Here is a 124922-nt window from a genome sequence, read left to right on the forward strand (position 1 = left end):
TTTAAAAAAGACAGAGACTTCTCTGGCCATCCAGTGATTAAAACTTCTCTTTCTAATGCAGGGGGTGCAAGTTCGATCCCTACTCAGGAAGCTAGGATCCCATATGCCTTGCAGCCAAAAGACCAAAACAATGTTGTAACAAACTCAATAAAGACTTTAAAAATGGTCCACGTTAAAAAAAAAAAAAAACTTTAAAAATTAAAGAAGAAAGAAATCACAGGGTCAATTACTAGTACGGAGACTGAATCAGTAATCAAAATTCTTCCAACGGACAAAAATCTAGGACTAGACAGCTTCACCAGTGAATGCTACCAAACATGTAAAGAAGAATCAATACCAATCTTTCTCAAAAAAAATCTTATCCAAAAAATAGAAGAGGCAGGAACACTTCCAAACTCATTTTACAAGGCCTGCATTACCTCGATACCAAAACCAGACAAGGATGCCGCAAGACAAGAAAATTACAGACCAAAATCCGTGATTAATATAGATGCAAAAGTCCTCAATAAAATGTTAGCAAGTCAAGTTCAATAGGGTATTAAAAGGATCATACACCACAATATGCTCAAGTGGGATTTATGGCACAACAATTCATAGGAATATAGATCACCTTTCTCTTTTGCACAATATCACATCACGCAATTGCATTGCTGATTGGATCTAGTGAGCAAGAAGTAGCAACTACTCTAGATTTATTGGTAAGACCTTAACATGTTCGAGGTTGGGAAATAAATCTACCTAAACTGAGAACATCTCCCTCAGTGACATGTCTAGGGGTCCAGTGGTGTGGGACCATGTGGAGATATCCTATCTATGGTGAAGGGTAAATTATTGCATCCTGCTGCTCCTACAACCAAGAAAGGCACAACATCTCGTGGGCCTCTCACTTCACAGCAAAAGAAGTGCTACAACAGGCTTTGGTATTTTGGAGCAAAGCCCTGCCATCCTCTGCAAATTCCTCTTCTTTCAAGAAGCAAATTCCTCTTCTTTGCCTATTACTAGGCCTTAATAGGGTGGCTCAGAGGTTAAAGCATCTGCCTGCAATGGAGGAGACCTGGGTTCAATCCCTGGGTTGGGAAAATCTCCTGGAGAAGGAAATGGCAACCCACTCCAGTATTCTTGCTGGAAAATCCCATGGACAGAGGAGCCTGGTGGGCTACAGTCCATGGGGTCACAAAGAGTCGGACACGACTGAGCAACTTCACAGGCCTTAATAGAGATGGAACGCTTAGCCGTGGGTCACCAAGTTACTGAGTGAGCTGAGCTGCACATTGTGAATTGGATGTTATCTGACCACCAAGCCAGAAAGCTGATGAGCACCGCAGCACTCCATCATCAAATAGCAGTGATGTATAGTGATTGGGCCTGAGTAGGCTGAAGAACATAAGTAAGTTATGAGACTATGTGACCCAAATGCCCATAATCCCTCCTCCTGCTATCTTGCCCTCTTTCTCCCGTGTGCACCCATGACCCCTTGGCACATGATGAGTGCCGTGATCAGCTGACAGAGAAAGGGACAACTCAGACCTGGTCTACAGATGGGTCTGCAGTCCCCACTCAGGAGCAGATGGCTGCAACACCACAGCCCTTCCTCTGAAAGCAGCAGGAAGGGAAACCCTCCTGGTGGACAGAACTTTGAGCAGGGCATCTGGTTTTTCACTTTGCTTGGAAGGAGCAATGGCCAGGTGTGCATTATACTCAGATTCTTAGGCTGTGTCCCATGATTTTCTAGATGGTCAGGAACATGGAAAGACATGACTGGAAAATTGGTGCCAAGGAAATGTAGGGAAGAGGAACATGGATAAACCTCTCTGAATTTTCAAAAAAAAAAAATATGAAGAAGTTTGTGTCCCATGTAAATGCTCTCCAAAATGTATATCTCAGCAGTGGAGGGCTTTAATAATCAAGCAGAGAGAATGACTTGTTCTATGGTACAAGTTGGGCTTCCTGGGTGGCACAGTGGTAAAGAATCTGCCTGCCAATGAAGGAGATATACGAGTTCGATCCCTGGGTTGGGAAGATCCCCTGGAGGAGGGCATGGCAACCCACTCCAGTATTCTTGCCTGGAGAATCCCATGGACAGAGGAATCTGAGGGGCTACAGTCCCTGGGGTCACAAAGAATTGGACATAACTGAAGTGACTTAGCATGCTCACACAGTACCAGTCAGCCTCTTTCCCCAGTCGGTCCCATCATCACTCAGTGGGCTCATGAACAAAGCGGCCGTGGTGACAAGGATAAGGTCATGCATAGACTCAGCAGCGTGGCTGACCTGGCCACAGCCACCACGGAGTGACCAGTCTGCCAGCAGTAGAGACTAACACTGAGTCCTCAGTATAGCACCATTCCCAGGATGGTCAGCCTGAGGGTACACTAATACATTGAACTGTTTCTATTACAGAAGAGGCAGTGCTTTGTTCTTACTGAAATTGAAAACTAACATCTGTTGACTTACGGAATGTCTCATCCACAGTCATGGTATTCCATGCAGGATTGCTTCTAATCTAGGAACTCCTTTCACAGCAAAAGAAGTGCTGAAACAGGCACATGCTCCTAGTCAAAAATCTGCAGAAGGTTGTACATGCTCTGAATCCAAATCCAGGAAATGGTACTATTTCTCCCGTCCACTATTCAGAGATCCAAGAACCAAGGGATGGAAATGCGGGTGGCATTACTCACTCACTGGTGTCACTCACTATTATTATCCCAAGTAATCCATTAGTAAATTCTGTTTTCTGCTCCCATTATCTTATGACCTGCAGGCCTAGAAGTCTTTGTTCTGGAGGGTAAATGTTTCCACCAGGGAACATAACAATGATTCTATTGAACAGGAAGCTAAGACTAACACCTGGCTGAACAGGAAGTTAAGACTAACACCTGGCCACTTTGGGCTCTTCATGCCGCTGAATCAACAGACAAGGAAAGAAGTAATTGTCTGACTGGTGTGATTGATCCTGTTTACCAAGGAGAAACTGAACTACTACTCCACAATGAAGGAAAGAAGAGCGTGTCTGGAATACAAGAGATTCTTTAGGGCTTCTCTTGGTGCTACCATGCCCTGTGATTAAGGTCAACAACCTAATCCAGGCAGGGCTACTAACGGCCCAGACAATTTAGGAACGAAGGTGCGGGTCACTCCATTGGGTAAATAACCACAACTAGCTGAGGTGTTTGCTCAAGGCAGAGGGAATACAGATTTGGTAACTGAAGAAGAGAACTAAAATACCAGCTACCACCACATGACCAGCTGTATAGTAGAGATGAGAGCTATAATTGTCATGAATATTTTCTCTTTGCTTTGTCATGAATTTCTGCATGTATATTAAGCAAATATAATTTTTTTCTTTTCTCCCTTATTTCCCTATCATGCAACATACTTTACATCATGTATGTAAGTATTGTTTATTTTGCATCATAGTACTTAACAGGATATCGAAGAGAAAAGTAAGAATCTCTCAAGTTCTCTACCTCCTCTTCTGGGGAAAGGATGAGTATGTTTTCAGTTGTATATAAGATAGTTAGGTGGAATTATGACCTTATTATTATCTTCATTTGGAGATTAAGGACAGTGTAGAGATATGCATGGGTTCACAACTTAATAAGGGATGGACTTGTGATGGTCAATTTTCTGTGTCAACTTGACTGGGCCACAAGATGCAAAACATCTAGTTAAACACTTTTTTCTGGGTGTGTCTATGAGGGCTTCTCCAGAAGAGATTCCCACTTGAAAGTGGATAGAATGAAGTAGATTGGCCTCAATATAGATGAGGATCACCCAGCCCATTGAGGGCCCAAACAGAAAGAGAAATGTTGAATTTTCTCTCTCTACTTGAATGCTTGAGTTGAGACATTGGTCTCCTCCTGATGTTGGAATGAGAATTATACCACTGGCACTCCTGGGTCTCAGGCCTTCAGAGTCAAACTGAAATTTACACCAGGGGCTTTGGGATCTATAGCATGCAATAGTAGATCATTGGAATTCTTAGCTTTCATAAGCATATGAGCCAATTCCTAATAATAAAACTTATATGTACATGTATATATTTATACATGTTTATTTAGAGAACCCTAACAAATAAAGTCTACTTATATGTACAGTGTTTATACATACTACTTCAATAATCAAAGGGAAATTGGAGTAGCTATGTTAATACCAGATAAAGTAGACTTCAAAACAAAGAATATATCAGATACAAAGAGATGTTTGCTGGCAACAAACGGGTCAGTTTATCAAGAGGACAGAATAATCCTAAAAGTTTATGCACCTAATAATGGGGCTTCAAAATACATGAAGCAAAACTGATGGAACTGAAAGAAGAAATAGATAAATCCACACAATAGTTGGAGCTCTCAACACTCTCAATAACTGATAGAACAAGCAGGCTGAAGATCAATAAGGATACAGGAGACTTGAACAACACTACCAACTTGACCTTATTGACATTGTGGAACACGCAACAGAAGGCAACTTCCTTTCAAGTGCAATTGGAGCATTCACCAAACTAGATCATATTTTGAACCATAAGACAAATCTCCATAAATTTAAAAGGATTAAAATCATTCAAAGTATGTTCTATAACCACAGTTGAATTGAACTAGAAATCAATAACAGAAAGATATTTTGAAATCTCCAAAATATTTAGAAAATTAATGTTAATTAAAAAGTCAATGTCTGTTCAAGTTTCATATCCTTAGGATAAAATCATGATAGACATATTTCTAGGTAGATATACCCACGTGTGTGTATGTACTCAGTCGCTCAATTGTGTTCCATTCTTTGTGATCCTGTTGCAGGAAGGGGGACCCCTTCCAGGGCCCAAAACTGGCCTCTTGTTTAACACTCGGAAGTGAATTGTTCAAGGAGACACATGTGCTGACAAAGCAAGAGATTTTATGGGGCAAAGGGCACGCAGGCAGAGAGCAGTTGGGTAAGGGAACCCAGGAGAACTTCTTTGCCACATGGCTCATGGTCTCAGGTTTTATGGTGATGGGATTAGTTTCTGGGTTGTCTTTAGCCAATCATTCTGACTCAGAGTCCTTCCTGGTGGTGCATGCCTTGTTCAGCCAAGATGGATGCCAGCAAGAATGATTCTGGGAGGTGGTCAGACATGTGGTGTCTCCTTTTGACCTTTCCTGAACTCTTCCAGTTGGTAGTGGCTTATTAGTTCTGTGTTCCTTACCGGGACCTCCTGTCTTAAAACAACTCATGTAAATGGTTACTATGGTGCCTGGCCAGGGTCGGGGGTTTCAGTCAGTGTGCTTCCCCTAACAACTCCCCACTGAGAGACTTCATACTCAAGATGCTTCTTGGGAATTGAGGTGGAGGTATCTTTCTTCTGTAACTTCTTCCTACTATGCATGGGCATAGGCCTGCCTAGCAGAGCAGATGTCTCTCTCTACCTGATCTAAGTCAAGGTATTCTTTGCCTGAAACCAGCATTCACCCTTGTAAATAATAGCACTTTAGTTTGAAACTGTTGGCTCCTCTCAGAGACGAAATAGACAGGGGCCAAACAGGAGACCTAACAGGATGGTCATTCCTGGTCCCCAGAAACAGAAGGCAACATCTGGGGAGAGGGCTGCAGGGTGTGTGACTTCTTTCTGATTGGTTGGTGGTGAGGCAACAGAGTGGTGCTCTAAGACTCTTGTGTTCAGCCTGAAGTTACCATCCTCCACCTCGGTGGGGGCCCCTGTTCTGCAGAAGAACTCAAAGACATTGCTATGCATATTTCTTGAGTAGGAACCAGGACCCTGTCTCAAGGCTGTACCACCATTTGATTGTTCCTCCTCTGTTTCTGTATCCCCTCCCTTCCCTGAATAGCAGCCATTTGAATCTGGTCTTTGGGACTCAGGGAAGGTCAAGGAGGCTGAATGAATGTTCTTATCTTTAATTTTTTTTTTTTTTTTGGCATTCTACACACAATATTTTTTATTACTGTTAATCTAAAACATTCAGAAATATCAAATTTTCATTAATCAAAACTGGCCTCTTAAATATTTCAGGTATGCATACATGTATTCAAAATGAAATCAAATGGAACTGTGTATTGGTTTGATGTCACAGCTGCATTTTTGGTGGGGGACAGGAGGTCCTGGTAAGGAACACGGAGGAACTAATAAGCCACCACCAACTGGAAGAGTTTGGGAAAGGTCAAAAGGAACCACCACATGTCCGGCCACCTCCCAGAATCCTTCTTCCTGGCATCCATCTTGGCTGAACAAGGCATGCACCACCAGGAAGGACTCTGAGTCAGAATGATTGGCTAAAGACAACCCAGAAACTAATCCCATCGCCATAAAACCCGAGACTGTGAGCCATGTGGCACAGCAGTTCTCCTGGGTTCCCTTACCCAACTGCTCTCTGCCTGGGTGCCCTTTTCCCATAAGATCTCTTGCTTTGACAGCACATGTGTCTCCTCAGACAATTCACTTCTGAGTGTTGGATAAGAGCCCAGTTTTGGGCCCTGGAAGGGGTCCCCCCTTCCTGTAACAACCCCATGGACTGTAGCCAACCAGGCTCCTCTGTCTATGGAGTTTTTCCAGGAAAGAATACTGGAGTGGGTTCCTAGTCCCTATTTCAGGAGATCTTCCCAACCTAGGAATAGAACCTGTCTCGTGCATCTCCTGCACTGGAAGGCATATTCTTTACCACTGTACCACCTGGGAAGCCAGGTATAACCATAGACACATTCAAACACACACAGCAGATTCATGGAGCGTTAGAAAAACATTTATTTCAATCCATTTTAAAAGATCAGTTTGAGGAAGTCATCATATTTACCCAGCTGAATCTTTTTAAAAGAGCTATGGAAATTACTGTGTTTTCATTCCAGTAACCAAATCTTATCTTGAATGTTGATTTATTTTTTTAATAAGATGAAGTATAACAAAAATTTTAGAACCAGTTGTTGTTGTTTAGGCGCCAAGTCATGTCAGACTCTTTGCAACCCCATGGACTGTAGCCCACCAGGCTCCTCTGTTCATAGAATTTCCCAGGCAAGACTACAGGAGAGGGTTGCCATTTCCTTCTCCAGGGGATCTTCCCAACACAGGGATTGAACCCATGTCTTCTGCAGCAGGTGGATTCTCTACCACTGAGCCACTGGGGAAGCCCCTGAATCAACAAGAAATGCTATTGTCATGCTATTGCTATCTATTGCAATAACTATTGCCTACCTACAATATATCAAAATAGTGGTTAAGAGTGTGATCTACCGAACAAAAGGGCTTGAATTTGAATTGTTTCCTCTAACAGTTACCTGTGTAAGTTGGGTAAGTCACTTAGTTTCTCTATGCCTCCATTTCCTCATTTGTAAAATGAGACTAATAATAGTACTTATTCACAGTGTCATTAAGCTGATTAAATGAGCTAATATATATGAAGTGCTCCCAGCAGGTTTGGGTTTTAATATTAATGTTGCTCCTTTCCTGCATTGAGGTTTTTATATTCCACAGCCCAAGACTGAGTTCCAATGTTGCTTTTCAGAAGAGATGGTATATGCCAGCCTGAGTTCCCTGGGACCTGTACTAGACATTCAAAACATTGGTTTTATAATGTGAGAGAAAAATGTCTCCAAGAATATGCAGAGAGGCTGTGTCAGTTTCCATAAATCTGCTCTGCTCTATTTACATTATTTGCCAAGATTGCCAAAGGGCAAGCTTGTGAGATAAGATTCCTCACCAACCCACTGGAAGAAGCAACAGGTTTGACATAAATCACAGCAGTTTATGGTCTCTTCTATGGACTAAATGTATCTCATCAAAATCCAAAAGCTTTAATCCCCAAGGTGATGGTATTTGGAGATGGAAACTTTGGGAAGTAATCAGGTTTAAATGAGGTCAGAAGTCATAAGGGCAGACCCCCATGAGGGCATTGGTGCCTTTATAAGAATAGGAGACCAGAGCTCCCATGTGAGGACACAACGTCCACCACGTGAGGACACAATAAGAAAGCAGTTGTCTGCAAACCAGGAGGAGGGCCCTCACCGGAGGCCCAATCTGCTGGGAACTTGATCTTGGACTGTCCAGCCTCCAGGACTGTTTAAACCTTCCAGTCTATGGTAGTATGTTATAGCAGCCAGAACTAAGACATCTTGCTCTTTTACCCACTAAAATGGGAAAAAAAAGACTGTTCATCATAGATCAGAATTCCCAGTCTGCATCCCAGGGAACTGTCAGCTGCAGCCACTTCCACTCTCAGAAGCAAGATCAACAGTCTCCTAATAAGCCAGCATCCCAAGATCAACTTTTCCAGAACTTGGGCTTTTTGTCAATAACTTTTTAAATATTCATTTATTTATTTGACTGTGTCAGGTGTTTCTTGCAGCATGCAGGATCTTCATTTTGTCATGCGGGATCTTTCCTTGCCACACACTGGCTCAGGCATGGTGCAAGGGGCACATGGCATCTTTAGTTCCCTGACCAGAGATCAAACCCATGTTCCCTGCATTGCAAGGTGAACTCTTAACCACTGGACCAGCAGAGAGGTCCTATCAATATCATTTAGATCTCAGGTATTTCTGCTTCTCCTTAAGTCCTCTGCCTCATTCTGTACCGCCGTTCTCAAATGCAAACATCCTCACCCTCAGTCAGTCCTCCAACAGGGGACATGAGTCAAAATTTCCTAACAATATTCCAAAAAAAAGAAGGGAGAGAATTAGGAGGCCCACACTTTTCACAGCACAAAAAGACAAAGTGTATCTACTTAAATCCAAGTATTCAGAATACCTGCCCTATGGGTGTTGTAAGAGAACACTCTCACATAGCACATGAACCTGCCCCTGCCTGGCAAGACCCACTCAAACATGGGTTCACAGGACAGTCAAGGCACCAGCACTATATAGAAATGGACGAGTACCACTCTGGGAAGCATAAGAGCCATTTCCAGCCTAGGTCTGCCAACCAGCTATGTGACAGTGGAAAGTAACTGTAAAATGGCCGTTATTGAGCATATACAGCCAGGGTCCTGAGCTGCAGGGGGCACAGAACCATATCGTCAAGTCCCTACTCTTACCGGTCCAGAGGAGACTTGGAGACAAGATCTTTCCAAATGTGACTTCCCCTCACATGTAATGAATCTGTGCACCATGTCCTTGGTAAACAGCCAATCATTGCATTTGTAAGAGACTTGAGATACTTTGGAAAGCTTCTCATCTTCCTACTGAAGTATTTAATCCTATGGGGCCACAGTGATCCCATTAGTGAGCATGTCCAGGTTTACATCACACCTGACTTCAAGATTCACGCCCCACTCCCTCGCCCCATGGTGCTCAGCGTCTGTACAGAGAAGAGTTTCTGGAGTTCAGTGGGAGCCCTTTATGAACTACCATCATGGTTCACACTTGGGTTGCATATGGTCTAGTAATACACCAATCCTGGGACCTTCATGTTAATCACTTTCTCCTGAGACTGTCTGGTAAAACTTTCCCTTGATGAGAAAATTCCACTCCACTATTATAGAAAAGTCCTTTGACCTGTCTGTATTCCCAGCCCACTTGGTCAGCAGATTCTTGCACGACACACAGTTATTCAGCAGCACATCTGATTTATTCTGTCAGTGCTTCTCTGTCGTGAGCATCATTGATCTGTTGTATACCTGAGGCCCTTCCCCTGGGATTCAGTACCAGCCCCCTCTTGTAGGGATGCACAAAAATAATAGTGATAACAGAGTAGTACTTAATGTTTGTCCTTTCTCAGGAAATTGTCCTCAGCCTATAAATCAAAAAGCACTTTATTGTTCTTTCTTCTGCCCACCCTTTCACCTTCAGCCCATCCTCTCTGAAACAACAGTCTTCTCATCTAGTCTTGTTAACCCTTGGCTAAAAAAGCAAAAATTTTTTTTACATGATTGATGTTTTGAGAATCAATCTGGAGCTTTGCATAAATCTGGAGCTTTTACAGGAATAAATAAAAAGACAAATTGCAAGTGCTTCGGTTGTCACAGCAGGGACTCCTATCATGCCATCAGGTTTCTTGTCCCCAAATGTGTGAACTGCCTGAAAGACCAAGGTAATTGAAAAGCATGCATATACCTCGGGTTTCTCAGATATTAGGAGGAAATTGCCTCCTACTGCGGTTGCTTTCTGGCTCAGTGTTCTGAAAGAGAACAGGTCATTCCATTTCTAGCTAAAGTATTGAATCCACTTTAACTAGTCCGTCAAGGAAGAAAAGTCCTGGTACACTGGTAGGTAGCAGGGTTAATGTGGCGGCTCAGTTCTGCTACTCCTGTACTAAGGATGCTCCAATCTTTTTTTTTCTTTTCTCTCGCTCTCTCCCCCCACCCTTCCCTCTCTCTCTCCCTCTCTCTTATTTTCATTTCTCTTCTCTCCTCTTGTGTCTCCTCCTTCTAACCTATCTCAGACAAAGAAAGAGTCATAGATACACTTGAATGCCCCAAGTATAGAGGATATTCATTTATCTTCAAGTTTATGATGACCACCTTCACTAACTATTATGCCCATCTTACAAATAATCCAAATGCCTGTGGTAGGTCAGTATGTGTGCAGGTATGAGAGCATAAGAAATATTGGTAGTACAGAAAAAAATATAGAGCAAATGATAAACTGTGGGGTCGATCCAAAAATATTGATAAATATACATACCTTAACCAAAACAAAAGTAATTAACAGTCTGTGGTGCAGCTGTTTCAGGGAACACTGAAAAAAACAGCTGCTCAGTACCTGCAGCTCTGAACAGCTACTCACCAACAGGATGGTCTTGCAGGTCCCATGTGAAGCTGAGATTAGCCATGACCTGCCCTGTTGAGAGGGGGTGCCCTCAATCAAATGAGCCAGTCACCTGGCTTGTTGTTAGGAAACTCAGAGTTCCAGGGGACATTTGTCAGACATCCCCCTTGCCATTCTGCATCCCCACCATACCCCACCTGAATACTAAGAACTTTCTCTCTGTTTCACGGGGATTACAACCATCCTGGACTGTTGCTGCTGGGAGGGAAGTTCCAAACAGAGCAGTTAGGATAGGGCTCATTAAATCTCAGGGCATTGATAAACAGCACTTCTGTTGGCCAATTGTTAGGAAATGTGTGGAGTGTCACAAGAAGACACAGTCCAGTGCAATTAGGAGAACTTCCAAAGCAGCTTCTCTGCCCAGGTGACTCACAGGGTCCACTGAAATTGTGAGTGATGGGCAGCAGGATGTGAGTGGGCTCCCATGGAGCTCCCTGCAGCGAGTTAACGCCTGAGCCAATTCCCTCCTCTCCTCTATCCCCCAGTAGGTCCAGACAACTTTCACTTCAGCCTTTTCTGCCTTCTCCTCCAAGGCTAGATCCCAGCCAGGTGCCCCTCACCTGGTCTGAGGCAGAGGGAGGGGCAGACGAGGGCATTCTCCCTCTGCCTCTGTTCTCACTGTGTCAGTTTTCATGACCTAAACAGTCCTTCCAGCTTTCCTAAAACCTTCTCCTTAGATGTTCAGGAACTCATTTTGGAAATCTCAAAAGATTTTTAATGTTGTATGTTACTTTCTTCCTGCAGCCCTGATGCCATGATGCTAATTCTCTCATAGAGAATTGTGAATGTCTCTGTCCAACTAGAGAAAAAGCCAAGGATAAGGATGTTCAGAAAAAAAAAAAAAAGGATGAAATTTAGTATTTCAAGACAGCATCTCTGTCCAATCTCATTCACTGGTCCCTGTTTAGCCACCAATTATTCACTCATCCAGGATAGAACCTGGAGGATATTATGCTAAATGAAATAAGCCAGACACAAAAAGATAAATACAGCATGACCTCACTTATACAAGGTATCTAAAACAGTCAGACTCATGGGAGCAGAGAGTAGAATGGTGGTTGCCTAGGGCTAGGGACAGGGAAAACGGGGAGGTGATGGTCAAAGGATATCAAGGTTCAGTTATACAAGATAAAGGAGTTCTAGAGATCTCCTATACAACACAGTGTGTATAGCTAACAATGCTGTAATATATATTTAAAATTTTCTAAGAGGAAAGATCTTATGATGTTCTTTCTGTTCTTATCATGATAATAATTACAATGGGAGTGGGAGGGAACTTTGGGAGGTGATAGATATGTTTATGGTCTTCATAGTGGTGATGTTTTCACACATGTATGCATGCGTGCATGCTAGGTCGCTTCAGTCATGTCTGACTCTTTGGACTGTAGCCCACCAGGCTCCTCTGTCCATGGGATTCTCCAGGCAAGAATACTGGAGTGGGTTGCCATGCCCTCCTCCCAGGGATCTTCCCGACCCAGGGATCGAACCCACATCTCTTATGTCTCCTGCATTGGCAGGTGGCAAGCGCCACCTGGGAAGTTTCTCACAGATGTATACTTATCCCCAAACTCATGTACAGCTCTTTACATGTCAATCATACCTCAACAAAGCAATTAAAAATGCTTTAAATGTAAAAAAGAGCACATTAGCCATCCTTCATGGCAAGATTCTTTAAAATTAAACATAACAGATTTTTTTAATGTCAAAGAATGGTATCTTTAATGAGTTTTTAAATCACTGTCATTTAAACTAAAGCTTTATTAAAATGTATCAGAAAATACAGATATCATTTGTGTATAAATGCATGCTTAAATCCCACTGAATCCCACTCATTTAACCTCATACAGCTGCTATTTTGTTTTGATGAAAGATGAATAGGGGATAAATAGAGAGCTAATGCTTCAAACGGATCTACCTGTAGAGTCCCCGGAAAAATCTAGGTGTGTATCCATATTAAAGAACACTCTTCACCCAAATATGCAATCACTCAAAAGCTCAAACATAAATGATGCTTCCTACCAAAAAAAAAAAAAGAGAGAGAGAGAGAGAAGAAGAGGAAGGCAAATTACAGGTCTTGAATTTGGCACATACTAAAGAAAAGCTCCAGAGAGAAGCCTGAATTGTATTTGCTCTCAGACAAGAAGGTAGCCATCACAGAACGGATTCCACTTTGATGATGGGTGATTTAACCTTCTGATAAGATTAGGGATCTCCAGGTGTCCTGCCTGGGTCAACAGGGTGAAGCCTGGGATTACCATTTGGGATGGAATAATTGTATCTGTCTTCCTCCATTCCAGATCCCCTTCGTATTCGGTTTTACTGAGTGAAGACAGCCTCTCTAATCTTTCTGTTTTCCTAATCAATTTGTAGAATGTATTCTGGCTTATGAGTGGAGTCAATCATACTTAAAAGAATCATAGAGCATTGAAATTTCTCTAGTCTAACCCTCTAATTTTCAGATTTAAAAAAAAAAAAGGCAAGGTCCAGAGAAGTACAAAACATTTGCAAAGGTTCATCAATACCCTTCAGACTGACATTTTTTAGAAAGAGAAGAGAAAAAAGATCTGAATTCGGGTCTGGGAGGACAAAGGGCTGTGGGATTATGCAGGGGTACAAGTTGGGGGAAGGGGACACGGAGGGGAAGGAGAAAGAATGGGCCTGCGTGCTTGGAAGCCTACAGGGCTGGCTGTGCAGAGCTTTAGCTCAGCCACAGCGCCTGAGGGACGGCGAGCCGGCCCTCAGGCGTCGGCACCTACGCGGCCTCGGCGGCGCAGGGCCGGATGCCGGTGACGGAGAGGCTCAGTCCTCTGCATCTCAGGACGCCGGCCTCGCACTCCGTCATCGTCTGCTCCCTGCCGTTCACCTCGACGCAGACGCTAAATCCTGCTTCCTCGCACTCCGAGGCGGCTCTGCAGACACATTCGCTGCCCTCGGCTGGAAAAAGAAGCGAGAGAGGCTTAACGGCACCTGGTGGAGGTGGGGGAGGCCAGGCGCATCCCATCCAAAGTTATGCAAGTGGTGACTGGAGAGCTACCGGTGTTCCTGTCACCCACTAACTGCCCCGCGCCGACTGTGGGCTAAATAATACAGACGGTAAATAATCTGCCTGTTATGCAGGAGACCCGGGTTCAATCCCTGGGCCAGGAAGATCCCCTGGAGCAGGGAATGGCAACCTGCGCCAGTAAAGGGAGGCGTTTTGCTCCAGAGTAAGCAGGTTCTGAGGCTGGTGCCCGGCTTCCTGCCGACTGGATGCCCATGGGGCCGTTCACTCCTTCAGGTGCTGCCCAGGGGGGCCCCAAACATGATGTGACCCCTCAACGCCCAGACCGAAGGCGGAGACCTCAGCAAAGAGCCGGGCAGCAAGCCATAGAGGGAGACAAAGAAAAGGAGAATTAACTTGCTTTGAGAGAGAGGACGTGAAACCCAAAAGGCCTCATACCGCGTAAAGACCAAACAGAAACGAGTGGGAAGGAAAGCCGTGTAGGCGCTGAAGGGGTGATGCTGGAACAGGCATCCCCCGAAGGAGGGTAACCAGGTCAGCCAGCAGACTGTGATGACTGCCAAACCGAATGTGTCGCAGACATGGCCATAGAGTTGTGTGTGTCGCCTTTTCCGCTGCAAATGGGACAGGGGTGAGGGGAAAGATGCCCAGGGGGTACCAGCCAGGAGCAGGAGGCCCTGAGGAGCTGGTAGAGACCTTACAGATCCAGAAAGCACCATCAGGCTCCCAGATTTATAGATGGGAAAACTGAGGACCATGGCCTGGCTTGGGCAACTCAGCTCCTCCCCCTTAGAGGTGGGGCCCCTGGTGGTAGTGCTGTTAAGTGCTACCAGGACACCAGGACAGGAGACCAGCAAGTAGTATCTCCTTTTCCATCACATCCTTCAGAAAGTGTCAGCCTGGCACTGGTGCTTCCAACATGCCCCTTTGTTGTTGCTAAGTTAATAGGTCGTGTCTTGACTCTGCAACCCCATGGACCATAGCCCACCAGGCTCCTCTGTCCATGGGATTCTCCAGGCAAGAATACTGGAGTGGGTTGCCATGCCCTCTTCCAGGGGATCTCCCCAACCCAGGGATCAAACCCTTGTCTCCTGCTTGGCAGGCAGATTCTTTACCACTGAGCCACCTGAGAAGACATTTTTATGGTTACTTAATATTTATGGTAAGGGATATTTCCTATTAAAGATGTGCTATAAAGTTTCCTCTTTTAAAAATTGTTATTTTTATGTGAGGCTGTTTCTTTTTTAATGAATAGATAATATAGATACTACAAGGACAGAGCAAAAATCATGAAGGTGAAATGTGATATTTGGGAGGACATTCAGGCCATCAGGGCTTCCCTGGTGGCTCAGACAGTAACAAATCCGCCTGCAATGCAGTCAACCTGGGTTTGATCCCTGGGTCAGGAAGATCCCCTGGAGAAGGAAATGGCAACCCACTCCAGCATTCTTGCCTGGAGAATTCCATGGACAGAGGAACCTGGCAGGCTACCATCCACGGAGTCTCAAAGAGTCAGACACGACTGAGTGACCCAACAAGTTCAGACCACCAGCGAGGGTTCTGCGTCCACCACTTCCCCTCCCCAGGGAAGGCAGCAGGGGAGGATAGCGGGGATAGCAGGAGACTGGGGTTTGGTCCCTGGGTCGGGAAGATCCCCTGGAGAAGGGAATGGCTACCTGCTCCAGTTTGGAGGATCAGGCAAGGGAGGCATTTCGCTCCAGAGTAAGCAGGTTCTGAGCCTCATGGCAGGCTTCACACTCAGACCAGTCTGAGTCTTTGACATACTTAGGGATGTGCTGTCATCCATTGCTAAAATAGCAAACTACATTTTTGAAAACTTCACTCCTACTACTGAAGTATTTTTATAATCACAAATATGAAATGTCCCTTACCATCACATTTTTCCCATAGTGGACACACACCGCAAGCTTTTTCAGCCGAGGCAGGCAGAATGCAGCTCTCCCTACCAGCCACAGTGTAATTTCTACCCTGGCACTGGAGAACGTGCATCTTGCAAACGGTCAGAGGCAGTATCCTTTTGCTTCTCTCATCTCGAGCACATACATCCAAGGAGGACCTGAAACAAAATTTTTAAGTTACTTCCTTTACAAAATTTTCTTTCCTCAAAGCTGAAAATGCAAAGTGAAAAGTGAGGCTCCGGGCTCAGTGTCTCAGATATTGTCTCCCACAGCCAAATGAGGGGACAGAAATTCAAATCCCCCACATTTCTAAGGCCCAATCCCCTCCAGTCTTCAAAATGAATATATTTTGCTTTTTATTTGGTCACAAGTTTTATAATCTTAGGTATCTGGTGTCGAGCTAGTTTCATTTAGAACAGATCAGATACAGCAAATTAAAAGAGAAGGCAATGGTCTGTTAGCAACAGGTAGATTGATGACAAAGGAAGAGACAGAAAATTAGCAAAGATCACTGGAGAAGGGCATGGCAACCCACTCCAGTATTCTTGCCTGGAGAATCCCATAGACAGAGGAACTGGAGGGCTGCAGTCCATAGGGTTGCAAAGAGTCAGACATGGCTGAAGCGACAGCACACACACACGCACTCAGAGGGACCGAAGTCAAATGCGACCATGTGATTGGGGGCAGGAGGAGAAGGGGACGACAGAGGATGAGATGGCCGGATGGCATCACTGACTCGATGGACATGGGTTTGGGTAGACTCCAGGAGTTGGTGATGGACAGGGAGGCCTGGTGTGCTGTGGCTCATGGGGTCGCAAAGGGTCGGACACAACTGACTGACTGAACTGAACTGAACTGACACCTATGGCTGATTCATGTTGAGGTTTGACAGAAGACAACTAAATTCTGTAAAGCAATTATCCTTCAGTTAGAAAATAAATAAATTTTGAAAAAGTGGGACTACTAACTGCAGAAGAAAGCAGCTCTTCCCAGCCCAGCAGTCCTGAGAGTTCACATCCACTTGATGGCATTATCCACAGCCAATGACTAAATTCTCAAGGGAAGATGAACTCTATTTTTCAATGCTATTTTTAGAGTCTCTATGTTTACAAAATAGTTTAGAAATATTTCCGTGAAATGTGTTACTTTTTTCCCTTATGCATTGGTGCTAAAAATGTGCCAGTATTTGAAATGTCACTAACAAAAACAACCACTTATCTGAATACTGATGGGTAAGGATGCCATTACTGTAGTGAAACCTTAGACAACAAAAGGCATTTTTGAATAACAGACAGAATCTATATTTACTTACATATATTTAGCTCTAATGTTTTCTTCTCTAACCAAGAGCTAAATTTGTTTGGACAAAGAAATACAGAAATACATAACAGAAACAAATCCTTGTATCTTTTTTTTAATCTGTTTGTTTAAACTTTAAATAGAAGTACTTAGAACAGCTTAAATGGCAAAGCCTTACAAGCCACCTCCCTTGTTATCAGTGCACATTCAGTCACTCAGTTGTGTCTGACTCTGCAACCCCATGGACTGTGGCTCCATGGAGGAGCCCAGAGGACAGGCTCATCTGTCCATGGAATTTTCCAGGCAAGAATACTTGAGCAGATTCCCATTTCCTACTGCAGGGGATCTTCCCCACCCAGGGATCAAACCCATGTCTCTTGAGTCTCCTGCATTGGCAGGTGGATTCTTTACCACTTGGGCCATCTGGGAAGCCCATATCAGACATTAAAACTCTTCCCAAGTGTATGAACAACAGGCTGCAGATAAGCTCAATGAAGCAAAGAAATTGAAAGGAAGATGAAGGTGAATCAAGGTAAACAATGATTAACAGAGAATAACAGCACAGTCAGAAGATTCTGGGCTGAACTTTTTTGTGTGTTTGTTTCCTTTTTCTCCTTTTTCTCCTTTTTCTTTCTTTCTTTCTTTCTTTTCTTTTTACAATTTCCATTTATGTTATTCAGCTATATATTCTCCTTCACACAAAAAGTTACTTCTTATAGGATACCCCTTAGTCATCACTACCCAATGTAGGTATTCAAGGAGTTGGATATGTGTTTTGATGACCATACTAACTGAAAGCCAAGTAACTGGCCAATAAATTTGTGTTTTGATTGTTAACCTTAGAGGTGGTCAGTAAGCCCTAGGAACTGGATGTTTCCTATTTGCCTCTCCAGATTCACCCTCCTCTCTTCTTCACCCTGCCTGGGAAGCTGAAGCGTATGGACCACAACAATAGGCTTCCTTGTCCTCTAGCTTCAGGCGTGTTTGATCATTGTGGGGTTCTGGCAGAGGAGGAGGGAGGAAAGAGAGTACAGTTGGGGTATTTATTCCCCTGGCTCACTTCTAGGCGCCTCTGAAGCCCCTAAAATGAGAGACTCAACTCCTCCTCAACTAACCCTCTGTCAACAGATTTTCATAAAAGCTCCTCTCTCACAACTTCTGACTTAGGCATGGAAAAAAATGTAAACCAGTTCAGTTCAGCTTCTACCAGTTCAGGAATACTGCCCTGTTATGTGCAGTTTTCTTTGCTCGACCCACATTTCTGTAAATAGTCCCACCAATAAATTTCCTCTGGTCCTAATTTAATCATGCCATCTGTATCCAACATGTAGTAATTACTTCAGCTATATTTCTCCAAAAGAGTGATTTCAAGTGGGATGCTGTTCTTGGAATGCATATCCAGAAACATATTTCAAGAATTAGAAAAGCAGCTGCTTTTTTCTCTGTTGGTATTGCTTTAAGAGTTTATGTCTCTGGGGCTTCCCTGGTAGCTCAGTGTAAAGAATCAGCCTGCCAATGCAAGAGAGACAGGTTCAATCTCCAATCCAGGAAGATCCCACATGCTGTGCATAACTAAGCCCATGCACCACAACTACTGAGCTTGTGCTCTAGAGCCTGTGAGCCAAAACTACTGAGCCTGTGTGCCCTAAAGGTCATGCTCTGCAACAAGAGAAGCCACGGCAAAGAGAAACATGTACACCGCAACTAGAGAGTAGCCTCCGCTTGCAGCAATGAAGACCCAGCACAGCCAAAAATAAATAAATTAAATGATTTTTTTAAAAAGTTTATGTCTCAAGGGAATTTCAGCCCTAATCTCCTCAAGCTCTAAATCCTCGTGTTTTGTCATTTTGTCCCATTTTATACAGAAAACAAGCAGCCTCAAGCAATCCTTCAGCCTTTCTCACCAGCCAGACTAGAACACTGCCTGACACCACCAATGGTCAGCCCCGGTGATCCAGGCAAAAACAGGCAGCAAATGGACTGGCCTGAAATGCAAAGGGCCTTGGTGCTTGGTCAGTAACACCTTTGACCCAACAGAGATTAGCATCTAAGAAATCATTCCATCTATTTTGAAGAAAATAAAACAGAGAAGAAAACAGAGCTTACCCACATTCATAGGGCATTTTACAAACACATCTCGAATTCTGCAGTTTCTCCCAGGGCTGACATTTAGGCACTTTCGGTGTCAAAGGTGCTTCTAAAAGAGAAGAATAATGGAGATGTGACCATTAGGAGAAGAGCTTGTTTGTAGCAAACAAGGAATGTTTCAATTGTTGAACCAGGCAATAAATTCTTATAATCAATAAATTAATAAAGCTTTAAAGCATTTTATAAGAGGTACAGCTTCACAGACCCAACAAATAACGGCTTTGGTCATAATAGCCACCATTTCTTGAGCATTGACTCTTGATCCTGCCCTTTTTATATGATATTTAATTCTTAATAAATAGCCATTTAAGAGATGAGGAAACTAAGAGTCAGAAAAGTCCAGAAATTCATGCTAGTTAACAAATTGGCCAAGCCAGGATTTAAGTCCATGTTTGTCTGAATTGAAGTCCCATGGTGTAGGCTCCCTTTCGTCAAAAAGGTGGAGTTTAAAATATCATATTAAGAGAGTAGCACTGAAACGTAAACATTACACGTGCAAAAGAGATAGCTAGTGGGAATTTGACGATTGATGCAGGGAGCTCAGCCGGGTGCTCTGCAACAACCCAGAGGTATGGGATGGTGTGGGGAGTGGGAGGGAGGTTCAGGGGGAGGGGACACATACATGCTTACGGCTGATACACATTTTTGTATGGCAGAAACCAACACATTGTAGAGCAATTATCCTCCAATTAAAAATTTTAAAAAAGAAGTTGGGGTTTAAAAACCATGGGTTATTTGGGTACGTTTTGCCTGCTGTGCCTATCACGAGACAGAAAGCATACCCCTGACCTATACAAGAAGAACTCTCAGTATCTCAAGGATGACTATAATAATCTCTTACATGTAAATGTCCAAGTGGTCTCCCCTCAACAGTGAGTAAATGTGTGGAGGTGTTTACATTGGTAAAATCCTTTCCTTCATGTTTTCTACAAACTGATAGAAAGCCAATTATCATTCCAGTTTCGTCAGGGAAACACCTTGGTCCGACTTGCAAGAGCTTCATTTGCCGTGGCCGCAGCTAGGCCTGACTACAAGGTGAGCAGTGTTCATTCTGCCATTTCCACTTGCCTTGCCATTTCCGCTTCCGGCAGCTTCATTACAATGGAATTCTGCAGCATATACTTTTTCATCATGAAACTAGTTACCTGTTAGATACACCTATAAAGGTCATTTGTCTGAAGGTCATGTTTTTATGGATGCACAAACTGTAGAATGCTTCCTTACTTTTGGAAAACTTAAGAGCTTTAGACATGACAGGAAAATCTCATGAACAAGGAAGGCATAAACTTGTAAAAACGGTACCAAGGTGCAGTGTGTCTGTCGTGTCCAGCATTGCCTGTAGCCAGTATTTATTCTTTAAGCATTTTTCTTTAAGATGGTATTATCTTAAATGCAATGTAGTATCCTGAATTAGATCCTAGACCATGAAAACGACATCCGTGGAAAAACGTGATGAATGAAGAGTCTGTTGTTTAGTTGACAGTGTTGTACTAATTAATATTAATGCCTTGGTTTTGACCAACTAGATTATGTCAAGATATGTGAGGTGTTAATAGTATGGGAAGATGGGTAACTTTTCTGCAACTTTTCTGAAATCATAAATGATTCCAAAATAAAATACTTTAATGGTATTATTTAGATCAATGCTTCTCAACCAGGGACAGTTTTGCTCCCCAGGGGACACTGGGCAATGTCAAAGGACATTTTCAATTGTCACCCCATGAGACAGCAGAGACCAGGGATTCTGCCAAACATGTTACAGTACATAGGACAGTCTCTCACAGCAAAGAATTATCAGGTTCCAAAATTCCAATAGTGTGGGGGTTGAGAAAGTCTGATCTAAATGTACCCAAGGTAAAGTTCAATGATTAAGCTGTGTAAATGAATTCTGCATTATTATTAGCAGTTTTTTGCTAATCATTCTTAAGGATGGAATGTTAGATTTTACATATTTTCTAAAAGTTCTCGTAATTGCTTTGTGAAAAAATCGCTTGTGGAATTACCTAGACAAGAGACTTGCATGTGAAAAGAACATGGCTTTGTCATCTTCATAACTTAATTAACCAAGTAAACCCACTCTTAGGGCCCACCTACAGAATGTACCTTCACTATTTTAAAATCAAATATCCTCACATCAAGTCTAAATACTGCTGGGGGTGGAGATAAATGAGAGACAAATGTTTAATGGGTAGAGTTTCAGTTTGGGAAGATGGAATGTTGGATGACAGTGATGGTTGAACAATAATGGGAATGTATTTAATGCTACTGAATTGCACATTTTTTAATGGTTCAAATGATAAATGTTCTGTGTATTTTACTACAATTAAAAAAACAAAAGACTACCTAAACAGCAGGTATTTTAAAACTCTGGAGGCTAACAAACCTGGCCTTTTTTTTGTTTGTTATAGGCTTATTTTAAGGGTAGTTATTATTGTTATCCACATCTTTCAAACAATACAGAGGTTTGGAAAACATCCTTAATTAGAGCCTTAATAGAATTTGCTGAGGGGGAGAAAATTCATACCAAATTGTGCTACAAAGTGACTGTCACTATATGTTTTATATTTTTAGGATACCAAGAAAACAAAGAATTTCTAAAAGCTGATTTCTGGCTTCCTCCTGACTTTTTAAAAATGTACTTTTATGAAATACAGAGTTGAGATCACAATTTATATAAAATTCTGCCTATTTCATTTTTGGGTTTATAAAATATAAAGTGACAAACTTCAAAGTGAAAGTTGCTCAGTCATGTCCGACTCTTTGCAACCCCATGGACTGTAGCCCACCAGGCTCTTCTGTCCATGGGATTCTCCAAGCAAGAAGACTGGAGTGAGTTGTCATTCCCTTCTCCAGGGGATTTTCCTGATCCAGGGACTGAACAGAGACTCCTGCATTGCCAGGCGGATTCTTTATCATCTGAGTCACCAGGGAATATTATTATTACTTATGGAATTAACTATTTCATCTTTGCCATAGAAGACACTTCAACATCGAATTAAAAATCATAAAAATAAACTCAAAATGGATTAAAGATCTAAATGTAAGACCAGAAACTATAAAACTCCTAGAGGAGAATATAAGCAAAATACTCTCTGACATAAATCACAGCAGGATCCTCTATGATCCACCTCCCAGAATACTGGAAATAAAAGCAAAAATAAACAAATGAGATCTAATTAAAATTAAAAGCTTCTGCACAACAAAGGAAAATATAAGCAAGGTGAAAAGACAGCCTTCTGAATGGGAGAAAATAATAGCAAATGAAGCAACTGACAAACAACTAATCTCAAAAATATACAAGCAACTTATGCAGCTCAATTCAAGAAAAATAAACGACCCAATCAAAAAATGGGCCAAAGAACTAAATAGACATTTCTCCAAAGAAGACATACGCATGGCTAACAAACACATGAAAAGATGCTCAACATCACTCATGATCAGAGAAATGCAAATCAAAACCACGATGAGGTACCACTTCACACCAGTCAGAATGTCTGCGATCCAAAAATCTGCAAGCAATAAATGCTGGAGAGGGTGTGGAGAAAAGGGAACCCTCCTACACTGTTGGTGGGAATGCAAACTAGTACAGCCACTATGGAGAACAGTGTGGAGATTCCTTAAAAAATTGTGAATAGAACTGCCATATGACCCAGTAATCCCACTGCTGGGCATACACACCAAGGAAACCAGAATTGAAAGAGACACGTGTACCCCAATGTTCATCGCAGCACTGTTTATAATAGCCAGGACATGGAAACAACCTAGATGTCCATCAGCAGATGAATGGATAAGAAAGCTGTGGTACATATACACAATGGAGTATTACTCAGCCATTAAAAAGAATATATTTGAATCAGTTCTGATGAGATGGATGAAACTGGAGCCGATTATACAGAGTGAAGTAAGCCAGAAAGAAAAACACCAATACAGTATACTAACACATATATATGGAATTTAGAAAGATGGCAATGACGACCCTGTATGCAAGACAGCAAAAAAGACACAGATGGGTATAACGGACTTTTGGACTCAGAGGGAGAGGGAGAGGGTGTGATGATTTTGGAGAATGGCATTGTAACATGTATACTATCATGTAAGAATCGAATCGCCAGTCTATGTCCGACGCAGGATACAGCATGCTTGGGGCTGGTGCACGGTGATGACCCAGAGAGATGTTACGGGGAGGGAGGTGGGAGGGGGGTTCATGTTTGGGAACGCATGTACACCCGTGGTGGATTCATGTCAATGTATGGCAAAACCAATACAGTACTGTAAAGTAAAATAAAGTAAAAATTAAAATTAAAAAAAATAAATAAAAATCATATACTCATGTATGGCAAAAACCAATATAGCATTGTAAAGCAATTATCCTCCAGTTAAAAAAATTTTTAAATCATATACTCAAGAAATAAGAATATCATATAGAATAGAATGCAAGTATGACTTCTTCCTTGTTTTTAACTGTTGCAAGCATAATATTTTCCATTTATTAAAGTGAAAGTCACTCAGTCACGTCCGACTCTTTGCAACCCCATGGACTATACAGTCCATGGAATTCTCCAGGCCAGAATACTGGAATGGGTAGCCGTTTCCTTCTCCAGGGGATTTTCCCAACCCCGAGATCAAATCCAGGTCACCCACATTGCAAGCAGATTCTTTACCAGCTGAGCTACCAGGGAAGTCCATTTATTAAAAAATGTAAACAAAAAAAAAAGAGTTTATTTTGAAAACAAATCTTAAATATCTCTGAACAGAAATAGTTTGGACCATTTTATACAAGTGGACTTATTCACAAAACAGAAATGGAATCACAGATGTAGAAAACAAACTTATGGTTACCAGAAGGGAAGAGGGGAAGAGTTAAATTGGCAGGTTGGGATGGACATATACACATTACGATATATAAAATAGGTACTAATAAGGACTTACTGTATAGTACAGAAACTGTACTCAATACTCTATAAAGGCCTACATGGGCAAAGAATCTAAAAAAGAGTGGATACATGTATGTGTATAACTGATTCACTTTGTTGTGCACCTAAAACTAACACAACATTGTAAATCAACATTCTCCAATAAAAATTAAAAACATTTTAAAAGGCAATTTAAATTTGCCATGTGTTCAAAATACTGGATATTTGGATTTCTACTATTAAGAATAATTTCACAAACCACAATACTTTTCCTTTCATAACTTCTGCTTTGTAGGCTTAAATGTAAATGCTTTTAAATATTCAATTTCAATAACACTAATAAACTAATAAATACTAATAAACCCCAAAATGAAATAGGCAGAATTTTATATAAATTGTGATCTCAACTCTGTATTTCATAAAAGTACATTTTTATTTTTTTTTATTTTTTATTTTTTTACTTTATTTTAATTTACAATACTGTATTGGTTTTGCCATACATTGACATGAATCCACCACGGGAAAAGTACATTTTTAAAAAGGAGGAAGCCAGAAATCAGCTTTTAGAAATTCTTTGTTTTCTTGGTATTCTAAAAATATAAAGCTAATCTTGGATATGAAGGATTTAAGTTAAAATTTGAGAATCACCTATTCTTGCCTTCCCTTGAATTCTGTGAGTCTATGTGTTATGTGCAAAAAAGTCTAGTTACCCAGTCTAGACCTCCTTCTCATAGTGGGGTCTGGATGGAGGGAGTGATTCCATTACAGCAGTTCAGAACGGCCACAGGGACTCTCACTCCCTGAGTCCGTGTGTCCTTGGACAGACCCAGGAGCCACTCACCTTTCTGCACACACTGGACATTCTTTACCTCAGGGCTCCACTTAAGGCTGGAACTACAGAGAAATGTCGAGGGACCTTCTAAGGATCTGCTGCCTGAACAGGAAATGGTCACCTTCTCGCCAATGGTGTAGAAAGGTTTGTGGGGATGACTCTGTATGCCATCCATCAGTGCAGGCAGAACGCAGGCAATTTCTAAAGAGAAAAGAGAGCAGAATACAAGGTTCCTTGCTTTCCTAGACCATCTTTTTTTAAATGACAGCCCTGAATGGTGCTGATACACTTGCTCTGCTTTTTCAAATTAGAGGACAAGGTAGAAAAGCTGAGTTCACTCTTAGGAGGCCCTGAAAGACATGTCCCACCGCGCCTGTCATGTAGTGATGCAAACGACTGAAAACCAGAACAGTTCCCACCCTCTCACCTCTGCCCTCAAAGTCATATGACAACTTGAAATGAATAAGCATTATCAGGTCCCCGAGTCTAGCCTGCTATCAAAACCAGACTTTTCACAGCTGCCACTTCTCTCTCTCATCTGGTGAAGTCTCACCAAAATTTTCCCAAGAGCTGTATTCATTTGCATATCATTGCATATATCCAATTAGATATTTTGCTATCTGAAATTTTTAAAGAACCACCTTTAACCTTGCAACCATAAAAGTGTTAAATCTTTCTTGGTTTCCCAGTCTATCTTTCTTTATTTCATTACAGTCATTAGTTCATATCTCTACTTAAAAAAAAAAAAAATGAAAAACATGCATAATGGTAGAAAGCAAGTCAGAATTCATGACTTAAAAAAAAATCTTTCTAGTGGGATTTTGAACAATATCCCTCAAAGTCCTGCTCTATTTCTGCACCATTTTTATCAGAAAATCCATTCATTCATTCAAAATCAGCATTTATTGAGGGCCTACATTTGGCCAAGTATGTTGAATGCTGCTACGGACACAAAATATTGGTCACGTACTCCGCCTTCAAATAACTAATAATCTAGCATCAGAACTGTTTATTTCTGGCCATGATATATTTGCCAGTTTCACATTAATGCTCCCACTAGGACATATAGGAAGGCTGTAAAAGTTATAAGAAAAACTATTTCTGAGAGCATCAGAGAACAATCAGAGCAGTGGAAATCCCAAGGTATAAGACTCTAGAAAAAGGAAAGTCTAAAGCAGTGATTACAACATTTGATAATGCTTTTGTCCTTGAGGCTATTTGTAAATTTGAAAAAAAAAATTTCTTTTAACATGCTGAAGGGCTGCTAAACTAAGGAGAAAGCTGCAGCTCAGAAGCTGAATAGCTACAGAGAGTTTTTAGCAGTCTCACAGGGCTAGGAGATCAAAAATTAAAGTCCAGTCCTGTTACAAAAGAGGAGCCTCAGTAGAAATCCAATACTTTCCCTTATGATCTCTTAATGGTTATAACCTAGGACAAAGGTAAACTGGACATAAATCAGCCTTGTTCTTGCCAGAAACAAACCTAATTTTTTTCTAGAAAAGAATAACATCATGCAAAGTCTCAAATTATTTATTTTTTTATAAATAAAGTCTGGCATTCAATCAAAACTAATCTAATATTCAAAAATACAATAGAAACAGATCTACAGCAGATCCAGATGATGGGGCTAACAGACACGAACCATGAAATCACTATGATTAGTATGTTGGAAAAAATTAAATTAGAAGAGGGAGAGTTTCAACAGAGAATTAGAAAGCATAGAAAAGTGGACAAATGGTTTATCTGGAATTGGAAAATGAAATTAAGAATTCAGTAGAGTTCTTGAAAGCAGATTATAACAAGAATACCAAGAATTAATAAACTAGAATATAGATCAACAGAACATACTTAGAATGAAACAGAAAGAGAAAAATTGATGTAAAGCAAAGAAATACAGGGCATTCCCTCATGGACCAGTGGTTGAGACTCAGTGCTTTCATTGCCGTGGGCCTGGATTTGATCCCTGGTCAGGGAACTAAGGGGCTTCAGCTTCCCTGGTGTTTCAGATGGTAAAGAATCTGCCTGCAATGCGGGAGATCCAGGTTTGATCCATGGGTCAGGAAGAACCCCTGGAGAAGGGAATGGCAACCCACTCCAATATTCTTGCCTGGAAAATCCCATGGACAGAGGAGCCTGGCGGGCTACAGTCCATGGGGTCGCAAAGAGTCAGACACACCTGAGTGACTAACATTTTCACTTTCAAGTAACTAAGATCCCAAAATAAGCAAAAAAAGAAATAAATGTAGCACACACACACACATATATATACACGTATGTATATGTGTATACATTGTAAAAAATGTCTCATCTATGTCTCATGAGCAGAGATGGGCAAGAATTAAACAGCAATATTTAAGGAAAAAGGTGAATAATTTTCTAAAATTGACAAAAAACATTAAAGGATAGGTTAAAAACTGCTTTGAAGATCAACCAGGACAAAGAAAATCACACTTAGGCACATCAGAGTAGAGTTGCTTCTAAAAAAAAAAAAATTCTTAGAAACATCTAGACCAAAATAGTATATGATTTCCAAAGGAGAAATAATAAACCTAAAAGTTGACTTCTCACTAGAAAATAGTGAAGTCAGAAGGCAATGTAAAAAAACTTTAAAGGGTTTAAAGACAATAATTCCTTACCCAGTAAAAATATCCTTCAAAAGTAAAGTTAAAACAAGAATGTTTCAGATGAACAACGAGTGGGACAATTCCTCACCAGTAGATACACAATAAAGAAAAAGAAGTTCTTAAAGCAAAGTAATCTTTTCAAAGAATCGACTTTTAGCTTTATTACTCCTAGCTAGGGGATATTTATTAATACATTCTATTCAGTAGTATTGAATATCCTGTTTCTTCTGAAAGACTCAAGGGTGGAGAGACAAAGAGACAGAGACGAAGAAAACAGGAGAATTTCCAAGTCATTAAGACAAAGACTAACAAACCGCCAGAAAAAAATGCCCAAAAGATTAGACAGCCGTTTCATCATAAAAAAAGGATCCAAATGGCAATAAACACATGAAAACAGGCTTAACAACATTAGTCATCAGAAGAAATACAAATTTTAAAACACAAATTAAAAAACAAGATACTGCTACACATTCACCACTATAGCTAAAAAAACATTTTTTAAGATAGATTTTATCAAGTGTAGGTGAGGATACAGAGCAATCTTGACTTCTTGGATTCTGTCCAATATGTAAATTGGTACAACCACTTAGAAAACTGGTGTGGTGGCTTAGTCCCTAAGTAATGTCCAACTCTTGCAACCCCATGGACTGTAGTCCGCCCTGTATCCACGGGATTTCCCAGGCAAGAATACTGGAGTGGGTTGCCGTTTCCCTCTCCAGGGGATCTTTCCGACCCAGGGATTGAATTCACAATGCCTGCATTGCAAGCAGTCTCCTGCCCTGCAAGTGGATTCTTCACCAAAACTGGTAGCATACCAAATCTAAACGTGCATGCACCTGACAGCTCAGATATTTCACTAATAGGTATGTACCCAAGAGAGTAAAATGTATGTGCGTGCACTCAGACTTTCCTCACACAGCACAGAAGAATCAATATAGGAAAAATACATCACAGTCGTGCTGTCTATCCATCTGTGCAGAATCTTATGTTGTAGTACAGCTGAGATGGAAACCCGAGAACAGTGTTAGGGGGATACGACATCCAGAAGCACTTACTCAGATGCTACATCTAAACAGACTAGGATCCAAAGCATCTGAGGAAGTAGACTGTAGTACATCCCTGCTAACTGAACTCTGAAGAATGTCTTGACTAGAACTGAGAACTGGCTAGAACTGAGCTCCCTGACCTATTCTGATTTACCCCAGAAACTTTAAAATTGCAATTAGGATTTCCCTGGTGGTCCAGTAGTTAAAATTCCAGTAGTCACATGCTGCCAATGCAAGGGATACTGGATTAGATCCCACATGCCATGTGGAACAAACAAAAAAAGAGTTTTTTAAAAAAAGGGAATAAAAATGTAGTAAAATGTGCCTCATCTAATAGGACCACTAGCAACTACAGAAAGCTGAGGATTTTTTCAAGGTACTCCTGAAACCTGATTGGGATCATATGAGCCTTTCAGGAAAAAAAAAAAAGAGAGAGAGAGAGAGATCAAGACAGGAGCATATGATGAGTAGCTATTATTTCTGATTTATTCCCTTCCACTCCTCTTAAGTGAAATACCGCAACCAAGGCCACTCACTCTGACAATGCATTTTCCCAACAAGCCATTGCAAATCTTCTCCACATCTGGCAACAGGGTCTCCAACCAGAGAGTATCCTTCATTGCAAGTATACATTATGTTTTTCCCAACAGGAAATGTGGCACCTTCATCCTAAATAGAAATAAAAGAGGGAGAGAGAAAGAATACATCTCTTTTGCATTAATATATTGTTTCTTTAGATATATTCAGCCTATAAACCATGACTTCTGTAACCATTAGGCAACCTACATTCAAATAGCTCACTTTGAAAACTGTCCATAAAATCATTTTTTCCTGTACAGTCCTAATTAACAACACTGATACCATCATCATTAAGCCATGCCCATGGGGCCACTCAAGATGGGCGGGTAATGGTGGAAAGGTCTGACAGAATGTGGTCCACTGGAGAAGGGAATGGCAAACCACTTCAGTATTCTTGCCTTGAGAACCCCATGAACAGTATGAAAAGGCAAAATGATAGGATACTGAAAGAGGAACTCCCCAGGTCGGTAGGTGCCCAATATGCTACTGGAGATAAGTAGAGAAATAACTCCACAAAGAATGAAAGGATGGAGCCAAAGCAAAAACAATAACCAGTTGTGGATGTGACTGGTGATACAAGCAAGGTCCGATGCTGTAAAGAGCAATATTGCATAGGAACCTAGAATGTGAGGTCCATGAATCAAGGCAAATTGGAAGTGGTCAAACAGGAGATGGCAAGAGTGAACGTCAACATTCTAGGAATCAGCAAACTAAAATGGACTGGAATGGGTGAATTTAACTCAGATGACCATTATATCTACTACTGCAGGCAGGAATCCCTTAGAAGAAATGGAGTAGCCATCACGGTCAACAAAAGAGTCTGAAATGCAGTACTTGGATGCAATCTCAAAAACGACAGAATGATGTTTGTTTCCAAAACAAACCATTCAATATCACAGTAATCCAAGTCTATGTCCCAAGCAGTAACACTGAAGAAGCTGAAGTTGAACGGTTCTATGAAGACCTACAAGACCTTTTAGAACTAACACCCAAAAAAGATGTCCTTTTCATTATAGGAGACTGGAATGCAAAAGTAGGAAGTCAAGAAACACCTGGAGTAACAGGCACATTTGGCCTTGGAATACAGGATGAAGCAAGGCAAAGACTAATAAGAGTTTTGCCAAGAAAATGCACTGGTCATAGCAAACACCCTCTTCCAACAACACAAGAGAAGATTCTACACATGGACATCACCAGATGATCAACACCAATATCAGATTGATTATATTCTTTGCAGCCAAAGATGGAGAAGCTCTATACAGTCAACAAAAACAAGACCAGGAGCTGACTGTGGCTCAGATCATGAACTCTTTATTGCCAAATTCACACTAAAATTGAAGAAAGTGGGGAAAACCACTGGACCATTCAGGTATGACCTAAATCAAATCCCTTATGATTATATAGTGAAAGTGAGAAATAGATTTAAGGGACTAGATCTGATAGAGTGCCTGATGAACTATGGACTGAGGTTCGTGACATTGTACTGGAGGCAGGGATCAAGACCATCCCCATGGAAAAGAAATGCAAAAAAGCAAAATGGCTGTCTGGGGAGGCCTTACAAATAGCTGTGAAAGGAAGAGAAGTGAAAAGCAAAGGAGAAAAGGAAAGATATAAGCATCTGAATGCAGGGTTCCAAAGAATAGCAAGAAGAGATAAGAAAGCCTTCCTCAATGATCAATACAAAGAAATAGAGGAAAACAACAGAATGGGAAAGACTAGAGATCTCTTCAAGAAAACTCGAGATACCATCATCTCTAATTTCATGCAAACATTTCATGCAAAGATGGGCTCGATTAAGGACAGAAATGGTATGGACCTAACAGAAACAGAAGATATTAAGAAGAGGTGGCAAGAATACACAGAAGAACTGTACAAAAAAGATCTTCAAGACCAAGATAATCACGATGATATGATCACTCACCTAGAGCCAGACATCCTGGAATATGAAGTCAAGTGGGCCTTAGGAAGCATCACTACGAGCAAAGCTAGTGGAGGTGATGGAATTTCAGTTGAGCTATTTCAAATCCTGAAAGATGATGCTGTGAAAGTGCTGCACTCAATATGACAGCAAATTTGGAAAACTCAGCAGTGGCCACAGAACTGGAAAAGGTCAGTTTTCATTCCAATCCCAAAGAAAGGCAATGCCAAAGAATGCTCAAACTACTGCACATTTGCACTCACTTCACACGCTAGTAAAGTAATGCTCAAAATTCTCCAAGCCAGGCTTCAGCAATACGTGAACCGTGAACTTCCTGATGTTCAAGCTGGTTTTAAAAAAGGCAGAGGAAGCAGAGATCAAATTGTCAACATCCACTGGATCATCGAAAAAGCAAGAGAGTTCCAGAAAAACATCTATTTCTGCTTTATTGACTGTGCCAAAGCCTTTGACTGTGTGGATCACAAGAAACTGTGGAAAATTCTGAAAGAGACGGAAATACCAAACCACCTGACCTACCTCTTGAGAAACCTATATGCAGGTCAGGAAGCAACAGTTAGAACTGGACATGGAACAACAGACTGGTTCCAAATAGGAAAAGGAGTACATCAAGGCTGTATATTGTCACCCTGCTTATTTAACTTATATGCAGAGGACATCATGAGAAACGCTGGGCTGGAAGAAACACAAGCTGGAATCAAGATTGCCAGGAGAAATATCAATAACCTCAGATACACAGATGACACCACCCTTATGGCAGAAAGTGAAGAAGAACTAAAAAGCTTCATGATGAAAGTGAAAGTGGAGAGTGAAAAAGTTGGCTTAAAGCTCAACATTCAGAAAACAAAGATCATGGCATCTGGTCCCATCACTTCATGGGAAATAGATGGGGAAACAGTGGAAATAGTGTTAGACTTTATTTTGGGGGGCTCCAAAATCACTGCAGATGGTGACTGCAGCCATGAAATTAAGAGACACTTATTCCTTGGAAGAAAAGTTATGACCAACCTAGATAGCATGTTGAAAAGCAGAGACATTACTTTGCCAACAAAGGTCTGTCTAGTCAAGGCTATGGTTTTTCCTGTGGTCATGTATGGATGTGAGAGTTGGACTGTGAAGAAGGCTGAGTGCCGAAGAATTGAACCTTTTGAACTGTGGTGTTGGAGAAGAGTCTTGAGAGTCCCTTGGACTGCAAGGAGATCCAACCAGTCCATTCTAAAGGAGATCAGCCCTGGGATTTCTTTAGAAGGAATGATGCTAAAGCTGAAACTGCAGTAGTACTTTGGCCACCTCATGTGAAGAGTTGACTCATTGGAAAAGACTCTGATGCTGGGAGGGATTGGGGGCAGGAGGAGAAGTGGACGACAGAGGATGAGATGGCTGGATGGCATCACTGACTCAATGGACATGAGTCTGAGTGAACTCCGGGAGTTGGTGATGGACAGGGAGGCCTGGCGTGCTGCGATTCATGGGGTCGCAAAGAGTCGGACACAACTGAGCGACTGTACTGACTGAACTGACTGATACCATCATTAATTGACATAAAGATATTAATGCCACTGTACTGTAATATATTGACGGCTCCCCAAATGAAGCACTGTACTAAACATTTTATCAAAATTATTTTAGTGGATACTTCCCAAGTAACTCCTCTTTTACTTCCAGGAAAGTCTGTTATCAGATTTTAGAAATGTCTTTGTCAGTCAGCTCTTCCTAGTGAGGTGTTATGGGCTGTCCACAGGCAATCACACCCAACAAAAGCCATTAGGAATGGGGAGAAACGTTTACATCTTATCAACATGTTCATGGAAGTCTGAGTTTCCCACTGATGACTTTTAAGAGAAGCATAATGTTGCTCTTCGCCCACCACCCTCCCCTGCCCCATCATGTAGGGGAAGTGTTGCTGGAGCTGAGTCAGATTTGAGGACATGTCATTAGCCTATAATGCCAAGAGGTGAGATTTCATGGTGAAGCAAGGAAGAATCTTAACTCTGAGCCTTGAGAGAGTCGTCATGCTTATTTGGTTTCTCTATTGGTGCCTTTCTTTATCCTTTTAGTTCTTTGCTACTCAAGGAGATGGTGAAGAAAATCGGCCTGGGAGAGGACTTGCAGCTGGAACAGCTGTGCTGTTGGCATTAGAACAAAATTCTATGGAGCCTGCTTCTCAAAGTCCTACTCATCCTGATCCATTCTGCCTCCATTATGGGAGTTGGTAGGAAACACAGCACCCAGATTGGCGTTGAGATTTGCAGAAGATAGGGAAAGATATTTAATCTGCTTTGATTCTAGTCCCTAAGCCTTTTTCCTGCAGAAGGGACCTCTATATGAGAAAGTCTAACTCAACAGTGTCTAAACCTAGCCATCTCTGTCAGAATCACTAGCAGCAATTTTAAAACAAAGGAAAAAGATTCTCAGGCTCTACCCTAAACTTACAAAATGAGGGGGGGGCTTGGAAAAAGAAGAAAGGTCAAGTAATAATCCATTGTTCAGTTCCCTGGGTGCCTGTGAGGTAGCCAGTCCGCAGGAGTGTTTAGAACCTCCAGTCCTTTACAGGTCACCACATGCACTGCAGCTAAAGACAGCACACACACCTCTGAATAGTACCTACATCCGGGGACATTTCAGCCGACACTCAGCGAGTATATGTTCAAGGGCCTGGCATTTGAGAGACAGAAACTGTCATGGAGCAAGCACTGCTGGTGGCATTGAGAACATCCTGATGAACAGTAACTCCTATGTGAGCACAAAGAGACACTTACTGGGGTTTGGAGCCAAAGTTTCATCATATCAAGGAGTGAGAAGAGCACGAATTAATACGGTCCCAAAGGCAAGAAAGTTCTCCCAAATGACAGTGGCAGATGACTCGTGTTGCTTCCTGAGCAAGAAAATTGCTCAAAGTACAATGACCCATATCTCACCAGACACTCGCTAAATGTCTCACTGGCTCCTGGAATAAACAGAATGCTTCACCCCAGCCCTGGTAGTTATGAAAAACTTTAAACGACTCCTTTCAATGGAAAAAATATGGACAGTTCTCTATATTGAAAACCTTGCTTATAGATTCCGACTTTCATGTTCAGAATGGAAATGTTTAGCAGCCCTCTGGCATGATTACATTTCTAATTCATTGGGCGGTGATATCGATTTCCCTTACCATAGGAGATACACTGCCTTCTGCAGAATTCTGATCACCTTGGGCCAAAGAAGAAAAGTCACAAACTAAAGCCCTTGCTGATTAAAAACTAAAATGCACACATAAAACGTTTTTTAGCACTGCTTCATCACAGGAGGAGGAAATAGATTATGAACATCAGTAGAGAGCTAGAACTTAGAGCAAAGAGGATATGTAAAGAAAAAAAATCTCTTTCATAACCAACTTGAACAAATCCGTCTTTCAAGGCAGGAGGTGATGAGCAGAATTTTGTTGGAACCAAAGACAAGGGAAAACAATGTGGTTCGAGCAATCTGAAAGGAAAAGGAAATAAAACATAATTAATGTGATGGATTTTCTACTGTTAATATTTTACACTACAGTGAATGTTTCATTTGCATCTGAAGGGACTCCACCATGTGATGTGATGTTTTTGTCATTCTCAGAACCAAACATCTGATCACATCCATGACACAAACACAAACTTGAGCTTCCAAAAGATAACAACCAGGTCAGTAGTGCAGAAAATAAGCATAAAGAAAAAAGAAAGAAAGAAAGAAAAGTGATTGGACAACACACATCCTTATATGACTTCTAGAGGACATCCATGTAACACTACCTTTTCTCCTACTGTCTGTCTCTTAAATACTTTAAACACAGAATTAATTCTCTATTGAAAATAAGGTAATTCAAGTTCGTGATTGTGGAAAAGAGATAACACAAAATAACCACTTTTGGCTGAGTGCTCACTATGTGCTAAGCACCATGCCAGATGCTCTACAAATGTGCCTCAGCTCAATTCACATGCAGAGTAACCCCCTGAGATATGTGGGAAAAGCCTCAGAAAGTCTGAGTAACTTGTCCAAGGTTATAGAGGAAAACATACCAGGACTAGATTCTCATCTAGTCAGTTGTTGTTCAAACACTCAGTCATGTCAGACTCTCTGCAACCCCATGGACTGCAGCACGCCAGGCCTCCCTGTCCTTCACCCTCTCCAGAGGTTTGCTCAAACTCATGCCCATTGATGCCATGCACCCACCTCAGCCTCTGTAAGCTCCTTGAACTTACGCTCTTTCTACCTCTCACAAGGCAATCTCTAGTGGAGCTCAAAATAATTTAATTCAAACAGGTCCCTGTGGGGGCTCCCAGGCAGGGAGGCCTATTTTTGTCCCCTGATTCTTATAGGCAAGACTCCAGCCTCCATGACCTTCCCTAAAGGCAAATTTAAATAGTTGCTAATCAGGGGAGAAGCAACCGAGAAAAGAGCTGAGGCAAGACTAAGGGGACCCATCATCACCTGAGAGGAGATGAAGAGAGTGCAAGCCAAGTACACACCCTGATCTTGTCAGAGACCCCACCCTTGGACGTTTGTTACAAACCCCCCTCAGCAGATCCTCTGGGCTTGGGACACATAGTTTCTTGAGGCAGGAGCCTGCTATGTCCTCCTTTGCCTGGCACAGTAATAAAGCTATCCTTTTCTGCTGCTTCTGCTGCTGAGTCGAAAACACTGTCTGCAAGATTTAATTCGGCACTGGCACAGAGAGGCCGAGTTTTCAGCATCATAATCATGGTAACAGTGACATCCATCATCAGGCAATGATTATCAGTGGTGCCTCTGAGGTCACTCTTTCACCAATATTAACTCCACTCCAGGAACATGAAATCTGAAGGGAAGCCTTACAAATAGCCTCTGAATGTCACCTCCTTCTGAGCTAAGTTCCTTATATTCTTGTCACAACTGACGAAACTCAGAAATGTGAAGCAGTAAGCATAGTTTTCCTTTTTGTACTAAGGAGGAAGAGGATATTTTCTCTCTGAGCACCAAGAGTGAGAATTCTCTCAAAGCTTCCTTAGGAGGCTCCTGTCCATCCAGCTTTATGTCTGTGGATGAGGAAATACACCCGCTAGGGCCAAGGCTCCCTCAGAGACCCTCATCTTCCCAGAAATCTGTGCCCTGAATACAGCTTTCTCCTCCTTCCAGATTTCATATGTTTGCCAGCTGATTTCCCAGGTGGCACTAGTGGTAAAGAACCTGCCTGCCAATGCAGGAGATGTAAGAGGTGCAGGTTCAATCCCTGGGTCGGGAAGATCCCCTGGAGGAGGACATGGCCACACATGCCAGTGTTCTTGCCTGGAGAATCCCCATGGACAGAGGGCTATAATCCATAAGGTTGCAAAGAGTCAGACACAACTGAGTGACTTGAGCACATCTAGACCAAAGAATAGAGGAATGGCATCTAGGTATCAAGGCACTCTCAGTGATACTTACTTCCCACATGCCTCTCCCATTCAGCTGACCCCAGTGTTAAAAACCAAGCACTCCCTGATAAAATCATCATGTAGGGTTTAAATGTTTCAATAGCAGCCATCATGTATTCCATGCTTCTGCAGAGGGCATTGAGTTTTATGTAATTGCCAGGAGGTCTGGACTCCATTACCGCAAATGCTCCAGCTCGTCGTCTTCACATTGCCTGGTTTCTGAGGTTTCTCCAATGCAGGATTGCCCACCCGCCCTGGGAGAGGGGTTATTGCATTCTCGGCTTCTTGTTTTCTTCCCTTGAACACAGGGACCCCAAGAGGACCAGCAGTTCCACCCTCCATCCACCCCTCCTGCAAATAAACAAAGATTTTTTGGAGAGCACTTGGAGAGAAAGATTCCTGAGCTTAATACTAAGCCTTCTGCTAAGTGGTTATTGAGGAAGGGGACAATCCGGGGTGTACTCCCTTCACTCTGTTCACTGAGGTCTTCCACCATGGCCAGACTGTCCCTGCACACTGACTAGGATTGTCCATATTAAGACTGCATTAACACATTTCTTGCAACAATATCTTAAACTTGTGTATTATTTTACATTTTCAAAGCACTTCCACATGCATGTTTTCATTCATTTACTTCTCACAAGAATGAATGGAGGTGGCCAAGAGGTCTGTGAACATTTTCATTTGATAGGCATGGAATCCAAAACCAAACGGTTAAACGCTCTGTCCAGTGCTGTACTGTCAGCCGGGTGCCACATCCCAACAGTAACTCGGTCTTACAGCTGAATCCAGGCTCTTTTTTTTATCACCTCACAGTCTCTCAATAAAGGCACATAAGGTCCTATTGTTAAAACAGTGATTGGGCCTCAGAAGAACATAATCTATTGGGTATCCAGGTTGCCCACCCTAGGGTTGGAGCTGTATAACATGAGGAAATATGCAAGTAGGAGAAATGTGTCTACCTCCTGTCAGCATCCTACTTAACCTGCAGGTACCTCCTCACTCACCCTGGCCACCTTCCACCTCAGGGCTGGTTCCTGTCTCACAGTTTTTAGTATTTTCCCCATCATGTTCCTTGGGGGAGGTAAGAGAGAATATGAAGCACATACTAAGAACTTTGCTTTCCAAGTTAGAAACTAATCTCAGGAACCACTCCCTCAAAGCATTATTTTCTGCTAATAGAAGAGGGTGTTTACTGCTTCTTAGCTATTTCTGTTGGAGAAGGCAATGGCACCCCACTCCAGCACTCTTTTGCCTGGAGAATCCCATGGACGGAGGAGCCTGGCAGGCTTCAGTCCTTGGGGTCGCTAAGAGTCGGACATGACTGAGCAACTTCACTTTCACTTTTCACTTCCGTGCATTGGAGAATGAAATGGCAACCCACTCCAGTGTTCTTGCCTGGAGAGTCCCAGGGACGGGGGAGCGTGGTGGGCTGCCATCTATGGGGTCACACAGAGTTGGACATGACTGAAGTGATTTAGCAGCAGCAGCAGCAGCTATTTCTACTGTGTGAGCTACATCCCTCTTCCCGTCTCTCCCCTAACCCTCACTCCTCAGTATTGTGGACACCGAAACTAAAATAATTTGTATAATAATTTTCCCCAGTCTTCCTTACTCTTTCCTCCACAATTAGAAATTGAGTTGTGTGCATGCGTGTGCTTAGTCACTCAGTCATATCTGACTCTTTGCAACCCCATGGACTGTAGCCCGCCAGTCTCCTCAGTCTATGGGGATTCTCCAGGCAAGAATACTGGAATGGGTTGCCATGCCCTCATCCAGGGGTTGCCATGCCCTCATCCTTCCCAACCCAGGGATCGAGCCCAGTCTTCCGCATTCCAGGCAGATTCTTTACCATCTGAGCCATCAGTATTAATAGTAGGTAATAAGAGCTTGATGTTTTATGATTGCTACTCCATTCCTCACCAGCAGGGGGAGCTTCCAGTTTAGCAAATAGCTGTAAAGCAACCCTTCAAAGGAATTAATCACAGAGGTGGTATTTTAATTTATCAGGCCTGGTCACTTGGGAAGATATTAGGAGACAAAGATGCTTTCTTGATGTTTGTCTATAAGCAACCATGGTTTAGTCATCTGTTCATTCATTTATCAAACATTTATTTATTAAGTGACTTCATGAATCAAGCCCTATGTCAGGCTCCAGGAATAAAGGAAGCAAACAGTTCTGACCTTAAGAAATGAGTTTCGAGATGAAAGAGCCACATAAATAAATATAAAAACAAATATACACAAATCGTCTCATACTTTGTCTACTCATAAAGTCAACTTCATGTGCTAAACACTTAAAGCACCAAATGCTCTGTTGAGTACACAGCTGTTGTTCAACAAATATTTGTGAATGAATGATTAATTGGTGGGACATAATGGAAAATAAAAACAGTGGTGTTTCCAAAGGCTTGCCACCAGAAAGGTTAGTCAGTGCAGACGAAAGCTCTGTAGACCTAAGTTAAGACAAAACTTTACTGAGATGACCATGGAAGGATGCAAGTTTCGGGCAATAAGTCTGTTCTAATGGAGAGTGGAGGATTGAAGGCAGGTCTGTTAGTTCAGAACCTTCCCTGGTGGCTCAGACGGTAAAGAATCTGCCTGCAATGCAGAAGACGAGGGTTCGTTCCCTGGGTCAGGAAGACCCCCTGGAGAAGGGAATTGGCAAGCCACTCCAGTATTCTTGCCTGGAGAATCCCATGGACAGAGGAGCCCAGCAGGCTACAGTCCACGGGATCACAAAGAATCGGACACAACTGAACCAACTAACACTTTCTGTTAGTTCAGATGGGGAAATCAGTGAGACAGCAAAGGGCCCTGACCCTTAGCTACAATCTGGGGGTGGCATAGAGAGGGAGAGTCAGATTCAAAGCCTGATAGGACTTCCCCCTATATCCATACATGAAGAAGCACAATCTCAGAGGCCAGAGGGAAAGTGGCCTCCATAAATGCAGCACACTGACCTGCTTGATCCCCTAGGAGGACTCCTTGCTCACACGCCACACCAAACGTGTTTGGTTTGCAGTAGCACTGGCACTGGCTTCCCTGAACAGTGGCCATGCCACCATTTTGACAAGGCCGGCAATGGCAGGGGTCAAATTCATCCAGATACTCCTCGATGGCCCGTTTCAGGTATAGCTTTTTCACAGAGGCACAGGGAACTTCCTTGACCAGTTCATACAAAGGTGTAAGCTACACAGATAAAGACATCACATGGTCAGTAATCAGAGTTTTAATAAGAAGATTTTCCTTTCAGCATTTTGGCTCAACCCCATTAAAATAAAATCAAAAGCCACTCATCTTCATTTCAACTATTTCTTTTTCAAATAAAAAAAGAAAGCAGCCCACTTCTTTATAACAAACCTAGGGAAAACTAGAACCAGATAAGGAAGGAATATTTTTTGCATCTTGTGTGAATGCATAAATTTTTTTTAAAACCAATAGGACCTTCATTTTCTAGTTATTAAAAGATTATTTTGAAGACCACACATTTCCACCCTTGCAGGATTCAGGTTCTCTTCAAGGTGATGCACCACATTTGTTGCAGACTATGCATTTCTTAACAAGTTAACATGTATAAATCTGAAGCTGTTTTTATTGGTGCCTGTCTTTTTTTTTTATGAGTGTCACAGATCAAGTTTTTGTGTGTTGTGTTCCTAACACCATTTTCCCCATAAGCCCTGTGGTCTTTATTGCAGTTTTGCCTCACTCTGAATTTTAGGAACACATATGTTGTGTTATACAAGAACTGACTGTACCAATAAAACATCCTAAAATTCTGCCAGCCAGATTGATTCTATCTTTTTAGAACTAACCTGCATGACTCCAGGAACCAATAAACCTTGGGTATAGGAAGAAAGATGATCTGCCAAACGTAATACTAGACAAGCCTAAGTACCTTCCTATTGAAAGAATCTATAACTCCTCTGAATCAGGGACCAGGAAAGCATAACCAAATTTAGATCAAATGCTAGAAATGCAAATTTTAGCATTAATTTCTCTCGGGATTTGCAAGACATTTAACCTTTACAACTGAAATATGGACATACAAGATAATGAACCTTCTGTTTCCTATTATGTATGCATTCATTTCACTATACAAACCATAATTGGGATACAGAAAATGCTAATTACAGCCTTCTCTGTTTAACCACCTTGATTTAATCTCACTCTCCCAGTGCAAATAAACATGACTGCTTTCTGGTGCTTTCTTCCTTTTTTTTTTTTTTTTTTAAGTTTTTATTGGAGTACAGCTGATTAACAATGTTGTAACAGTTTCAGATGCACAGCAAAGGGTCTCAGCCATACATAAACATGTTTCCATTCTCCTCCAAACTCCCCTCCCATCCAGGCCACCATATAGCACTGAAAATCACATACCTTTTGTTTTATGACTTCAGGAAGATCAGTTACAGATCCTGCCCACTGAGAATATCGACGTTTGTTTCCAGCAGGATTGTTCAGCTCCAGGTAACTAAGGCCAGCCGAGAAGCCAGGACGTCCTCCTCTGACCGATGGGACCCCTCGCAACAAATTGCCCTCATTTTCTACTCAAGGAAAAATCAAATAAGTTCAGATGTACAAATGAAATGAGAATGAGAAAATGAAACTGAAAGTCTATCAAGTATTTTAACACAATCCATTTAATTGTACGACATTCTGGGAAAGGAAAAACTAAGGAGACAGTAAAAATACCTGTGGTTGCCAAGTAGGAGGGATTTTTAGTGGATTTTTAAGATCCTTAAAGGGCTTCTAGAGCAGTGAAATTGCTGTATATGAAACTATAGCGGATTGTTGTTGAGTTGCTAAGTTGTGTCTGACTCTTTTTCAATCCCATGGACTGCAGCCCATCAGTCTCCTCTGTTCATGGGATTTCCCAGGCAAATATACTGAAGTGGGTTGCCATCGCCTACTCCAGGGGATCGTCCAGATCCAGGGATGGAACCTACATCTCCTGCATTGGCAGGGAGATTGTTTACCACTGAGTCATCAGGGAAGCCCACTATAACGTTTACAGGTCATTATGTGTTTGTCCGAACCCACTGAATATACAGAAAGTGAAAGTGAAGTTGCTCAGTCGTGTCTGACTCTTTGTGACCCCATGGACTGCAGCCCACCAGGCTCCTCTGTCCATGGGATTTTCCAAGCAAGAATGCTGGAGTGGGTTGCCATTTCCTTCTTCAGAATATACAGAACCCTCATGTAAACTATGGACTCTGAGTGATTATTCTGTGTCAGTATGGGTTCATCAGTTGTAACAAATGGACCACTGTGGCCTGGATGTTGATAGTGGAGGAGGCTGTGCCTGTGGTTGGGGATATAGGGACTCTCTGTCCTTTTTGCTCAATCACTTAGTGAACCTAAAATTACTCTAAAAACAATATCTATTAAGAGAGAAAATAAAAGACACAATCATTACCTAACAATAGATGATTATTGAGAGATTATTACTCATATTCTTAATGTTCTTACTATAATAAGAATATTTGTTATACAGGAGACTGTCTTTCTCCTTAGAAAATACATGTACATACTTAGGGATGAAACATTATGTTGTTTGAAACTTCCAAGTGATTCAGCAAATATTATAAATATGTTAAATACATATTTTTGTATTGCTAAACAGTCAACATTATAAATACTATACATAGATATATATGCAAACATATCAAAATAATAATTATTACATATAAGGTATGTGTACATGGGTGTTTATTACTATGTTCTTTCAACATTTCTGTATGTTAGAAATTTTTCATAAGAAAATGTTGGGAGGGAAAGTTCATTGCATCTGGAATACTATAGTAAACAAAATGCTTTTAATTAGCAGGCATACATTAACACATAAAAAGTGTTTTTAAAAACTCAAATACTAATCAAATCCCTTTTTTTCATATCTGTACCTTATAATTTCAGAAATATTTTCATCTCCATGTGTAGCTGATTCTACACTGATCATGACTGGAAATTCCTAACTTGCTGATCAGAGCTTGATTTTCATTTCCTTTTTTTAATCAAATTTTATAATTTCATCCAATTTTACAAATTTAAAAATTACAGTTTTATAATCAGAATATTAAGAAATACTAAGTCTCATATTTTTAATAAAAATACCTGAATGTGTCCTCATCTTGTTAGTTACATCTTTAATATGCAAATAGAACCACTTTTAAAGCAGTGTATTGCGAAGTTCAGTCCCTGAACTACCAGAATCACCTGGAACGACTGCAGATTTCTGATATCAGATGGATATCTAGAAGGAAATAGCTGGGAGAAAAGCCGTGGACTGAGCAGCTGAACAGGCTAACCAGGTAATCCTCATGCACACCGAAGTGTGAGAATTACCACCTTAACTGATAAACTTGTTTACGAAATACAGAGTCTAAGAAATCAGCTTTCATGTTTATTTTTAAGCCTGTAGCCTCTCTCTCTACACCTCAGAAAGCTCTCTGCTCAACTGGCCCTCTTCCCCTAGACAACAGCCCAGGACAACAGCGAAGGGTCCAGACTATGAAGCCAGACACTGGAATCTCAAGCTCGACACCAACTGCAGTCTTAGGTAACCTCTCTGTGGCTCAATGCCCTTGTCAGTAAAATGGAAATATGGAATAATATCCAGCTCTTAGGTGGGAGTATATTGGCTAATTCTTGTAAATCACTTAAAATGGTGCTGGGCACATTGTAAGTGCTACCTGTTTGTTAAGCCCGAAAGAAAAAATAACACAAAATAAAACTGATGAGCCACTTCTAATCACCAACCCAGCTGAGAGCTGATGTCAACACCTTTTCAGAGCTCCCACTTTCATTTCTATTTCCAGATCATTGTATGTCCACGTTGTTCAACCACTTGTCCTTCTCCTTTGTCCTGTCAGCTCTAAGAAGACAGGCTCTTTCTCTAGCGTGTTCACTGCTGCCTCACCAGTGCCTGGAACAATTCCTCCAGACACTATAGGTTCCATAAATAGTTGATGAATACAGTAAGTAAATGAGGAATTAAAGCCTGGCTTAACAGTGTCTCCCTCCTCCTTGCATTTATCTGCTAAAGAATCCTCACTTCCTTGATGAGGACCTTAGTACCTGCATCAGTCTTCTCCTTCATCCCAATTTCTGCCATCATCCCAAGAGAACTTGAGCCCCAGTATCACTCCATGGCCTTACACATTTCACGGCACAGTCTCATTTCCATCCCTACACACTAAAAATCTCTTCCTGTTAGGCAATTAAGTCTTAACACCAAATCCAATAAAGAATCTTCAGACGTTCTCTTACTTAACTTCACTCTAGCACTTCTCGCTGTCAGCTTCTCCTCTAACTTCCATTTTACTCATCTCTTCTGGTTTTTATCCTATCGGATGATTCCCTTTCAATCCCTCTTGTTTCACTACAACTTTATATTTGTCATCTTTCATTTATTCGCTCCCTGTATTTAATCTTTTAACAGCATCCCTCGCCATCAGGATGAAACCCAAACTCCCTGACACAGTGTCTAGACAGTCTGAATCAGCTTACCCTTCCAGTTCATTTCTCAATCACTCGAAGACTAACACACCACCTCCCCTACTCTGCCACCACCATCACCACCACCACCGTGCACCAAAATCTTTGCCTGCACTGAGCATCCACGTTACAGAATGAAACTGGAGCTTCCCCTTTCCCTGTCATTTTTCTAGACTGGTTTGCCAACCATCCTCACAGGAGACAGTGGTGGTATACACGGAGGACATAGTTACGGAGCACAGGACATACTCAGTGAACCTTCTGTTCTGCATGATGGATGGATGCATGGATGCAGATGGATGTCCATGACATCCGACAGAGAGATCACAGGTAAGATAGCCAAGTATTTGAAAAACGCAAAATAGAACGCCTGCTGAAATGTCAAAGTCCCTGGGAGACCACGAATTAACCATAAGGGGATGGAGGTAAACTTGTAATGAAAATGACCCCCTTCTCATTTACCTGAAACCGATTTTAAGGCCTCTTCCATCGTTGTGCATTTTTGTTTTGATGATGTAAACAAAAACTGGAAATGTGAGGAAGCACATTTCCTCTTGTCCTCTGAATGGAAATCTGGAGGGAAAAATTTTAAACGTGCTTAGTTTGCACATTTGTTGAAAATCTTCTTTGAGATGCCAGGTGTGAGAGTGGGAGAAGAGGCTGTTTCCTACCACTGTGGCCATATAATCAAAAATGATACGATGTATGTATTTTCAAGTGCTCTAGACGGATTAAGGGTCAGAAAAAGCAATATTTGATCTTTGTTATAAACAAAATAAGATACATGCATATATTTAGGGATAAGGCATCAAGTGTCTGTCTCACTTTCAAATGATTCAGCTGATATTGGCTTCTAATATCTTTGACCAGAGGGTGGGGTTACAGTGGAGGGAACTAAAATTGAACACCCCAAAGTTTGATATCTTTCACCCAACCACAGTCAGCTTCTCAGGCACAAGGCAAATAGGTAAAAGTTAATATGCAATGGCCTCCAGCCCACCTACTGGAGACACCAAAAACTGGGTTCTGGTTCTATAATAATTAATTCCCAAAACCCTAGTTCTAGTGCCTCAGTCTCTCCATCTTTAACATCTCTGGTTTCTACATTTTTTTCCAGTTACATCTTAGTTGGTTATAATTTCTGCTCATTATCAATTGGAATTTTGACAATGTAATTTTAAAAAAGGATAGAAAATAATAAAGAGTAGAAATACATTTTAATATAATTTTACTAACAATATTATAATAAACTCAATATTTCTTAAAGAACACTTGTATGTATCATATCCCAGGAGCCTTGATTAATTTCAATTAAAACTTTTGGGAAGAACAGAAACTACTCAAGTAAAATTTTTACTCATAATTTTTAACAACTCAGATGGCTTTTTAAAAAATCCTCTTCATTTCTTTTAAGTGTTAAAGAAAAAAAAATGATCATGAAACTGAGTTTAGATCAAGCCACTTTCTGGATTAATTCCCCAAAGAAATATTGCCTCTGTTGTTGCTACAAAAACCTATACTTGTGCATTCATTTCCAACCTGTTGAGGTTGGAGAAGTTAACATTCTAATTGAACCATAATTGATAAAAAAAAAAAAAAATTAAGCTCAAGGTGGGAAAATAGTCAATGGAAACAGAAAATATTGTGGTTTACCCACAAGAGAAGGCTATATTCCTCCTCTGAATCTCATCTGAAAAGTCTTACTCTCCTCCAAAGTGGTAAGAAAGTGTTGACTGAAGAATAAGGCACTGAAGAGGTGAATTGGGATAGAGAAGCAAGTGTGGCCACGGGCTTCAGGACAAAACTGGGAAGAAGTCTGGACTTGGCCCATAAATAAGCCAGGGTCAAAAGGTCTTTGGAGAGGAGGAATGGATCCTAAGACTCACGTGCTCCTCCAACATGGCAGTAGCTGGTGAGGAACATCCTCTCACCGTGGAATCAACCAAGCATGAACTCAGTAGCGTGCCCAGTTTCTAACAAGAATCAGGCAATTCCAGCAACAACATAACATAAGGATAGAGCTAAGCTGATGCTGGAGCCCGCTAGACCTCCCTACAATCTGTATGCCTTGAGAAGAGTCTCTTCACAGCACTGAGTCTCCATTTCCCCGTCTGTGGGGCAGAAGCCATAATGGAGCAGCAGTGAGGATCCTTGCTGACACAGACAACTCACCTGTTGAGGAGGAATCAATAAATTTAAGCTGTTGTTACAAGTCTTAGGTAGTAAGCAAACTTGTGATATTCAGAGCAGATTTGTTTTTAAAGGCATGTGAGTGGTAAAGAACAGAGGCAAATAAAAAAAAATACTTCATTGAAACATCTTGATTTCTGCAATATTAGTAAAATCCTCATCAGTTTTCCTCAAGGAATATTACTTAATCTGAGAAATGGGGAGATCGAAAATGCAATCAACACCCTCTAGAGATAACAACAATGATAATGACTTAATTCTCATTTAGGATACTAACCAAAAGAGTAAGCAAGCTTTTTCTTTTCTTTTTTTTTTTTTTAGCAAGCTTTTTCTTAAGGCCTGGAAGATTTTGTGTAGAGTATAATGGATTCATACAATTTTGGATTCCTTTGCAATTTAACCACTATTTGTTATATTTTAAAGCTCTAAAGTTTATGTTAACTACAGGTTATTCCCCCATTAAAATCCTTACAATGCTTATATATAGCAATGTTTTTAATACTCTACCAAATTTTTTGACTTTTTCTGAGTCCATATGAAAGAAAACTTTGTATTCTCCTCCTAAGGACCCAGACTGAAGATAATGTGTCCCATACTGGTCAATCAATCTTCGGTAGGCGCTGTAGTCATACAGAGAGGGAAGGTAAGAGAGTTCCTTCCAGAATGACTCAGCCAGTTGTAAAAATTCCGGATTGTTATTGATAAACTGAGCCACTTCAACAGTGTTCTGAAGAACCAACAATTGATAACTCTATAGGAAGAAGAAAGAGTAAAAGGCATTTTAGGTTGAAGATTAAAAGGCAACAGAAATAGTTTCTGGTCCAATGTCTCCATCAACAGTCACCTACATTAATGCAGGCTTTATGAATTTTTGTTTTTGATGCATAATGAGGTCTCTTCTGAGCTCACCCACTTGAAGCAGTCTAAGGAATTTTTGGAATCTCAAACAAGAATAACATCTGAGTGATGACTTCAAAACTTGTTTTATAGCTAACTTTAAAAACCCCAAGACAAAATTGTTATGCCCTCCTCAACTAGCAAAAAGGAATCAGCATCATTAACTACTAAATAATCTCACAAATAGGGATATAATGTCCCTAGAGTCCACATCTTGACAATGACTTATCAGTAGGGTGACCATCTAATTTGTTTTTCATACTGGGGTATTTGCAGGGTAAGCCACTAAATAATGAGATCTTTTAATCCCTTCCTAGGCATCTTCTCATGATATCCAAGACAGAGTTAACTTACACTAAATTCTCACTTATATGAATAATATAATATGGATATGATAAATGTTTTTACACTCATATTTCCACTTAGTCATAAAACAAACAATATCTATATTCCTTTATACCTTGCTTATGTGATTTAGTTATCAAGTTACTGACTTTAAGAATGAGATGAATTGTGCATATTATGAATGATAATCAGCCTGAAAAATCCTTCAGCACTAAGTATGTATCAATTAGTACGATTCATCTCAACTGTTCAAGTTGCCCGTGATGAAAGTCTTAGTATCTCACAACAGAATATCTAAAGTTAAGTCTTTTAACTCCTCAGATGAAAATGTTTGTCTCTCCAAAGTAATAAGGTATTTTAACATCTTTTATTGTAATACACCTTCTTTAAAAAACTCTAGTATTAGTGTTTCAGAAGCACATCTTTATTGGATTTTTGAAATTGTATATAGCACCTATAGTACCATCAGTAATCATGAATTAGAAATTTATGCTAGTTTTAACTAGAAGATTTTAAGGTTATAAGTATTTTTTAGATTTTTAAATAAGAACAAATAATGAGAAAATAAAAAATGTAAATAAATACAATATGAAAGAGAATTAACAAGACAAAAGCTATACATTTTAAAGAAGTATATTGGATTATCTCTTTGAAGAAGGTACTATGCCCCAATTAAAAAATGATGGCTGATTATTTTGGTAAATACACTTTTGTTAATGTTAGAAATATTTAAACCAGCAAAATATAGAAAAGTTAATGAATATTTCACACTAACCTTTTTCTTAACGAGTATATTCGTATTTGAAGAGTAACCATATGAAGAAGATGAGGAATGAAAAAAGAGGATACGTCCTTGACTAGATGATGAATGTTCTGTTGATGTATCTTTTACATAAGCCCAGGTACTATTGTAAAATTCATGATTAAAATCATTATTTATTTTCACCTATAAACAAAATGGAAATATTTGCTATGAGCAAATTAAGGTCTTAGATGTAACCAAGAATAACTTGTCATGGCTTCCCTGTGGCACAGAGGCTAAAGGATTTTCCTGCAATGCAGGAGACCTGGGTTTGATCCCTGGATTTGGAAGATCCCCTGGAGAAGGAAATGACAATCCACTCTAGTACTCTGGCCTAGGAAATTTCATGGACAGAGGAGCCTGGCAGGCTACAATTCCTGGGGTTGTAAAAGTCAGACATGACTTAGTGACTAAACTACAACCACCACACCTTAAATATGTACCATAAAGAAAATGAAAATTTTGCTATGATCAAATTAAGGCCTTAGATGGAACCAAGAATCTTTCATCATGGATCCCTTATCACGGACACTTTCTTCACATGATCTTCTCCAAAAGACAAAGCTCTTCATTAACGTAAAACAACAGTGATTCTAAGACCAGGCCTATATGACTGTAAAGAATAGAGTTCATTATAATAATTACTTAGTCCATTATTATAACAATTAGTTCATTATTAGAATTACTCTTTGTCAAGCAGGAGACATAGTACTAATAACAGCAATCCCATGGGATTCACAAAATATGTTTGTGTACAAACATCTTGCATTTTCCTTTAATGCCAGCATTTAGCCCAAAAGTGAGCAAATTACCAGAGTTACACTAACGGAGACCTACAAAGCAGCTGGCTCTTGACTTTTCATCCAACAGAGGGACACAGAGATGCAAACAGGTGATATGAACTAGTTAGATCTCTGCGGCTTTGTTTCTGAAATGTTCTATATGATCCATAGTGGATTTAAATTTCTAATTCTGTTAGACTTAAATAAATGCTAGGATTGGAATTGTCTTTCCTTTGCTAGATGGTAGAAGAAAAAGCCATCCCAGAAGAATTTTAAAACAGACAACAGGATAGTCACATGTGGCTGAGAAGTGACAGCTCCAGCATTCATGGAGAAGACTATCATTTCTTTATCCTTTATTTTGTCCTAGATTAAGTGCCAAAATGAGGGCTGTAAAGTAATATAAATGTTGGAAGCATCCAGTGAGAGGTAAGGTAATGAAGAAGTGAGCATACATCCCATCTAAGAGAGTCTAAACATTCAAACCCATCAGACAGTCTTGTATGTTACTATAAGTTCTAGCATTGATAGATATCTGATGTTTCAGAAAAAGAAATATATATATATATATCTAAATCTTCATTAAAAAAAACTTTACTTTTTTAAATCATAGGCAACTAACTTGCTCAAAATGTGAGTCACCAGGAGAATAAAACAAAACATGCAATATGACTTTCAGTCTGTTCTGTATGAATATTCAAATCAGTAACTCTCCTTTCACAAGTATTTGTCTTTTATTATATGTTTATATACCTCTGTATTTAAAATCAAGGTATAAAAAATGCATAGAAAACTTAAAAGAAATAAAAATTTAAAAATTAAAAAAAAAACAAAAACAACAAAAAAAAGAAAACTTAAACGATGAATATGATACGTTTTTTGGAGAAGGAAACAGCAACCCACTTCAGTACTCTTGCCTGGAAAATCCCATGGATGGAGGAGTCTGGCAGGCTACAGTCCATGGGGTCACAAAGAGTCAGATACAACTAAGCTACTTCACTTTCACTTTTCATGATACATTTTTAAAATAAAGCTAAAAAATAAAGTACAATATTATGCAGCCATTGTAAATGATACTTGTGAGGACAAACTATTCATGTTATATGAAAAAGCAAGTATAAATGTGATATTTAGATATCCTATTAATTACAAATATGCAAGTATATGCCCAGTCCAAAAAAAAAATAAAAAAGACTAGAAAGAAATTCAACAGCAGAATGCCAGGAAATATTATAATACTTTTGTCACTACTCATGTTAAAAATTAGGCATGCCTTCTAAAAACATGCCAGGAGAGAAGAAAAAATGGATTTAGCTATACCTTTTCTTTCAGCATTATTTTCAATATATTATGCAATTGACTTGCTTAAAATTCAAGTGCAAAAATTCAGCTCAAGTCAAAATGAAGACTACACTATTATTCTTGACTACAAAGAGGACATTATTGCTTTTGGCTGCACCATTGGCATTGGCGTGTGAGAGCTTAGTTCCCTGGCCAGGGATGGAACCTGAGGCCCTGCAGTGGAAGCACTCAGAGTCTTAACAACTGGACCTCCAGGCAAGTCTCAAAAAGGACAGTATTAAAAATGTATTAGAGATTTCTAGAGTCATTAGATAGTGTCTCAGTCATATTTGGTCTTGGATAGACACAGAAGTTAGTTTTTCCTTTCTTAAGAAAGAAAAGTTATCTACCTTCCTGTCAAAGCCAAAAAAAAAAAAAAAAAGTCTATTTTTTTCTTATCTTCAAATGCACAATTCAAATACTTGATTCGTGATTTATGCACATAAGCCTCTTCAGAACATGAATTCATCATCTCCTCACTCCTGTGAACTCTCCACTTTGCCACAGGAATCTTTTCTCAAGGTAGTGTGATCTTAAATTTGCTCCAATTAATACCCTCTTCATTCTGGCTAAGATCCTGAATTCCCCCAGACTGAGTCTTCCTCTGAAATCACAATTCAAACATCCTACACTCTGACTTTTTTACTCTTTCAACTCTCATTCTACTATTGCCAGACCTTATTATTCAACTTCATAGAAAGAAGCTCTGCAAGTTACTTTCCCTTCTGTTTCCCTATCAGCACCTTCATTTTTTCACTTCCTTCCTGTTGTGGGTAAGCTTCATGGTTCATGACTTCAACCATTCTCATGCCAATGAACCTGACTCTTGCCAATGAGCCTTGTCTAGGTATGTCCTGCCACAGTATTTGCCAAGCAAAAACTCAACTCTAGTTCAATCCTCACAGCCAAGCAGCTTAGCACTACTACAGAAAAATCACACAACTATCAGTTGGTGTTATGATAAGTTCATTCATGATTTCTAATTTCAAGGGAACCCTCAATACATGCCAGCAATCCTAAATCTCTAGCCAATTCTTTCTCCCATTCCCTACAGTATCAGTTTCAAAAGTTCTGCACCCATCTCAACCCCTCACCCTTACAGCCATTTCTTTCACTCTTAGAAGATAACCTTAATCTCTTTCTTTACAAATATTCCCTCTGTCAGACAAGAGACTTCTCGTACTTCTGGCTAACAAATCTAAAACCTTATGAACACCCTCACTTCCTTTCTGCACACGTGTTCCTCTTCCTATCTAAGGCTAATTTCTCTGACTTCTCTCTATATCGCATTTGTTCCCACTTCTCCAAAGAACCAATTAAATCGATTACTCCCTGTCTTACAGCTTCAAGTTTTCTTTCTCTACTGGCTCGTTTCTATTAACACTTACACATATTCTGGGGCTTCCCAGGTGATGCTAGTGATAGAGAACTTGCCTGCCAGTACAGGAGACATAAGAGACACAGGTTAGATCCTTGGGTCAGGAAGATCCCCTGGAGGAAGGCATGGCAACCCACTGCGGTATTCTTGCCTGGAGAAGCCCCTGAATAGAGGACCATAGCAGACTACAGTCCATGGGGTCGCAAAGAATTGGACACGACTGAAGTGACTTAGTGCACAGACACACACACTCTAATCCTGCCAAAGTAAAAGGCACTACAGTGACTCCAAAGTCACACTTCTGGCCTTCACACCCTATAGCTGTCATCTCCTAAAATAGTAGATGATACTACCTACTTACTTAGGCTATTATAAAGAAAAATAAAGGTACATTTAAAGCACTTGAAGCAGTGCTTAGTATACAGAGGGCTCTTAATATATGTGAGCTATTTTTATCATTATTCAAATTATTTTTTTTGTTAACAAAGTAGATTTCGAGATCTTGGACAACTAGACTCATACCTTCAGAGGACGCAGAGGATCAGATAACTAAGCGTTAGTTAAAATTTCCTTTAGAATATGTTTTTGCTATTAATTTGACAGACATATCTGATCTCTAAATAACAAAGTGAAGTAAATCAAAGACAAATATCACATATCACTTATATGTGGAATCTAAAAAACTGACACAAATGAACTTGTTTACAAGACAGGAACGGACTCACAGACATAGAAAACTAACTTATAGCTACAAAGGGTAAGGAGAGGGATGGTCAATTAACTGGGAATTAGCAGATGTCAGCTACTAAATATTAAAATAGATAACCATCAAAGTCCAACTGCATAGCACAGATAACTATATTCAATATTTTGTAATAAACTATAATGGAAAAGAATCTGAAAAGAATATATATACATATATATATATATATTTAAAGATTCACTTTGCTATACACCAAAAACTAATACAACGTTGCAAATCAGTTATATTTCAGTAAAAATTTTAATATTATGAAGTACATCCAAGACCAAAACAGGAGGATCCAGAAAGTTATTTTCTCCACCCTGATCTTTGCTCACTCATTACATGCTGAGAATAAACAGGACTGTCTTTCAGCATCTTCCAAGCTGCACTAAGCAGGGTGGCACCTTCCCAAGTGACCAGGGAGCAGGAATGTGCTTGAATTTCAAAGGCTTCCTTGCAGTAGGAAAAACATGAGCAAACAGAGGACAAGCATAGCTTCAAAGTAAGTGGCCTACGTGGTACAAAACGGGGTTTGTCCTGGATAAGCTATCAAGCTGATTTCGAAAGCAGAGAGTAGAAGAGAGACTGACCGATTCTGTTTTCTTTTTATTGACTAATGTTTATGTTCCAACAAGCCAAAAGTCATGTTCTTCCTGAAGAGGGCTGAATCTGCAGTGGCCCCCAGTCTGTCTGAACTGAGGAGAACATCGACCACCCCCATATTGGCACCTGGGTTTCGCACTTGCCTGACTGACTCACTGCCTGCTACTTCCACCTCACTTCCCTCGGGCTGGATTCTCCAAACATCTCTACCCTTCACTCAATAACAGGCTGTAATTTCCCTCTACCTCTGACAAACATTCCTTCAAATTCAGTGACTGGAAAGGCATTTCAGATGTCAATCCAAAAACCAAGCCACGCTGTGAAAAATGAATGGCAGGATTATGCTGTTATTAAATTATTTTTCTTCTTCAGAAGTGGCAGGCTTCAACATGTCTTCCTTCCAACCATGTCAAAAGTCCTCTCCCTCATTATTTCCTCTGTTCCATACGTGTATGTACACACACACACATACACGCACACACGTGTGCGCACGTGCACACACACACACACACACACACACTTCTCCCCCTTATAATAATGAAAGAATCATCAACACATTACCCTAGGAATAAGAGGAGAAAAATCTCTGTGCATACACCTACCTCACATTCTCCCTTTAGGCCAAAGGATAAATTACATGTTTTTCACCATGTTAGAATCTAGAGTTGAAAAAGCATTTAATACAATACATTGGGAGAGTAAAATGGGCTTCCCTGGAAGATCAGCTGGTAAAGAATATACCTGCAATGCAGGAGACCCCAGTTCGATTCCTGGGTCGGGAAGATCCTCTGGAGAATGGATAGGCTACCCACTCCAGTATTCTTGGGCTTCCCTGGTGGCTCAGATGGTAAAGAATCTGCAGTGTGGGAGACCTGGGTTCGATCCCTGGGTCGGAAAGATCCCCTGGAGGAGGGCATGGCACCCCACTCCAGTATTCTTGCCTGGAGAATCCCCAAGGACAGAGGAACCTCATGGGCTACAGTCCATGAGGTCACAAAGAGCAACTAAGCACAGCACAGGGAAAGTAAAATATACCAGAAAAATGAAGGGTTGTGAAGTCTGACATACTGGCGTGTGTGCTAAATCGCTTCAGCCATGTCCAACTCTGTGCGACCCTATGGACTGGAGCCTGGCAGTCTGCTCCGTCCAAGGGACTCTCCAGGCCAGAATACTGAAGTGGGTTACCATACCCTCCTCCAGGGGATCTTCCCAACCCAGGGAGCAAACCCATGTCCCTTAGACCTCCTGCATTAGCAGGCCGATTCTTTCCCACTAGCACCACCTGGGACACGCTGGAACCGAGCCCTAAGCCTTACTATGTATTAATTTAGTGACTTAGAGCAAGTCAGTTGAAGTCCTCTGAGCCTTGATTTCTACTTATATAAAACAGTAAAATATTATTTACCTTCCACAGATATTGTGAAGATATTGTGATTAAAATTATACAAATTTCTTAAAATAGTACGGATGCCACCAGAGGTAATCAAAACTTGGTAGCCATGATCATTTTTCAGATCTGTTCCACTTTCTATTTTCATGATTCAATAATTTTTAAGTGTAACTTAATTCCATTATAAGTTGGAGGTTTGTGGGTTTGCTCCTTATAATCAGAACTGCTTTCTGAAGATGGTTAATTTTGGTAAACTAAAGACCCTTCCCTTTGAACATTCTAATAGTTTTACTTTACAAATTTGGGAGTAATCAGTAAGCAGGGTTGAACTGGAAAATTTTGAGTTCTTGGAAGATGAAAGGAAAAGCATGAGAGAGGAAACCTTGGAAGAGAAGAGCAAGAAACAGGCTAAAACAGGATGAGACCAGAAACTTCTTTTTGTTGTGGTTGTGGAAGGACAGACAATTTAAGATGGAAGATCGCAACTGTTTTTGTTGAATGAGCTGGCATTGCTGCAGCAGACAATCTCTATGTTCCCTTTAAATCTTCAGGAATTTCCGCTAAAGCCATTACGCTTTTGTCTGAGTAGATTTAGGTAGTGTATATGACAGAAACAGCCCACAAGAAGCAGAGGAGACCTCAAGACCATAAATGAAGTTTAAAAGCCTGGAATACAGATGCTGGCAATGATGTGGAGCACAGGTCACTCTTCCACACTGCTGGTGGGGTATAGATGGACCGTATATATAGATATATATATATACACATACATTTTGGAAACTTTAGTAAAATATAATCTACACATAACCTACAAGGCAGCCATTCGAGTTCCAGGTGTTTGCCCTAGAGAAACTCTAGCTCATTGGCATGGAACAACTCATGCACAAGAACTTTCAAGGCATTTTCATAAGAAAAAAAAAAGCAAACAGTAGTAAAAATGCCATCTATGTCAGCATGAATAAATTTCAAAACTAATCTTGAGTGAAAGAACGATTCACAGAAGAAAACATACTGTATGATTTATCTGTGTAAGTGGCAAAGAATAAGCAAAACTAAATCACAAATTTTTCTTTAGGACAAAAACATATGGGATAAACATATACAGGAAAACAAGGAAGTGATTAATATCAACACAAAATGTAAGATAGTGGCTACACGGGCTGTACAGGTGGAGAGGATGCGACAGAGAGGGGTAGATAGAAGCCTTTAAGTCACTGGCAATACTCTATTTCTTAAGGTGGGTGCTGGGCATACATGAGTCCTGTTTGTATAATTGTTTTGTTGTCCAATTGCTAAATCACGTCCAACTCTTTGGAACCCCATGGACTGCAGCACACCAAACTTTCCTGTCCTTCACTATCTCCTGGAGTTTGCTCAAACTCATGTCCATTGAGTCGGTGATCCAACCATTTCATCCTCTGTTGTCCCCTTCTCCTCCTGCCCTCAGTCTTTCCCAGCATCAGGTTCTTTTCCAGTGAGTCAGCTCCTTGCATCAGGTGGCCAAAGTATTGGAGCTTCAGCATCAGTCCTTCCAATGAATATTCAAGATTGATTTCCTTTAGTATTGACTGGTTTGATCTTTTTAGTTTTCTCCAAACTGCAAGTATATGTTATTCACACACTTCTGTACATATGAAATATTTCATAATAGCTGCCACCAGGGGGAGACTCTGTGGCCCCCAGAGGCCCCGTTGTGATAGTGCTGCTTCCTGACCCGCTTGTCTTCAGGACCTATTACATTAGTGACATCCTGGAGCGTGTGCTCTGTTTTGGAGGGGATATCCTGAATATTACAGAGAACGTGCTCCTGGCACTCTGAACAGTGGAAGAGAATCCACTGGGTGACATCATTACCCTGGTGGCCAAATGGAGGCTGCAGATACAGAAGTAATTTGGGATCTGCCATATCAGAGCTAAAGATAGTTCCCTGCAGCTAAAGATAATTCCCCCACCAAGGACTGATCTCCCCCCAACCTCCACAGTGAAAGCATGGAGTCCCAACCACTGGACCACCAGAGAATTCCTTATTTTGCATTTTTAAGTAATGTTATATAAGTGGTATCATACAGTATGTACTTGTGGGCTACTTTAATTCAGCATAACTTGCGATTCATCCATGTTGTAGTGCGTATGAGTAGCTCATTCCTTTGCATTGCTGGGTAGTATTGTATTGTATGGATGTAATATCTATTCACTTTTGATCTATAATTGGATTGTTGTCAGTTTTTAGCTATCACAAATAAAGCTACTATGAACATCGGTGTAAAAAAATAAAAACTAAATGCATTTTTAACCATGGCAGTGGTTAGGAAATTATCACAATCAGTTATGACCAGAGTCTTGAGTTTTAACACCCACACAGGAACAGACCATCAGGTTCTGGGAGCATGGAATTGAAAATGAGATAATAGATATTTCAGCGCGAATGACACAAATTAAAAGTATTATGGCCCTGTACCCCAGAGTTAAAGAATATGTGTTATTAACAAACTAGAGAATATAACATAAAAGAAGTAGACTCACAGATAAGGAAAACAAACTGAGGGTTACCAGCGGAGGGGGTGGGGGAGGGGGCAGAACCGGAGGGGGAGAGTAGGGGGCACAAACTAGTAGGAGGTGTAAGATAGGCTCAAGGACGTATTGTAAAACAGGGAATAGAGCCAGTATTTTTTTAACAACTGTAAATGGAAAGTAACCTTTAGAAACTGTATAAAATGTTTTAAATGCTTATGAATAAATAAAACATTTTTTAAAGGAAAATGTATTCTTTTTAAGCTCGTATAAGACATTTATAAGAATTGATCGCATATGAGGCTACAAGTAAACTCTCAACAAAATATCAAAAAGCTCAATATCATAAATAATGACCTCTGGCAACAATTTACAGACTAGAAAGAAGTTAAATCCATAATTAAGTACCTGGAATGTGTAGGAGAGGATATTTCCACTCAGTCTGTAGAAATCTCTCCCATCCCCACTATACACCTTTCTGCATTGACCACCAAAACTTTTGGTATTGAGGACTTGGTTTCTAAACTGGCCTGTTAGCACATTGTAACTGTTAAAATTAAAAAAAAAAAAAAATGAAAGAAGAAAAGGCTGTTAAGCAGTTGTTGAAACAGGCATCATTAGTGAACTCTGATATTCTTGAAACACATTACAGTTAAGCTTCTCTGGGCAATCTCAAATAAAAGCCTCCTAAAGCATACCATACATTACCAACTCCCCCTGATTGGTATAATGGCTAACACCGATAAATGGGAAACCCAAGATCTTTTTAGCCCTAAGAACAGATTTAGGAAACACACAGCTCTTTTGTATCTATGGCAACAGCTGGTTTTGAATTGCATCTTTAGATAAAACCAATACAATTAAGATTACTCTTGAGGAGATAGAACTCTCTACAAATGAATTTCAACTAATTGGCCCCTTAGCATGCTAACTGGTATACTCTTTGGAGTAATTTTACCACTTTTCTCTTAACAAATTTCACATCTATCAGTCTCAGAGATTATCTTAAAACCTTGAAACCTTAACTTGAGCCTGACCTTTAAAAGTTTTTCAGAATTCTTTTTGAAAAGGCAAACAGGATCATTCTAACTTCACTTGAAAGTTCCCAGCTAGCTGAGACAATTACTTTTCATCCCGAAGGTCCCAACACACTTTCTCTTTTCTTCCACTGCTCTCATTCTGTGCTCTCTCAATTCCCTCAAATAGCCCCACATCATTGAATTAGTTCTCCACCCCATCTCCCTCTCCCATAGGGTGACTGACTGGCCAGGTTTTCCCAGGTCTGAGGGGTTCCCTTGGATGCAGGATTCTCAGTGCTAAACCCAGGACACTCCAGGGACAACTGGTCCTTCTGTGCTTTACCGCATATACTTACAGGTGTATATGTAGGAATTTTTTTAATGTTTCAGGATGTGGCAAAGAGTTCTAAGCAAAGGTTGACTGTTAGTTGATTTGCTATTATATTTACCAAACCACAGAATAAAACCCAACAAAATGAAAACTACAGCTCGTAGATGTATACAGGAAGCCACCCAGCACCTTACCCACGTCCGGTAAGCTCTATGTTGGGAGGAGGTTTAACAACGTCACAGGCGGGTCTGTTCTCTGCATCCTCGCATCTGTCTTCATCAGCACCATCCTCTTCACAGTCAGAATCCCCATTGCAAACCAAAGATTTGCTGATGCACTGACCTGAACACAAGACCATCCACCACACAAAAATATAAGAGGAAAAAAGGAAAACACTGCCTGGGGTCAAAAGGTTTCAGCCTGGGCTCTCAACACAGTACTGATACTCTAGTGTGAATTTAAGATAAATCCTCACTGCCCAAGGAACGAATGCTGATTATTTTGGTCCTCATTTGCAACATGCAAAATTGATTCTGACCTTGCATGAACAATAAAATTGAAAATAGAACCTAAATTCAAATTCCAGGCTCTTATCCATAACCATCAAGCATTTTGGTCTCCAAAATCATACAAGGTCAACCATTGGGAAGACAGAGTGACTTCCTGCTCTTCAACTTTTGATTTCTTTTCTGAAATCACTGACGAAGATGCCGAAATCCTGCCTTTGTTGGTATTTTAAATATATATGCTTTGAGAACATGGGGACTGGATTAAAAAAAATAAAATTCAACATTTATTTAGCATCTTCTTTGTTCTAGACACTCTTAGGTGTTGGGATGCAAGTAAAAAGAAATTCACCAGGCTTTTCATACACTTTACAATCTAATAGGAAAGAGTGTGACGATAGATCATTGCAATTCAGCAGTATAACTGTCATGATAGATACAAGCTGAGAGTACCAGAAGCACAAGAGGAAACACTAGAGGTACCAGATGATCTAGCCCCTGCCTCCCTCCCCAGTATCATCTCCAGCCATTCTCTTACCAGTTGCTTACGCCCTAGTCATACTGGATCACTTACATAAATCAAAGGTCAATCTTTTGGCCACCTCCACTGACTTTGCAGATAGTTTTCTCAACCTCAAAGGGGTTTCTCTACCTCTCGCCTACTTGCCCTTCAAAAATCAGATTATATATTATCTTCTCTCAAAAACCACCCCTCCCCCACAAACTATGATATATGTCCTTCATCTGTGTCTTTATAGCAAGCACGGCACAAAACTGTCCTGCTAGCCCATCCCACTATGCTATCATTTGATCCAATGCAACAAACGTTTGTTGAGTGTCTACTATGTACTACACACTCCAGATGAAAAAAACAAAAGAAATAGAATCTACATCTTCAAGGAATTCACAGTCTACCAAGAGACACCCAGGGCAACATATACTTCAGATTACAGATGATACAATTCACATGGAAAACATGGAAACTAGTTTGTTAAGTAGCTTTATTAGTTGGGTGTTCAGAGAAGGTTTCCCTAAGGAGGCATCGTCTGACTTGAGTTTTGAAATTAAAATAGGAGTTTGAGAGGTATTGTTGAGAAACACTTCTAACACAGGAATTTTTTATGTCCTATTCTGCCCATAAAACTAAGAATTTTGAGGGAAGAGGCTGTTTCATTCTACATCTGTAACCCTCATTTCTGTATCTGAACATAACAAGAATAATAAGTGCTTGCTAAAAGTTGTTGAATTAACCTGTCTGCACAAATGCAACATAGTGCATGCCTGCTACGTTGCTTCAGTTGTGTCCAACTCTCTGTGACTCTGTGGACCGTAGTCCACCAGGCTCCTCTGTCAAAGGGATTCTCCAGGCAAGAATACTGGAGTGGGTTGCCATGCCCCCTCCTCCAGGGAATCTTTCCAAATCAGGGATTGAACCCATGTCTCCTCCGCATCCTGCAGGAGATGCAGGAGGGTTCTTTATCACTAGTGTCACCTGGGAGGCCCAAGACAAGAGGTCAAATAATATCCAATCCAAAATTATGTTTCAGTCCCCTATGCATAGGGATGACCTGTATCACTCCTTAATTAACTAATTAGAGTTGTTTTTCTTGTAAACATAAAAATAATTTGGGCAGTCATATTGTTTTTGCCTGACTTCAGTCTTTATTCCAGTCTCCTTCTACATCTTAACCAAAAATGCAATGTCAAGAACTGTTTGGGTCTGTCAGTAGCCATGTTTCTTTTCAAAGAGTATCCCCATCTTTATTACCAGATGCCACCCATGCATTTGAAAGAATGATAGCTGAATATGCAAATAATATGCCAATAAAAATCCAACTGATTTGGGGGGAAACTGGTATAGGCTAGTATAAGTGCAATAGAACTCAACAGGTATATACTGAGCAAGTTAAACAAATAACATCTGAATTCACCCTCTGCATGCTGAGCCTATGAGAAGCAAATACCTGAGAAACACCTAAAACGTTCTCCACATCCTTCTTCTGTGGGACATCCTCGAGTAGGTTTACATGGTTGTGTTTCAAAAGCACTTCCCACACAGGAATGGCCACCATACTGTCCATAAACAGCAATCGACCGCCTGCGAGTCTAAATACAAAACAAACACATCTCCAGTATCTCCAGGTTCCTTTATCTGAGAAATAAAATCTGAGATAAATGAATACATTTGGAGAAATGACATTCATAAAATTTTTCTGGTGTACTACAGAAGTAAAATGTCTGAAATCAATAAATCCAGAAACCCACTTGTCTTTGAGTCTGGTGACACTTGGGTTATTATTTCTAGAGCACTCCCAGTTTATATTTACGCTTAGGGTTGAGTGAAAAAAAAAAAAGTTAATCTTTAAGAAAGAATTCTGGATAGAACTATAAGCAAATAGATCACAATACAGAATGATTCACTTTTCACCAAAGCAATGTACCAAGGGTTAACTAGAAAAGGTGAAGTGAATTTGGCTGGAGGAAAAGTAAGGGTACTAGAAAGGGGAACTAAGATGAAGTGGAGTTAGGGAAACCTTTAGAAACGTGGTGGAAATTGATTTGAGCTGAACCTTAAGCCTTCTTCAGGAAGGCAAAACAGTCCAGAGAGAGATATAGGTGACCATGAAAGTCAAATTTACAAAACAGAACCCTAAGTGGTCCATAGATGAAGGTACATCTACACTGAAACTTCACTAGAAATCCAAAATCAGTGATCTGTGAAATTAGAAATATATCAAATGCACCTGCTGGGGGTGGGGGTAAAAAACATTAGGGGAAATCACTAAGCCAAATGTGAAAACTAATTCATCCTAAACTTCATTCATTCAATATGAAGACATGTGTCTAGTGTTTAAACAAAAAGAAAGATCTACACAATCCTTTTCCTCTCCAAAGACAATCAAAGGTACATCTTTTAAGCCTCGTATCCATTTATTAATCTTACCCATTAATAAAAATGGGCAAAATCTGAGATTCCAGAAAGTTTAAACCTTGAGCAAAGACCAACAGGGAAGACTATATATATATATAAACCAAGGTTGCATCTATTCATTCATCCTAAATTGAGATTACATATAATTTGAACTTTGAGCAGGTTTGCATCAGCCTGGGCCTGGTTCTGGCACATTTCATTGCACCTAAGCAAAGAAGTCATGGAGGAATGAGTGAGGAATGGAGCTCAGTACAGTTTCTCAGTTAAGTTTTTAGTTTCTGTGTTTAGTAGAAGACATCTCTTATATGTGGCTTAGAAATGTGTGCTTTTCTGAAGTTCCAGAGCACAGATTGTGTTGGTGTGTAAGTAATGTTTTCTTTCTCCACAGACACCAGCATGACCTTGATGGCTGGCTACTCTCTGTGTCTCATTCTCACCTGTCAAATTCTGATCCCATGACCTCATTTTCATTTTCACTTGTCTCCTTCTGGATGAAAATTCTGTTTTTATAATCTGAGCATGATGACCTTCCCTCAAAACAATTACTCATATGAAAAGTACCTTCTATCCACCTCTATTTAATGTTCTTTCTTAACTTGTTTTTAAATTCTAAAAGTGTTTTCTGAGGTTGGTGTTTGTTTGAATTTTGTCTTGTTATTCATGTAGCTATTTGCCTGTAATCAGGATTGTCATCTATTATATTTGCCAGAAGCCAAATTCAACACTTGTGTAATTTATTTTGTAAATACCCTTCATGTAGATACTAAATAAATGCTTGAAAATTGTGATAATGGTGATGCTTCCAAACATAAATTATCTTCTATAATATGGTTCTTTTAGTACTTCTAAATGATTTTTAAACACACATTTTTATCTAAACTGAACCACTTTTAAAATGCTTTATGAATATCAAATCATGTCGTATACCTGAAATTAATGTTATGTATCACTGTGTCTCAGTAAAAAAAAATTTAGTCATTCAAATGTTCAGAACCTTTGAAACAGCATTGTATTTTTAAAATCATCCTAAGATGATTATCAGAAAAAAGACATATCTATATACAAAAATGTTCATTAAAGTTTCATTCATAATTACAAAATATGTAAGTAAACTAAATCTCAAACAATAAGAAAATGGATCAAGAAGATTGGTATATTCATAAAATGGAATATAATACAGCTGTTAAAATGCATGCTGATAGCATAATATTGTTAAAATAGTAGAATACAAAATCATGAATAAATGATCCTATTTTAAAATCATTAGCACACAGAAAGAATAAATACTAAAATACTAGTATATTGATTTCTTCTAAATGGTAGAATTATGAGTAGCATTTTCTTTATACTCTTCTGTGTTCTCCCCAGTGAATAATTTATAATAAGGAAAAAGTAGACATTTTAAGGGTGCTCTATAAGCTAAAAGTCAAGTCAGGTTTTTTATTTATATTACTTTTGTATTAAACTTTAAAACATTGAAAAATATTTGACTTTTCATGGTCGTTCACTATTTGTTAGGTAAAATGAAGAAACGATTTTGCTACTCTTAGTGTTTGTTTCAAATGAAAAGTTGAATCCAAGAAATATGAAATTTTGAATTATTTACTGACTTCATTTCAAGCTATTCCATTTCTCTGATAACGAAAAAATAAGTGAGTAGCTTTTAGCTTCTCTCCCATGTATATTTCTAGGCTCAAATGTAAGATTTCAAAAAGTTCTTCAAGAAAAATGAGAATGCAAAAAAATTTTACTACAATATTAATTATTAAATAAATCATACTTTTCCCCTTCAGAATTACTAATTATATTTTCAAAAACCATACAAAGTAACATTCAAAAGTTAATGTCATTTTGTTCATACCTAAGCTATTTTGGCATATGAATAAAAAATACAAAGTTTTCACGTGGTCCTACCTGAGTCTTGGTACAACCATTGCATTCTGACCAAGGAGCATAGGAACCCCACTGGCAGTTGACGGGCGAGGAGGCACTGCCATAGTGTTGAATTGTCCATTATAAAGCCGACAGAAAGGTAAGAGAGAAGACATAAACAATAGTCAAGAATAGTCAAAAGCAGTCAAAAATTGTGAAGCAATTTTTGCTTCACCAAAAGGATCTCAAAATACATTTAAAAATACATCAGAAGGGCTCACTTTTTCAGAGGTTTATTAAATATTATTTATAAGATATCTAGAATGTTCCAGGCACTATTTAGACCCTAGAGCTATAGACATAAGAGATAGGATAGGACATCCCTGATGGGACAGTGGATAAGAACCCACCTGCCCATGCAGGGGAAGCAGCTTCCACCGCTGCTCCGGGAAGATTCCATTTGCCTCTGAGCAACTAAGCCTGCAAGAGGCAACTACTGAGCCCACAAGCCACAACACTGAGCCCGAGCGTTGCAACTACTGAAGCCCGAGGGCCTAGAGCCTGTGCTCGGAAACAAGAGAAGCCACCAAAATGAGAAGCCCAAGCATGCCAGCAAAGAGTAGCTCCTGCTCACCCCTAGAGGAAGCCTGTGTGCAGCAACGAAGACCCAGAGCAGACAGAAATAAAATAAATAAATAGATGATGTTTTAAAATGAGATAGTATACTGATCATTGATAGAGGAAAGGAAGAAGACATAGATGTGCAAACAAACAATTAGAACACAATAATATGGTCACACCGTGACTGTGACCAGCACATTCTCAGTCGCTAAGCCATGTCCCACTCTTTGCCACCTCATGGACTACAGCTTCTCTGTCCATGGGATTTCTCAGTCAGGAATACCCGAGTGGATTGCCATTTCCTTCTCCAGGGAATCTCCCCAACCCAGGGATCGAACCCGGGTCTCCTGCCTTGACAGATGGACTCTTTACCACAGAGCCACCAGGGAAGCCCCATGATCACAATACAATACAGCTAATTAGATAAATTTACTAACAGAATTGTGTACTTTATGATGTGTTGTGGAATACAGATAAGAGAGGGTCCAGAAGATGGGTATAAGTGAGAACACATAGAAGGAAGGTGTTACGGCCTTTAAGTGATTCTGGATGATGAAGAGTTACACAGAAATTTAACTGAGAGACAATAAGCTATAAAATGACCACATAAGAGGTAGGAAACCAAAATCTGGCAGAGGCTAAATGGATGAGAACTTAGTTCTACACGCTCCCCTTGTTTATTGAGGCTACTTTCTCAAACACACACCCAAGTACAACAGGGGCAAATTGAGCTCAAATAATTCCACTCAGATAATAAAATACACGTGGAAAATGGTGAGCTGACTCTTTCACAATGCTTACAACGCAGAAAATCTTGAGGTGTTTTTAATCTTCGGGTTTCTTCCTCACAGGGAATAAAATAAAGTAAAGTAAGAATAAAAATAAAACATGCTTATTCTATCATTGTCTTTCCCGAAAATGTGGAAAGAAACAAAGTGCGTGAGGGAAAAACATGCTCACACTGCAATGTAAAAATCAGACCATAGTTTCCTCAAAATAAAAGAAACAACTGTTAATGATTTCCACACACAATCCAAAAAAATTCTCACCTTGAAAAAACTTGAAACTCTCCTATAAATCCCACCAAGAAGAATAAAGTTATTGCCTAGGAGGGAAAAAAAAACAATAAAGCAATATTTGAACTTGCATTGCTTTAATGAGTCAAAAATGAATACATTTGTACAAATCAAGATTTGTGAGTTGGGAATAAAAAGAGTGAAAGAATCATGGAGAAGCTCGATGATTCTGCTCATCTTACAATTTTTCATTTTAAATAAAAGTTTAACACAAAAATCTTGAGCTCACCTCCCACGGTTCATTTCTGTAAAGACTACTAGGCATTAGATGATATCACAGACAAATAAATTGGAAAGACTCCCCAGAAGTTAAATATTCACAAACATTTTTCTAGAGTCCCATCATCTTTTATTCCTTAATCCACACTCCTCTCTAACTTTGGTACCATGAGAACGCTGGAGTAGAGAAAGCCTAGAAAGAGCAGTTCCAAGGGTTGAGAAGGAAAAAAGGAACCAGTCTCCTAAATGGAGAAATCAAAAGTGGAGGTGCATCGCTAGCCAGAGGAACCAAGATGCTCATCACAATCCCTAGTTCTATAGGGGGTACCCAAACACGACAGACGCCTTTTATAATCGTCTTTATGTGATAGGGCAGCCTAAATACTGAGCATCTGACAGGCTACAAACTTGTATGCAAAATGTAATTATATTTCGTTTGAAAATCAAATGTGTCTTAAAAACAAATCTAGAAAGAAACATTATAAAGGAAAATAGTTTATTTCTGGTTGTGAAATTACAGGTGACTTTCATTACCTCATTTTTACTTTTATGTATTTTCCTACTTTGACAACTGAAAGTGTAAGGGAATACAATTCACATTTGTACTAGAGACTCTAAGAATATTAAACACATTCAGTTCATAACCTAATATGTGCTGTGCTGTGCTCAGTTGCTTCTGTTGTGTCTGACTCTTTGTGACCCAATGGACTGTAGTCAGCCCAGGCTCCTCTGTCCATGGAATTCTCCAGGCAATAATACTGGAGTGGGTTTCCACGCCCTCCTCCAGGGGATCTTCCCAACCCAAGGATCAAACCCACGTCTCCTGCATTGCAGGCGGATTCTTTACCCTTGAGCCACTGGGGAGGTCCGTATCCTGGGATAAAAGTCCTTAAATCATCTCATGCCACATTTTAACAGGCCAGTATTCTTTCTCTTCTCTTGACCTCTCCAAACATCTTTTCTCTCAGGAGTTGTGGAATGGCTTCTCATCATTTCTTCCAGACCCTTCCACTCACCTTCTTAAATCACTCATCCTCTTATTAGGTATCTCCCTTTCAGTTATAAAATCCTAGTTGCCTACTTCTGCCTTTTATAGTTCTACAAACCTTTTAGCTTATATTCTGATTAGCATACCATAAGGGCTGAGAAGTAACATAGCCGTGAGCACTCCAGAAATGTGAACAACGGTGGGAAAGGCTATAAACTTTTCTGATTTTTCAACAAATATGTGAAGCGCATAATGTAAAGCAACAACTTTAAAAGGTTCTTTTGTTCTTAATTTTAAACTATAACTTTTTTTCTTTTTCAACACTACAGCTTTACTTGTGCTGTGTCAACTCATTTTTCCTGCCCTTGGGCAAGTCTATCTCACAACTATATTAGTTACTCCCAGTCCCTAATAGGGGCTTCCTTGGTGGTTCAGACAGCAAAGAATCTGCCTGCAATGCAGGAGACCCGAGTTTGATCCCTGAGTCAGAAAGATCCAGTACTCTTGTCTGGAGAATTCCATGGACAGAAGAGCCTGGTGGGGTAGCAAAGAGTCAGACACAACAAAGCAACTAACACTTTCAGTCTTTAACATCATCACATTTTCAGAAAATAAAAATTTGAAACAATCTAATAGTAAAATTTCAATTTATCATCCAATTTTAAATATCTCTCCTATTCCCCACTTCCTGTGGGAGGGGTGGCGTCCACTTCAAAATCCCTCCGTTTTCTTCTCCTGCTTCCCTTCCCCACCTCCCCAGGATGCCTCTGTCTTCTTCAGAGTCAGAGCAGCAGGAGTAAGAGGGCAAGAGCAAAAAGGCTCCTGCTCGATCGATGCAGCTGCAGTCTGGTGATGGTAAATCAGACTGTGCTGGACGTTTGAATGCCAGCTGTCTGTCCCTCACAATATTTTCGTCATTCTTTGAATATCACTCTTTTGGACATCTACAACCACTGTCCTCTGCCACAAATGATTCATCTCTTTGTTCATCTCTATTGACTCTCACCATTGCCTGCTTACTGATGCTATGTATTGGGGTTGCTTCATCCTGCAAGTGTCTCTCAGGGAGTCCCTGACAACCCAAGCCAAGCCCTTCTGCAAAAATCCACATCTGATCCATGGGATACCTGCATATCTTCTTGTCCTGTCAGGATGTAACTGATACTGCTCTGTTGACTTTGCTAAACGCAGGGCAGTCAACCAGTCTGTTCTTTTAGATTTTCTCAAATGTGAGACTAGGGTGTACGTCCCCCTCCTCCAATGGACATAAACTTGCCTACTCTTGAGGATGGAGATGGCCAAAGGGTCACCAAACAAATTTAGGGCTACTTTTTGGTAACATTGCATTGAATGTGCAATATTTCACTTTAAAATGTGAGGCTACTGAGCACTTCTTATTCTTGGCCTTTGCCTCTCAGCCAAAACAGGCATCACGAAAAAAAACCCATCTTAACATTCTACCACGTATTTTTTTTAATGGCAATGGAGTTTTAGGGTATTCACTTTCACCAGAACTAATTTTGCTACTATTTTCCACATGCGCCATGTGCTCTGGCATGTCTGACTCTTTGTGACCCCATGGTCTGCAGTCCGCCAGGCTCCTCTGTCCATGGGGATTCTCCAGGCAAGAATACTGGAGTGGGTTGCCATGCCCTCCTCCAGGGGATCTTTTCAGCCCAGGGATCAAACCCAGTTCTCCCACGTTGAAGGCAGATTCTCCACCAACTGACCCACCAGGGAAACTAATTTCCTCATATGCATCTTATAATCCATGAAGATCTGCTTATCAGTAGTTCATGAGTTATACAAGCTGCATCTCTTAACCAAAAGAATTTCTGGAAAATTGGCTAGCTGGGTACCTGAAAATGAAGCAGTTATCATTCCTTGCCTTTGGAAAGAGTATCTCATCAAATGGACATGACAAAACAGTTACAAATTAATAAATTAATGACAGAAATAGACATACATCTGAGTTAACTCTATAAAAGAATTCCTTAGTTGAAAAGATACAGGACTTCCCTGGTGGTCCAGTGGTTAAGAATCTGCCTCCCAAAGCAGGGGACACAAATTCAATCCCTGCTCTGGGAAGATCCCACATGCTAACGGGCAATTAAGCCAGTGCACCACAACTAGAGAAAGCCCTCACGCAGCAACAAAGACCCAGCACAGCCATAAATAAATGAATAAATAAAATTAAAAAGATATGGTATCTTGGCAGTGTGTAATGTAGCTAAGCTGGGGCCACATTTCCCAGAATTCTGTTCTCTTCTTCTTTATGACTAAATGAACATTAGCTCTGCCTCCTTCCTCTAACATTTTCCAGCTAACCACTGTTTCTCTGCTTCTAATTTCTCCACATCTGGCCTTTTACATTTGTCTGTTGAACCATGAGCCCATCTAGGGTAAAAATAAAACACTAATTTCTGTAGCACGCACTGGGTTCCAAATGTTCAAATTCCAGAGGAAAAAACTATGGAAAAATCCAATCTAATTTCTTAGCATACCCTAATTAGTATTTTGATCAGTAAATTTAGAACATAGGGCACCATACAGATGAAGAAGGAGGTAGATTTTAAAATAAATCTTCTTACATCTTTATTAGAAATGAACATCAATTTGTAACACTAGCAATAAAGAAATGCACAATGACATAATAACATGATTGAGTACTGAGTAGCCATTCGAAGCATGTTATAGCTTGATCAATGACCGGAGAACATGCTTATGATACAATGCGTAAAAAGATTCAGATCTAGATTGATAAAAATGTCATAAAATATATCTTATACATATTCATTTTAAAGTCTGAAAAGAAATAGATTAAAATGTTAACACTGGCTATCTCTGAGTAGAGAAATAATAGATACTATCTTCTTTTTGAACTTAATTACCAAAATGGTAGTGCTATAATCTAGATAGGGACATTTTTAAAAGACACAAAGACCATCACAGTATAGTTGGTAGAAGATGGTGATAATGTCAGGTCAGCTCTGGGTGTGGTGAAGGAGCAGAGAGACCATCATCTGAGATATCATTGTGCTTGACCACATCCCAGCCCCCTGAGAATCATGCTTCAGGTTTACAAACCCCAGGTTCATCTCAGTCCAGGGACGAGAGAGTGAAGGTCTGGACCACAGTAAAATTAAAGCGAAACCCTTTTTGCTCTAAAGTCCTGAAACACTTCAGATCCAATTATATTCTATCCAAGGGATACAAAGAGTACCAGTGGAAACCTGGGACCACCTCTCTGAATTCATTTCACATGTATCAGGGAAAAGACAAAAGAATAGTCCTTCTTAAAGGCCAGACTTGGAAACCATAGTATATCACAGAAGCATACCCTTCAGATTAACTGTAAAAATATGAGTCTCTACTCTCAAATATAGGCGAGAACTCTGAATGCAGCTCACAAAGAAATCATTTATTTGTTGATATTTTATCAACCAACTGAAAGGTAAAAGTAAATATATTACCCCAGTAGAAAAATATCATAATAATCAATGACTATGAACCCATCTTCAAATACAAAACAATTATTAAGATGTTTCATCATAAAATAATAAGGAAATTGACTGATAGTTAATACAAATATTAGGAGAAAGTATACTAGCTGGATGACTCTAGGAAAGGCATCCTATTCTAAGTTATCAAATGTTCTAAATTTTTAAATAAAAATACAAAACAGACTGATAGAGATTAGATTATATCATAATTCTAACTTTGTATGGTTACTTGGCATTCTAGCATTATAATGTTAGACAAATTAACTTTGTGATTTGTGTTTAATTTTCAATGACTTAATGAAGTGCAATTTCGCACATAAAATACTCAAGACCCATGTTTCCGTCCTCCTCCATCCCCCTGGAAAGTGAGCACGGAGTCCCTACTGTAGTCAGGCAGCATAGTTACAACAAAAGCAATCTAGCAGCTGACAGGGCTGAGAAATTACTGCTCCAGCATTAGAATGTAAAAATTTTAAAGTTTAAATACAAAACTCTGCAATGATAAAATTGCAGTAGCAGGTTCAACTTATGTTTACATCCCAGAAATATAGTTTATGATAGTTACATCTATCTTTGGTCCTACATTTTTTTTTCTTAACATTCGGCCATTTTGCATTAGGCCAATATGCGTTTTTGGTAACTCTTTATCATCATTCCATTTATCTGTATCTTCTGCTCTTACAATCCTGATCCTTTCATCCAGATTCCAAATTCTAAAGTTCCAAGTTTCCAAATTCACTCTTCTATAAAGCTGTTAGATTAGTCAAATCACAGGGATTCATTGCATGCGCCAAATCAAACAAACAAAATACATTGGAGGGAATTTTTCCCTAAGAAATAACAGTTGTGTTATTGTATTTCTTAACAGCTTTCTTGGGACTTTCATAAATACTGCTTCCAATCTCCGATTCCCAGACCTCTAAACCAATAAAATAAACTACAAGAAAAGAAAAAGAAATTCACTTCAGCTGAACTGTTAAATGTATTTAATTAAGGATTTCTTAAAAGTCACCCTCAGAACTTTCTCTTTTCTATTTTCCCATGTCTTTTCTTTTTTTTTTTTTAATTTATTTGTTACTTAAGTGAAACCTTACTCCCTTTAGAGTTAGCTCTGTTCACAAAAGTAATGAAGTTATTATCTTACCTTCATGTTTGGGAAAACATTCAGGGCAGCAGAGAGAAGGAAAATGTCCTCCTCCCGTGCCCAGTGAATTTTCAACAGTGGGAAGAGGCCAGCAGTCTACTCCCCGCCTGTCTCTCCCTGCTGGGGATTCACTTGGCATTCATATATAGAGCAAGCAGTTCCGAAACTTTGCTCCGACCCCAACTGGGTTCTCTGGGGACACTGAGAACCTGCCCTGTACTTAGTCTGTGTCTTGAAACCAGATGCATCTTATCAATTTGCACAGGCCTTAGAGACAGTCAGCTGGGACTGTTTGGAAGCGTAGTTCTGAGGAAACATCTGTAACTTAAGAAAAGCAGAAAATATTCTCACTTCAATGTTTAAGTGGTTTTCAAAAGGAGACTCTGTGTAAGGCGAGGAATAAGCATCCTTCCTGTTTCAATTTATCACACAAAGCAAATGTTTTCATGTTTCTCTAAAAGGGGGTTATACAGCAGACTTTGAGATTAGACACTGTGGAAGAAAAAACTTACATGCCATTCTGTCACTCAAAATGGAAATTCTGGAATGGAATCGTGTGTGTGTGTGTGTGGCCTAACACAATATAATATACATTTCCTCATGTGAAGAATGATCAAAAAGAGCACTGTGTTTTGCAAACATATTTAAAGGCATCACTAATTGCTCCCAAGAATCCCCCTTAATGCTGTGATATCCAGAAATCCTCCTTTGGAAAGCTCTTGTCACAGTCACTGTTTCTGTCCACTCTGTCTTCAGCTGTCTTGTCTTATTGTGCCAGATCCTCACTTTCCATGGCTTTGCATTGATTCTAGCAGTTCTCCAACATCATTTTCACAGATTTCACGAAAGGCTGCACTTTTGCAAGATTTCAGATTTTCTATTGAAGTTGAGCTACAGTTTTATTTGTATGATTTAGCCAAATATTCTGATACTTGCTGTTAGGACATTATGGGGAGGAGAGACAGAAGCATGAAGTGGGAAAGGAAATTTGAATTTAGAATAATTTTATAATTAAACATTCCATTAGTGACTATTTTTCAGTTTTAATATTTTTTTCTTTTTATATCTAAAATGTCTGAATAATAAAGAATGACCCCACACACATTCTCCCTTTATAAATTAATGGTGATCTTCCAGAGACAAAACTTTCCCATCTTTTGTTCAAGCCATTAGTGATTTGTGTGGAAACAAATTTTTGCCACAGAGAACAGGATGCTGATTCCTGAAAGATCTTTTTTTCATTCAGCTCCAAGTGCACGAATTCCAAATGTTGTGGACTCTCCTTAAGCACGCAGTGTGCATTTCCAAGTTCAGTGGCTGTCTTAGTTTGAGTTTTCCCAGAAGCAGATTCTGAGACAAGAATTCAATTGCAAGGGACTTGGGGATTTTTCTGCTTTGGGGGTTTTGTTGTATTTGGGGAGGTTGTTTTGCTTTATGAAGTGAAGTGATCCTAGAAAGCACTGCTGAAGGATGAGAAAGTGAGAGTGAGAAGGAAAGGCAGTCAATAAAAGGTATTTTAACATGCAAGGTGCATGTGTGTGTTAAGTTGCGTCAGTCATGTCCAACTCTGTGTGACCCTATGAACTATAGCCGCCACGTTCTTCTGTCCACGGGATGGATTCTCCAGGCAAGTGTACTGGAGTGGGTTGCCATGCAGGGGATCTCCCAACCCCAGAGACTGAACCCACATCTCTTCTGTCCCCCGCATTGGCAGGCGGGTTCTTTATCACTAGTGCAACCTGGGAAGCCCAGCATGCAAGATCCTAAGACAATTACAGCTCAGTCCCAGTGAGGAAATCTGGGAAACACTGAAGAGCACGTTTCAGTTATTCCAACGAAGGGGTTAGGCTATATATACCAACACCCTGTTCATCACTGGTTAAGGGTGGCTCCTGGACTCACTGAATCTCTGATACTTCCAGTTTGAACTAAGTGTAGGTTGAACATACATCTCTAGCCAGGGGAAAAAAAGACTTCCAATAGAAAGTTTCAGGTATTTTCAGTATTTTCAGGTATTTGCAGAATATCAACAGCACCTGCCAAAGTAGTTTTTCCATTCATTTGCTCATGCATTCATTCATTTATTCTAAATTCAACAAATATTTACAAAGCGTGCATAATATGATAGGCTAGGGGCTTTGACAGATGGAAGACTTGAGTAACATCCTTCTTTATCTTCATAACGTATCCTCAGTACAGAGGATGAGTCATAAGTACAAATGCAACTGCAATAATTTAGAATTTGCATTGTTCAGCTTCCAGAGACCGTATTGCAGAAATTAAATCTAAAAACTTTACAAAAACTTCCATTCACCAAGGGCTTTGCACTCACCGATTTCCACAGCTTTGCTGTCATATGAACAGTGTTTTTTCTTTCTAGAATTTCAGTGGAGAGCCACTGGAACAAAAGTTTCAAGTATAGGTGGAAGCCACACTGTGGGAAATTTGATTACCAGCAAAAGTTGTGTGGACTTTATTCAAAGGATAATGGGAACTCACCCTTTGCAAGTTTTAAGGAAAGAATCAAAGTGATGTTTTAGGATGATTTAAACACTGGTAGTGTGCAGGCTACATGGAAAGGATATGGAGGGGAAGCATAAAATGTGATTTGGAATTTATTTCAGTAATCAGACAAGGGGCAATCGAGGCCTCTTTTGAGAAGAGAAAGACAAAGGACCAGAGGTTTCATAGGGTTTAGTGATTGAAAGTAATCTCGTGTCTGATTGACTGAAAAAATTGGAAGAATTTAAGAACAAATTAATGAAGGAGGGAAATAGGAAATTGAAGAGAAAAAAAAAAGTGGTTTTAGAAAAGGGACATTTTTTATTTTGGAGAAAATATCCAACACAGAACTGGAAACGTAGATGTCTGTGGGAAAAAAGTATCTTGGCAGAGGGTACATAACGAAAGTCATAGGAAACTCGTCACAGCGAAGACTAAAACCACAAGAAATGCCCCTATTCTGGAGCAGGAAGAAGGAGAAAAGCCAAAAACGGAGGGAGAGAGGTTACAGAAGGAGAAGGAAAACCAAACAATTCATGGTCAAGCCAGCTGAGGGAGATTTCAAGGCCAGGCCAGCCAATGAAGACAAGTGCCATATGGAGGTGAAAGAGAAGGAATATTAAGGGAAGACCACACTGCTCAGCAATTAAAACATAACGTAAACATTGTGGATAAACTGAAGGCAGAGTTTCCCCACACATTTTCCACTCTAGTGCTACAAAACACACTCAGAAAAAATAATTTTGCAGCTGAATGTAATAAGTTGTGTATATTATGAGCTTCCCAGGTGGCGCTAGTGGTAAAGAAACCACCTGGCAATGCAGATTAGATGTAAGAGACGTGGGTTCCATTCCTGGCTGAGGAAGATCCCCTGGAGTAAGGAACGGCAACCCACTCTGGTATTCTTGCCTGGAGAATTCCATGGGCAGAAGAGCCTGGCAGTCTGCAGTCCATAGAGTCACACAGAGTCAGACACGACTAAAGCAACTTGTCACTCACATGTCTATTATAGAGCATGGCTTCTCAATCTCTAAATTGCTGACCTTTGGAGCTTGATCATTCTTTGTTGGTGGAGGGAGGTGAGGGATCTGTCTTGTGCATTGGAAGACAGCAGCTAACCTGGTCTCTTCCCACTCAGTGGTCATAACACCCTTCCCCAGTCATGACAATAAAAAATGTCTCCAGACAATGTCAGATGTCCCCAGGAGGCAAAACCATGACCCTCCACTGAGAACCACTGTTAGTGTCTACCCCTAGCAAATGCTCAGCCCTAGATTCACAAAGTGCCATGCACAGGGCAATGTCAATTAAGCGTTCTGAAAGTCTGACACCAAGTAAAACTTTTTAAAACTTTTTCAAACTAGAATTTCCCAAATTCATGTGACCACAGAACATGTGTTTCTAACAATGCTCAAAGCTGGTAAATGTGACAGGCTTTGGCAAAACTGTGTCTGAGCCAACACTGAATTGATAGAAGGGAAAGCAGATTTTTGCCAGTCTGTGGAAGAGCCTGAAAGTCACGCTTGCAGACTTCTCTCCCCTTCTCCCGCTAGACACAAGAGTTAGCTTGTGTTCTGTTCCCCACTAGCCCCCAGTTTTGAGGTGGCATTTTAAAATCTGTTACTATCCCCAAACCCTCATGAAACTATTAATATTAGACCACTGATGATATCAAGAAGCGGTTCTGCTCCATCTCAGAGAGATACTGGAAAACATTTTAACAAGCGTGTTTCATTTACTAGCCATTCTGTTTTGTTCTGAATTGTTCCAACAGATTCCACTTACTCTGGGGAACAAACTCTCTGGGGAAGAATAAAGCCTCCTTTTTTCTGTTAGGCCTGATAAGGTCAGAATGGAAACTGCCAGAGGTGGGCATAAAGAAGCAACAGCACCCCCTAGTGGCAAGCATGCTCCAGTCTCTGGAGTTGAACAATAACATTAGGCTCGGGAGTTAAACCGTTCACAGGGAATGAGAAACTGAATCTTCTTAGGCTCTAAGTCAGCGGCTTGTGAAGCCTAATAAGTACTCCTAATAGGAGCCTAATAAAATCTAATAAAGCCTAAAAATCTCTTTTTCCATTACAATTTTACTATGTGAATACTTTGAGAATGGAAAATGATTGCTAGCCAATGCCCTAGCTAGAGGAGGATTTCAGCAAAATATTTACTGTTAAATGCTTTATCATTACATCTAAATACTGTGATTTGTTCATAAAAGTGAGGTCACTAGATAATATCCTCTGTTGGTATCAAGTCCTTCATAAGGATGTTAAGGTTCAAGTAGATTAAGAGTATGAACAGGGCTTCACACCTCCCCTTTGGAAGAGAGGTTCTGACCCTACAACTGGACACATCTTTGCTCTGGTGGTCCCAATGACTGCAGGAGGTGATGAGACATTTTGTCATGATGGTTTTCAGCGCTTGCTGAATTTAGAAGAGGACCTGTATCTCTCTGACTTCTAGTAGTCATCTGGGGTTTTCAGTTCTCCGCAGTATGTGGCAGGAGCCTGAAAGTCTAAAAAACATTTCATTCAGTTTAAATTTGAATTAAATCAAACAGCGCTAAGAAAGATGATATGAAATGCAAAGATCTCCGTGAGCAACAGCTAATCAACAGCTGCTAATATCACAAAAGACAAATTAGGCATGAGGTGCCTCTGAAGGAAGGAACATATCACTACCATTCATGTTCCTGCCAGAGGGACCAAACCTGAATCTGATCAAGCCTCTCAATGAGTTTGCAGAAAGCTCTGAGGACAGAGAAGCAGGCAAAACAGCACCACAATATGCAAATAGCAACATGCAGACTAGGAGAAGCTGCAAGTCAAACACCCAGGACCCAGAGACTGAGTTTCCTGAGCCATACAGCAACTGTATCAACCTAGAGAGGTGTATCAACCTAGGCTGTATCAACCTAGAGAAGGGAGATGGGAGGGAGTTTCAATCATGTTGAGGTTTGAAGAAAACAGCAAAATTCTGTAAAGCAATTATCCTTCAACAAAAAATAAATTAATTAAAAAAAACACCCAGGACCTTTAATAGATTGTGAATCATACAATGCAGGAAGAATGAGACTGAATCATACTGTCCAGGGATGCCCTTTAAGTGATAAAGCTATAGAGAAATGCAGGTGAGATTGTTATGAAATCAGCTGGCGGTTGCACTGGTGGATGAAGCAGGTATGACTGAGATGGACACAGGGAGTGGCTACTGGATGACTGAGTTTTTTTGCCTGGATGGAGGTTATAGGGTAACAATTCATAAAATGTATTAATCATATGTTGATTTTCTGTACATGCATTTCATTTAACAATAAAAGTAATTTCAAAAAAATTTTTTAAAGAAAAGGAAAAGATTTCCATGGCTCTACTGTGTAAAATCCTGCAGAGGAAGCGTGAATATCAAAGGGCAAGGTCATTTTTTGATCTTCACTTTAAACTTGTGCTGCCCAAGTAAAAAAGGTGATTTTTTTTTTTCAGACCAAAGAGTTCAGCATATTATGCCTTAAAGTGAAAGTCAATCACTTTCAGAAAATGTCAGTTTATCCCATAATTTTAAACATTAATTCCTTAAACTGTCTTATTTTCTTAATATTTATTCATTTATCTGGATAGAATGAGTCTTAGTTGTGGCCTGCTGGATATAGGATCTAGTTCCCTGACCAGGGATCAAATATTGGAAACATGGAGTCTTAACCACTGGATCATCAGGCAAGTCCTTTAAACGGTCTTTAAACAGTCTTTAAAAAGATATAATTTTATATCAGAGTCATCATTACATACTCTACAGGTTAAGAAAGAATAAAAGGATGAGTGATGAAAAGGAATAAAATCCTGAACTGTACAAATTTTTCAGATGTTTGTAGTAAAATCATAGAAACCAATGGAAAACACTTATAAACATATAACTAGAGACTCGAAAAGTAGGAATTTTCCTTAAAGCAATAAAAGGTACTACTTTGTGTTTCACTAGTACAAGTATCGGAGAAGGCAATGGCACCCCACTCCAGTACTTTTGCCTGGAAAATCCCATGGACGGAGGAGCCTGGTAGGCTGCAGTCCATGGGGTCGCTAGGAGTCGGACACGACTGAGCGACTTCACTTTTACTTTTCACTTTCATGCATTGGGGAAGGAAATGGCAACCCACTCCAGTGTTGTTGCCTGGAGAATCCCAGGGACAGGGGAGCCTGGTTGGGCTGTCGTCTCTGGGGTCACACAGAGCTGGACACGATTGAGGCGACTTAGCAGTAGGAGCAGTAATATAAGTATGTGCTCTAAAGGCTGACGGTCTGTGTTCAAATCTTGAGCAAGTTGTTTAGCCTCCTTGATCCTCTTTCTTCCTTATCCAAAAAGTGGAAACAATATCATCTAACTCAAAGGGTTGCTGTATTAAATGAATCCAAGTAAAGCAATCAGCACCGCATCTGGAATATAGTAAACAGAGTCCATACAAATGTAAGCTAGTATACAAAAGATTAGAACCAAGCCAAATATTCATCAGCAGTGGATTTGTTAAATAACTCATAGCATACATATTAAATGCAATATTTTGTAGCTATTAAAGAAGTTTCCTAGGCAATGATATGGAAAGATCTACAAAATGCACAAGAAGAAAAAGAAAGATACAGAACAATAAGTTATTCTGGGGTTAAAAGGAGGAAGGAGAATAAGAATATATTGGGAAGGGTGGGGTCTCTGCACATTCCCAGGGCAATGCTGTTCTCTGGGTGTGTGAGGCTCACTGAGTGCCCAAAGAGAGGCAGGAGCAGAGCTCTGCACCACTGCAAAAGTGGACTGTGCTTCAGTTTAGTCTGTGTACCCAGATGATTTCCATCCACCTTGGGTGGTTACCCCCTTCGATCATCAACACTACTGCTTGCTATATATGAAAGTTGTTAAGAAAGTAAACCCTAAGAGTTCTCATCACTAGGGAAAAAATATATTTTCTACTTCTTTACTTTTATCTATAAGAGATGAGGGATGTTCACTAAATTTATTGTGTAATCATTTCATGATGTATGCAAATCAAATCATGTGCTATATTCCTTAAACCCGTACGCTGTGTGTGCTCAGTTGCTCAGTCGTGTCCAGCTCTCTGCGACCCGATGGACTGTAGCCCACCAGGCTCCTCTGTCTGTGGCATTCTCCAGGCAAGGATACTGGAGTGGATTGCCATTTCCTCCTCCAGAGGATCTTCTCCACCCAGAGATGGTACCTGTGTCTCCTTGCATTGGCAAGTGGATTCTTTACCACTGAGCATTCTTTACCACCTGGGAACCCCTAAATGTATGCAGTGCTTTATATCAATTATATCTTAATAAAACAGAAGAAAAAAGACATTTTAAACAACTAATTAATTTTTAAAGAATATTTTTTTAAAAAAGGACTATATTTATATACACGTTTGTATTTGCATGAAGAAACTCTGAAAAGATATACAAGAAACTAATAAAAATTATGATCTGACCAGGGATGCATAGAAACAGGGACTGAGTTGTCAACTGGAAAAAAAAAAATACAAAACCTAAAATTTGAGAATTATGTTCTATTCAGAGGATTTTCTACGGACTTAAGCCTGGAAGGCTCTGAGGAACTGCCCCAAAGAGGCTGGGGAGGATATATAGGAGTTCTGCAACATAAACCGGGTAGCTAGATCATAAAAAGATTACTGTTAAAGAAAACCAGGCATCTCAAGTTATTGAATTTAGCACTGTTCTGTGTATGGAAAGATTCAAAAGTCTGGGCTCATTGAAATCATTCCTTCAATATACACCTAGCTATCTAGAGCCAGCATTTTGCTTTTCTCCATCCTGAATCCCTCAGGGTGCACAGCTGGGGGTGACCGCAGGGTCTGCTGGCTTCTAGCTGCAGAATCCTGTTTTACGATATGGCAGGCAACGTTTTTCATCCACAAAATGAAAAGATGGAAACAGGTTACACTGGAAACGAGATGGGACTAAGGCTTTATACCTTATATTAGTATATATTTTTAATATGTTGATGAATGTATTACCTATTCACAAAAGAAATTTTAAATTATTTAATTTTATTTTGTTAGCTTCTATTACTTTTTCATTCATGGGTGCATGCTAAGTCACTTTAGTTTTGTCCAACTCTTTGCAACCGCGTGGACTATAGCCCACCAGTTCCTTTGTCCATGGGATTCTTCAGGCAAGAATACAGAAGTGGGTTGCCATGCCCTCATTCAGGGGATCTTTCTGACCCAGGGACTGAAGCCATGTCTCTTAAGTCTCCTGCATTGGTAGGCAAGTTCTTTACCACCAGCGCCACACTTGTTTGTTCATTCATTTGGTTGAAGGAACTGGGGTACGTGGTGGGGATACACACAGCCATGATAGAAACAGGAGTCTTACTGAAATGGTTCACCGGCACCAGGGCCAAAAGGGTGATCTGGATCCAAGGCAGATCTAGTGATTTCTAGATCTTCACTTTAGTGCACTGCTGGTATATTTCCTTAATAGTGACGTGGCCACGTTTCCAGTTTATGCTCTTTAACAGGGAGCACATGCAGGAAGGGCAATGATTGTATGTATTTAAATACACATATGGGGACTTTCCTGGTGATCCGATGGCTAAGACTCTGAGCTCGCAATGCAGGGGCTCCAGATTCAATCCTTGCTCTGGGAACTAGAGCCACAACCAAGAATTTGCAGGTCACAACTAAAACCCAACACAGCCAAATAAACAAATACACTTACACACACACACACATATATATAATAAGTTATTCATATTCATAAAGAAATCAGTTACACTCTCTTCCTGCTCGTTTTTCAGCTTCTACTGGTATGGGCCTGCTTCTTGGGAAAAAATGTGGCTCACCAGAAAATCAGTCAAATTTTGTCTCAAATGTAGGCTTTATCTTTGCTATCTGTGTTATTCTGTTAAGCCTCAATTTTCTTACTTAAAGGATAGTGAAAACTTCTTTACAGGGTCGATGAAATTCAGGATGTATAAAATACACACTGCAGCATCTTGAATACACATAGGCAATGGGCAATAAGTGAGTTTTTTAAAATATACGTGGGGCTTCCCTGGTGGCTCAGATAGTAACGAATCTGTCTGCAGTGCAGGAGGCCCAGGTTTGATCCCTGGGTAGGGAAGATCCCCTGGAGAAGGAAATGGCAACCTACTCCAGAATTCTTACCTGGAGAATTCCATGGACAGAGGAGCCTGGTGGACTGCAGTTGATGGGGTCACAAAGAGTTGGACACGACTGCAGGACTAACACTTTCTTTTCTTAAATATATGCATAAGCAAATGTGAGCCAAAGAAATTTAGCAAAACAGTTGATCCAAAGATATTCCTCCAATAATATCAAGTTTGGGTGCCAAACTTCCTGAGAACAATCAAATCAACTCAGTTCAATAGAAATCTGATTAACAATTTCCAGGGAGATTACCAGCTATCTGACATTAGACTCTTATGGGTCTGTGAAAATAGTCATTGGGGAACCTAGTGCTATTTTACAGGTCTCAGTTGACATGATTTAAAATAAGAATGTACAGGCTTAACCAAGTATCGAGATCCTTTCCTTTAGATTCAAATTAAAGCAACAAGTATTGTGATAGTGATGGTACAGCTCACGCAGTGAGAAAGTCCAGTTGACAGTTGCATTATTATAACTTTGATGAGGCAAAAAGTGAAACCAATTATGTTAGTAAGTGCTTTTATTGTCCAAAAGAATTTTCAAAACATGTGGCTCAAGGCAGGGTGAAATGAAGAGGGCACCTCATATGTAAAAACATCAGGAAGAACTCGGCAGAACATTTAGCACTTAAAGTCAATAAAGGTTAGTGGTTTTTCCCATCAAGCCTATAAAGTGTGTGTGTGTGTGTGTGTGTGTGTTAGTTACTCAGTCGTGTCCGACTCTTTGCAACCCCATGGACTATAGCCTGCTCCTTTGTACAAGGGATTCTCCAGGTAAGAATGGTGGAGAGGGTAGCAATTCCCTCCTCCAGAGGATCTTCCCAACCCATGGAACAAACCCAGGTGTCCTGCATTTCAGGCAGATTCTTTACCATCTGTGCTACCAGGGAAGCCCAAAGACAAAAGTAGGGAAACCTCAAATTGAGAAGTAGCCTTTCAACACTGTGCCAACACAGAAAGTAACCTCTCAGTTCCCTGGGGAAATTGTGTAACACTCTTCAACTGTATAAAACAGGCTCATGAAAATGGGCATACAGTTGATTTTTATGTAAAGTGTGTCCCTTACTTCTCCTTCCCCAGAATAAACCTTGTGTTTTTGGCCAGAGTAGTTTGAGAAACACATATTTTAATGGGTGCCAGAGTAGTTTGAGAAATACATATCAGTGCAATTCAACGTGAAAAGGCACCCCTGAATCATTCTAGACTTTCTCTTCCTTCTCACTGTCTCCCACATCCAATTAGTCAACAAGTTCTATAGAATGTACCTCTGGGTTATACATCCCTTCATGCCTTTCTACTGTTGATGTCTAGCTAAGCCCTCCATTTCTCTTACTCCATATTCTTGTCTGGTATTCTTACTTGAAAGTGTTAGTCACTTAGTCATGTCTACTCTTTGTGACCCCGTGGACTGCAGCCCATCAGGCTCCTCTGTACATGGGATTCTCCAGGCAAAAACACTGGAGTGGGTAGCCATTCCCTTCTCCAGGGGATCTCCCCTGACCCAAGGATCAAACTCGAGTCTCCACATTGCAGGCAGATTCTTTACCATCTGAACTACAACTCACCCTTTCAAAGTGTATAATTTAGTGGTTTAAAAATATTCACTTGCATGTGAAACCATCACCACTGTTTTAGAAGTTCTGTAACCATTAGCATTCACTTCCCATTTTCCACAACCTCTACCTCCTGGAAACCACTAATATATTTTCTGCCTCCATGGATTTGTTTTTCTGATATTTTATATAAATAGAATCATACAATATGTGGCTTTTTTGTCTCACTTTTTCACTTAGCATAATGTTTTTAATATTCACCCATGTTATGCTATGTATCAGTTCTTTATTCCTTTTTATGGATGAATAATATTCTATGGCTGTGATATATTTTGTTTATCCATTCATCAGCTGATGGACATTTGAGTTGTTTTACTTTCAGGCTGTTCTAAATAATGCTGCTGTGAACAATCCTATAAGAGTTTTTATATGGACACATGTCTCTAAGTCTTTTGAAACTACTCCTAAGTATAGAATTACTGGGTCATATGGTAACTCTTTGCTTAACATTTTGAAGAACTACCAGACTGTTTTTAAAAACAGCTGCATCATTTTACATTCCCACCGACAATGTTTGAAAGTTTTCATTTCTCCACATCCTCAAAAGCTGTTTATGCATCTGTTGAGAAGATTGTGGGTTATCCTTTATTCATTTAATATGATCTATTACCTTGATTGATGTTCATATGTTGAACTAACCTTGCATTCCTGAATAAACTCTCATTTGGCCATGATATGTAATCCTTTTTATGTCTGGTAGATTCAGTATACTAGTATTTTCTTGAGGAAACTTGTGTCTATACTGATAAGGGATACAGCTCTGTAGATTTCTTTTCTTGTTATATCTTTTCTCTGCTTTTCATATCAGAGTAATACTGGCCTCCTAGAGAGAGGAACATGTTCCCTCCTTTTCTATTTTTGGGAAAAGTTTGTGAAGGATTGGAAAGACTCCATCTCTGTCTCCTTACCCTCCTATTAGTAAGCATTTGTATAAGTAACAATTTCTATTTGCTTGGGCTGTCCTTTCAATGTTTCTTTTATGCAACTATAAGAAAGACAAATATATGTTCTTATGATTGGACAGAAGGAACAGTTATCCACATGTCTTTCACTGTAAGAATTCTTGGATTCCTACAATCAAAACTACCCTTGCCAATTCTCCTCCATTCCACCCCATCAGTTATCCCTGAAATATATGTCAAAATCACAACCCTTGTTAAACTCACTCTGCCTGTTTTCCCCCTGTACCCTGCGACTGGTCTTACTTTAATTGATGACCGTGAACCTCAGGGCTAAATGGTAATCACACTGCTTTGCCTAGTCCTATCCCCCCTATTTCACACTTCTTTTTCTAAACTTTTTTTTCACAAACTCAGTATCTGGTAATATCTTTCTTCTTTACCTCACTGAGACAATGAAACTTCCACATACCCTCACTGAACCAAAGTATTCTGCTTTCTCCCTGGTTATACTGTATTGCTTCTTTATTCTCCTAATTCAGTACCTAGAAATTCTACCTCACGTTTCTCTACTAGAAGCCCTGAAGAGAAAGAAAATAACTTTGGACACATACTGAGTCTTTTTGATCTCCAGAATCCCTGGATGCCTATCACAGTAAATTAGTTCAGAATACTCTCAGGCTGGCCTTCTAGACAAGAACAGAGCCTCTGTCTCAACCCTCAGCCCTGAAACTGGGGGCACTGGGATGGATGTAAAGATTGGTGAGATGATGCTAACAAGATTTTAAGTGGCAGAAACAGAGCTCTCTCTTAGCTTCATAGAGCTTAGCAGAATCAACACTGAGCTTAACCAATGTTTGTCTTGCATGTCAGTCCCCTATGACATTCATCTCTTGTTCATCTTGTCTTGAATCTTTCTACACTGGTTTCTATTTAATATTGATCTTTGGGATGCTAGAGATAGATACGAGGTACAGTGGGGAAAACTGATAAGTGTAATTAAGGCTGAAAGAATCCAAGAATTCTTCCACTGAAAGACTTATGGATAACTATTTCATCCTTACTTTCCCACTCATACTTTCAACATCTACTATCTCACATCTGTTGTTAATCAACGGCCTCCTTATTTCATTGAAAAAAAATCCATTTAAAAGGACTTCTACACACTCCCACTGTGAATCCACGCACTTACCACCATCCATGCCCATATAGCCTCGCTATCCTTTGTTACCACAGGTGAGCTCTGCAAGCTTCTAACCGAGCCACCTCCACCAACCGTCAACCAAACTCTAACTTGTTCACTCACAGCTAGAACCTGAGGAGCCAGTCTTCATTAATCTTAAAAACTCTGCTTAGAAAAAATCCTGCACTCCGTGAGAGCGCATCCCCAATAAAGCGCTGCGTAGTGGAGTGATTATGCGGCCCTTGTTCCAGCAGAGATATTTACATGGGCCCCAAACAAGTACATTTTCAGGACCCAGCAGCGCTTTGCATTTGAGCACCATGGAAGGTGCTCAGAGCGTTTGCAGAATAAATAGCATTCATAGACACAACCCTAGATCCCAGGGTTCAGCTCCAACCAGAGAGTTTCTAACTCTCTCAGGAAAAGTTTTGCCTAGTGTTCGATTCATTATTGATGAATGAACCCAATAGAGTAAAATAAAGTAGATTGATAAGGCCTATTTCAAGAAGAAAGCTTACTATCCTTTCTAATCCAACAAGTTCCGCACACCTCATGCTGGAGGAACTTTTTTTCGCTCTCATAACAACTAAGCACTCTGCTGAGTGAAGTGTACTTTTGGTTAAAAAAAAAAAAAAAGTGATGAACTCGACCCTCCATTTACCTTAAGTTTCTTCAGCAAGAGTATAGAAAATATGATGCTGCTCATAAATAAAATTGAATTTCTAAACCATTTTATATTCCATATGAGAACATCTTTCAAAAATATATGGAAAAAAATGCCACTGATGATGTAAGCTCCCAGGCATTGAAAGGAGCTATTGAGCCTGATTCTTCAAAGATAGATTCAATGCATTAAAGCAGTGTTTTTGTGAATTAGTGGCAACATCAGGTCACTGCCTAGACTTTTCCATGTGCCCCAGCCTCTGTCATCTGCCTTTTTGTTTTTCACTTCTCTTTCAACCAAAAAGAATTCCCCCATGTCAATTTTCAGGCATATTTTCCATATACCGTTAATCCCAAAATTCATCTCACATGACACCTGAAATTATGGCTTTAACAATCTATTCTATGCTTCAAACCATCCACCCCTAATCTGGGCAATTTAAAAGTCCTACTTTAAGAGAATACTGACTGGCAAGAGAAAAGAAGGGAAAGAAAAAGATATGAAAAAGAAATGAGGCAACATATTAGCTTTTCAGTTTGTGCCAGGATTGAGCCAGTGATACCAACAATCCTGGGTCTCGAGCTCCCACTATGGCCTTACCTCCTCCTCCATCCCACCATTATGCCATGATTAAACAGATCATTCACTATCTTCGTATAGTGACAGTTGGACAGATGGGAATTAAACTTGTAGTGGTATTGATTTTGAAATGTATAGAATATCAAATCACGTGCTGTACACCAGGAAGTAACAAAGGGAAATTATACTTCAAGAACAAACTACAAGAGAACTCATAGAAAAAGAGATCAAATTTGTAGTTACCAGAGTTAGGGGGTGGGGGAAGGAGGAATTAGATGAAGGTTGTAAAAAGGTACAAACTTCCAGTTATAAGATAAATAAGTATCAGAGATGTGATATACAATATGATTAATATAATTAACAGCTGTATATTATATATGAAGGTTGTTAAAAGAGTAAATTTCAAGAGTTTTGGTTACAAGAAGAAAATGTTTTTTCTTACTCTTTCATTTTGTATCTGTAGGAGATGATGAGTGTTCACTATATTTTTTGTGATAATCATTTCATAATGGGTATAAGTCAATTACGCTTTACATCTTAAATTTATACAGTAACTTATATCAGTTATGCCTGAATAATAAAGGTTAAAAATTGGAACTTCCCTGGCAGTCCAGTGGTTAAGACTTCAAGCTTCCACTGCAGGGGGTGTGGGTTCAATCCCTGGTGGGAAATAAGGTCATGCATGATGTGTGGTGTGGCAAAAAAAAAAGATTAAGACTCCATGCTTCCAATGCAGGGGGCCTGGGTCGAAACCCTAGTCAGGGAATTAGACCTCACATGCTCAAAATAAAGATCCTGCATGCCCTAACAGAGATCTAAGATCCCATATGCCAGTAACTAAGACCTGATGCAGCCAAATAAATGAATAAATATTTTAAAACAAACCAGGACTTTCTCGACTGCAGCATCACCACTGGTCTTCAAGACTGCCGTGTGGTTTAGTCAAGTGAATGAAGCTACAACACATGAGCGGAGAGATGACTGCCGACTCCTTGTACAAAGGCGGAGGGGATTGTATATTCTATCTTCTCAAAAAACAGGAGATACGTTCCTTCTGCAAGGACAGCATGACAAGCGTCAACAGATATCTCCATGCTTGAGCCCTTCACCTTGCCTGAAGGATAACTGCAAGCAGGGGTTTTCTTAGCAGGAACACAAGTACACACAGCACCAGAGGCATTTTGCTAGCTAAGTGGTCCCTGGTGAAACAGCTGTAGCCACTTGACTCATCTTCATCCACTCATCAGGTTTTCCCAGAGCACACTGCAGCCCAACTGAGAATATTTGGACTCAATTCCTGATTTGACCAAGTGCTTAACTTAACTCACTTAACTTTCTTCACTCGGGATTTCATTAAATAAAGATATTATCTGTATACTGTCTTTCCAGAGTCATGAAGAAAATAAACTGACTTCTCACATGATAACATTTAGGACACTTAGCACATAGAAAAGACTTGATAAATCCCAGTCATGAGTACTATGCTTAGTCAATATCTTATTATTAAATAATAAAGGTAAGTAAAAAGACATTACCCTGTAAACTTAGCTTCATGGTATGGACTTCACAGAGCACTAAGTTTTCCTTTCTGTTGCTTTAAATTTTGGGGTAGAAACCACAAAATATAACTTACACTCAAATTACCTTTATCTTATTTATTGTACCCTAGATTATGAAACTAATATTGAGGACTTTATTGCTTCATGTTCCATTTTTTAAAAGGTGAGTGTATCACTCTTCTAGGGTCAGAAATCCAAACGTAATTTTTGGTTTGGTTTGCTACATAAACATCTGTTTAAAAAAATATATATGAAAGAGTACTTAATTTGCATTGACTCTTCCAGTTCTAGGCCAAAATATTTTATACAAACCTCTTATAATATCAGTTATTATAGCTGGTATATTTAGAACTACACCATTGTTTATTCTTTAGTTTTTACTTTTTCGCCACACCACTCAGCACATGGGAACTTAGCTCCCCGATCAGGGATCAAACTCACATTCCCTGCATTGGAAATGAGAAGTCTTAATCACTGAACCACCAGGAAAGTCCTGCTACCCCATTATTTTTAAACACTTTCATAGAACCACATTGCCTAGGTGTAGTAGAATCATTTAAAGACTATGAGGTTTTTTCAGTACTTTATAAACAAGATTTTATACATCTGATGTATACATCTTTGCATATATTAACAAGAATATGCGTAGGATGAATTCCCAAAGTAAATTTACTGGTTCAAAAGTTACAGATAGAGAGAGGTGGGAGACATGTTTAAGTGGGAGGGGACATGGGTAAACCTATGGCTGATTCATGTTGATGTTTGGTAGAAACCCACACAATACTGTAAAACAATTATCCTTCAATTAAAACTAAATAAATTTAATGTTGATATTTGGCATAGAATGACCAAATTCCGTAAAGAAATTATCCTTCAATTAAAAATAAATAAAATCAAAGTCAAAGTAAATGAATAAAATTTTTTTTAAGTTATGGACATTTTTACATATGCAATCAAATAGACTTCCCAAAAGACTGATAATTTATACTGTCACCAGCAATGGAATTGCTTTTCTATCCAATATCTCTATTAATGTTAATTTTAAAAACTGTTATTGGAAAAGGTTGAAATTAATGCCCAAAGGTGGAGGTTGAGTAACTTGTAAATTTTAACTATGTACATTTGCCTCCATCCTCTACCAACAAAAATAACTTACCTCTACTACACCTACTTTTTAGCTTCTATATTCACCATGTATTAAGTTTTTTAAAAAAGTTTCCAATTAGCTAAAGAAATAATTTTAATTCTACAGAGTTTAATACATCAGCCCTAGAATACAAAGAGTTGGGCAGACTTTAATGCATTGGAGAAGGAAATGGCAACCCACTCCAGTGTTCTTGCCTGGAGAATCCCAGGGATGGGGGAGCCTGGTGGGCTGCCGTCTATGGGGTCACACAGAGTCGGACACGACTGAAGTGACTTAGCAGCAGCAGCAGCAGCAGACCTGGTTTTAAATATCTGTATTGTCGTAGATGTGTTAGCATTAAAAAGATCCAGAAGATGGCAGTATAATGATGTTTTTCTTAAATTCCAGAGAAAAATTTAAGCGGATAAAATCTGAAACTGCAGATTGGTTGCATTTTTATTTTCTTTTTTCTTAAAATGGTGGAAGATCATGAGTATTAAGGCAATAAGGAATCAGCAGAGGAGCCCTCACCCTTAGGAAAGAGAAGTCGTGGTGGATGGACAGGGAATTTGAGAACTCTTGCTTCAAATTTCAGCCCTTTGGGCCAGTGTACTCTAAATCTACATTTATCTGTAGGTGAAATCATGAGTAATGCCCTCCCTGCAAGACTATTATGAAGATTAAATAAAATAAAATGTATAAATGTGTGCAGCCCTGAGAACATCATGGGCATTCTGGTTTTAGTTTTTAAAACCCTCCTCTGTGAGAGATATCTACTGAAATATACATGCCTGAAATAATGTGGCATCTTAAATTTCCTTTTCAATGCTTCATTTAAAAAAGAAAAACTGAGGTAGAGAGAGAGATAAAGCAAAACTGACAAGTTATTGCTAGTTCTTGGAGTTGCTGTAAGATTAAGGGGATTGGTGATGCTCCTCTATTTGTGCAGATGTTTTAGAGTGTCGTGTATATGCACACATGCATCACTCTGGATGAAATGCAGAGACTGGGCTGCAGGGCAGCAGCAGTAGAAGCAGAGAGGGCAGGCAGAATGATACTGCAGTAGTCCACAGAGAGGTGATGGTGGCTTAGATGGGACTGGGGGGAGTGGAGATCTTAGAAAACCAGATGGGCTCAGAATACTATGGTGGTGATTTGGGAGAGGAGGGGTGATTTGGGAGGGGAGGGGTGATTTGGGGTGGAGGGAAGATGGAGCACCACAAGTTCTAGGTTTTGGCAGTATTACAATTGGGGGATGGGACTGTGGGGGCTGCAAATTTGGGAAGAGTTCTAAGTTTGAGATTTCTATCAGCAAATGTTGAATAAACGACTGGATGTAGTTCACAAAACAGGTTGGGACTAGAAATGTAGACGGGGGTGGGTGTGCAGAGTCGTTAGATATCATCTGCTGTCAGGGAACTAAGTGATGTCAACAAAGGAGTGGAGAAACAGAGAGGTAGCCTCAGGATAGGTGTATAGAGACTGAACAAAGGAGGAGCCTGCAGAGTAGTGCTGTCCCCTCTTTAGAACAGGACTGGCATAGGGCGGACTCAATATGCTCTGGTATGTAAGCCACTTAGCGACTAAACCACAACAACCCCTTGTGGCACATAGCAGGGCTTCAACAGTCATTATCCCTTTCCGCCCGCTTTGTTTCTCACAGATGGCCTCTCCTCTCACTTCCCTGGGGAAAGCATGAGAAAAGGCCCTCAGGAGCCAGCACATCAACAACTTCCTGCTTCCCTCCCAACTCAAACCTACCATCCACTCCCTCTTCCTTCCCATCCCAAGAAGACAAACTCCCTTTTCAAAGTTCATTGTTCACCCGCAGCCTGCCAACTCTCTCTGCTTCTGGGACATTGCCCTACCAATTACATTTGTCTTGCACTTCCTATTCTTTCCCTTGTGTAGATTCTTCCTCTCAGTCTGTAAGCATGAGTTCATACCACCTTTTTAAAAAAGTCTTCCTTTAGTGATTTTTCTCTAAAAAGTGCTGCTCAGTTTTTATTGTGCATATGAAATACAAACAAATGTATTTACAGAACAGAAATAGATACACAGGCATAGAAACAAACTTGGTTACCAAAGGGGAAAGGGGAGGAGGGGATAAATTAGGTTGGGATTAACACACACACACACTGCTGTATATAAAATAGATAAGGGACCTTCTTATAGTACAGGGAACTATACTCAATATTCTGTAACAATTTATAATGGAAAAGAATATATATATATATATATATATATATATACATATACATATATATGGGGCTTCCCTGGTGGCTCAGAGGTTAAAGCCTCTGCCCGCAATGCAGGAGACTGGGTTCAATCCCTGCGTCAGGAAGATTCCCTGGGGAAGAAAATGGCAACCCACTCCAGCATTCTTGCCTGGAGAATCCTACGGTCGGAGGAGCCTGGTGGGCTACAGTCCACGGGGTCGCAAAGAGTCGGACACGACTGAGTGACTTCACTTTATATATATATATGAATCACTTTGCTGTATACCAGAAACTGACACAACATTGTAAATCAACTATACTTCGATTTTTTAAAATTAACTATATTTTTTACATTTACCATAAATGTAAGAAAAATGTATATTGTGCATGTGAAATATAAAGGGATATTGCTAGCATGTAGATCAGCATTCAGTAGGTAGAGAGGCTGCAGAGCTGAGGTTCTCCTGAATGCTGAGGCTGATGCCACAAGTTCACAGACCACACCTGTAGCAATGGTTCTCAACCTTAACTGTGTGTTACCTAGAGAGCTTTAAAGAATGCTAGTATCTGGGTGCCACTCCCAGAAATCTTGGTACCCTTGACACAGAATATGGGCTCAACACTGGGCTTCCCTGGTGGCTCAATCGGTAAAGAATCCCCTGGCAATGCATGGAAAAAGGAGCCTGGCGGGCTGTAGTCCACGGGATCACAAAGAGTCAGACTTGACTGAGCAACTAAGCACACACACGTACATGGGCTCAGCATTAGAATTTTTTAAAACCTTCCCTGGTGATTCTAATGTGCAGACAATATTGAGAACTCTTACTAGCCAGGGGGTGGAATTACAAGGGACTTTCTACATCATACATTTCTATAGTGTTTGAACTTTTTGCCAAATATTACATTGTTGCTATTGTTTAGTAACTAAGTCTTTTGCAACCCCATGGACTGTATGTAGCCTGCCAGGCTCCTCTATTCTTGGGATTTCCCAGGCAAGAATACTGGGATGGGCTGCCACTTACTTCTCTAGGGGATCTTCCCGACCCAGGGATCAAACTCACATCTCCTACATTGGCAGATAGGCTTATTTTAAGCCATCAGGGAAGCCCAAATATTATATTACCTTGGACTTAAAAAAAAAAAAAAGTGAATTAGAAGAAGAATGCAGAGGAAAAGGAAAAAGAAGGGAGAAGAGAAGAAAGTGGGGAGGGGAGAAAGAATAGAGGAAGAAAACATATTCTTGACCTAGTAGATACAGCACTTTCCTTTTCAATCAAATTTCTTGAAGAGTCCACTTCCTCGCTTTCCATTCACATCTGACCCTCCCCAGGCTGGCTTCTGTGCTTTTTTCTCCTTAAAGTTGTACTGACAATAACCACACGATGCAAGGGGCCATGTCTCAGTTCTTACCTTACTGATCTTTGACAGATGTTGCAAGAGGTCTTGGGAAACTAAAGCAATTTTCCAGCATGCAACATATCTTTAATTTTTTTTTCTTCTTTCTTGTTGACTACAAATTAGAATAGTAAATTATGAACCATTCTGTTTTGCCATCAAGCTAGGAAGAGTGTTTATTGACACATAGCAACAGATAAAACATATATGCATGCAAAGTTCTTGTTTTAAAAAAATCTCTCAAAAAAATAAATAAAAATTTTAAAATCTCTCCGTATCCAAAATTAATGTCCGCTAAAGTCCTAAAGTAGGTAAAAGAGTCAAAACAGTTTTCCCTTTTGAAGCCGACTCTCAAGCACTGTAGAGAAGTTTCCCTGGGTCTGCTCTCTCACAAAAGGAGACGGGGGAAGTAGGGGTGTCCAAGAGAGCTTGAACATTGAAAAAAAAAAAAAGGAAAATTTTTACAAATATTTCATTGCTTGTGTCAGTTCAGGTCCAGGAAGCAGATGCTAAGATGAAACTCAAGTCCATGAGAAGTCTGTGACGCAGAAAGGGAGAAGGGAGCAGGAGCGGGTGGGGAGAGCCTCTCACTGCAAGGAAAGAGAGAAGAAAGGGGGACTGAAGAGGAAGAGCATCAGATGAGAGTGCAACTGGGAGAAAGTCTCAGCCAGGCCAATTGCCCGGCAGAGGCTCCCACACGTGGGAAGGACTGGCCCAGCTCTGAACCCCTACCGTGCTGAGTCCCTGGCTCCAAGCAGCCTGTCCAGAGTGGGGTTTCTGGACCACTACCGTGGGTCCCCACAGAGGGCTGCTGGCCCTTGACTTTACACATATTGACAAACGGTTCTGAATTTTTGCATTTGACTGAAAATAATCAGACTTGTGCATTATACAATAATACCCTTCAACTCTATTATATGTCCTGAATGCAGACTTTCTTAAGACATCTGGTAAACCAGTAATTCATGCTGTTTATATTGCCTGGCCCTAATACTGTGTTTGACTTTGCCACCTCAACCCTGGTGCAGACTCAAAAATGAAATAGAATGCTGCCTGTAAATACACAGACATAGGAAAAGTACATGAAAATATTACTAGTGAGTTAGAGGACTATTCTACTAGTTATTCTGAGTCATGAGGTTACAAGTTATTTTTATGTTCCTTTCTTCTTTGTCTATTTTTGAAGTTTCAAAATTATGTATAATGAGCTGACTATTTCACAATAGGGAGGAAACACAGATTTACAGGATTTCACAACTATAGTAGAAGTCTCATTCTGTATTCATGTCTTCTCAGCTCTGAGTCCAGTGACTCACAGATCATAGATTCCTGATAAATAAATATCAGAGAAGAATGTAAACAAGAGAAAAAAAGGAAGAACGGAATGGGAAAGGTATCTTTTGAGTACCTTCTATTTGCCCCTCTGTATCCATCCTCCACCCTGCTCTGAACCCTAAAAGACTGACCTACATGAATAGCCTAGACGAGCTCCTAGTTCTGTTTTCTGGTTAGGCTGGTCAAGGGGGGGAACACTAGCACATCAGAAGTAGGAACAGATATTCATCACCTCAGATACCTCCCCATGGATCGCTGCAACCCCCCAGACCCAAGACCCTTCCCACACAGCTCTTCTGCTGTGGAAAGCACACCCTCCCATTCCCCTTCAGATCTTGGAGTAATGATGTGTCTTTCTTTTACTAGATCCAGTCCTTTGTGCTGTTTTTACATCTGGCCTACCTCTTTATAAATAGTCCCTTTATTAAACTCTCCTCAGATTGTCCAGTTTGAATGTACCCTATACGTATCATTAACCCCAGATAGATACACAGTCTGTTGGTGACAATTACCCAACAAGTTCTGTTCTACAGGAACTAATCTTGAAAAAGGATATGGAGAAAAGTTTTTAAAAACAGTACTTTTCTGCTCATTTTAGATGTTTAAACAACAAAAAATTTATTTTCAGTGAGAAACTTCACTTTTACACCAAATATTTTGTAGTTATGAATTAGTTACGCTTTTTTGCCTGCCAAAAGACAAAAATTCATATGCACGGTCCTCTATGTCTTTCTTCACTTTTGCAGAAATCTTGAGAGAGGTTGAACACACTCTAAATACACCATGTTGATTATTTAATACATGCACAAACAAATGAAGGATACCTACTGCAGTATGAGAATATTCTCAGAGATTATTTCTTTTAAAAGATCATTTCTCATCTGTTTGTTAGTAGGATTTCTTTGTAGGTGTCTTTGAAGACAATTTTTTTTTTTCCCCAGAAAAGACAAGAGGCTATTTTAATACTTATAACTAATATTAATTTTATAAAGGTACAAATTCAAAAATCAGGGCTCTTAATTCAACTTATAAAACTCATTATTTTATTTCTAAGTTTAAGTAGATTTTAAAATACTCAATTTAAAATTTAAGTAGATTTAAAATTAATCTACTGAATTTTAACAGTTTCCTTTAAAGTGGCCTTTTATTAATATTTAGTGTCACTCATAAACTTAATTAAACTTCACTTAGATATTATTTTTAATTATATAGTTAATCCACAGTGCTGTGTTAGTTTCAGGCATGCAGCAAAGTGAATCAGTTAAACATATACATTTATTCACTCTTTTTTTAGATTATTTTCCCATATAGGCTATTACAGAGCATTGAGAGTTCCTTGTACTATACAACAGGTTCTTGTTATTTATTTATTTTATACATAGTAATATGTATATGTCAATCCCAATTTCCCAATTTATTCCCCCTTATCCCCTGATAACTGTAACTTTGTTTTCTACATCTGTGACTCTTACTGTTTTGTAACTAAGTTCACTTGTACTCATTTTTTTAGGTTTCACATATAACAGAAATCATATATTTGTCTTTCTGTGCCCTTACTTCACTCAGTATGACAATCTCTAGGTCAATCCATGGCACTGCAATTAAATATTTTAAATTTAATATTCCTTCTACTTAATGCTTCTAACTAGTAGAACTTAACCTAATGTTTAGACAATGATGAATCTAATAAATTAAAATTGAAAATTCTGCAACTCTTAAGTTCTCTTATACATTTCAGTGCTTTTTACAAACTTTGTAAACCTATCTTAAGCTTTTCAATTTAATAAAATTACAACTCTAAAATTAAAAATTCATTTTATGTTCTAAGTTGGAGTCATGAGGTTAATATATCAGATCCTCAAATTAGTCAAATTATCTTAACTATGACAAATATTAAATATTTAAAATATGAAACATACACAATCACTCCAAAAGTTTAGGCAAAATAATTAACTTTATTGGTTGTTAGTTCATTATTTCTATATGTAAGGGGCAAATAAACTTTATCATCTAAGCAATTTGGGGCTATTATTGCAAGCAAGTTGATTTAAAAATTCCAAACAAACAGGGTTATCTGCTTAGTGACTGATATCAAACATAAAATTTTTGACCAAAACATCCCCAGAGCAGCCAACATCTAGGACAATTTTTCTTGCAACACTGAGGGTATTTGTGCCCTATTTTATGATCACTTTGAAATTAAAGGCTTCATCCTTGCTTTCCTCCAAGTGAAAGAGTTTTATAGCCTCTATCCCCTAGGTTCAAGTTGTGCATGCTTAATCGCTTAGTCATGTCTGACTCTTTACGGTTGCCATGCCATCTTCCAGGGGGTCCTCCCAACCCAGGGGTCAACACAGGTCTCCTGCATTGCATGCAGATTCTTTACCGTCTGAGCCACCAGGGAAGCCCAAGAATACTGGAGTAGGTAGCCTATCCCTTCTCCAGGGGTTCTTCCCGACCCAGAAATTGAACCAGGGTCTGAATTCTTTACCAGCTAAGCTACCAGGGGTTCAAGTTATATACTGCCAAATATTCAAGGTTGTATTCAATTTATTATTTACTGCTTGATTCTATTTTTTATTCTTTTCATATTTTTCCCTTTTCTTTAAGGACATAATTCTCATAGATATTTTTATAATATCCAGTTATGCTGTGTATATCTTGTTTCCTGTGTCATGCTAATGATAGTACATTTTTACCATCACTGCCACTCTCCTCCAGGTTACCCTATATATGATAGCAAAGGCCTGGGCAAAGAATACATTTCATAAGTCCCTAGAGTAAACATTTTAATGCTTCCCTCCCTTCTTGGGCCCTGCTCTTGGGTGATATGCCTTAGCCTGTGAAGGAGCAGTATGAGATGACTTGGGTTGAGTGGGTTTGGGCTGAAAAGGTTTAGATTGGGAGGACTGGGGCTGGCATGGCTTGGGCTGAGTGGGTTTGGATGGAGAACTTTCAGCTCGGGGGGTCTGGTGCTGAGTGGGTTTGGTTTGAGTGGGTTCGGGTTGAAAGGGCACAGGTTGGGAGGGTTTGTGGTGGGACTGTTTGACCTGGGGTGACTTGGGCTGATTAGATTTGAATTGAGAGCTGGGCAAATACATGCTGTAGGACATAGGATGGAATCCTGTTTGGAAAGATGAATTTGAAGGCCCACCTTGTGTCTTCAGCTTAGCTCCTCGCTGAGAGGCAGTCCTTCTTGGGTTTTGTGTGGCTCCTGCTGCTTGAAAGGCCTGATGGTGAGGATTTTCAATATGGGGTTTCGTTCTCATGAATGTTCTAATTGTCGCTGTTGGCCTTGTTCCCCAGGCACTGACTTGCCCAGGCTTTCCAACTGCTCCTCTTGGCCGTGAACCCAGGGAATGGAGGTGACCTCCCTGGGAGTCCTCTTTCCCAGACCTTTCAAGGGTTCCCATTGTCTGTGGTCTCTGAGGCCAAGGCGGTATAGGCTGAGAAATGGGTCTTGGTGGTCTCCCAAAACCTCTACCCATGTGATGTCTCCAAGGAGTTCCTGAAAATCTCATAAATGTTTCACCTGAATAAAATCTCTGGGGCTGGAAATATTGAATTCCAAAATGTTTGCCTGGACTATGTGCCCTTGTATTCTGAAAGGGCAAAGGATGGAATCTCTTAGGCCTCTGCTGTAACCAAAAGCGGGAGCCCATAGCCCAAGGGGTTGTCAAAGAACCACGGTTAAAGTTACCTCCAATTCTGGCTGGTGAAGGATGGAAGTTTCTCAGAGGAGGCATGAATATTGGGGTGAGATGGAAATTCTGACGATTTTGGCTGATCTGACAACTAATCTCAGACATCTTAGCGGGGCTTTCAGATGAGTTTTTTGGCGGACTGTGTCTTTGTGACCCCTCATCTTCAGCTGTTCCAGCCAAGTCTTCACTAGGGGAAACTTGAATCCCCTGAATGTTCTCAAAGTCTTGGTCTACCTGTATCCCCAACTCTCTGGCCAGGGGGGCCATGTCTTCCACAGACACACATCTGAGTGAAGAGGACATCACTTCTTGGAGGGCAGCTTGAAGACCCTCCATGTTCCTTCCTCTCTGCCCCACTTCCTCCTCCTCCCAAAACAGTAGCTGTGATGGCTTCAACTTCAGGACCCTCTGGAAAACCTGAGCCTCTTCACTCTCCCTGGCCTGGGGACTGAGGACAAAGTAGCATCTTTCAATGGCAGCTTCTCCTAAAAACATTAGCAAGTGCCATTCCTTCTCACCTAGGCAGTCAGTGAAAAAAAACACAGCTGAGGAAACCTCCATCAAGAAACCAAACTGTGTCCAAAAACTTTCTAGATCTCCACGAAGGTTGGCCACAGCAACAGGCTTCTGGGGGAAACTGGGGTTTTCACTTAAACTGCTGCCACCGGGAAAACACCATGTTATCTCAACCAGGCCATCAGAGATCTGCCGGGGAAGCACCTGAACAGGCAAGTCCTGATGAAGAAAGATTTTGTGTGATTTCAGATGGGCAGGGCTGAGCAGGGCATTGAGGATTCTGGACTTGGAAAAGCTACAGTATCCTAGACGCACAAAAGAGATGACAGGCATCTTCATGAGAGTCAAAAACTTTTCTGTATCCCCTGTAGGTCCTCCTGAAGACTGTGTTGACTGCTCCTTCACAATGTCCTTCATGGCCCCTAGCATTAAAATGCTTCTGTTGTTTTCTGCATCTGGCAGTAGCAGGGGAAGAGCAAACCGGCAATGATACATGTTTGACATGACTTCACGTTGCAAAGAGCTGTGTGAAGACAGCAAGGAGGCGCAAAGGACATCCAGGGGGTGAACGGTTTCTGTTTCTCTAATTTCCAAGTTCTCTACTCCAGTCAGCAGTTCCCCTTTGCTCTCTTCACTCAGAACCTTGGGTCTGAGGACTGAATCTCTGGCTGTCACATCCAGTGCTTGAACTTTCATCAGGAAGTTCCAAGCCAAGTCACCCGGAGTCTCAGGCACCCACGTACATCCTCGGTCTAAGGAGAATTGTTTCACGAAGTCTGGCAGAAGCTTTCTGCTTGTGTCCAGGTTTAAACAGGACATGACATCTTTAAACACATTTTTTCTTTCTGTAGGAAAAAAAGATATAGTCAGTGAATGTCATGCTCAGCATCTAAGCTTCCGTCACTGACTTTTAAAATTAAGTAATTGATATTTTCTTCGGAAAAAAGATGATCCACCATCTGTCTGTTCTTTTTGTGGTTGAGTAATATTCCATTGTATATATGTTCCACAACTTCTTTCCTCATTAATCTGTGGATGGAGGAGGGATGGAATGGTGTAGGAGATGGGAGGGTGGTTCAGAAGGGAGGGGACATATGTACGTGTGGCTCATTCCTGTAGATGTATGGTAGAAGCCAGGACAATATGGTAAAGCAATTATGCTCCAACTTAAAATAAATTTTTCAAAAGATGAAACAAGTAAAGTGAAAGTACTGTTTCATCACCCTGCCAAGCCCACTTTCCTTCTAAGAGATATGTCAACATGGTATATGGTATGTTTCCTTCTCCTCCTTTTTCAATACCTATGTAGCAGTACATATGTAGAAGTAGATATGTATACGTACTTGCATACGTAGAAGTACACAGTTTGGTATAATGGATGCTATTTTATTCGATAAATGATATTATACCAAATGATTTTCCAGCTTCTTTTCACTCAGTGGTATTCCTTGAAAATTCTTCCAAGTAAGTGCATACAGAGAACTACTTAATTCATTTTATGAATCCATTGTACTTAATGGTTTGGGAGAACCACTATTTACTTAACCATTGTCTACTGATGATCATTCAGGTTTTTGAGTTTTTTGGCTATGTTCATATGCAGTAATGAAAAAGCCTGTTAATGCTTCTTTATACGTATGTATAAGGAACTCTCTAGGTAGATACTGATTTATTTATTAAATGTTAACTCTTGCTAAAGTTTGGAGAAATGAAAGATTTTGTCTTCTCAGAATTTACGTGTTGTATATAATTTCTCCTGATGTCATTTTCTAATTTATCTTCTAGCCACTTATTGAGAAGACAGAGATAGTGCTAAGTAGAGAAAGAATATCAGAGAGCATTTTCTGCTCCCGATGGATAGTAACAGCATAAGCTTCTTGGATCCCTTGTGAAAATAGCCTAGAAGAAATAGTAGACATGAGAGAAAGTGTAGGTTTCAAGAATTAACAAAAGGAACTCTAAGAAATCCTTCGACAGTCTGAAAGTTGCTTGAACTGGTATCTGATGGGTAAGAAGGTGAGGGAGGAGTTGAAGTCAGCATGAAGGATCCCCAAAGGAGGAAGAGAGAAGTGAGGAAGTGAGAAGAGGGATTGCAGAAAACATGTAAGTTCTGCTCTGGCCTCTCCCCTGCCTATCCCCCGCTTTTCCTTAGGACGACGATCCTCTGTTTCTTCAGCACAGAAATTGGTACCCACATAGCCCAAGCCAGATGCCAAATGTTGACAAGGTAATATCAGGCTACAGTGGAATAATACAGGGATATGTCTAACAAGCACAGACATGAATGAAAAATTAAGAAGCAATGATTTATAGAACCCAGTATCATTTTGTAAATTAAAAATTCATGAAAATAGCCCAGGTAAGGCAAAAAGAAATGATTGGAGATTTTAGCTGCCACCCACTGAAACAAGACACAGTTTTTCATTTGAATCCCACAGTTGATCAATGGAGACCCACTCCAAGATGACCCAGATATTGGACATAGAAAATAAGAATTTTAAAGTAGCTATCTTAACTATTTTCAAGAATGTATAATAATATAAACTCATAATGAATAATTTAATAGATATTATCAGGAAAAAAGAAGAAGGCATTTAAAAGTGTAAATTCTTGAACTGAAAAGCATAATATCTGAATTTTTTCAAAAATCAGTAGATGGACTTTAAAAAAGACTGGAAATGACAGAAGAAAAATTCAGTGTACTTAGAGATATAGTAATAGAAATGATCCAATCTAAAGAATAAGAATAAAAATACTTAAAAAGAAAATGAACAGAACCTCAGGGACCTTGGGAAAAACGTCAGAAACTCTAACATACATGTACTTGGAGTCTCAAAAAGAGAAGGGGGAGCAAGTGGGACAAAAAACATTTGGATAAATAACAGCTGAAAATTTTCCAAATTTGGCAGGAGGGAGGAGATTCCAAATTTAGAGATTCATAAACCCTACGTAAGATGAAGACAAGAGAATCACACCTAGACACACCAGAGTTAATCACAGAAAACATTTTAAGGAAAACATCTTGAAATCAACCAGAAAAAAAATAGCACAACATAAGAAGGAACAATGATAAAATGACAAGAATTGCACTCATCTCACACGCTAGTAAAGTAATGCTCAAAATTCTCCAAGCCAGGCTTCAGCAATATGAATCGTGAACTTCTAGATGTTCAGGCTGGTTTTAGAAAAGGCAGAGGAACCAGAGATCAAACTGCCAATATCCGCTGGATCATCAAAAAGGCAAGAGAGTTCCAGAAAAACATCTATTTCTGCTTTATTGACTATGCCAAAGCCTTTGACTGTGTGGATCACAAGAAACTGTGGAAAATTCTGAAAGAGATGGGAATACCAGACCACCTGACCTGCTTCTTGAGAAACCTGTATGCAGGTCAGGAGGCAGACCTGGACATGGAAAAACAGACTGGTTCCAAATAGTATGTCAAGGCTGTATATTGTCACCCTGCTTATTTAACTTATATGCAGAGTACATCATGAGGAATGCTGGGGTGGAGGAAGCACAAGCTGGAATCAAGATTGCCGGGAGAATTATCAATAACCTCAGATGTGCAGATAACACCACCCTTATGGCAAAAAGTGAAGAAGAACTAAAGAGTCTCTTGATGAAAGTGAAAGAGGAGAGTGAAAAAGTTGGCTTAAAGCTCAACATCCAGAAAACTAAGATCATGGCATCTGGTTCCATCACTTCATGGGAAACAGATGGGGAAACAATGGAAACAGTGTCAAACTTTATTTTTCTGGGCTCCAAAATCACTGTGGATGGTGATAGCAGCTATAAAATTAAAAGACATTTGATCCGTGGAAGGAAAGTTATGACCAATCTAGACTAGACAACATATTAAAAAGCAGAGCCATTACTTTGCCAACAAAGGTCTGTCTAGTCAAGGCTATGGTTTTCCCAGGACTCATGTATGGATGTGAGAGTTGGACTATAAAGAAAGATGAGCACAGAAGAATTGATGCTTTTGAAGTTAGAGAAGACTCTTCAGAGTCCCTTGAACTGCAAAGAGATCCAACCAGTCCATCCTAAAGGAAACCAGTCCTGGGTGTTCACTGGAGGGACTGATTTTGAAGCTGAAACTCCAACACTTTGGCCACCTAAAGACCCTGATGCTGGGAAAGATTGAGGGCAGGAGGAGAAGGGGACGACAGAGGATGAGATGGTTGGATGGCATCACCAACACGATGGACATGGGTTTGGGTGGACTCCAGGAGTTGGTGATGGACAGGGAGGCCTGGCATGCCACAGTTCATGGGGTCGCGGGGAGTTGGACACGACTGAGCAACTGGACTGAACTGAACTGAGCATCAGAAAGAATGGAAGCTGAATAACAGAAACGATATCCATCATTTCTGAAGGCAAAAAGGCACCAGTCTAAAATTCTTTACAGGAAAAATATTCTTCTGGATTGAAGACAAATGAAGACATGTTTCAATAAACAATAAATAAATAAAATTCTTCAGGCTAACAGGGAATAACATCAAACAAAAACCTGAATCTTCGGGAAGAAGACAGAGCAGAGAAAATGATAAATTTATGGGTTCCTGAACTTCCCCTGGTGGCGCTAGTGGTAAAGCACCCACCTACTAATGCAGGAGACATAAGAGACCTGGGTTTGATCATTGACTGATCCCAAACAGTATAAACTAGAAGGGAGAGTGAAAGTGCAGTCGCTCAGTCGTGTCCGACTCTTTGCAACCTCATGGACTGTAGCCTACCAGGAAGAGAGTTGATTACATAACCTATATCCGAATTGACTCTATACATTGCAGAGCAGACAGGCAATGCCTTAAGTCTTCCTGAGACTTCAATATGAGATGCAATGATGGGGTGAGGAGAGGCGGGAAGAGAGTGGCCTAACATTTAACATGACAAAAAGCATTAAGATCCTTCTGCTTTGAATCAGATGTATTTGATTTTTTCCCCCAGTTCTCAGCTGCATAGACAAATATTACAGAGGAAAGAGACAGAGCATAGCCATAAATTTTTATTAAAAAATAAAACTAGAGTGGATTGGAAACCATTAGAATTATATACAGTCGTAACTGCATTATTATTGAAACTTTTCTTCTGGTTTCCTAAGGCTGTGTCAAATACAAATTGGCACTTGCCAAGGGCGTTTTTCCATACGCCTCTTTGGAGATTGAGTCCTGTGCTGCTGCAGGTATTGACCTTCAACATGCCCTGAAGGGGGTTCACGGTGGAGAATGAGGCACTTTGCTGCTGCAGGAAAACTGGTGGAACAGGCCTTTAGATGGTTAGATTATTTTCAGGAACTGATTTCATGATCCTAATCCTTATACTTTCTCATATCCAGAAAAGCACTCAGTCCCTTCATAGTGACATCAGCTCCTGGTGGCTAGCAAAAAACTTTTTGTAAAATAAGTGCTTGATTGTGTGAACTCCTCCTTCACCAAAAAGCACATACATTGGCCTTCCCCCACTACTCCTTTGGAGCAGTTTCTCAGAGCTATCTTAAGTGCTGTCTACCCAACTGCCATCCTCATTTTAACTCAAATAAAACTTAACTTGCAACTCTCATGTTGTGCATCTTTTTTTAGTCAACAAGTGTTAGACTGGTTGCAAAACTAGCCCCAAGTAATGGCTTTCCTGGGTTTCCCTGATGGCTCAGATGGTAAAGAATCTGCCTGCAAAGCAGGAAAACCAAGTTTGATCCCTGGTTTGGGAATACCCCCTGGAGGAGGGCATGGTAATCCAGTCCAGTATTCTTGCCTGGAGAATTCTATGGATGGAGGAGCCTGGCAGGCTACAGTCCATGGGGTTGCAAAGAGTCGGACACGAGTGAGAGACTAACACACATTGGCTTTCTGGTATCCACACCTTTTGTAATATTACTTTGCAAGAGATGCAGCCTATTCTTCCCTAACCCTTAAAGCTTTGTGACTTGCTTTTGCCAACAGAATGTGGCAGAAGTCAAACAGTGTTATGGATTGAATTGTATCCCCTACAAAAAGATGCTAATTCTCCCAGTACTTCAGAATGTGGCCTTATTTGTGAATAGGGTCATTACAGAGGTCATCAACTTAAAATGAGGTTATTAGGGTGGGCCCTAATGCAATTTGATCAGTGTCCTAATTAAAAGAAGCAATTTGAAAACAGACACATGCACCACAGGAAATGACTTGAATACACAAGAAAGATGGTCTTCAAGGCAAAGAAGCTGGGAGAGAGAACCGGAACAGGTCCTTCCCGAATGTCTTCAGAAAGAGTATAACCCTGCTAACACCTTGGTTTCAGTCTCCACCTCCATATCTGTAAAACAATATATTTCCCATTGTTCTAAGCCACCTTTTTGTAGTATCTTACCGTGGCGGCCCTAGGAAACCTATCATACAGACGGCATGATAGTTCTGAGTCTAAGCCTCAAAATGCCTTCAGGACTCTGTCTCTGTCTCTCTGACTCCTCTGCTCTCACTCTAAGAACATGCCTGACATAGTCTGAGAGTTAGCCAAACTAGCTTGTTAGAGGGCATGGCAATCCACTCCAATATTCTTGCCTGAAGAATCCCATGGGTAGAGAAGCCTGGTGGTCTACAGTCCACGGCGTTGCAGAGAGTCAACTGAATCAACTGACCATGCATGCACAGCTTGCTAGAAAAATAAGAAATGAGCCAATAGCTAGCTGACCACTGATACAGAAGTAAACCCAGAGAAGACCAGAAGAATGCCTGCCAACTATAGACACATAAACAATTATACACTCTTATTGTTTTAAGTGACCCTAATTTTGAGGTGCCTATTAATTTATTATGGCAAATAAATAACACAGAAAAAAACATGCAAAACAAAAAACAAAACAATATCATGCAAGAAACACATAATATTAGAGTGTTACCTATGGAAGATGGTGAATAAGGAATGGAGAAAAAAGTCAAATAGAGTAAATAAAAGGAGGGGGTTGCAGAATAATGCTGATGGTATGCAATGAAAAAGTAATGCAACCCTATGTAACTACTGTAATATATTTAAAAAATTAAGAATGAGGTCTAAAAGCAACTATGAATTGGGAAGGTATAGGGAGTAGGGCAAGAATTGTGTTATAGGTTGAATTATGTACCCCTCAAATTCATAGGTTGAAATTCTAAGACCCAGTATCTCAGAATGTAATGGTATTTAGAAATGGAGTCATAGTAGATGTATAATTAGTTAAGATGAGGTCATTACAGTGAGCCCTGGTCCTATGACTGTTATCCTAATAAAATAATAAAATTGGGAATTCCTTGGTGTTCTAGTGGTTGGGATTCTGAGCTTCTCCTGCAGGGGGCTTGGGTTCCATCCCTCGTCAGTTCAGTTCAGTTCAGTCATTCAGTCATGTTCAACGCACTGTGACTGCAGCACAGGGAACTATTAATAAGACTCTGCAAACTGCATGGTGCGGCCAAAAAACAAAAAAAAAAGGGGAAATGTGAACATAGAGACATGAACCCAGGAAGACATCCATGTGAAGATAAAGGCAGATTGTAGGGGATGGGGGGCAGAGTGCTTCCACAAGCCACAGAATTCTAAAGATTTCCAGCAAAGTACCAGAAGCTAGGAACAGATACTTTCTACAATCTTCAGAAGGAACCAACCCTATATACACCTCCAGACTTCCTGCCTGCAAACTGTGAGACAACGTATTTCTATTGTTTTTTGTCTTGCAGCCATGAAATTAAAAGATGCTTGCTCCTTGAAAGATAAGTTATGACCAACCTAGACAGCATATTAAAAAGCAGAGACGTTACTTTGCCAACAAATGTCCGTCTAGTCAAAGCTATGGTTTTTCCAGTAGTCGTGTATGGATGTGAGAGTTGGACCATAAAGAAAGATGAGAGCTGAAGAACTGATGCTTTTGAACTGTGGTGTTGGAGAAGACTCTTGAGAGTCCCTTGGACTGCAAGGAGATCCAACCAGTCCATTCTAAAGGAAATGAGTCCTGAATATTGATTGGAAGGACTGATGCTGAAGCTGAAGCTCCAATACTTTGGCCACCTGATGCGAAGAACTGACTCACTGGAAAAAACCCTGATGCTGGGAAAGATTAAAAGCAAGAGGAGAAAGGGACTACAGAGGATGAGATGGTTGGATGGCATCACTGACTCGATGGACATGAGTTTGAGCAAGCTCTAGGAGTTGGTGATGGACAGGGAAGCTTGATGGGAAGCAGTCCATGGGGTTGCAAAGAGTCAGACATGACTGAACGACTGAACTGAACTGATTGTTTAAGCTACCAAGTTTGTGGTACCACTGTTACAGCATCCTAGTAACCAGGTCAAGGTGTGCAGAGGAGGAAATTACTCTTTTCAGACCCATAATTGGATTATGGATTTGGGCTGAATGTGAGTTGGTAGTTACCTTCCCTTTCTATATTCAGAACTTGGTGGTGTTTATTTTCCCAGACAATATCTCTCCAAATTAAGCATTTCTCATATTTTGAATTTTCATTAAGAAATATTCAAATTCAAGGTACTGGCATAATCTTCCTCACTGAAATGGCATATTTGGATAGCTCAAGCCAAGCATTATTTTGGAACCTTATCCATTTACAACAAATTTCTCTCCTGTTTCTGCTTCAGTAGTTAGGTCTATAATCTCCATATTCTATTGGTCACAAAGGTTCTAAAATGATTTAACAGACTTAATCTGAGGTATAGAAGGCAACAGCTAAAATTAGTGGTTAGCAACTTGTTGTATGTGTGATGGAGGTGACTGCAGAAGCCTAATACTTACTTATCTTATACTGTCCACTTGGAGAAGGGCATGGCAACCCACTCCAGTATTCTTACCTGGAGAATCCCCATGGACAGAGGAGCCTGGTGGGCTACAGTTCATAGGGTCACAAAGAGTTGGACACGACTGAACGAACTTTGCACACACGCACATACTGTCCACTATTTCTAGGTCCAGGGTTTTCCTCCCTGTCAACACCCACCTCTGAGGAAACTCCAAGTTAGAGAAGTTCAAGGAATTTCTGAGGAGCGGCTTTTCTGCTTCTATGTGGTGTCCTTCCTCAGTCCCCTTCCTGTTATGATACTGCAATCAAGATTTAAGTTTTTGCCTAAGTAACTCTACACACATGATTCCCATACCTTCCATACTTTTCTCCTCTTCCTCCTCCAATGACATGCCAGTTTCTGGATCCTCATAATTCTGTTCTTCATCAGAGAACTCTGTGGTTTCAAGGTACACAGAATCCTCTCTGCTATCACAGAGGCCTCCTGGGTCACTGTAAGCCTCCTCTTCCAAGGTGATGTTTGCATCTTCAGAGTACCCCACAGATTCTAGATAGTCCTCTTGTCCTAAGTATAAAGAATCATCTGGCTCCTCATATCTCTGTCCATCCTGTAAATACTGAATAGTTGCTGGAAATTCATACTCAATGATCTCAACTGACTGTGGCGATGTGAATTTTGATGTGTTATCTTCCTTCTCATTTTCCTTTGAGGACCAAGCAGTTTCCTGATAACTAGTTTTCTTGTCTGTGAAAGACTCAGAGGTTTCTAAATCCAAGCATTCTTTCTCTTTGAAGGACGTGGTGATCTCAGGGTTCTCAGGCTGTTTCTCTCCAGGAAAGAAAACAGCTTCCTTGCTTGCACCTATCGGTAGAGGTGGCTCTATATACTCATGTTTCAAAACTTCTGAAAAGAATAAGAAAGTTTGAGAGATTTTTATTTTCTCTTTCGAAATTAACAGATGTTATATTAGGGAGTTTCCATGACCTCAAAGCATCATCTGTTTCACTAGATGATAGGAATACCTACATAAATGGCAATAAATCAGCCCAGAACTTTCTTTCTCCCACTGAAAAATATCAGATCACACTCCTGCCCAGCTCAAAAGTTTGAGTGTTTCACAGCAAACTCAAAGGGTAAGTGGATGAAATAGAAAACTTGAATCCTTTGTTTACTTGTGGATTTACTGTAACCCAAAATCAGGCTTCCCTGGCAGCTCAAATGGTAAAGAATCTGCCAGCAATGCAGGAGATTTGAGCTCGAGCCCCGGGTTGGGAGGTTCCTTTAGAGAAGGAAACAGCAATCCACTCCAGTATTCTTGCCTAGAAAGTCCCATGGACAGAGGAGCCTGGTGTGCTGCAGTCCGTGGGGTTGCAAAGAGTCGGAAACAACTGGGTGACTAACACTTTCAACACCAGCTCAGACTTCCTAGGGTCATTACTAATGAAATTTGAACCAATTCTAATGAAGAATTGAAAAGCTCTTATTTAGAATAAATCCTGGAAATACTAAGACCTATATCTCTAAGCATATGGGTCCTGTACTGCATTAGAAACCATTAGCATTAATATTTTTATCTTAGCCTCTGCCTCTCTGTGCTGTGCTTAGTTGTTCAGCTGTGTCTGACTTTTTGCAACTCCATGGACCACCAGGGGCCCACCAGGTTCCTCTGTCCATGGAGGTTCTCCAGGCAAGAATACTGGAGTGGGTTGCCATGCCGTCCTCCAGGGGATCTTTTCAACCCAGGGATAGAACACAGGTCTCCTGCTTTGCAGGCAGATTCTTTACCATCTGAGTCACCAGGGAAACCCAAGAATACTGGAGTGGGTAGCCTATCCATTCTCCAGGGGATCTTCCCGACCCAGGAATCAACCAGGGTCTCCTGCACTGCAGGTGGATTCTTTACCAGCTGAGCTACCAGGGAAGCCCTAAATGCTCCCTATTTGCCACTAATTATCATTGAACATTGAAAAATTAGCATTTGACTTGGTCCAGAAAATGAGGATTCTGCTGGCATTCTACTTAGAGAGAAAATGAAATTGCTAATACACCACATACGTGTGTCAAAAGTTATTTTCCCTCTATTTTCAAAATGGCCATACTAAGTGAAAGACGCATCTTTTGGTCTTAAGGTTGTTAATACCTACGAATTCACTTACTTGATGAAGAAATCCCAATGTATCACTAACAGTAGTCTCTTTCCACTGTATTTCGGGATGTCACTGTCAGAACAGTAAGACATTTACACCAGCAAGAAAACTGCTGGTTTTGGATTGTGTTTGAATAAAAAAGTTATAAATCCTCCAGAACAATAACATACATCATTCCCTGCTTTTAAAATCTTGGACACTTTTCCCTTTTATCATATTTCACTGAAAATTATCTCCAGGAGAATGACAAATGAAAATAAAGAGTAGTCATTTTCTTTTTTTCAGGAAAACTGCCTCCTCCCTCTTGGCCCAAAAAGTGTAGAAATTCAACCTACCGTGATTTAAGTTGCAAATGGTAGCTGACTGGGAAAACGTATTAAACAAACAGTTGAGAAAAAGCTGACAGCTCACTTCTCCCTTTTTCTGTACCAAAATCAACAGCTTCCGACTTTTCTTCAGGGGATCTGTAATAGTCTCCAGAATCTCATACTCTTCCTCAGAAATCAGCTTCCGAGAGGTTAACGTATCTAAGACACAATCAGGATCCTGTTGTAGGATTTCTAGCAACTTTTTTCTTTCTTTTTCTATGATCTGGGATGGAACACTGCCGGTAGCCATTGTTCCTGTTTTCTGCAGACCAGGAAATGAACTATGAAACTGTTTCGATGCAGAAACACGTTAGGTTTTGCTTTTTTTTTTTAAAGGCAGAGTAATGCTTTTTGGCAAAGATTAACCATGTCAGTGACCTTTAGTGTTGGAGAGAGCAGATAGAAACAAGCCAAACAGTTCTGGGGAATCGAGCCATGAGCCCCCACAGATCCTGGATCCCTATAGATTATTTACCTTTTTTTTTTTTTTATGACTTGTCTCTATTTCATATGGTTTCGCCTCCAAGAACTCTCTCTGAGAAGCACCTCTTAAACTTCAGATTCCTTGCTCTGCAATAACAAGATTATGAATTGATTAACCCTTTTGGAGAGAAATCTGTCAATATGCAGCAATAAATAAATAAATGTGACAGATAAAAATAAAAATTAAACCATTCAATGCAGCAATTCCACTTCTAGGAAATTATCTTTAAAAATAATGAGATAAATGACCAAAGATGGATGTGCAAGAATCTGCACTTTCATATTTTTATAATAGTATAAAAATGAAAGTAACTCAAATTTCCACAAATTGGGATTTATGGAACAGATGTTGATACATCAACAATGGTGTTACCAAGTAAAGTCTGGCTGCTCATCGCTCAAAAACCAGTAAGTGAAAGTCGCTCAGTCGTGTCCGACTCTTTGCGACTCCATGGGCTATACAGCCCATGGAATTTTCCAGGCCAGAACACTGGAGTGGGTATCCCTCTCCAGGGATATCCGTTCCCTTCTCCAGGGTATCTTAACCCAGGGATTGAACCCAGGTCTCCAGCATTGAAGGAGGATTCTTTACCAGCTGAGCCACCAAGGGAGCACTGATATTGATAGAAAGGAAAGTTGTTTTAATCAGAATGCCAGCAGTCTGGGGAGATGGTGGACTCAGTGTCCTCCAAAAACTGCTCGGAGGATCCTGGCTGGCCACGAAATTTTTATAAGAAAGAGGGGAAGTAATCTCAGTTAACCATTGAAATAGGGGCTCAGAGTTGTTGCCACCTCCCTCTGTGTGCAGACTTGTGGGCAGACCAGTCAACTTCTTAGATTTTTCTTTAGAGGTTATCTTGTTCACACAGTGTATTTGCAAGATTATACTAAACAGGAAGCTAGCCAAGAGATCTGGTCTTCTGTTAACTTATTCTTCATTTCAACATCTTTGATGTATGGAAAGAACCAATAGATTAGGCAAGGTATGGAGTGATCAAGATTTGAAAGGCATGCTAGGGCCAGAGGCATGTAGAGTGTGGAGTGCCAGGTTTAAGGCTAGTGACAAGGCAAAAGGGGTCTCCTGCAGAGAGCTCTTTCCTAAAAAGAGCCCTTTCCTGCCAAAAGGTGCTTACAAATCTCCACTTGTCAGAACATCATTCTGAAACTGTTTGGTACCATTTTGGAGGGCTCCGACAAGCTCGAGTACTGGAGTACTTTGTGTCCCAGCAGAGTAAGAATTCAGAGAGAACCAAAGTGATAGGTTGCCAGGGTCCAGCCCCGGTGGATCCAGGGAATTCGAAGCAGGGACGGCGTTGGTGAGGGAAAAATTTATTTATTTATTACCATAAGATTAGATTAGGAAGAAATAGTATAGTAGGAAAATTAAGTGGAGAGAAGAGGCTGATTAACTTGGGTTACGTGGAAAACCAATAAAGTTCCAGACAAGGAGCTTGCACCATCTACGTTAGGCCGCAGGCGCCCGTTTGAATATCGGAGAGTGCCCCGCCTTGGGCTCTTTCTCTTACGGATCTTAAAAGCTGGGACAAGTAAGTATACATGGTGAGCCTCCATGCCCCAGATGGGAATTCAGCCTGAAATTAGAGTAAAGAGGAGACACGGGGGAAACCAGTTCTTCCAATGACTGCCCCCGCCCCGCATTGTCCTTCAAGGCCTTTTATACTTTTGATTATACATAGAGATCAATGGGTAATACAAAATTATGTAGCATTAGCAGCCCAGACTCTTTCTGTATATCTTTTGGTATACAAAAGGTCTCAGGTGATTTACATTATTTCTGGCCAAGAGCCTTGCTAACACTTTTTGGCTCTCTTCCTTAATGAATGTTAATTTCGTTTCCCCTGAAGTGTTTTTCTTTCATCTGCATCTCCTTAAAGCACTAAAGTTGCATCTCTATAGAACAAAGGCGCAGTGGGTTATAACAAAGAAGGTACTTAACTCAAAGACCTAATGTTGCTAATACCAGGTCTACTACTTGTTTTTCTATATACCAACTATATCTAAAAATAAAGGATATGAAAATTTGGCAGCAACTATCGGCTCAACAATGAAATGCTTAATCAGTTTTATTCTAATGATCTTGACACCTCGGAAGCCCCTGCATTCCTAGAATGTTTTAAGCTTCCTGTGCCTCTCGAGGATGGGAGACTGTAAACAATCACATGCGCAGCTGTAGTCCTGCAGGCAGGCTAGAAAGCCATCAGAGGGGTTTTTGGATTGAAACACTCATATTATGCCCAGGAGATTTGTTATCTAAAAGCTCTAAATTAATTTCTTTTTCCGTAAAAATGTGGTGGGGGGACAGCCCCCTGTTAATGACAGAAGAGTAGGTGGAAAGCATAACACAGAAAAGCAGGCAGACTCTGGTCTTGAGGGGTGGATGCTCAGGAAATTCCAGGGGGAACCCCTGAAGTCTGATCACGTCCTTGCATTTTGTCAGGGTTCCTTCCGCATGACCTTGTCACGGGTGGGATTCCTCACGCTGGCCCCCGGCAATAGGTAACAAGTGATTTATTAGGTAAGGATGCCTATGAGGCTTACAAGTGGAAAGGAAAGCATGGCATGCTCTGAGAACTTAGTGGGCTATAGTTTTATTTATTTATTTATTTTTGGGTCTCTGTTGCTGCATTCGGGTTTTCTCTAGTTGTTGGAACGGGGGACAACTCCCTAGTTGTTGTGCATGGGCTTCTCATTGTGGTGGCTTCTCTTGTTGCAGAGCACAGGCTCCAAGCACACAGGTTTAGTAGTGGCGGCTCCCAGGCTCTAGAGTGGGGGCTCAGTAGCTGTGGCATATGGGCTTCGTTGCTCCAAGCCATGTGGAATCTTTCCAGACAAGGGATTGAACCCATGTCTCCTGCATTGGTAGGTGGATTCTTACCCACTATACCACCAGGGAAGTCCTATAGAAAAGTGGGGAGGGAGAAAGACCAATTTCCTCCTCATTTTTGAGTAGACATTATGCTTGCATCATCAACTCCTCCAGGTTGGGCAGTTTTCTTGCCCCTACATGGTCAAACCAGAATTGTCATGACACTATGGAAATGGTCTCAGTACAATGAGGGTCTTTACTTTGAAATGTCACCTTTTCATAAATTATTGTTCTTCATGTGTGTAGAGAGCATGCCGTCACTGGGCAGAACAGCATTGTTTTATAGTTTTAGGGCATGACCCATGCTTCTGCATGATTTTGTTGCTAAGCAATCCACTTGGGTTTGTGGTTAAGCTGACCTGTTTTCTTAAGTGATCATTAACTTATGGGGGTCTCCCATACGTTTTTCTTTACATACAGTCCTCTAGTGGGATTAACTCTGACCCTATCAATTCTGTTTCTATGGGATTATGGGCCAAAGGCTGTCTTTTGTAACTTCTTCATACTGACAGAGGGTGCCGTATTTTTAGAGTGGAAGATGTCAGATGGGTTTGTAGCATCTCTTTGCCTACAGTTTTAGTTGCCCACTTACATATGCAGACAGAACAAGCTACAATTATTTTTCTTTTAAATATAATGTATATCTACATATACATATTATATACATGCACTATATATATTAACATTTTAAACAAAACTGGGATCTATAACTTGCTGTTTTCCATAATAACGTATCATGGATATCACTACTTGTCAATATGTGTAGATTTACTTCATCCTACAATTATTTCATGTCCACCAAGATATAGATTATTATTGAAACAGGGAACCAAATTCTGTTCACAGAGCCAAAGAATGGAATTCACAAACTGGAAAACACTCATGCAGGCAAAGTTTATTTTAAAGGACAGAGATACAAAGCCCTCAGCATAGACACTGAGAAGGGGTGAAGAGACCCCAAAGACAGGAACAACAGCAGTTTTTATATCTTTATTAGAATTGATCTATTCATTTTTGGTTGGCTCTGGGCCAAAAGCATGTAATTTCTGACCAATCAGTTTAAATGTTGCAATGTCCAATTTGCCATTTTTATGGGTTTTTTTTTTTTTTTTTTTGGTTTCCAGTTTCTCTAGACATTGTGACACCATCCCTTGACCCTTTCTCAAGACCCCAGACTATTACTTAGGGACCAAATGTATGTTTAGGAGCTAATGGTCCACCTGCAGTTTTTCTCCTTGATAAACTGGACAGCAATTAACGATTGTCTTGTCCTGGGTCTGAATGTTTTATGACCCTCCAGACGAGGGAGGCATTCCTTGGAATGCCTAGAAACTGAAGCAGTAAATATAGCTCGGAGCTAACAGAGCAAAATGCTTATGTGAGAGAATTAAAACTGAAATTTAAAAGAGAAACAAGGCTCTGACTCTACACTGACTGCCTAACAATTTCTACCTCATTATGAGCCATAGAGTTAATCCCATTCTCTTAAGGCCAGTTCTTGGAATTGTACTGGCCATAGATTCAGCATTGCTCAAGATGGAACCGTTTATATTATGGCTACAGTCGGCTCATCATGCAGATGGCTTTTTCCCACCGGTGGCAGTTACAGTATCTGTAAAACAACTCAGGAATGCGCATCAGACACCGAGTCTGTGACTCTGCTGTCCTAATCATTAATGGCTTGAGTTTGCTCTTTTGTGACTCAGGGAAGCCTGGAAGACTTCAGTTTTCCTATAAACAAGAGGCAGGAGACATGGAGGGGCCTTGGTGATTGGGATGGGATGGGGCAAGCTGAGTTCTGCTCAGTTCCAATGGAATACCAAAATGAAGTTAAAAACGATGAAGTAAATCTACACATATTGACAAGTAGTGATAGAAATGATATATTATTAAGGAAAATAGCAAGTTATAGATCCCATTTTTGTTTAAAAAGTTAATATGTATAGTGTATATATACTATTTGTATATATAGATATACATTATATTTAAGACAGCCAGGAAAGAGATAACACAAATGTACCTCTGGTATCTCTGATTGATCTCAGAGAGGCAGCAGTGAGTGGTGGTATAAAAGGAGATCTAAATTCCCCACCCAGGTAGCCTGGACGAAAATCAGGATTCCTAGCCACCAGACCAGCAAGGACTAGAGGGTAGAAGCTATTTTTCCCTGGTTTTACCCCAGTGAAAAAAGCATTTCTCATGCAGGCAAAAACTATAAATGCAGGTACAAAGTTTATTATTAGAGACATACATAGCATAACAACACACAGGAGAGTACACAGAGAAATAGTTTGTTAAGACAGAAGCAAGGCAGAGATACACCTGGAGAGAAAGGTTGTGAGCTTCCCCACTAGTGAGGAGGAGCTCAGTAAAGAAGCAGTTAAGTTATTTATATAGAACATTTCTTCCAGATCTTTTTTTTACCCTTGGCCAATTGTTCTTTTTCTTTTTCCACACCTGACCCACCCTTGGACCCTCCCAGACATGCATGTGCAACTTGTTTCCAAGATGGATTCCAGTCCAGAGGCCTATGGGATCACATGTTAGCATCACATATTATGGGGTGGCATCCCCTCCTTTTTGACCCCCAAGGAGCCTTTCTGTTCACATGAAATGTCTCCCTTGCCCCAAGGATGGGAAATATATGACTTCCTGATTCTTTGCTTAAGCAAGGTTTAGCCCTTCTCTGTTGCTACCATGACCATTGTCTTAAGGTGTCCACTGGACACAAAGCCTGACTGCTCACCCTGTATCTGTTGTTACTTCCATTTTGGGAGGGCACACAGGAGGATGGCTGTAAGTAACTAACCTGGAGCCCACCTGTCCTGTTTCAGGAAATGCAAACAGGAGACTAGTTGCAAGTGTCTAGCCTGAAGCCCACTGTTTTCCTGCCCAGAGATATGTAAACAGAAGGCCAGTTGTAAATACCTAGACTGGGGCCTATCTGTCTCCTGCCTCATGGTGATATGATAACAGCAGTATTCAAACTTCTATTTTAAACATTTCTATTTATTTTAACACTTTTTTGTTATCAACAGAATTTAATTTTCTAAAAAGTTATATGGTTGGTTTTTATTTTCAGTTATAGATCTGCAGCAATCTTCTTCTGAGGATGGCAAGAAAAATAGACATTTCAACTGTGCCTTTAGATTTGCAATCAGGTTGATGAAAACAAATAGTCCCAGGTCATTCACCTTAAAACCTAAGTAAAGAAACAAACAGTCAGCCAACCAGAGGTGCAGAATTGGTATAGAATTTAAAGGCTCAAGAGACAGTTTTCTATGGCAGTTAACCTGGGGTATCCTCTAATGCACATTAATGAAGTCTCCTTTATGTACAGTTGGGAAGGTCCCCTGGAGAAGGAAATGGCAACCCACTCCAGTATTTTTGCCTAGAGAATCCCATGGACAGAGGAGCCTGGGGGGCTACAGTCCATGGGGTCGCAAAAAGTCAGACACGACTGAGCGACTAATATTTTATATATATAATATATATAGTTCACAAGAACCTGAAAACAATATAAATATCAACAGAATACTGGATGAGCAAACTGTAGTATTTCACGTAATGTAAAAGACAGTATTCAAAAAGAATGAATTTCAGTGACCCACAGTATAGATAAATCATCGTAGCATTAAGGGGAAATTTTAAGTCCCCAAATATTATATGCAGCATAGCACTCTCCTAAAAGGCTCAAAATAATGGAAATACAGACACATAGAGATTTTAGAAATTCACATGAAATCAATGGAAACAGTGAGAGACTGTTTTCTTCGGCTCCAAAATCACTGCAGATGGTGATTGTAGTCTTGAAATTAAAAGACACTTGCTCCTTGGAAATCAAGATTGGTGGGAGAAACATCAATAACCTCAGATATGCAGATGATACCACCTTTCTGGCAGAAAGTGAAGAACTAAAAAGCCTCTTGACGAAAGTGAAAGAACAGAGTGAAAAAGTTGGCTTAAAACTCAACATTCAGAAAACTAAGATCATGACATTCGGTCCCATCACTTCATGGCAAATAGATGGGGAAACAGGGGAAACAGTGACAGACTTTATTTGGGGGGCTCCAAAATCACTGCACTCCAAACCAGTACTCTTGCCTGGAAAGTCCCATGGATGGAGGAGCTTGGTGGGCTGCAGTCCATGGGGTTGCTAAGAGTCAGGCATGACTGAGCAACTTCACTTTCACTTTTCACTTTCATTCATTGGAGAGAGAAATGGCAACCCACTCCAGTGTTCTTGCCTGGAGAATCCCAGGGACGGGGGAGCCTGGTGGGCTGCCGTCTATGGGGTTGCACAGAGTTGAACACGACTGAAGCAACTTAGCAGCAGCAGCAGCAAAATCACTGCAGATGGTGACTGCAGCCATGAAATTAAAAGACGCTTGCTCCTTGGAAGAAAAGCTATGACCAACCTAGAGAGCATATTAAAAAGCAGAGACATTAGTTTGACAACAAAGGTCTGTCTAGTCAAGGCTATGGTTTTTCTAGTAGTCATGTATGGATGTGAGAGTTGGACTATAAAGAAAGCTGACTGCAGAAGAATTGATGCTTTTGAACTGTGGTATATGAGAAGACTCTTGAGAGTCCCTTGGACTGCAAGGAGATCTAACCAGTCCATCCTAAAGGAAATCAATCCTGAATATTCATTGGAAGGACTGATGCTGAAGCTGAAACTTCAATACTTTGATCATCTGATGCAAAGAACTGACTCATTTGAAAAGACCCTGATCCTGGGAAAGATTGAAGGCATGAAGAGAAGGGAATGACAGAGGATGAGATGGTTGGATGGCATCATCAACTCAATGGACATGAGTTTGAGCAAGTTCTGGGAATTGGTGATGGACAGGGAAGCCTGGCATGCTGCAGTCCATGGGGTCACAAAGAGTTGGACATGACTGAGCAACTGAACTGAACTGGAATTGATATAATTACAAGAAATGAGAAGGAAATGAAATTCAGAAGGATGGCTATCTTATTTGGGGGAGGCTGAGGATGGGATGGGATTGGGGGACAGGGAAATTATGGAGTTAGACATATGGTATCATCTGGGGGCGAGTTTATAGGTGTTTATTATATTATTAAAGGTAAATAGTTAAACATATAACTGAAAGTATACCATGTTTGTGTTACTGAGTCCAAGCTTGCTCTGCTCGCCACATGACAGGCCAATGAATCTGAGAGATGAAGTGTTGAGGCAAGGAATACAACTTTATTTGGAAAGCCAGTTGACAGAGATGGCAGACTAATATCTCAAAATAACAATCTTGTTGGAGTCTGGATGCCAGGTTCTTTTATAGACCAGAGATGGTTACGAGTTGAGGAAGTAAAAAATCCTTTATCTTGAATTCCCTTGAATGGCCAATCTCAGGGAGGGGATCTGTTCATCTCTTCATTCTTGCAGCCATTCACAGGTGAGCAGGGTCAGATTATCTCCCGGTGAGCTGAACAAGGGGCAGGGTTCCCTGAGGCAGACCATTATGTATAATTATAATAACAAGCCAGTCAATCCTAAAGGAAGTCAACCCTGAATATTCATTGTAAGGACTGATGCTGAAGCTGAAGCTCCAATACTTTGGCCACCTGATGCGAAGAACTGACTCATTGGAAAAGACCCTGATGCTGGGAAACATTGAAGGCACAAGGAGAAGGGGATGACAGAGGACGAGATCGTTGGATTGCATTGTTGAATCAATAGACATGAGTTTGAGGAAACTCCGGGAGATGGTGAAGGACAGGGAGGCCTGGTGTGCTGTAGTCCATGGGGTCACAAAGAGATGGACACGATTGAGGGACTGAACAATAATAACAAAAGCAACAAAAAGACAAAGGTTAAAATCAAAGAAACAGATCTATCATGGAGTCAGAACTGGCTCTTCCTTCCAAACACTTGGACTAATGCTGAGCGTGTAGTTTTACTGAAAGTGCCACCTCTCTGGACACCAGTGCCAAATCAAATCCCTCAAGTCCCCAAGACAAAGATTTGGGTGAATTACTTTGCCAGGCAAAGGGGGACTTCTGCATCAAAAAAACTGTCTCTACCCAAGGGAACTTGATGAGGGGTTTTTATAAGAGGGGGTTTCAAAGCTGGGGTCTCTGACAAGAGTAGGGTGTAAGCAGGATTTACACTACCTTAATTTCATCTCAGGTGGTGAGTCTCCTAATCTTGATGAGCTTCTCTGGTCCCTTTAATCTTGCTTCCTGTGGTTTCTTGGCTGCCTCTCCCTTCATTGTGGAGGTTTAGTAGCTAAGTTGTGTCCCACTCCTTCTGAACCCATGGACTGTAGCCCGCCAGGCTCCTCTGTCCATCTGATTTTCCAGGCAAGCAAGTGGGAGTGGCTTGCCATTTCCTTCTCCAGGGGATCTTTCCAACCCAAGGATTGAAGCCAGGTCTCCTGCATTGTAGGCAGATTCTTTACCAACTGAGACACTAGAGAAGCCTGTGATTAGAATTGTTCATATCTGCCCTTTGGAACTCAGGGAAAATAATGGCTGGAGTCTTGCCTACAAGAAATGGGGGACAGAAAGACCCCATGCTTGGAAGTCCCACAGGGCTCCACTCCGTTTCAGTATTAGAAACTAAGGATAATGATTCATTAAACTTTAGGGACCCTAAACGTTGAAAAAGAATAAGAAAAGCCTTCAGTTCAGTTCAGTCGCTCAGTCATGTCCGACTTTTTGCGACCCCATGAATTGCAGCACGCCAGGCCTCCCTGTCCATCACCAACTCCCAGAGTTCACTCAGACTCATGTTCATCAAGTCCGTGATGCCATCCAGCCATCTCATCCTCTGTCGTCTCCTTCTCCTCCTGCCCCCAATCCCTCCCAGCATCAGTCTTTTCCAATGAGTCAACTCTTTGCACGAGGTGACCAAAGTACGGGAGTTTCAGCTTTAGCATCATTCCTTTCAAAGAAATCCCAGGGCTGATCTCCTTCAGAATGGACTGGTTGGATCTCCTTGCAGTCCAAGGGACTCTCAAGAGTCTTCTCCAACACCACAGTTCAAAAGCATCAATTCTTTGGCACTCAGCCTTCTTCACAGTCCAACTCTCACATCCATACATGACCACAGGAAAAACCATAGCCTTGACTAGACGGAGCTTAGTCGGCAATGTAATGTCTCTGCTTTTGAATATGCTATCTAGGTTGGTCATAACTTTTCTTCCAAGGAGCAAGCGTCCTTTAATTTCATGGCTGCAGTCACCATCTGCAGTGATTTTGGAGTCCCCAAAAAATAAAGTCAGCCACTGTTTCCACTGTTTCCCCATCTATTTCCCATGAAGTGATGGGACCGGATGCCATGATCTTCGTTTTCTGAATGTTGAGCTTTAAGCCAACTTTTTCGCTCTCCTCTTTCACTTTCATCAAGAGGCTTTTTAGTTCCTCTTCACTTTCTGCCATAAGGGTGGTGTCATCTGCATATCTGAGGTTATTGATATTTCTCCCAGCAATCTTGATTCCAGCTGGTGCTTCTTCCAGCCCAGCATTTCTCATGATGTACTCTCATGATGCATATAAGTTAAATAAGCAGGGTGACAATATACAGCCTTGACGTACTCCTTTTCCTATTTGGAACCAGTCTGTTGTTCCATGTCCAGTTCTATCTGTTGCTTCCTGACCTGCAGACAGATTTCTCAAGAGGCAGGTCAGGTGGTCTGGTATTCCCATCTCTTTCAGAATTTTCCACAGTTTCTTGTGATCCACACAGTCAAAGGCTTTGGCATAGTCAATAAAGCAGAAGTAGATGTTTTTCTGGAACTCTCTTGCTTTTTCAATGATCCAGCAGATGTTGGCAATTTGATCTCTGCTTCCTCTGCCTTTTCTAAAACCAGCTTGAACATCAGGGAGTTCACGGTTCACGTATTGCTGAAGCCTGGCTTGGAGAATTTTGAGCATTACTTTACTAGCATGTGAGATGAGTGCAATTGTGCGGTAGTTTGAGCATTCTTTGGCATTGCCTTTCTTTGGGATTGGAATGTACACTGACCTTTTCCAGTTCTGTGGCCACTGCTGAGTTTCCCAAATTTGCTGGCATATTGAGTGCAGCACTTTCACAGCATCACCTTTCAGGATTTGAAACAGCTCAACTGGAATTCCATCACCTCCACTAGCTTTGTTCGTAGTGATGCTTTCTAAGGCCCACTTGACTTCACATGCCAAGATGTCTGGCTCTAGATTAGTGATCACATCATCATGATTATCTGTGTCGTGAAGATCTTTTCTGTACAGTTCTTCTGTGTATTCTTGCCACCTCTTCTTAATATCTTCTGCTTCTGTTAGGTCCAGACCATTTCTGTCCTTTATCAAGCCCATCTTTGCATGAAACGTTCCCTTGGTATCTCTAATTTTCTTGAAGAGATCTCTAGTCTTTCCCATTCTGTTCTTTTCCTCTATTTCTTTGCACTGATCACTGAGTAAGGCTTTCTTATCTCTTCTTGCTATTCTTTGGAACTCTGCATTCAGATGCTTATATCTTTCCTTTTCTCCTTTGCTTTCCACCTCTCTTCTTTTCATAGCTATTTGTAAGGCCTCCCCAGACAGCCATTTTGCTTTTTTGCATTTCTTTTCCATGGCCTTATATGACATTAAAAATTAACTTTAGGTTAAGAGTTTTACAATGTGTCACAAAGGTATGGGTTTCAAGAGATGTACCCTACTTAATATTAACAATCTGATTGTCCATTTTAGTAAATTTGCCACCTTTTTTTTTTAATTCAAGTTGGTTGGTAAGGTATTCTAATAACCAGCTTCTCAAACTAGATCTCCTCTCCACGTGTCCCCCAATACCATCCTCTCCCACAATAACCTGCTCCAGTTCTCAAAGATGATGGGAAAAAAGGTGTTTCTTTGAAGCTGGATATTTTACAGTAAAATTTAAATTTAAGGAAGGCAGTTTAAATTCAGTTCCTTGGTAACAGGAAATGTGCATTGCACAAGCTTAGAATGCAAATGGAAGTGAGTTGGGGCAAGGGTATGTATTTGATGTAGTTGAAAATACATCCATCAAATTAAATACAATGAAACAGGAGTAAAATTTTTGTTTGCAGCTAGAAGTTTAAGTTATGTGATTTTTTGAAGATGAAGTTAGTTAGTTGCTCAGTTGTATCTGCCTCTTTGCAACCCCATGGACTGTAGCCCACCTGGCTCCTCTGTCCATGGAATTCTCTAGGCAAGAATACTAGAGTGGGTTGTGATTTCCTTCCCCTTCAGGGGATATTCCTGACCCAGGGATTGAACCTAGGTCTCCTGCTTTGTAGGCAGATTCTTTACCTTCTGAGCCATCATGGAACGCTTAAAGATAAAAGTCAAAAGTAATTTCACCTATTGTAGGGGGAAAAGGCAGGTCAAATTAAGAGAATTGAATTGTATCAGAACAACAGATGCAAGACTTCAGATGTCTCTATCACTCTCTACTAAAAGGCAAAATGCCATAGGGCAAATACCCAGGTTGGAGAAGGCAATGGCACCCCACTCCAGTACTCTTGCCTGGAAAATCCCATGGACGGAGGACCCTGGTAGGCTGCAGTCCATGGGGTCCCTGAAGATTGGACACAACTGAGAGACTTCACTTTCACTTTCATGCATTGGAGAAGGAAATGGCAACCCACTCCAGTGTTCTTGCCTGGAGAATCCCAGGGACGGGGGAGCCTGGTGGGCTGCCATATATGGGATCTCACAGAGTCGGACACGACTGAAGTGACTTAGCATAGCAAATACCCAGGTAAGAGCAGAGGTCATCTGTTTCAGAAGTCAGTCTACTCCTGACCTAAACTTGGCATCTGGATAAAAATCTGGGGGTACTAAACTGGCTTGATAGACCTCTATAGAGCTAAAGGCCTACCTGACCAGGGTTAGAATGGTGTGATTTCAAGCATATCAAAAAGGGAGAGGAGAAATTTTTCACCCTGACAATTTGGGGAATGTCTGGGGTAAAAGAGACTGTCACCTAGTGCCTGTTGCGCAGTTCGACTCCTCCCTGGTTGCTACCTGTCCTATTCTTTCTGAAACTGAGTAGGACCCTGTAGGGACCCCCGGGTACAAAAGCCTATCCACGTCCCTCTTGTTTTTAAGAAAAAGGTTTCAGCTTTCAAGATCTTTCTTGTGTTCCAAAGGGCCAACAATTGAAACAGTTAACTGTTCAGTTATTTGTTAAGGAAGTGAGGGAATGCATAAACAAAAGAAAGGCAGTAAAGGGACTTCCCTGGTGGCTCAGTGGTAAAGAATCCGCCTGCCAGTGCAGAAGACACAGATTTCCCCTGGTCCTGGAAGATCCCACATGCCAAGGAGCAACTAAGCCCATGCTCCACAACTACTGAGCCTGTTCTCTGGAGCCCAAGAGCCGCAACTACTGAAGTCCGTGTGCTGTGCTCTGCAACAAGAGAACCCGCTGCAATAAGGAGCCTGCACACAGCAACCAGTGAGTAGTCTCTGCGAGCCAAAACTGGAGAAAAGCCCACACAGCAACAAAGACCCAGCATAGCCAAAAATAATTTTTAAAAATTACTTTAAAAGAAAAGCAGTTAAGAAACAACAGTACAGCAATAAAGGAGAGTCCCAGTCCTTTCCAATGGGTATACATAATAATCTGACACAAATCTTTGAGTTTGGCTATTGAAAAAGCAAGAGCGTTCCAGAAAAATGTCTATTTCTGCTTTATTGACTATACCAAAACCTTTGACTGTGTGGATCAAAATAAACTGTGGAAAATTCTGAAAGAGATGGGAATACCAGACCACCTGACCTGCCTCTTGAGAAACCTATATGCAGGTCAGGAAGCAACAGTTAGAACTGGACATGGAACAACAGACTGGTTCCAAATAGGAAAAGGAGTACGTCAAGGCTGTATATTGTCACCCTGCTTATTTAACATATATGCAGAGTACATCATGAGAAACGCTGGACTGGAAGAAGCACAAGCTGGAATCAAGATTGCTGGGAGAAATATCAATAACCTCAGATATGCAGATGGCACCACCCTTATGGCAGAAAGTGAAGAGGAACTAAAGAGCCTCTTGATGAAAGTGAAAGAGGAGAGTGAAAAAGTTGGCTTAAAGCTCAACATTCAGAAAACTAAGATCATGGCATCTGGTCCTATCACTTCATGGGAAACAGGTGGGGAAACAGTGGAAACAGTGTCAGACTTTTTTCTGGGTAGCTCCAAAATCACAGCAGATGGCGACTGCAGCCATGAAATTAAGAGACACTTACTCTTTGGAAGGAAAGTTATGACCAACCTAGATAGCATATTGAAAAGCAGAGACATTACTTTGCCAACAAAGGTCCATCTAGTCAAGGCTATGGTTTTTCCTGTGGTCATGTATGGATGTGAGAGTTGGACTGTGAAGAAAGCTGAGTGCCAAAGAATTGATGCTTTTGAACTGTGGTGATGGAGAAGACTCTTGAGAGTCCCTTGGACTGCAAGGAGATCCAACCAGTTCATTCTAAAGGAGATCAGTCCTGGGTGTTCACTGGAAGGACTGATGCTGAGGCTGAAACTCCAATACTTTGGTCACCTCATGAGAAGAGTTGACTCATTGGAAAAGACCCTGATGCTGGGAGGGGTTGGGGGCAGGAGGAGAAGGGGTCGACAACAGAGGATGAGATGCCTGGATGGCATCACTGACTCAATGCACAGGAGACTGGGTGAACTCTGGGAGTCGGTGATAGACAGAGGGGCCTGGCATGCTGCAAGGGTCGCAGAGTTGGACAGGACTGAGCAACTGAACTGAACTGAACTGAACTGATAGGAACTAAGCTCCCTCTCTGCCACCCCCAACCCCCACCTCCACTCAGGTGGAGGATGGCTGAGCATAAGTTTCTTGGAACATCACCCTCTTACAACTAGAAGGAAGTCACATGCCCCTGCAGTCCTTACTTGGTCTTGAAAGACTTCCCTAAGGGAATTCCTCGAGGGTCCAGTGTCTGGGACTTTGTCCTTGCACTGCTGAAGGTCCAGGTTCAAATCAATCCCTGGTCCAAAACTAAGATCCCGCAAGCCCCACGGAACAGCCAAAAAATTAATTAAAAATGAAAACAACAAATCCTCTCCCCTGAAAACCATTGGACAGTTCAGTTTTCTGAGCAGGAGCTATGCTGACCTCCTTGGTTGGTGTTTGCAAAACCTTTGTCTGCCCTAAACTCCAGTTTCAGTTTCTTTGGCCTCACTATGCCTCAGGAACACTAACTTGGGCTCAATAGTGTGTCTTCACCGATCTCATTTAATACCTGTGCTAAGCAAAATAATGCTCTCCCCGAAAGATGACTATGTTCTAATCTCCACAACCTGTGAAAATACTAGTTTACACCAAAGGACAACTAAGGTTGCAAATCAGCTGACCTTGAGATAAGAATGATCTGGGTAGAGCCAAAGCACTCACAAGGGATTATTAAAAGATAAACAGGCATCCAAAACTTAAGTTTAAGCAAAAATCTACCCAAAAAGGGCAGCACCAAACTGGAAGTGGTTAGTAGCATTCTAGGAGCCAGGGGACTTTATAAAAGTGTGGAAGCAAAGAAATAAATTAGTTGATTGGCTGTAGGTTAAAGACTAATTTGTGGTTTGATTGTTTTCCTTAAGTATACAATACAGTATTTTCAACTGTAGATATAATATTGTACTGATCTCTTGCATGTTGCATAACTGAAACTTTATACTAGCTGGTTAAATGTTTTG

General features: G+C 40.4%; 2 protein-coding genes across 2 annotated transcripts; both read right to left on the bottom strand.

Annotated features, from left to right (window-relative positions):
- Positions 1 to 12493: 12493 nt before the first annotated feature.
- On the bottom strand, positions 12494 to 71301 carry C7 (complement C7). Its single transcript, XM_068990480.1, has 18 exons — positions 71144 to 71301; positions 65263 to 65318; positions 63635 to 63710; positions 60753 to 60894; positions 58477 to 58624; positions 57341 to 57479; positions 48156 to 48326; positions 46646 to 46889; positions 44411 to 44521; positions 40832 to 40998; positions 39415 to 39643; positions 36631 to 36802; positions 34418 to 34505; positions 29062 to 29194; positions 24865 to 25056; positions 19069 to 19159; positions 15637 to 15821; positions 12494 to 13677 (listed from the first exon to the last, which is right to left on the bottom strand). Exons 1-18 carry the CDS (start codon positions 71147 to 71149, stop codon positions 13496 to 13498), a joined length of 2532 nt encoding a protein of 843 aa, XP_068846581.1. The 5' UTR covers positions 71150 to 71301; the 3' UTR covers positions 12494 to 13495.
- Positions 71302 to 95391: 24090 nt separating this feature from the next.
- CARD6 (caspase recruitment domain family member 6) lies at positions 95392 to 109126 on the bottom strand. Its single transcript, XM_068990586.1, has 3 exons — positions 108844 to 109126; positions 106716 to 107264; positions 95392 to 98452 (listed from the first exon to the last, which is right to left on the bottom strand). The coding sequence occupies exons 1-3, from the start codon at positions 109124 to 109126 to the stop codon at positions 96177 to 96179; spliced, it is 3108 nt and encodes a 1035-aa protein (XP_068846687.1). The 3' UTR covers positions 95392 to 96176.
- Between the last annotated feature and the right edge of the window lie 15796 nt (positions 109127 to 124922).

The sequence above is a fragment of the Capricornis sumatraensis genome, chromosome 18, assembly GCF_032405125.1.
Source record: "Capricornis sumatraensis isolate serow.1 chromosome 18, serow.2, whole genome shotgun sequence".
In the NCBI taxonomy this organism is placed as follows: domain Eukaryota; kingdom Metazoa; phylum Chordata; class Mammalia; order Artiodactyla; family Bovidae; genus Capricornis; species Capricornis sumatraensis.

Bases quoted from the DNA above. Each gene is read 5' to 3' on its own strand.
- C7 (XM_068990480.1), bottom strand. The intron at 60,895-63,634 runs GTAGGACCACGT...TTTTGTATTTAG, and splicing joins ATGGTTGTACCAAGACTCAG to ACTCGCAGGCGGTCGATTGC. The intron at 13,678-15,636 runs GTAAGGGACATT...TTCTTTTTCCAG, and splicing joins ACTATGGGAAAAATGTGATG to CCGAGGGCAGCGAATGTGTC.
- CARD6 (XM_068990586.1), bottom strand. From the start codon at position 109,126: ATGGCTACCGGCAGTGTTCCATCCCAGATCATAGAAAAAGAAAGAAAA. The intron at 107,265-108,843 runs GTAGGTTGAATT...TATTCTTTTCAG, and splicing joins CATTTGCAACTTAAATCACG to AAGTTTTGAAACATGAGTAT. The intron at 98,453-106,715 runs GTATGGGAATCA...TTTTTCCTACAG, and splicing joins AGAGGAGAAAAGTATGGAAG to AAAGAAAAAATGTGTTTAAA.